The 116,518-nt window shown below is 43.0% G+C and overlaps 3 protein-coding genes across 6 annotated transcripts in view; 1 reads left to right on the forward strand and 2 right to left on the reverse strand.

Annotated features, from left to right (window-relative positions):
- The window catches only part of map7d2b (MAP7 domain containing 2b), a gene marked incomplete at its 3' end in the record, with an annotated part of 86,970 nt that extends 56,910 nt beyond the window's left edge, over positions 1-30,060 (reverse strand). The window contains exons 1-3 of the mRNA XM_083632003.1: positions 30,032-30,060; positions 18,920-19,003; positions 8,320-8,480 (exon numbers count right to left, since the gene is read on the reverse strand). Coding sequence (XP_083488129.1) covers positions 8,320-8,480; positions 18,920-19,003; positions 30,032-30,038 — 252 coding nt within the window. The 5' untranslated portion in view covers positions 30,039-30,060. The remainder of the gene's footprint in view (positions 1-8,319; positions 8,481-18,919; positions 19,004-30,031) is intronic.
- An 18,114-nt stretch (positions 30,061-48,174) lies between these two features.
- lipib (lipase, member Ib) lies at positions 48,175-61,909 on the forward strand (the record flags this gene model as incomplete). The annotated part of the gene is made up of 10 exons (XM_083632008.1): positions 48,175-48,226; positions 52,368-52,759; positions 54,384-54,492; positions 55,967-56,068; positions 58,006-58,095; positions 58,279-58,446; positions 58,859-58,948; positions 59,389-59,497; positions 60,994-61,167; positions 61,825-61,909. The coding sequence occupies 10 exons, from the start codon at positions 48,175-48,177 to the stop codon at positions 61,907-61,909; spliced, it is 1,371 nt and encodes a 456-aa protein (XP_083488134.1).
- A 7,556-nt stretch (positions 61,910-69,465) lies between these two features.
- On the reverse strand, positions 69,466-114,840 carry LOC310772246 (uncharacterized protein). Of its 4 annotated transcripts, none has more exons than XM_083632000.1 (15): positions 114,673-114,840; positions 112,350-112,390; positions 111,522-112,199; positions 109,942-110,742; positions 105,710-105,879; positions 105,277-105,397; positions 103,321-103,387; positions 99,721-99,857; positions 98,095-98,253; positions 86,205-86,270; positions 85,882-86,029; positions 84,216-84,303; positions 75,315-75,806; positions 71,710-71,754; positions 69,466-70,423 (listed from the first exon to the last, which is right to left on the reverse strand). In XM_083632000.1, the coding sequence occupies exons 2-13, from the start codon at positions 112,382-112,384 to the stop codon at positions 75,316-75,318; spliced, it is 2,961 nt and encodes a 986-aa protein (XP_083488126.1). In that variant the 5' UTR covers positions 112,385-112,390; positions 114,673-114,840; the 3' UTR covers positions 69,466-70,423; positions 71,710-71,754; position 75,315. The 4 variants fall into 4 exon arrangements, with proteins under 4 accessions (XP_083488126.1, XP_083488125.1, XP_083488127.1 ...); XM_083631999.1 differs by having other exon boundaries at positions 99,721-99,860; XM_083632001.1 differs by lacking the exon at positions 75,315-75,806 and having other exon boundaries at positions 99,721-99,860.
- Between the last annotated feature and the right edge of the window lie 1,678 nt (positions 114,841-116,518).

Raw genomic sequence — 116,518 nt, forward strand, 5'->3', positions numbered from 1 at the left:
TATATTATTTCATGGTGCTGTAGTAAGGATGTCAAAAGTATAACATTTGAAACGGATACAATACTCACTCATTTGCAACAGTATCAATAAAAGCAGTGCTTTCTCTTAATGAAAAATCAAACATACAACTGATTTTTCCCTCCCTACCATTGGTGGGTATCTGTTGCTTTAACAAGCTAAAAGTGTTGTGATAGGCTGATGACTAGAGCAGCAGTAATCTGCTGTGTAAGTGCAAAGTTTGTAATGAGTTTTATCAGGCCAAGATTATGGAGAAGCGTGCGTCCGTCCATCCATCTCTCTCCTTTTATTATTATGCCTGTTTTTTACATTTTATTTTCAATTTTATTAGTATGCCTCTTGATGTGTTGTCATTTACCCCGTGGCATCGAAAACGGCATCAAGTATCCATATTTTCCTGTATATCAGTAACGAAGTTAGAAATTCTAGTATGGGGGTAGGAGGGGGATGAATGGGAGGGATACTGGAGCTACTGGAGCTATGAGCCCAATCTTCAGTTCATGTTCTCGTGTAATGCCTTGCTTTTACTTTCAAAATTGAAAATAAACCTTGTTTAAAAAAAATTCTAGTATCATGACAATAGTAGAATACTACTATTCTAGTCTATGCTATGCTATACTGCACTATGCTATACTGCACTATGTTGTATTATACTATACTATGCACTGCGAAGTACTATGCACTGCAATGATACCATTATTTAATTTGTAATCAATTATTTGTTAATTAGCGTATTGCAGACAGCTCCTCACTTTTAGTTTCTGGTTTCTGTGCGGTGCTGATGGACAGCTCCTTTTATCATTCAAATAAAAGGGCTCTGAGAACACATGATTTGACCTCCGTACAGTTTATGGTCGGATGTGATGTGGGCCACCAACATGTTTGACATTTTCAAGTGGGCCATGAGTGGGAAAAGGTTGGGAACTGCTGGTCTGCTGGTTCTCAGAAGGCCCTTTTCTTCTCAGAGGTGAATGAAAGATGTGCTATTACAGCGCTGGACACATCCACTGCCTGTTCCAGTAAACGACACATGATACGCTGCCGATGATGTCACTGTTCAGTCCCCCCCATGCCCCAAGAGCCTGACTAATCATTATGCCATTAAGTTATGCACATGAGTGTGTGGAGAGGAGGGCTGTTCTTAGCATGGAAGTAGAGCGTTCAGGTCAATAAAGACACAGAACCCCCCTCTGCTCTGAGCGGAATGGTTGAACCCTCTGTGGACCAGACTGTCACCGATACACAGAGCTTGTTAACCCTTCATCTGCTGCTTAGCACCCCACAGCACTAAATCATGACCGACACGTCTCGCTGTAGGTCAAGCTGTGAGCCTTACCGGATAAACATTACAGTGAATTTATGTTAGCCACTAAAACAGATTATATTGAGTCAGCTGTTAAAACAGATTATATCAGCTGTTCTCAGCCTCATGATGCCCCAAAAACAAAGCAATGCCTGCACCACTAAAGATGCAGAAGAATGGTGAAAATTATGATTTTTATTTCCCCTTTTCAAGTTGTTTTACCGATGTCAATTTTGGGAGCTACTGTAGCCACCGTGCATCTTTCAGCATCAGTGACAGAGCAGAAAAGAGAGAGAGAGATACTTTAAATCACAAAGTCGAAAATTTCCAATCACATATTTTATTTAGACCAATTACAGACAGGCAGGTCGGTGTGTGAAGAATTCTACTAGACCAGCAAGCCTGTTCACACAGAGGACTCTGGCTTTTTGTTTTTCCCCACAACTATGTCCTTTCTTGATCGTACCAACCTGCTTAAATTAATTGCTGCAGCAAGTAGCCTATACGGTGACCTTAAAGCAGGACTAAACCCCAAAACACTTTTTTCAGCTTTTAACCAATATATGACTTTGGGGGTGGTGTGTGAAGAATTCTGGTCAAAATTTCCACATTTGAGACCAATCTGTTACCATTTGTATCATTTTCAGCTGCATAAGTGCCGTCTATGGGTTCAACCCTGCTTTTTTTTTGCCCTCAAAATTGCACAAAATGTGGTCCAACCTGACGTCACGATGAACCAAAGACTATGGGATTTCAACATAGTAACTCCCCTACTCCCCCTGTACCCTTTCCCGGCTCCTCACAACTCCAAGCCTATTCCCATGATGTCACAAGGATTTTCCTACCAATATGGCGCTACAATACACACAGCTCATTGGCTGTTTGTGTCACTTGACCTGTTAATCACCTGTTAATTAATTACAATTGCCTGTTATTTTCCTACCAAGATGGCCATGTGGTGATGTAACATAATACTATCAATAAAAGCCACTATAATCATAAATAGAAATAAAAGGAAGGAAATTGCATTGTGTTGCTGTAAATCATTCCCAACCTTGTTCATACTAAGGAGCCCTAATTTAGTTCACATTGGGGCCATGGACCCCCAATATGATGAGATTTGGTTTCTCAGATGCAAATCAGATTTTTTTTTTTTTTTATGTAGCTAGATATGATTTTGTCCAGAATTCCATATTAGGTTGAGAGACAACAGAGAATCTTGGAATCCTCTCAATGACCACTGGTGGTCCCCTGACCCCACATTGAGAACCACTCAACCAGGAGGAGGGAGGGGGAAAATGTTGTGTTTGTGCTGCGTCTCGCGCTAAACAAGAGGAAAAAGAAGGGGGTGATTCTTTCATGGCGCACTGCACCTTTTGACATGAATCACGAAAACCCCCCAAACGAAAATTAAAAACGGACTTCATGGCAGTCTAGAGGACAAGTTGGACAAGTTAATAACGTGCAGAAATCTCCCATTGTGATTACATTAGAGCGTGTTCAGAGCGGGGGGTTTGTCCTGGGTTTGTGTTCTGCTGCGACTGCCGGCTACCGATAACCTCGCGTTAACGATCGTTACATGGGAGTCAATGGCAATAAAGTAGTTTGCCACTGAATGACCAAATTGATATAACTTTCAACCATTTTGAGCAACGCTGTTTCCATACAGGCCACAAGCGTTGACTAGTTGTTGATATTTATAAAGATTTTGTAGGTCTCATATAAGGTTTTTCTTGACGAGGTGGGCAAACTGTCATGGCGTCGTTTTCCGAAAGAGGTTTCCTGTCTGACCCAGCCAAAGAGTATAAGTGAGACAAGAGGAGACGATCTTCGCCTTAATTTCTTGTTTTTTCCCATAGGTTTTTTCAAATCAAGCAGCATGCCGTTCTACCAGAAATCTGGGGGTTTAGTCCTGCTTTAAGTCCAATGCAGTGAATCAGCCAAATCGGACACACTTCAGGTAATTGCATGTGATTACTCAGCTGATACAAATTAATTTGAGTTACAGCATTATTAATTGCTTCCTTTTTTCTTAAACTCAGCATAAACAGAGCAGGAACTGTGCTCTGTATCAGAAAATGCATTGACTTGGTTATGGATGACTTCATCATCAATTCTGCGGCAGACAGCCAAGAGCTGATCACTGCTGGAAAGTGATACACGCAAGCCAATCATGTTATTTCTATGATCTAGTTTCCTAGTTTGTGAATGTGAACGACAGAGAAGCTGCATTCATGTCATATTTACTGATTTATGGATTTACTGTAAATAAAAGCTGCCGACAGCAAAAAACAAACAAAAAGTTAATGTTAACCTCCCAGTGGTAATTTCAAGCAGAACATCAACGTTAAGTAGGGCTGGGCAATATCCATGGACCAAAAATCATGGGCCCTATCTTCGCAAAAGCAGTAATTTAGCGTTTGTGCTCGTTTAACGCTGTGCGCAATGCAAATTGGGGGCGGGCACAAGCGCATGCCTGTTATAATTGTACTGGGAATAGGCGTGTCACATGCCAAAGCAGGCGTTTCAGAGCTAAAATGTGGGGATAGATGGCATTATCCTATCGTCAGCAGCGTGCAATTACTTTGCGCTAAGAGCTTTGAAAAGCACCTCTTAGCTGCGCTCCAGGCGCTAAAACACTCGCTGCGCTTGATTGCACCATAATCTCCGCACAGCGCAGAAACGTCATTACGCACAGACGTGCCACCCCAGGACATCAAATTCTGCTGCTAAAATTGGGTAACCAGCAGATTATTCGGTGAGGCAATCTACTATAATTCACTGAGAAACTTTTATCACATTGCAAGGAGGGGTTATGGTATAGGCCAGGGATGTCAGAGATACGGCCCGCGGGCCGGGCAGGTTTCATCCGGCCCGCGAGATGTTTTGGAATATAAAAAAATAAAAATAAAAATTAATTATTATTATTATTAAATTCGCACCCCATTATCATGAACTACGTGTGGCTAATAAGCAAGCTAAGAGTTCATTCATAAGTTAATTAACCTGCACTACAAGGAAGTATGTCAGTAGGTCATCGGTGTAAACAAAGCCACCATGATGCCACGCTGGAATTGAATCGCGCATTCGGCTACCTACCAAAAAACAAAGGAATCAACAAGATGCTGTCGAAAAAGAGAAAGGTTGACACGGAATGCAGGCAGTTTCAAGAGAAATGGAAAGAGCAGTATTTGTTTTGTGAAGTAAATGGGTAAATGAGTCGAATTGATTTTAGTAAAAAAAAAAATCCGGCCCCCATGAGGTCTCAGTTGAACAAATCCGGCCCTCTACCTAATATGAGTCTGACACCCCTGGTATAGGCTATTCACCTTCACCTGCTATAACCCACCGTGCATAAATGATTTGGCACGCCTCTAATCTGCATTTGCGCCCGTTGTTGTGACGAGTTATGCTTCCCCACACCACCATGCATCGCCACCATATTTTGGGGCTGTTTTAACTTAAAAACAGGGAGGTCACGTCTACCCTGCTCATCACCTACAAAGCCCTCAATAATCTGGCCCCCTCTTACCTAACAGATCTCCTCCAGCGCCACTCCCCCACCCGCCGTCTCCGCTCTGCTGATGCCAACCTCCTCACCCCCATCACCAAAACCAAGCACCGCACCACGGGGGACAGAGCCTTTGCCATCGCTGCCCCAACCCTCTGGAACTCTCTGCCCCTCAATATCAGAAACTCCGACTCACTCACCTCCTTCAAAACCCAACTCAAATCCCACCTCTTCAAAACAGCCTACAATATCTGACTTCTACCTCTAACCACCATTCCATCTCTGCAATCTATTGATTTGTATTTGTTTTCGTTCTTGTTATTTAGTTCTGTTTACTGTATTATTTTTCTATGTATTGTAAAGCGTCTTTGAGTTCCCCAGAAAAGCGCTATATAAAACTTATGTATTATTATTATTATTATTACCCAAACAATTATATCATTTTTAAACAGTTATGTTTCTGTATAAATCATTACGATATATGTTCCCGTGAGGTGGGGATGCGTTTTGCTGCTGCCTGGGGGGGGGGGCAAACCTCGGCATAACACCTGGACAGCGGACTGTAATCTTCCCTGCTTTAAGGCACGCGCAAACAGGTGCGCAAGCGCTAATAGGGGATATCGCCTGTACGAAGATAGGGCCCCATGGGCCCTATTCTCCCACAAGCCTTCGGCGCTAAAACGGGCCTTAAACGCAAAAAAACGTGCCTTGCGCCTGTTTTGGGACGATATCAATATGGCTTTACGCTGCCAAATGCGCTTTAGGCCGAATGGGCGTGGCGCAGTCCCAGAATGGGCCAAAGTGGGCGTGTCGGCCTTAAATACCAGCGTACTGCTATCTTCGCACCTGCCGTAAATTTAGCGCTTTGCGCCTTTGAAAACCAGGCCTATTCAGTGCGCCAGTGCACTTGTGCCTCTCCCCTGTCACCCTTCTCTGTCTCTCTCTGAAACCAGGCCTATTCAGTGCGCCAGTGCTCTTCTGCCTCTGAGTCACCCTTCTCTCTCTCTCTCTGACTCCCTCGCTCAAACAGACACAACACATAGCAGCACCCAGCTTCCCATAGGAAATAGCAGTTGTAAGTTTACTGCCTGTGAATGTCCACTCCCAGCATGCAATTGGGTCCTCCATTTCGCTACTAAATAGCAACCAAATGAGCCGAAATAGATATAAAAGGTAGATCTAAAATAATGTGTAATGGTAAGACAACCTGCAATTGTAGAACATTTCAATATTGGACCAAATAAAACATCGAAATGAAACACCACCCTATGTGAAACATATATGTCCTCTTGAGCCTATATATACCCCTTGTGGGTTTAACGTGATTTAGATAAGTGACAGCGGAACGCGCTTCTGTGATGTGCTATACTGTGATGTCCGCTCCAATAACTTGGCCCTACTTGGCATTTAGTTTTACAATAAAAACACATTTATGCAATGACTTTACATAATGTAGGGTATATTTATGTGCATCATTCTACCTGCAGCAGGGGAGAGAAAACGATATCTTTCTGGACAAACTTTCACCAATCTAATAGGCTATATTTTTCTAGCTGATGCATTTAGTACATTATTTTCACTTTGATCTTGCTATAGTGTAGCGTATTTACATGCTTGCAGTATTGAAACTGCAGTTAGATTGGTTTGAGAAGCATAATAATATGGAATAATAGCCTATAATGCAGACAGACAGACTGGATGAAGGGAGGGGGGGGGGGGGGGGGCAGAGCGTTTGGCTTTCGTCTGGTTTTGCGGGATCACTGGAATTGGAGCTAAAAAGGCAAGCGTGCGATTCGTTTATTGCAGTTATCCAATGAGCATGACGGTGCATAATTTTACGCTTAAAAGGCGTGGTTGTAATGGTTGAGGCTGCGTCTAGCGCCAGCACGACGATATCAAGTGCGCTGGTCCACGCCCACTGATTTGAGCTGCGCCAGCCGCTCGGCCTAGAAACAGCGCCGATGCAACGATAGGGACCCATATCTCTGTATTTTTAGCTGAATGGCGATACACAATATATAGGCTAGTATTTTCTATGAAGTGGGCTAAATGTTGAGTTCTAAGTCAAAGACCTGTGAGATGTCATGAGCACTTTTATTAAAACAAGACTGTGATCAAAATAAAATGCAAAGACAGAGTTTCCTTCCCTGACTATTGTTGGTGCTTTCACAAAATATTTACACAATGAGATTTTTGATAAATAATCGTCAGTAATGTGGATATAATGACTAAGTGGGTAAAGGCAAATAATAGAAGAGCAAGAACAAGAACAGTCAATCATTTAATCAATAATTCATTTTAGAAAATGACATCACTTTTCTGTAATGCAGCCTTTAAACCAGGAAAAGACAACACTTACACAATATTACGATATCCAAAATCTAAGACAATAGAGCTCCACAGTCACGTGACACCTCGGTTCTGGAAGAGTATGTTCCCGTTCATATTCTGCAATGACATTTTGATTATTAGCCATAATGCCCTAACCAGCCAAGGTAGACTTAGACTTAACACGGGGCGAGCTAGTTGTGAAATGGTATGTTCCTTTAGAAGGCACAAATCTGTATGATATCATCCTTGTTTATTTTTAAACATTTTTTATTCGATGTTATGGAGAGAAGTAGCCTGGTTAACCAGCCGGTCACATGAACTCACATTTGATTTCTTTGTGCGGGACGTCTGGCCTGAAGCTTTCACCCAGTGCTGAGTCCAAGTCGATGTTTGAGACAAATTTGATGAAATTCCGTCAAGGCATTCCTGAGATATCGCGTTAACAAGCTTGATAATGGCGTTCGAGAGGTCACAGTGACCTTGACCTTTGACCTTTGACCACCAAAATCTAATCAGATCATCCTTGAGTCTAAGTCGATGTTTGAGGCAAATTTGACATCGGACGGACGGACGGACGGACAACCCAGATCCATAATGACTCCATAAAAATCTCCATAAACTGATAATGATAATCTAAAAACTGAATATTATGTACAATATCAACGTAAATTTGAGTATAACATTATAGTAGCTCTAGCCTACTATAATGTTATACTCATGTTTTCCAGTGACTCCTGAGCAAACCAGTCAACTAATAAAATTGTATAATTTAAATAGCCACCAAACCTTTCTGGAAATATTAATAAGTTATCAATAATTTAATTTATTAATTTCTGGTAATATGCAATATGATGACAAAAGTAGTGTATCTATGAGAATCTGCAGACTTCTAACAATGTTTGAACCAGAAATAGCTTTATTATCAGAGTTTGGCAAAGTGATGACGTAATGAGTGGTGTCCCATTTCCTAGGTGATTGTTTTCAACCTCTACCCCTTGTGGCTTCGTTTTGAAGGGCAAGGGGGGGAAGTGAGGGGGGTACGAGGGGTAGGGGTCAAATAAGAATTGGGATTGGGCCTTATTATTGGTGGAGCCTGCAGTGGGGTGTCTCTATCTACATTAAAGGTCTCTGGCGTAGGTGTGCTGTGACCTCTGACCTTGTCATCCTCGTGCTGCTGCCGTCTCTTCTCCTCGGCGGCTGTCCGGCGCACCTTCTCCTTCCTCCTCTGCTCCTCCATCTTCCTCCCTCGCTCCTCGGCCTGCCGCTCCAGCTGCTGCTGCGCGCGGCGCTCCTTATCCCGCAGCACCTCCCACACGTCTGCAAATACACACACGCGCGTCGTGTTAACACGCTAATACCGAGGGGGCAATTTTGTTTAGTCGCATTGAGGCCAAATACAGCTACAACTACGTCACTTCTGGATCCAAAAAACCAAGATGGCAGCGGCCAAAATGCCGAACCAGAGGTTTCAAAACGGGAATCCACAAACCAATGGGTGACGCTCACTCTGTCCATTTCTTTTACAGTCTATGAATAATACACAGCACATGCACACTGTACCATATATGATGCTGTGTGTGTGTGTGTGTGTGTGTGTGTGTGTGTGTGTGTGTGCGTGTGCGTGTGTGCGTGTGCGTGCGTGCATGCGTGTGTGTTTGTGTGTGTGTGTGAGAGCGGCACCAGTGACAGATGAAAGGGACAGACCACATACTGCCCCACCAGCTGGAGAGGCAGTCTTACCCTGTGTGTTCTCTCTCTCCTTGCTAACTGGGACGTGTCCAATTTGCAAATGAATGAGAAATAAAGAGGGATGTACAAATCTAACTGATTGTCACACACTGATTGGACATTTGTAACCTGTGTTGTGTTGACAGCACTGGCAGCAACCCATAAGCACTTGCCCAGGGGTGGAGTGGGATTTGATCCACCGACCTCTCGCTTCAAAAGTGCATACGTTAACCACTATGCCACTTGGCGGAGCAGATTACCAGGCCTTTATACTGGGGAGTGAGTTTAACCGAGCTACTCGCTACTTTTGGGTTTTCACAAATATGCTCCTCTTCCGGCAGTTAGTGGAGAAATGGGGTGGGACCCTTGTGTGGTCAGATGGAAAGCCAGCATGGTGAACCTCTGGAACAGACTGCTGGACTTACCAACCAATAGGGTTGCTAGTCAGATTTTCTTCTGGGACCTGTCTGTTGAAGGGGAGTGGGTCTCAGAAATGTCAGACCTGTTTCAGGAGTGTGGTTTTGGAGAATATTACTCTCAAAGAATGTGTATAAATGTAGAGCTGTTTAAATCTCAGATCCGTGCTAACTGGTTACAGTCTTGGACTGAAGAAATTTGGCAGAAGCCAAAATTAAGAAATTATTGTTTATTTAAAAATGAATTTAAATGTGAAAAATATGTTATGTTTAATTTACCTAAAAGCAAGAGGTCCTTATGTGCTCAGTTACGATGTGGTATCCTGCCTTTACATATTGAAACTGGTAGATACAGAGGGACGGTGGAGGAGGATAGGATTTGTGAATATTGTGAGTTGAAGGAAGTGGAGAATGAATTTCATTTTATTTTGTACTGCCCATTGTATCATGACTTACGAGAGATACTATTGAAAAAAGTTCACTCCCCTGAGCTAAACCTGTTAGATTTTGAAGAAGGAGCCATACTTGAATTTCTTTTTGACAACATCTTCGCTTTTTCCGAATATATCTCACATGCGTGGGATAGGAGGAAAAAGATGACATATGATAGATAATTCATATATTTTACTTACATATTGTAGCTAAATCTGTGTTTTGCTGTCCATTTCCTGAATGTATTGTTTATGCACAGGAATCGGTAAGGTAATAACTTTATGTTGATGTGTCTGATAATCCCATGTGGGATGGGTCATGTAATTTGTCCTGACACGTAAATAAAACTTTCATTCATTCATTCATTCATTCACTCGCTACCACATGGGACTGACAAGGACTCACATTCAGAGTCCTTGTCAGAGAAGGTAAACATACAAACAACATGCTTATAGGACAATAAATATACTAGATTATAATGATACAAAGTGGGTTGATAAGTGAATTACAACGATAGTTAGATGGTTGTAGCTCAAGCCGGCATGTATATTTTGCAGTATGCTGAAAAACTAGGATGTGTCTTTGTGATACCCTACTGGAGAAATGCATTGTTTCTCTTCCCCCTCCTCAGGAAGGTCAGAGTTCAGGGCCCTGGGCTAGTCCAGTGGTTCTCAAACCTTTTCACATCAAGGACCCCTAAACGGACACAAATTAGACCACAGACCCCCATTTGATAAGATTTTGTCGCAGGGTCCCCATCTGATTTTTGCTTTAAAGCAGGACTAAACCCCAAAACACTTTTTTTCAGCTTTTAACCAATATATATGACTTTTGGGGTGGTGTGTGAAGGATTCTGGTCAAAATTTCCACATTTGAAGTCAAGTCAAGTCAAGTTTATTTGTATAGCACATTTCATACACAGAGGCAATTCAAAGTGCTTCACATAAAATGGTTAACACAAGAAAATAAAAGAATAAAAGAAGAGAATAAAATAGACATTTAAAAGCATCACAACAGAACTTTAAGAAAGCGCATAAAAAGTGCATTAAGCGACATGCGCAGCAGTTACAAAAAGAGCTAAAAACTTACAGAGGACTCATAGGGTTTGCATAATAGAATAAATCAATTTTTCTATATTAAATCCGATGTTTTATTTGGTCCAATATTGAAACATTATTTCTATCTACCTTTCTATCTATTTAGGCTCATTTGGTTGCTATTTATTGTCGAAATGTATTAGCCTCAATGCATGCTGGGAGATTTCACATGTGTGGCTTTGGTAGGGGAGCCGGCGCAGTGAACATTTGTTTGGGCAGAATGATCTCGTTTTCTCTCGCCTTTTCTTCTCCCCCACTGCACAGGTAGGATGATGCAACAGCCTCTGAATGACAGGGGCTCAAAACTGTCATGTTATAAAAAACTGTCATGTTGTTATACTACGTACGTACGGTATAACAACTTTTTTTTCATCTGTCTTTGTGCCTGTCTGAGCGCAAGAGAGAGGGAGTGAGAGAGAGAGAGGGGGAGAAAGTGTGAGATCGGCAGAGGAGAGCCGTGCGTGGAATATCCGCGGCGTACTGAATAAGGCCTGGTTTTCAAATGCGCAAAGCGCTAAATTAATGCCAGGGGGGAAGATATCGTTAGGTCGGTATTTAAGGCCGAAACGCCCATTCTGGCCTATTCTGGCACTGCGCCACGCCTCTTCGGCGTAAAGCGCATTTCGGGGGCTAAAACCATGTGTATATCTTCCCGAGGCAGGCGCAAGGCGTGTTTTTTTCCGTTTAACGCCAGTTTTTGCGCCTAAGGCCACTGGGAAGATAGGGCTCCTAATTCTTGCTATATTTTTAAGATGATAAAAAGCTGATTTTCTGATAGACTTAATGTGGGAGTTAAAGTTGAGATTGGAATCAATAATAACGCCAAGATTTTTAACTCGATCCTTTGGCTTCAGGGATCGAGACTCAAGGCGTGTAGTGATTTTAAGCCTTTGTTCTTTGGGACCAAAGACGATCACCTCTGTTTTGTCTTTGTTTAGCTGTAGGAAATTCTGGCACATCCAGTTATTTATTTGGTCGATGCACTGGCACAGTGAGTCTATGGGAGCATAGTCACCTGAGGAAAGAGATGTATACAGCTGGGTGTCGTCTGCATAGTTATGATAAGCTATTTTGTTTTTATGCATAATTAGGCCTAAAGGGAGCATATAAAGGTTGAATAGAACAGGCCCCATAATGGATCCTTGAGGCACCCCACATGTCATACTAGTTAGGTCAGATGTGTAATTGCCAATGGAAACCAAGTACTTCCTGTCTTGGAGATAGGACCTGAACCACTGGAGGACCGTACCCAATAGCCCAACCCAGTTTTCCAGCCTGTCCAATAATATTGAGTGGTCAACAGTGTCAAATGCAGCGCTAATCCAGTAGTACTAGAATCAAATTTTTGCCTGAGTCTGAGTTCATTCTAATGTCATTTATGACTTTAGTAAGCTCGGTTTCGGTGCTGTGATGGGGGCGAAAGCCTGATTGGAGTTTATCTAGGAGATCATTTGAGGTTAGGAATCTATTGAGTTGTAGGTAAACAACCTTTTCAATTATTTTGCCTATAAAGGGATTTTGTTTTTCCTCCCCATGTGATTATTACTGTAGTTCATGCGGCGCGAGCCCTTTAAGAGCAATGCCTCATGGTGTAATCGCCTCCTGTGGCTAATGTTAGCGGCTAGCTAGTTATGTTTCATGGTAGTAAAACGCCACTGAATGACCAAATTTATATAACTTTTAACCATTTCGAGTAACACTGTTTCCATACAGATCACCAGCGTTAGTTTGTTGTTTATAACGTGGCTATATTTATCATTTATCGTTCTCTATCTCTGATACACTGAAAATACTGGGAGGCGGGCCATAGCGTCTCTGTCGATGATTTGATTTGACAGTTCTGGGCACTGGCGTTGGCGTTGGCCAATCCTGGCGTGTTCCACCCCCAAATCGAGTGTGTTCTGGCGCAAAGCAAGTGGGTTCCAGGACGAAAGAGGCTCGAGCCAACTACGTTATGTTTAGAGCAGCGCAGTAAATACAATATTCCTGGAATGCGAGTTTAACTAAACAGTTACATGTCTTCTGCATTCTACAACAAATAAAGACATTACAATTTGTTTTATTTTGTATCTTAGATACTTATTGGCCAAGTTATGATAGTTTATTCTGCCAGGGTACAGAAGGGAGTATAGGCGGCCATCTTGCCTGCAGAGTTTTCAAATCAAGCAGCATGCCGTTCAGCCAGAAATCTGGGGGTTTAGTCCTGCTTTAAGATGTTTTATTACAGAATGTATATCTCAAGGAGGTAGAGCGGGTCGTCTGTCTATTCATCAAAAGGTCGGTGGTTTGGTCCCCGGCTCCTCCAGTCCGCATGTCAAAGTGTCCTTGGGCAAGATACTGAACCCCAAATGGCTCCTGATGGTTACGCGAGGACCCTGCATGGTAGTTTGCCACCATCTGTGTGAATGGGTTAATGTAGGAATGTGTTGTAAAGCACTTTGAGTGGTTGGTAGACTAGACCAGTGGTTCTCAATTATTTTCATATGAAGGACCCATAACCTGACAAAGATTAGACCACGGACGCCCATTTGATAGGATTTTGTCCCAGGGTCCCCATATGATAATAAGATTGATGCTTTTAGATGTTTTATTACAGAAAGTGTATAAAACCCTTGACCAAAATAGTCATTGTGTTACTTATGAATGGAATTATTGCGAAAATAAATTACCCCCCTTTTGGCTGGGGACCCCCTGGAACCCCCTCAAAGACCCTTGGGGGTCCCCAGACCCCACTTTGAGAACCACTGGGTTAGGGTTCAATGTCTCAGGATGCATGGGTGCTGATGGACACACTTCCCCTAGGTTCAGACAGAAGGAGCATGATTCATCAAATTGTTCAATTCGAGTATGAAATTTCCCTGATGTAGTGAAGTGATTTAGTGAAACTATCCAGGCGTCTGTACAATTCTCCCCCATCAAAATCAAGGGAAACAAGTATCATCAGCACAAAAACAGAAAAGCAAAATTCCCTAAAAAGACATTGGTGGCAATGCTGCTGCCAAGCCCGATGCAAAAAGATTAAAATGCAAGCATGATAGAATAACAGATACAATGCTGAAGCAGTTTCAGGACATCTATAGTTTCTTATCATTCCTCAGCGTCAACCAAGATGTCACATAAAACCTGATTTAGTCCTGGCTGCTTTCTGCAGACATGGGACCAAGTCACTTTGGTCCAAGTCTCAATTAAGTCCCAAGTCATTTGTTCCAAGTGTCAAGTAAGTCCCAAGTCATTTAACCAAAGTCTCAAGCAAGTCCCCAGTCATTTTGTTTTGGGCAAGTCAAGTCAAGTCAAGTCAAGTCAAGTCAAGTCAAGTCACAGGTTATGTCAAGTCAAGTCAAGTCAAGTCTTTAGTTAAGGCAAGTCAAGTCCCAAATCAAATCACTTTTTTTCAGCCCAAGATACTGCAGTCTTACCTTCCTTTACAAAGAAAAAAGACAAGGTATTAGTACCTGTCTAATAGTGATATTATTGGCCAATTTATCTAACCTGTTCAAAAAGTATGACAATGAATTTAATTTGTATAATTATTGATATTCAGTTAAATAGATGTAATCAAACAAAAGTCAAACTACTTAACTAACTACTAACATAAGTGCCCTCTCCTTGAAAAAACAAAACCGTCCAGTGAGAGGAGCGTGACTGACAGCCAGTCATCCAATCATGACAATTTCCAGCTTGCACTCGCATACCGGATAACTTCAGACATACACTTGACAACGTTGAACATGTTAATATTTAAAGCAGCTACGAGCAACTTTTTCGATTGTTATTAAACAGTATAAATTTAATATCAATGCATCACATCTTACCTCTAATAGTCGACGATACCAACGCAGAGTAGTCTCGCTTGAACCCCGAGTGAATCGGCCAGTGTTAGTGTGTCTGTAGCCAGGGCAGATCAGGAATTGAAATGAAACGGTTTGCAGCAGCCACTTCGGCCATAACCACAAAATAACTTCCAAAAAACCTGTTAGAATATAACGAGAGATGTTCCCGCGAGTATGCGTGGCGTTCACATTGTTTATGTTATGTTGCTAGGCAGCGCAAACGGCGTAAAAAGGCAGCTGCGTTTCACTTCCTGGTTTCACTTCCGCGTTTCACTTCCGGGTTACCCGGTCCGGTCGCTCTAGAGAGCCCCCTGTTGGCGCGAGTTTAGACAGACTATAGACTTAATCACCTAAGGGACCGTTCGTTATTTAGAAAGGGGGTCACTGGAGGAATTTGGTGTGCTCTGAAATAAAAAGCTGTGCCCCTTCCCTGATCAAAATATATTTTTCCTTGACCCTCCCGAAGCGATTTGAAAATTATAATTAACCCTCCCCAAACAATATTGTGGCAAGTTTGCGTGGAAGAATGCAGACTGACACAGATATCTTACTTTTAACCTAACATTTCCAGAAACTCCGGCCAGAGGTGATCAAACACACTAACAGTCTCAGTCGTGGTGGCTACATTGTAAAACTAAACATATCCTGGTCACACAAACATTGCCATAATACCACATAATGCAATCAAAACATATGCACAACATCACTAAACCACGTTTTTAACTGTACAGTAAGAAGCTTCCCACAAGAACATGAACTCCCATAATCCTTTGCGCTTCTTAAGAGCAGAACTGTCACCAATCAGAGCGACCGCCTCCTCTGGTCGCTATAATGCTATTTTCGCTTGTGAAACAATCTTCAGTCTGTGTATATCAATATTTGTGTTTAAATAGCAGTGAATGACTGATGGAAAAAAGTTAGCCGGTTCTATGTGGCGGACTCTCCACTCTCTGTCCCCCCTCTCTTTCTCTCTCTCACTCCCTCAGCAGACAGGCACAAAGCCACACATGTAAAATCTCCCAGCATCCATTGAGGTACATTTCGATAACAAATAGCATCCAAATTAGCCTAAATAGATAGAAAGGTAGATAGAAATAATGTTAACACAACATGCAATTGTCGAACATTTCAATATTGGACAAAATAAAATCTCGAAATCAAAACACAACCCTATGTGAAACATATATGTCATCCTGGTGGTATAAATATCCCTTGTAGACTTTACATAATTTAGGAGATGAGTGAGCCGTAACTCGGTTCTACTGTGACTTCCTAGACTTATCTGGCGTAACGATAGAGCCCATATATATTTTGTGATGCCATGTTTGTTTGCTCGACTTTTCGTGCTGGAAATGTAGCCTACTTCCATATTGTGGCACCTAGAGACCACAGCCACAGGCTCCAACGCCGTTAAGGCACACACACCAAGAAGCAGCTTAATATTAAAATAGGAATCTTTATTATCGACAAAAATATATATATATGTTTTAATTAAAACAGCTCATAGCATCACAGCACAGGTTGGTTGACACTTGTTACATATCACCACGTCATGATAGCACGCAGCAACAATAATTACGTGTAAGGGCTCCCGCAGGATGGTGGTCTTACACTAAGTTATACAATCAAATCAAACTATTAGTATCACAATGAGTCAGCCACTCGCGCTCCCGAAAGAAAGCAGCAACAGCACACCAGCCTGTCGCAGCCTCGCTGATATGAACGTATAGGTTACCCCAGCAGTGCGTACAAGACCCCAGCCCTCCGTCGAGGCAAACAGAGCCCACTGATTGGCCAGATACTGTACACGCCTACTGTCTGGATAGGCCAAGCACAAAGATCGACAGATCAGACCGCCAAAGAGAAACAATGCACCGGGACATACCAAACAGTTTGGACAGGAGGGGTGTAAATGAAGCAACTCAGTAGTTGTTGAAGTCCGAAAAGCAAACATTACACACAAACAAAAAGTTTATATATTTTTATCTAATCAAAATTGTATACCCCTCCCCTGGACTCAAATTAAAGAGAATGTACCCTCCCTCAAACTAAATTCAAAACAAGATTACCCTCCCCTATTTTCCTCCAGTGGCCCCTTCCCTAAATAACGAACAACGTTAGGGAGCAATCTCAGATACACACGGCTTTGGTCACGTCGACTATTAGAGGTAAGATGTGATGCATTGATATTAAATTTATACTGTTTAATAACAATCGAAAAAGTTGCTCGTAGCTGCTTTAAGTTTTATATTTATTTAAACTGATGAACACAAGCATAGGCGATTCTAGACCTTCCAAACAGGGGTTGCACCACCCCGAAGTCAATATTACTCTGGTAGGGGGGTTAAAGACATTTTGTAAATTTTAAAATAAAATGCATTAATCTGGGGCACTCAGAGCAAAATGAAAAGGCTAGTAGATATGAAGAACAACACACATCACATTAATATCCTCTTCACTATGCTGTGGCTTTACAGTGATGAAAAAATAATTGTCTCCTTATATAGCCTATTCTATCTGCATGATAGTGTTTCCCAACCACTGAACCGTGGCCCACTGGTGGGCCTCAGAGCACCATCTAGTGGGCCCCTAAAGCAGGTGTTTGCAGTCAACTACTTGAAATTAATATGTCGCAGTCAAAATCTATTTGTGGTGCTCAAAATCTATTGTGGTGTACCTCCACAAATAGATAACTGTATAGGATACACTGAATGCTATAGTAGGATATGACAACACATTCTGAACAGGGCACTCCTGAAAAAGAGAGCATTGCTCTCAGTGAGACTCCCCATGTATAAATAAAAGGTAAAAGAAATATATTAAAAAAAAAAAAAAAAAGTAAAGAAATAAATAAAAATCATCTGGCCACTAGGGGTTGCACGTGCAGCCAGTGCACCAACGTATAATCGCGCATGAACACAAGTCACCGAGTCATCACATCTCAAGTCAAGTCAAGTCATGAGTCTTTAACTTCCAAGTCCAAGTCAAGTCTCAAGTAATTTATTTTTTTGTCAAGTCAAATCGCAAGTCAGCGAAACAGGGACTCAGGTCGCCTTTGGTCCAAGTCACCAAGTCTCAAGTGCCCATCTCAGGCTTTTTGTTGTGGTGAGTGTGGCATCAACTGTGCCAACACTGGATCCTGCTGTCTGCTGTGAGATATTGTTGGTCTGTTGCAGGGATCGAACTGGGAACCTTCTGTTTATGTCACAGGCTCATGAACCACACAAGACTCAAACTTGGCCTTGCATGTATGAATCCAGTTCCCAGCTCTGTCCGTTTCCGCACGTGCGCACACACACACACCCACACACACACACACACACACACACACACACACACACACACACACACACACACACACACACACACACACACACACACATACACACACACACACACACACACACACACACACACACACACACACACACACACACACACACACACACACACACACACACACACACACACACACCAAGGAGGTTAATATGTTTTCGGTGCCATTTGTTTGTTTATTTATCTGTTTGTTTGTTTGTCAGCGGGATTATGGAAAAACTACTGCCGTGATATTCATGAAACTTGGTGGAGGGGTGTAGCATGAGCCAAGGAAGAACTTACATTTTGGAGCAGATTCTGATCCGACTCACAAACAAGCAATTGGCCTAGGCGGAGGTCTGCGCTCTCCAAGTGCCTTTCTAGTCTTAAGTATGCCTATGGGATGTTTGTTAAAGGGATACATAGGAGGATTTTGCTGGTTGTGGCTTGGAAACACAACATTCAAAGCTGACCACTCGTCCCTGCGGTTGCCAGAACGGTAAAAACCAGCAAAAAAGTACAGCGAGGCAAAACATCAAGCAGAGCGAGAGTGAATCTGGAGAGTATTGAAGGAGGCTGGTGATGAAAAGCGACACAGAGTTGGCTTGTTTTCTGTTGGACAGGTAGCTGCCAGTTAGCTAGCAGCTTTTATACTACAACGAAGCTACGCTAACGTTAATTTTTGGATGAGTTTGTGCTATTTCAAGGGAGAAAATCCTTCTCAGTATGCCTTTAAGCAAGCACACATAAGCTAAGTGCAGGTCTGGTTCCTGAGGCAACTATCATCAATATTTAAATGAAATATTATGATGTCCTGGCACCAGCATAACCTGTAGCATTGCCAACTGCTAGATTTGTTTCTCCTCTTCATGCTGTCATATCTCCAATTTGTAGAAATGGTCAACAGATCAAAGGCCGTGGAGTGTTTAGGAGTTTACCTGCTGGGCTGCTCTGATCGGATGACGTCCGCAAGGGAGACGCATGCCTATTGGTCAGCGGCTGCACTGGGGGTGGAGTCAGCGCTGCGTTTTTGAGAGAAGAGACACACCCAATGACTCACGGTACATTATTGGTTACGAGGCAAAATACAGCTATATGCAAGAATAGAATACAAAAACAATGAAAACTGAAGTGGTAAACGTGGGTCCTGCATTTGAAAAGCACTGACAAATGCAGGTAAACACGCACGCACGCACGCGCACACACACACACACACACACACACACACACAGACACACACACACACACACACACACACACACACACACACACACACACACACACACACACACACACACACACACACACAGTGGGAAAGTGGGTGCTGAGGGTGCTGCAGCACCCCCTGGTGGCAAGAGATGTGATTTTCGAAATTGTTGGATTTGGCTGTCTTGTGTTTATAGACAAGTTTCCCCGCGCTGGCCTAGGGCGGCGCCATAGCAGCCTTATATGTCCCCGGCTTCCGGTTAAGTCCACATTGCGTCCACAGCAGCCTAAGTGATGTTGCCAATAAGCTACGACTTAAATAGAGACTTATTACATCATATCTTTTCCGCCCCCTGTATGTTGAGTGTTGGTGAAAAAGAAAAATATAGCAGACGCTTTCTTTACTGTAGAGCGCCGTTTAAAAGCCGTACAACAAGCAGCATCAGTCCCGCCGGCCAGCGCTGGACCCGCTGTGAGGAAACACACAGGAGGAAACCCAAATGTCAAAACAGACATCCCTTGCTAGGCCTTTTTTTAATCGAGATCATGCAACAAGTAGGCTACTTCAGCCGAGGCCAGCAAGACGGCAGGAAAGAAACAGAAGCGTGCCTGCCGCCGTCAAAAGCAAAAGAGACCCAACGTAGGCTGTCAATTTAGCGGGGGTAAAAAGCCTTTTTACCTACGTCTGGCGAATCAATCAATCAATCAATGGCTCGCGCTTGTTGCCCGACGCTCGTATGATGAGGAGATGAATCAAAATGCTTACCACAAATAAAGCCACATGGGAGCAGAGAACGAGTGCAGAACGAGTGCAGGAGAGCTGCCGCAGGTGCCAGGTGTGGAGTGGGAGTGATTAAGGTGCGTAGCCTATTGCTGGAGATTCAAGTTGTGCGCTGTCTGCACTGACACTGTCGCACTTATTACTTTTAGCTAACGCTACGTTGTTTTTTCATCAAGGCAATGTCCAGAAGATATGGGTTCATGAGTGTCTGCAAATGCTGATAGATAGGCTACAGTAGGAGCATGCATGCATGTTGTCTGTTTCAATAACGAAAGCGTCCTTACCGAGAACGACGTGCCGACCAATTAAATATTCTTGCTGCGAAATCGGCCTCAGTCTTAATGACAACACTGGAATAATAGCCATAATATTCATTCACAACGGGAGATAGCCTGACTGTGGGTAATTTGATGAAATACATAGCGTTACAACCATTGACATACAGTATGTTACAACATACCCAACCTACTTTGTTGCTGTGGAGATATTGGTACGCTTCGGAGCTTTTGAGATTGTTCATCGCGTTACCGTCCACCGCCATTGATTCCTCAAAATACGCTATAATCCTGCCTGTAGTTCGGCCATTTACACATATTATCTTCCCATGTGTCCACTGTCAACGGGTGTGGGATAGACACTCTTTCATAGACAGGAGACTCAGAGAATGATCCCAAGTTTGCATTTTTTCAGCGGTCGCTATGGCTACTACGCTAGTACGTTACGCTTCTCTGTATTCCGGAAGAGACGGACATACCGCGGCCGAGTCCGGAAGCAAACCGGAAGTGCCCAGGAAACTTGTCTATACCACCAACAAAATGCATTAAAAACAGTTTGTGCTTCCCAGCTCTAATCTTATTTCATACGCTCTCTCTTTAAAAGTGTTTGATTTTCATCATAATCTGGTTTTCCATAATAATAATAAGTTCAGTGTTTATGGCTATGTTGCTGTCTGTTGTAGTGTAAAACGACTAAAGGGAGAGAAGGTGGTTACATGAAAGTGTCGAGATTCCATTCCTTACAGCACCCCCTACTTAATAATAGTTCCAGCGCGGCTGCTATCACACACACACACGCACACACACACACACACACACACACACAGCTAGGGTTGCACGGTGCACCAATATGAAAGTTTTGGCCGATACCGATAATAACCGATATTAACATTGCTGTTACGGCTAATAACCAATATTTACCAATGTTGATATGATTTGTGTAAACAAGTTTCTATGGTAATCAAATGTACATAGTGAAAAACATGTAAACGTGAATTTGAAAAACTAATGCCTTTCTTTATTTCCAGAACAAAAAATCCCATAAATTAGATTTACTGCATTGTTTGCTCTCAATATGAAAATGTTGGCTAATGCCGATAACCGATATTAACATTGCTGTTATTTTGCTCATCGGATCGATACAATATATTAAAAAAATAATTATGAACATCGGCCGATACGCTAAGATGGCCGATATATCGTGCACCCCTATGCACAGGCCTTGTGTGTGTCGTGGGGTCCCAGTTGCATAAATCTTCTGTCAGTCTCCATATTGCTGCTGGCTGGGGTCAAAGGTCAGCAGCAGCTGTATTGGTGCAGGACCCCTGGGTGCAGCACTCACCCTCTTACTGTTGTGTTTTTCTTTGGCAATCTGTCAAAGTGACATGAAAAATAACCATGCAGCCACCGCACGACTGCTATCGACCCATGTCTGTCTGCACACACACACACACACACACACACACACACACACACACACACACACACACACACACACACACACACACACACACACACACACACACACACACACACATACACACACACACACACACAATCTAATCACTCGGATATGTGAATACATGCAAATCTGCATTAAGCCCTGATAGAGAATAAAATATATTCTTTCCGCTAAAATGTATATGTAAATGTATATCACAGCTTATCTTATACCAAATTAATTGAGCCTTGAGTCCAGGACTGTTTAACATAAAGTATATTTAATAGCTTACATTCTCTGCAATATGCATATTGACAGAGGGCATGAATCTCAATGTACACATTCTGATATGTCATACAGAGTCAATTATTCAGCCATATGGCCGACAGTGTAACATAGATTTATAGGCAGAGGAGGAAAAGGCAGAGAGGGGGGGGTGTTGACTTGACTTGGAAATGTGTGTGCGTCCACTTGAGTCTACAGGGAAACTGTTATCCGTTGTTATTGGACACGATGCACTGCCCAAGGTTTCAGCAAAGAGGAGAAGTCCTCTCTATGGGGCTGGGTGAGATGTCAGTGTGAGTCTATGTGTCAAATGGAATGGAACTTATAGCATAATTATGCAAATAGGCCTATAGCTTATTGATTAGGAAATATTGATTAGGAAATGGCATGGAACTTATATTTTTCTCCAACAATCCACCCAATTGTTATGTTCATCAATAACAATAATAATTACAAAATTTAAGTTCACTATTCAATATAATGCTTGTATCTGTACTTAATTGTGGGCCAGGGCTGGGCAGGGTTTTTTTTGAAAACATAGGAAACATTAAACACTTGAAAGAACACAGAATTTTTGATCAATATGCAGTCCAGCGCAGTCTCAGCTCATATCACCGCATCTCCATTATCTATTGGAAAGAGAAAACAGATTTTAGTAATATAATGACAAAATTACATCACCACTGCTGCTATAATATATAGGAGTGGGCCTACTAATCTTAACTCTATATGGTTCAATGCAAACAGTCTAATTAATAATGCATTGAACTTAATATTCAGTGTGTTCCAAATCACACTTAAATCTTTTCCAGCTTCACTTTATTCAACGCTTCCTGTAAAAGGAATCATGTCTTTAAGTAAAATATTTTCAAAGTATTCACAACAGGAACAATATTTTCAAAGTATTCACAACAGGAACAATATTTTCTCATCATTCATGTGATGACTCTAGTTCATTCATTTATTTGTTTGTTCCTGGTGCTGTTGTTGTAATTGTTGTTATTAAAAACTATTTAATAGCCCATCTCCATGCAGTGGTTTAATTTCTTTTTGGGAACTATTTTATTAGAATAAAATTCTATTTCTAGTTTACTTTAATATTGGTTTGTTTGGAATAATGAACTGAAACTTTCTAAAATGCAAAACATTCATAACATTGATTAATCATATTCATTAAAACATAATCACAGTATCATATAACTGATTATTCTTAAAATGATACTTTAAAACACTTAATTTTATTTAATATTGAAAATAGAAAGAATTTTCTTTACTCTAGTGAGCACAGTTAAACGTACTCTCTCTAGTGGTTTACTAGGCTAGGGAGCACAGTACTCAAAGTACAGATTTGTGCTGGTGTTGAAGGTTTTCTGTGACGTACAACCTGTAACTATAAACATTAGATTTCACAATGTGCCTGTATTTTAGACAAAATAACTTCATTACAAGTTATTAGTACAACAAGTACGTACATACGGCAGATAATGTTTTGAGATACTCTGTGAGTACATATTCAATTGTTTATTTTATAATTTGTTTGCAATGGACCTCATACACAAGATGGCTCCTTGAGTCTGCCTTTCAAGTTTACAGATTTCGTGGACTTGTCTTGAGAGTGGGCTGGATGAATTCCCAAAAAAAACTGCTTTAAGAGCTAGCTTATTGGGGTGGGTCAGTCCCCAGACTGAGGCAAAACAACAATACTCTAAACGCAAACTCAAGTGTAATCTCGTCCTCAGAGGCCATTGGCTTATCTATAGATACTTTTGAAAACATCTCACCGTACTTAAGTGTAAATTTTGCTTATGTGTATATCAAACCAAAAGTTAAATGTTGGTTTGCCCACTTAATTTTATTTCTCATCCACCCAATTGGTGGTTGATAAATGTGCATTTTTCTGTTTAAGAAAATACTTCAGATTCAGATTATCGTACACAGGAAGTCTTCACCCTTCACAACACATTCTATTATGATTTATTTTCAAAATAATAATCAACAGTCTATTTACTCTAATTGATTTTCAAATTTGCTTACTGCACTTTAAATAATGCAGAGCTTACTTCACTCTATTGATTCATAACAAAAAACATTTCATTCAATCACATACTGTGGGGTTTGAACCTGGGGCTTGTTTCGACATTCAATTTCATAATGTGTAATACTGTGGGGTTTGAACCCGTGATACAGGGCTTATCTCTCTGACCTAGAAAAATGCGGTGGCTGGCTCACTGTTTGCTCAAAGGTTTTGGGGATCCAATTGTTTCTGGCTAAGTTTAACCTTGTTGGAAGACTGGCTGTTCCAAGGGAACATAAACAAATTATTTCAGCCTGCTATGTTCCATCACATTGGGCCAGCTATAGGGGAAGATTGACCATCGCTACTTGGGCCAATTGAATCAACAAGATGGCTGTTTGTCCACTCGCTGCTCCCGTTTTTTATATCTACAATCTTTTACGTAATGTCCTCTCTTTCCGCAGTAGTTGCATTTATCGTAGCCTTTATAACGAGTGTGGTTTCGAGGCACATGCATGGTGTACTGATATGGGGAACTTCCTGAATTGTCTATGCGTACTGGCATGTGGTCAGCTGATATAGAATGCTGAACCATCTGATGTGGCAAATGATTTGGGTCTGTTTGTATGTTCACAGGTATCTGCTTGGCCATATTTAAAACACTTTGTTCGGTACCTGTGTCAAATTTTACGGGCTCATCTCCATACTGTCTGATAACCATCTCAAGCTGTCTAATTGTCTCTCTGGCTCCTTCACACTCCGGCCTTCTACAAAGCCCTTCAGCGTCCATTATGATAGCTTTTTCAGAGAGCAGAACCAGATGGCTTCCTTACAGTATGAAAAGACAACTGAGCAGGCCTAGGCTTATCTACAGTAGGCTATTTGTTTTAGTTTACACACGACTCGGTGAGCCGTCGTTTTGATCAATTCTGTTACGTCTCTCTCTTTCTCTCTCTCTTTAGCAGAAGGCAAATCACTGATTAGGTAAACTGACCTCTCAGGAAAAACTCTGGAGGCAAACACACATCTCAGGTCAACTCAAAACTCTGGAGGTAAAACACACATCTCAGGTGAACTCAAAACTCTGGAGGTAAACACACATCTCAGGTCAACTCAAAACTCTGGAGGTAAACACACATCTCAGGTGAACTCAAAACTCTGGAGGTAAACTGACCTCTTAGGTGAAGGCAAAACTCTGGAAGTAAACTGACCTAAAGTAATAAACCTGTATTTTAGAGAGAGAGAGAACTAAGAGAGAGAACTACTGTTTTTGTTTATCACTTACTTGTGATCTTCGATAGTGTCCGTGTGTGTAAAGTAATTTTCAACACTTTACCTTTTAGTCGATGTGGGGTCTCTGGTGACAGAGGGACGGTTCTCCTGTTGACCAGTTCCGTCCGTGTGTGGGGTATCTGGAATTTACAAATTTGGTGACAGATCAATTTGTTCGATGGACAATTGATTCTGTATTTTGGGATTGGCTAAAATACACTTTTTGCAAACTTCCTGTTCAACTCCTTTAAAATAGGCTTCTTAAGAAATTGTTTTGTTTTACAGTGAAACAGCTGCTTATTTTTGTTTGTTTGTTTGTTACATGCTTGTTACACATTGTAGGTATTTCAAAAACATCTCAACCATATTGGTTAGACAACTATGATTGCTTCATGGGGCTACACACATCCCTCGAGTGAGTGGTATGTTATGGGGAGATCTTTTGGTTTTATTTAGTATGTCGTGTGGTTCTTATAGACCGTATCAAGCATATGCCTAGAATCACCGCAGTTTCCCACTGGACTATAATAGTCGCTGCTAATGCAGCCTTATGGCCTTTCCAGGCAATATGTGATAACGCTTCTCAGGCTCTCTTGCTGTGCAGCTTAACACTGGACCATCCTGGTCACTGCAAAATACAGCCGGTCAAGAGAGTTTGTATGGTCCTGAGGTCATCTGTATTATTTACATTGGGGCGTCCCTCCTTTGTCTCAAGAAGCCCACAAAATACTAACTTAGGTTAATATACATATTTACAGTTATATACAATGTCATTTTGACACACCCACAACATGCAAACATTTCAGATTCTTTTAGATATCAGACGACAGCTCAGTAATGAATTATGAAATTAATTCAGACTTACCCGCTCTGCCGTAGATATCCTGTTCGTGACACGCCAATTGATAGAGAATAAAATATATTCTTTCCGCTAAAATGTATATGTAAATGTATATCACAGCTTATCTTATACCAAATTAATTGAGCCTTGAGTCCAGGACTGTTTAACATAAAGTATATTTAATAGCTTACATTCTCTGCAATATGCATATTGACAGAGGGCATGAATCTCAATGTACACATTCTGATATGTCATACAGAGTCAATTATTCAGCCATATGGCCGACAGTGTAACATAGATTTATAGGCAGAGGAGGAAAAGGCAGAGAGGGGGGGGTGTTGACTTGACTTGGAAATGTGTGTGCGTCCACTTGAGTCTACAGGGAAACTGTTATCCGTTGTTATTGGACACGATGCACTGCCCAAGGTTTCAGCAAAGAGGAGAAGTCCTCTCTATGGGGCTGGGTGAGATGTCAGTGTGAGTCTATGTGTCAAATGGAATGGAACTTATAGCATAATTATGCAAATAGGCCTATAGCTTATTGATTAGGAAATATTGATTAGGAAATGGCATGGAACTTATATTTTTCTCCAACAAGCCCCATAGGTCCCATTATACAGTAGCATCTTGTGTTTTTAGTGGCATCTTCACCTCATGGAGCCTCGCCCACTTGACCCATTGAGTCAGGACTTCGTGTTCAAAACGCCGGCTGTTTTACCTGCTCAAACTAATCTGACTGGTCAAACCTAGTTTGACTCACATATGAGTCAGACTAGGTTTATGAGTGACAGGAAGTGTAAACACAATCAGAAATGTTAGTCTCTCAAGCCAGACTGTCTCTTCTACATAAGGTGAATACAACACATGAAAAGGATGGGCTGAATCAGTCTATGGCTGAATCACAGGTTTTCTATAAGCTCTTGCAGCTTGGTCACTTGAGGTACATGATGATGCCATATGGCACCGTGACAGCAGGACACCATATTAAACTACCCATTGACATCAAGCTGCTCTGATTTAGGAAACATACATAAATCCATCCGGTACAGTCACCCATTGTTAACTGTGAAGATGCAGGGATGCATTGGAGGGTAAACCCACCTAAACTCACTTTACGCACCATTTAGGCTGACATCAATCTTAATTCAAGTCTCTCTATGATATATACATACATGGTCTCTAGCTGGTGTATGTTATATAAATCGATGCTTTTCTTTTTTTTATGACTTGTATTTTATTCAAGTTTTCAGTTTTTTTTTAACATAATAGACCAATTATACGCCTACGTCACAATGACAACAAACAGCGTCAGATGCGCAAGACGGAGGCAGAAAGACAGACTCCGCGCAGCCCTGTCAAGTAGTTTTCCAGTGGTCCGAAAACTATTCGAGCAAGACATGTCTTCGTGTTGTACAGTGGGATGCCAGAATCGGAAAGCTATTGTAGCAGAGTATTCGGGTCCGCCTATTCATACTTGGTTAATAAAATAATAAACGATAGAGCCAGGCTGTAACGTTATAACCAGCTTCACCTTTATTCTCCCCACATATCCTGTTCTACGGCAACCGGAGGGAACATACACAGCCTCGCACACACGCAATAGAACACAACACAACACAACACTGAACAGTCTGTTACACTATCAACAAAGCAAGGACTAAAGTTTTACTGAATCCGTCAACTCATACTGCTTTTAATGCTAACCGTAGGTGTCTTTGGTTGCAAGCCCAAAGAGGAAATCGTTAAAAATGCCCGACTTTGCAGTGCTCGCTCATTTCATATCAGGTATGCTGTAGTAGGCTGCTAGTGACAGCCACATCGCTCGGTTAGTTAACAACCAAGTAACGTTAAATGTCATTATTGAGTTGAACTGATTGGAACGAGGACATCATTAAAAATGCCCGAAATGTAGTGCTCTTCATAATCAGGTAAGCTGCCTGAAACTGTAGGCTGCTCAGCCACATCACTCGGTTAGAACGACCAAGTAACGTTACATAATGTCATTATTGAGTTGTGTGCATTATCAACATAACAATATATCTTTGCAAGTTACATAATAATTATCTACGCTATCCCCAGTAATAAAGGAATGCACGATATATGTATTGCTGGCCACTCTAGGCTTGGCGAATTGACAGCGCGTGGTATGGGTCTGTAAGACGTATCCCATTAACCAACGTTAATTTCGATGCATAACATTGCTTATCACTAGGCGATAAGCTGTGGTAGTAAGCCGAGAACTGCATTTTAAAACTAAAATCTAACTGTGTGTCGCAGATGAGCACAGAGCAGTCCTGACATCGGCGTCTTTCACACAGCTCTGTCTGTGTCAATGAGCGGCTCCGGGCTTTTTGCCTACACGATGCGCGCGCAGCTCCATGTTGACAAGCTGTATAAGGGGTCTATACAGACAAACACTTAAGTAACAAACACAACAAAACTCTTTACATAGACAGAAGGAAAGAAAGAAAAAACTACACGAGAAATAAAAATAAAATACAAATATAAATTCTAGGACAAGGAAAAATAAATAAAAATAAAACAAAATAAAATAAAATAAATGCCATGAAGGGTCCCCTATTCATCGTAATATTATGCCATGTCATCTAATGTACCGTACTCCAAGTAGTATTTCTGTTGTGCTAACTAATCCCAGCATTGGTCAGTCCCTATTACCCAGACCCAGGTGCATAATATACTTCCCCCATTTCTCTAAATATTGATCAAGCCTGTCAATTTTTCTGTAGATAATTTGTTCATGAGAGGCCACTTTGCTGAGTTCCGTGAACCAGTCTTGAAAAGATGGGCTCCCTGGTGTCTTCCACCCCCTCATCAGAACCTGCCTGCCCACCATAATGCATGTCAAAATCAAGTCGGCCACACTACAATGGGCAACTTGTAGAGGATCACCCAGTATATATAGAGAAATGTCCATGATGCGTTCATGGACCCGCCTGAGGAAATCTTGGATCACTGGGCACTCCCATAACACGTGAAATAAAGTGCCCTCTGAGTCTGGGACCCGACACCTCCAACAAATCTATGCTTTTCTGAGAGTATACTGATATGGTGGCTCAGTGGTTACTACTGTTGCCTCACAGCAAGAAGGTCCCGGGGGCAAACCCCGGTCCATCCCAGGTCCTTTCTGTGTGGAGTTTGCATGCTCTCCCTGTGTATGTGTGTGTGTGTGTGTGTGTGTGTGTGTGTGTGTGTGTGTGTGTGTGTGTGTGTGTGTGTGTGTATGTGCATGTGTGCGTGTAGGGACAGCAGTTGAAAAGCAGCCGTAGTCTGGATAGCACTGGCAGATTTACAGTAATATGCATTGTCCCTCAAATCAATCAATCAATCAATCAATCAATCAATCAATCAATCAATAGGTCACATCAGTCAAATGGGGGGGTGGTAGTACCCCTAGGGGTACTCTGAAGGACTGCAGGCAGGACATTTCTAAAAATGTCGGCTATTGTTTTTTTTAATAGGATATTGGCTATACTTGTAAAATAATGCCACCATAATAAATGTATTAAATCTAGCCTAAATAAAGGAGCAGCCTAAGCTGGGGGAGAAAGCTTTGGTGCAGCTGCAACCCTTTGCATCCACTTTTCTTTACTGCAATGACCCAGATCAAAGCAAAGAGCCTGATCACTGCAGCTGCCTGCCGACGACACACAGCAAAAACATCGCAAGTCAAGCACAAACTCTACTCTGCCAAATTACATTACAATCGGTTCCATTGTCCCCCCCTGTCCAAAATGTTTTGTGCTGGCGAAAGGGGTAGGCTACTTTGCTGAAAACACGTCGAGTGTGACAGTCAGTTAAATTTGTAAAATAAAAAATAAAATAAAAATAAGAAAAGTTGAAGAATCGTGACTAGCCAGCCTCTTGAGCACTGCATTGAGGATGTGTTGTGGAAAGAGAGAGGGATGAGAGCTCACCTGTCATGGCACTGGCAGCAGCAGCAGTAGTAGCAGGAGGACTTGGAGCCGCCGTGGTCATCCTGGTCGTCGATATTCAGACGGGAGGACTGACAGGGAGCCTGCGGGCAAGGTGCACCTGGAGCCCGGGCTGAACACTGCGCACCCCCCGCTCAATACACACTGCGGCAAGCAGGGGGAGAGGAGCATGTGCCAAGTGTGTGCGTGTGTGTGTGTGGGTGTGTGTGTGTGTGTGTGTGTGTGTGTGTGTGTGTGTTTGCGCGTGCGTGTGTGTGTGTGTGTGTGAGAGAGAGAGAGATGTGAGTCAGAGTAGACCAGCTAGCATCATAAATTGTACTACTTTCTCATCTCGCAGTCGCATTAACGTCGGAGCCTACATGTCACCCCCTCTCTCTCTCCCCACCTTTCCTGTCTGTCTGTCTGTCCTATCCAACAAAGGCAAACATACCCCTCCGCCCCCCCCAAAAGGTAGGCCTACCTGTGTGAAAATGGGAAATAGCCTAGCAATTGCTCTAATTCTAATTGTTTGCCTCCGAATTTATGTCACAATAAAAATACAGTAGCCTATCTATTTATGTAAAGTTATTATGTATGTAAAATATTTTTTATTGATAAATAAATTCAGAGGCATATTATTAATTAGGCTATATGAACGCTTAGCCACTGATTCATTTACAGATGCTACTGCTCTTCTCTCTTGGTTCTTGGTTCATTTGGCACGTGCACGAGCCCAGCCCAGGCGGTATTACGTCATGATTTGGCCGCTGCTGCACACACACACACACACACGCACGCGCGCACGCGCACGCACGCACACACACACACACACACACACACACACACACACACACACACCCTCCAGAGGTTTACTCACAGTCACAGTCATGTCCTATGGCTACTCTAAAAATAGCAGCACGTGTTTTGGTGGAAATAAACTGTAACATGCCATGACAATAATTTTAAACTTGGCGGTGTGTAGCAGTGTGTGAGAAAATCATGACTGCCATAAAAAAACACCGACTCGTTATTTAGGAGTGACTAGCAGGTTGTAGCTACTATGTAGGCTATGTAAGGCTAGAACTGAACGATACAGTGCATAGTGCTCCAGCTGGGATGGCCTCTCCATAGGCTCGTTTTATTTATTTGCACACTTTAAAATAGAAATAGACATATCCCCCTCCAGGGCCGCCGCACCCTATACGCAGAGTATGCAGACTGCGTAGGGCATCATGTGACTGAGGGCACCAAAAAAAAAAAAAAAAATTTGGTGCCCTCAGTCAGGCCACTCACTGAACAGCAGGCCAGGCGCCGCCTACTGGTTTACTAGTGGTTTTATTACTTTATTCAGGGTTAAAGTGGGTGCACCTCATTGTAAAATTGGACTCGGCCCAAATTGGGCTTCAAACGGCCCAAATTGGGCTTCAAACGGCCCAAATCTGGCTTAACTGGCCCAAATCTGGCTTCAAACGACCCAAATCGGGCTTCAAACGGCCCAAATCGGGCTTCAAACGGCCCAAATCTGGCTTCAAACAGCCCAAATCTGGCTTCAAACGGCCCAAATTGGGCTTCAAACAGCCCAAATTTTTCGACGCCGCCCTTCGGACGCCGGCACGCACGTCGGCCCATATCGGCCTGGCCTGCTTGGTATCTAATGCCCGGCCTGAATTATGATCCCAGTCCATCACAAAACCATTACGCTTAGGGCACCCAAATGGCCCAAATGACCCTGTCCCCCTCTCACCGCCAAACATTTTACATTGACTCTTCCCCTGCTTGTCCCAAGTGCAAAACAGAGACAGGCAGTCTCACTCACTGTCTATGGTCATGTAGGAAAATACAGAAATTTTGGCATAGGGCCTACTGTAGGACAGGAAATGAATACCATCCTGTCCATCGATATAGAGTGTGATCCGTTACACATGCTTCTAGGGATACAGACTGGCCTTATTAATGATAACTATAAAGGGAAACTTTACAAAATGTTAACATTCTGTGCAAGGAAGTGCATTCTGTTGAACTGGATAACTGACATAACCTGACTCCGCCTGACAAGCTTCCTTCCAAAACACAGTGGCACAATGTGATCCTTGAATATGTATCATTAGATTATTTGACATGCATGTTACACCACAAAGACACTGTATTTCATAAGACGTGGGAACCTTTTATGTCATACATTGGTGTAAATATTTTTTCTATTTTTACAAGAGGGTTTGAATAGTACGGACCTATGTGATGCCTATAATTCACTTTTCTTTTTCCCCTCTTTCATTTTATGTAGGCTAATTCCTGAGTCATATGCCTGTTTGAATGCGTGAGTTGGTGAGCTGAGATGTCTTATGTTGTTTTGGTTTAATCTCCACCCCTCCCTATGCCACCCCTCACTATTGTTTTGGTCTGTGAGTTGTTGTTACTTTTTTTTTAATCAAAATTCAATAAATATATTGTTAAAAAAATAGAAATAGATAAAAAGAAAATGCAAATAACAAAATAATGTGCAGGTAGAGACAACACCCTGGATGGGCTTATTATACTGGGTCTCTAAACCAAATAATAACACTAATGTGTACAAAGCATACAACACACAGGGATGCAAACTACATTGTGGTGACATGCACCACGCTCCATGACTGCATCCCTGAATACAACAGAAACAAAAGAAAGAAACAAGAAAACAAATAGACAAGGAAAAGAAAATCAACAGTAAAAAAAGATCAACAAACGAAAAACAAAAGAGCAATCAAAATGAGTGAGTAGACAGTTAAAATGTCAATGTAAAAACACGATTTCACGATTTCAGACGGACAAGCCCGTCTTTATTATCACACGAACACTTCAACACATGCATGCGGCCACAACACACACTCATGCTGACGGTGGCCGGTGAAATATGTCCTCTGCATTTGACCCATCCAGGCTTCTCCTTTCCTCCAGGGGGCAGGCCAGAAGCAGTGGTCGCTTTTTCTTTCCAGCGCCCGGGGACCAACTTCAGACGTTGTCGTCACTGGTCGGATGACGATCTTCTGCATGTTTTTAGTGGGGGGTTATGTACGGAGGAACCCCCTGGGGGGCACGGGGAGAACATGCAAACTCCACACAGAAAGGGCCTTTCGATGAGATAGCCCACCTGGGCAGTAGGCACTGAAGATATGGGGGGTCACAACTCCAGCGCCCACAGCATCCCAGGCGAGAATCGAACTCAGGACCTTCTAGCTGTGAGGCAACAGCGCTACCAACTGCGCCACCGTACCCCCTCCAATGTGTGGTGTAATGTGTGACTCAGAGAGATTCTAAGCTTGCATGGTTTTAAATGAGTTAAGAGATTATGTTTGGCAATATTGATATAGGTGTTCCACAGTATGGCACCTCTGTAGCGTATTGAAAATGGGTTTTAGTGTGACAGTATAGGGGGGGTGAAGGTGACCTGAATGTCTTGTATGTGACAGTATAGGGGGGTGAAGGTGATCTGAATGTCTTGTATGTGACAGTATAGGGAGGTGAAGGTGATCTGAATGTCTTGTATGTATGTGACAGTATAGGGGGGTGAAGGTGATCTAAATGTCTTGTATGTGACAGTATAGGGGGGTGAAGGTGATCTGAATGTCTTGTATGTGACAGTATAGGGGGGTGAAGGTGACCCGAATGTCTTGTATGTGACAGTATAGGGGGGTGAAGGTGACCTGAATGTCTTGTATGTATGTGACAGTATAGGGGGGTGAAGGTGACCTGAATGTCTTGTATGTGACAGTATAGGGGGGTGAAGGTGATCTGAATGTCTTGTATGTATGTGACAGTATAGGGGGGTGAAGGTGATCTGAATGTCTTGTATGTGACAGTATAGGGGGGTGAAGGTGACCCGAATGTCTTGTATGTGACAGTATAGGGGGGTGAAGGCAGGGGCGCCGTATAGGGGGGGAAAGGTAGGACGATTCTAAGGGCCCTTGAAGCTGACAGGGGCCCTGTCAGCTTCAAGGGCCCTAAAAGCTTGGACACTAGGCAATTTTTTGCAGTATTAAATTATTAACCTATTGTAATGAATATACTATTTTATTCAATGTACTAGTAAAACGAATTGCTTCTTTTTGGCAAAAAAGAAAAAATCCTCTTCCACACACACCCCCCTTCGATTTTCAAGAAATGGTTTCTCCCTGCCTGGCTGACACTACAGGAAAAATAGGCACGCCTCCCATCCAGGCAGCGTGGGGCAGCAGCAGCACTACGCAGTATGCGCTGAGATCAGATCATGAGAGGAGAGAGCAGAGAGGAGACGCAACCAGCAACATGCCAAAAGCAAAGTCAGGTTTCAAAAAGAGAAAGGATAGGCAAGAAAGAGAGCAGAGAGAAAAAAGAGGACAACAGTGCCTCACGCAGTTTTATAGGAAGGCAGGTGAGTGAGCTGGACTGGTGCAGCTGTCTGCCTGTCTCTGTGTGAGGCGAGGCAGATAGCCTACGCTACGTGAATCACTCTGTTAACCAGAGAACTGTCTAGTCTGTCTGGCGCCATCTGAACATTTATTCAACTTTTCTTAACTACTGGAAATTACCCTGTTAGACCTTAGTGAAATATGCTTACTTCACAGAGTGTTTACATTTCCCTCTTGTCCTGTCTAGCGAACATTTAATCAATGCAAACAATTGTTTGCAAGCCGTTCATATAAATCAGTTGTCCCTGCCTGGCTCTTGCCTAACACAACAGATGCAGAATCAGACACAGGCCCCCCCCCCCCCACCGGCACCTTCCAATGAACCAGTCCTCCTAACTGATGAAGGAGGTGAGACACACACACAGGAGCAGCATTGTGTTGAATGACATGGTAGTTGGCACAATTGCAGTGGGTCTGTGGGGATTTATTTGTAATAGGGCCTACTACTACTACTAATAATAATAATAATAATAATAATAATAGTAATAAAAAAATAAGAAGGATCAACACAATTTATTTGTCCACATAATGACCATTATATGAAAGGAAAAGCAGCCCACAAATGACAGCCAATGAGAAAAGGAGAACATAATGATATTAAGACTGAATAATGATATCACAACAGTCTCATGCTAAACACTCCTGTTGGACTCCACATGTGTATCAATATTATTTCTAGTCATTAGTTGATAGTATTTCTTTGTTCCCTCTGGTGTATTCAGAGCAGAGAGAGAGTATGATGATTCAACAGGGATGATAGTGAGATGAAGGTGGGTGAGAAAAGGAGCAAATATTGATGGTTAAGACTGAATAATGACAACACTACAGTGTTATCCTAATATAATTTAAAATGCGATATTATCCTCTAAATCAGCTTCAAACAGCCCAAATTTTTCGCCGGCGCCCTTCGGACGCCGGCATCAGTGGGGCACATGCTATGTCCTGTCATGGGGCCCAAAATCCCTGGCGGCGCCCCTGGGTGAAGGTGACCTGAATGTCTTGTATGTATGTGACAGTATAGGGGGGTGAAGGTGACCTGAATGTCTTGTATGTATGTGACAGTATAGGGGGGGTGAAGGTGACCTGAATGTCTTGTATGTATGTGACAGTATAGGGGGGTGAAGGTGACCCGAATGTCTTGTATGTGACAGTATAGGGGGGTGAAGGTGATCTGAATGTCTTGTATGTATGTGACAGTATAGGGGGGTGAAGGTGACCTGAATGTCTTGTATGTGACAGTATAGGGGGGTGAAGGTGATCTGAATGTCTTGTATGTGACAGTATAGGGGGGGTGAAGGTGATCTGAATGTCTTGTATGTGACAGTATAGGGGGGTGAAGGTGATCTGAATGTCTTGTATGTGACAGTATAGGGGGGTGAAGGTGACCTGAATGTCTTGTATGTGACAGTATAGGGGGGTGAAGGTGATCTGAATGTCTTGTATGTGACAGTATAGGGGGGTGAAGGTGATCTGAATGTCTTGTATGTGACAGTATAGGGGGGGTGAAGGTGATCTGAATGTCTTGTATGTGACAGTATAGGGGGGTGAAGGTGATCTGAATGTCTTGTATGTGACAGTATAGGGGGGTGAAGGTGATCTGAATGTCTTGTATGTGACAGTATAGGGGGGTGAATGTGACCTGAATGTCTTGTATGTGACAGTATAGGGGGGTGAAGGTGACCTGAATGTCTTGTATGTGACAGTATAGGGGGGTGAAGGTGATCTGAATGTCTTGTATGTGACAGTATAGGGGGGTGAAGGTGATCTGAATGTCTTGTATGTGACAGTATAGGGGGGTGAAGGTGATCTGAATGTCTTGTATGTGACAGTATAGGGGGGTGAAGGTGATCTGAATGTCTTGTATGTGACAGTATAGGGGGGTGAAGGTGATCTGAATGTCTTGTATGTGACAGTATAGGTGAAGGTGATCTGAATGTCTTGTATGTGACAGTATAGGGGGGTGAAGGTGATCTGAATGTCTTGTATGTGACAGTATAGGGAGGTGAAGGTGATCTGAATGTCTTGTATGTGACAGTATAGGGGGGTGAAGGTGATCTGAATGTCTTGTATGTATGTGACAGTATAGGGGGGGTGAAGGTGATCTGAATGTCTTGTATGTGACAGTATAGGGGGGGTGAAGGTGACCTGAATGTCTTGTATGTGACAGTATAGGGGGGTGAAGGTGATCTGAATGTCTTGTATGTGACAGTATAGGGAGGTGAAGGTGATCTGAATGTCTTGTATGTGACAGTATAGGGGGGTGAAGGTGATCTGAATGTCTTGTATGTGACAGTATAGGGGGGTGAAGGTGATCTGAATGTCTTGTATGTGACAGTATAGGGGGGTGAAGGTGATCTGAATGTCTTGTATGTGACAGTATAGGGAGGTGAAGGTGATCTGAATGTCTTGTATGTGACAGTATAGGGGGGTGAAGGTGACCTGAATGTCTTGTATGTATGTGACAGTATAGGGGGGTGAAGGTGACCTGAATGTCTTGTATGTATGTGACAGTATAGGGGGGTGAGGGTGACCTGAATGTCTTGTATGTGACAGTATAGGGGGGTGAAGGTGATCTGAATGTCTTGTATGTGACAGTATAGGGGGGTGAAGGTGACCTGAATGTCTTGTATGTGACAGTATAGGGGGGTGAAGGTGATCTGAATGTCTTGTATGTGACAGTATAGGGGGGTGAAGGTGACCTGAATGTCTTGTATGTGACAGTATAGGGGGGTGAAGGTGATCTGAATGTCTTGTATGTGACAGTATAGGGGGGTGAAGGTGATCTGAATGTCTTGTATGTGACAGTATAGGGAGGTGAAGGTGATCTGAATGTCTTGTATGTGACAGTATAGGGAGGTGAAGGTGACCTGAATGTCTTGTATGTATGTGACAGTATAGGGGGGTGAAGGTGATCTGAATGTCTTGTATGTGACAGTATAGGGGGGGTGAAGGTGATCTGAATGTCTTGTATGTGACAGTATAGGGGGGTGAAGGTGATCTGAATGTCTTGTATGTGACAGTATACGGGGGGTGAAGGTGATCTGAATGTCTTGTATGTGACAGTATAGGGGGGTGAAGGTGATCTGAATGTCTTGTATGTATGTGACAGTATAGGGGGGTGAAGGTGACCTGAATGTCTTGTATGTATGTGACAGTATAGGGGGGTGAAGGTGATCTGAATGTCTTGTATGTGACAGTATAGGGGGGTGAAGGTGATCTGAATGTCTTGTATGTGACAGTATAGGGGGGTGAAGGTGATCTGAATGTCTTGTATGTGACAGTATAGGGGGGTGAAGGTGATCTGAATGTCTTGTATGTGACAGTATAGGGGGGTGAAGGTGATCTGAATGTCTTGTATGTATGTGACAGTATAGGGGGGTGAAGGTGATCTGAATGTCTTGTATGTGACAGTATAGGGGGGTGAAGGTGATCTGAATGTCTTGTATGTGACAGTATAGGGGGGTGAAGGTGACCTGAATGTCTTGTATGTATGTGACAGTATAGGGGGGTGAAGGTGACCTGAATGTCTTGTATGTATGTGACAGTATAGGGGGGTGAAGGTGACCTGAATGTCTTGTATGTGACAGTATAGGGGGGGTGAAGGTGATCTGAATGTCTTGTATGTGACAGTATAGGGGGGTGAAGGTGATCTGAATGTCTTGTATGTGACAGTATAGGTGAAGGTGACCTGAATGTCTTGTATGTGACAGTATAGGGAGGTGAAGGTGATCTGAATGTCTTGTATGTGACAGTATAGGTGAAGGTGACCTGAATGTCTTGTATGTGACAGTATAGGTGAAGGTGATCTGAATGTCTTGTATGTGACAGTATAGGTGAAGGTGATCTGAATGTCTTGTATGTGACAGTATAGGTGAAGGTGATCTGAATGTCTTGTATGTGACAGTATAGGGGGGGTGAAGGTGACCTGAATGTCTTGTATGTGACAGTATAGGGGGGTGAAGGTGACCTGAATGTATTGTATGTATGTGACAGTATAGGGAGGTGAAGGTGACCTGAATGTCTTGTATGTATGTGACAGTATAGGGAGGTGAAGGTGATCTGAATGTCTTGTATGTATGTGACAGTATAGGGAGGTGAAGGTGACCTGAATGTCTTGTATGTGACAGTATAGGTGAAGGTGATCTGAATGTCTTGTATGTGACAGTATAGGTGAAGGTGATCTGAATGTCTTGTATGTGACAGTATAGGGGGGTGAAGGTGACCTGAATGTCTTGTATGTGACAGTATAGGTGAAGGTGATCTGAATGTCTTGTATGTGACAGTATAGGGGGGTGAAGGTGACCTGAATGTCTTGTATGTGACAGTATAGGGAGGTGAAGGTGACCTGAATGTCTTGTATGTGACAGTATAGGGGGGTGAAGGTGATCTGAATGTCTTGTATGTGACAGTATAGGGAGGTGAAGGTGACCTGAATGTCTTGTATGTATGTGACAGTATAGGGGGGTGAAGGTGATCTGAATGTCTTGTATGTGACAGTATAGGGAGGTGAAGGTGACCTGAATGTCTTGTATGTGACAGTATAGGGAGGTGAAGGTGACCTGAATGTCTTGTATGTGACAGTATAGGGGGGTGAAGGTGATCTGAATGTCTTGTATGTATGTGAGAATTCAGTTGGAAGTAGGCTATAACCAACACAGTGCAGGGAGAGACGGGTGAGTATACATTTATAGACAAAAGTAGCCTACATACCTGGAGTGTGTTGATATGATGGTTCAAATCTGTTCAAGAATGTAGCCAAGCTAATATATATTTTTGTTATGATGTGAATTCTGCGAAGACTGCAGATATATGTACTTGCCCATATGATATTTCTGTACAATAGATATAGGTAAATTAAACTGTTATAACGGGTTAATCAACACGAATGATTAACCATGATTAACCATTTTTCTGATGATACCAATTGACTTCATTATTTTATTACAGACAAGATGAATGTCGTTTTTCCAATTTACGTTCTCATGAATCAGAATAAAAGTAATTTAGTAGATGAGACCTGAAGCAGTTCATTCCCATTGACTATGATGTTGGCACAATTACTACTGTATTTCTTTCTAGTGAATATGAAGAAGTTGGATTTTTTCTTTTATATTTAAGGATAGTTTATTAAGCTGAAACCATATAGGAATTTCTTCCATGTCCTTGTTTGCTTCTGATATGAGAGAATCAAAGTTAGTGTGCGAAATAATTAAATTAGTATCATCAGCAAATAGTAAAGGCAGCTTCTCAAACTTTTTTGGCTTCAGTACCCCCTTTCCCTGATTTCTGAATCCAAGTACCCCATTCACCGAAATACAACATTTTGATTAGAAAACTGCAAGAAAAAAATATAGCATATGATGCAATGAATGAATGATAACCCACCTTATGAAGGATATAACATTACAAAAGGGCGTTTCACACTACAGCCAGGGTAAAGTCAGTCTCTTAAAGTCTCTAATATTTCACACATGAACTCCGGATCAGGTGATGTTATCCTGGGGCTATCTTAGCCTTACTCTTAGCCCAGGGCTTAGATAGCCCTGGGCTAAGAGCATGTAGTGTGAAAAGCCCAAAAATAAGAAATGGAGTGAAAGAGTTGCAATTAGTGCCTCCCGAGCAGATTTATTTTAACATTTAACTTATTTTCAAGATTTATTCCTAAAAATAATAATTTCCCCTTTCTCTCAAGTACCCCCTGTAGTACCTCCATGTACCCCTAGGGGTACGCATACCCAAGTTTGGGAACAACTGCATTAAGATGCAGCAGCAAGGTCATTAATGTCAATTATTCCTGCAGGTCTATTCTGGATCTGCAAACCATGTGCTTCCACATCCCTCCACAAGAGGTCAGCAGAGGCTCTGCCACTGATCCATCCGCTCTCTCAACATGCAGCACAATGGAATGTGATTCATCCGATGTGAAAAAAACATATTACTAAACACGTGCTATCATTACTTCTTGCAGGGTACCTACGCAGGCGTGGAAAAGTATTAAAAATGAATACATTAATTTCCAGGTCTTGAAGGTCTTTTCCAGGCCTGGAAAAGTCGTGCCATTAGAAAAATCCACATAAGGTTTTGTAGATGTCATGGAATTTTATTTGTTACAGAAATCTTCCATGGATAAACTTCCACGTGCTGTAACATAATGGCAAATTTATTTTCTGTAGCTGTTGACATAAATCCAATACAAAGAGGTGTGTCCTATTTGTCCAGTGTAGTAATAATTTCTGGAATTAATTCACTCACTGCCTCAGATTACATGGAAATTCTATGGATCCTTGAAAAGTCATGGAAAAGTTAAATTTTATAGCTACATGAAAATGTGTGGGAACCCTGAATGTAACCGGGCAAATCAGGGACTGCATTGTAGTTGATGACGTAACCGGCCAATCAGGGCCGCCACTGGCAAAACAGTAGGAAGCAACGAGCGGTAACTTTATTAGAGTGTCAGTGAAAACAGCCATGAGTGCAGTTATTGCAGAAATAGATTCAATAACAACCATCAAACAAGAACAAGAGTAATATGCACTAGCTGAGTTTCTCAGCAGAAAAGACATTTTCGCCATGAAGTGAAACAGAATGTGAGGTCCTGTGATCAGGATGCTTTTTACCAGGCAATAAGAATTCAACAGTTATCAAATGTTGGTTGTTGGTTTTAGGTGGTGTTATGTTTTTATATTTTATGTCACTGTTCTAATTGACACAGTAGTAACAGTAGCCTACATTTTGTGCAGATCTTTTTAAAGATATAATTGCTTAATAAATGCTTCATTACACTGTTAATAAGATACCTGTATATTTATATTACATTTATTTGTGGTTTATGAACATTTTAGTGGAAGCTGTCACTGTCTGACTAACTTTAACCAGCTGCCTGATAGCCAGGTGAGAAGAGGCTTTAGTCATAACCGGTTACAACACTAAACCCATCAACTTCCAGGTCATTAACACAACGGATTTTGAGGATCATTACATAATATCCCCCAAATACTTTGTAGTCCTGGTAGAGGGGGGGGGGGGGGGGGGGGATGAACCAGGTGGAGAAAAACCTATGTTTGAATCGAACATCCAATAAAAAAAAAGATACCGAAACTGAGACAAGACCAATGCTGGATCCCCCCCCCCCCCCCCAGAAAAGCCCACACTACCATACTTCAGTGTTATTGCGTTGCTCTACTCACTGAGCCACATCCCTTCAGGACCAAAGGCCCCACGATAGGATATTATCATGATACCTCAGCCACGATAAGTTGCAATTTATTACCTTTTTTAAACTGCAAATTATGTCCCCAAAGGAAACAACTTTGTCAACATCTGTTTTATCTAATGGGATAAAGTTAATCTGTTCATCTCACTTCAACAATTTTTTATTGCAGCAAAATGGTATTGTAAAGCAGACAGACTGCCTGTCATAAAAACCTGTGATAAATGTTGCATGCTCCTGACAATTTATATAATAAATACTTAACACTTGGCTTTGTGTATCGATAAAATATTGCCACACAAAATATTGCAATACCCTCCCCAGAGGAAACCCACACAAAGAGGGGGGAAAGATTACAAACTCCATGCAGAAACTTGACCCTGACTCCATGCTGCAACCTTCAGAGACCACAATGTAAACAAGATCATTTTTGATTTTCTTGAAACCTGGTGCTTCTTGTCATAACTGATAACAGAGCCCACTGTGTCTCAGCTACTGGTTATATGTCAGGGGATCATCCTTTCATCATTACCTATGCTCCAGTTTGACAGAGACATAAATATTGTCAGGTTCATTGGTTTAGCTGTGGTTATCTAATCAGCTGAAGACATCCCAGCCTCTGACCCTTTGACCGGTCAGCTAGCAGAGAGGGTCGGACAGCTGCAACAGCCTGGGGTCACTGGCTGAAGGTTTTGTCTCTATAGCTAATTTCACCGTGCATGACAACTGAATTTTTATATAACTCACCCGTTTATACAGTCTATGGCTGCAAAGAGAAGTCAGATTGTATAGAAGTCAATGGGATAATTACCCTATTTCTCACTTGATTTATGACCTCAGTAAACACTTTCCTAATATTTTATGGTCTCAATCGCTCGTTTCAAGTCTTCAATACAGCATGATGTTCATTTCGTAATTTATGGTCCCATCCCATTTAGAGTCAAATAGACGATAAAGCAGACTATGATTTAGGTGTGAATTGTGATTGACAGGTCGCCTATCCAGTGATTGCACAGCTCGCTGATCACAAACCAATAGCCGCTGCGGCTCTTCTCATCCAAAATGGCGACAATGAAAATGCCAAACTCGAGGCTTCAAAACGGGAGTCCACAAACCAAAGTGTGAGATCACGCCATGACTCATGGTGACTGTCTTTTTAAAAAGTCTATGATTTAAACATCACATCGTCTACGATTGGCCAGCTATGCACAGCAATAAGAAAAATACACCAAACAACAAAATAGACCGAAATGCAAAATGCATTGACAATAGCTGTTTTAGGGTAGATCTTTCCTTTAATGGACTTTGAAAATGTGCACATGAACCAACTTTTTCATTCTCAGTTCAGTCTCAAAGCAGTGATACAGTGTTGATGTTTCTTTTAGGTGAAACTTGTGGTAAATCAGAAACAGACGAGACGTTGAACTACTGGATGACCTGAGGACCAGTGGGCAAGCCCACCCCCTTTCCCAGGAAGATGCGGAAGTCTTTGTTTAAGCTGTAATTCCTTGAATGGCCACTTGGGCTCGGGGGCAGTAGGCAGATCTCCCGAATTTAAAATGCTCAACTTTGTAAGAGGATTAAACATCTTTCCAGTTTGGGGCGAAACACGGTTTTGGTCTATATAGCTAATGTCACCTTTTCATAACTGTAGGGGGGTAATTTTTCATATAACTCGCCCTTTTGGAGTAAAATAGATGATAGAAAAGGGGGTGATTGATAGCTCACCTGTCCAATGATCACGCAGCTTGCCGATCACGGACCAATAGCAGGCAGAGCGGCGGCTCTGGGAAACTCCCATCTCACGTGAGGTGCGGAAGTACTCAAGCCATTCCCTCCCACTCTGCTGACGAAAAATCAAGATGGTGACGGCCAACGTTTGAACTCTGCCAGGGAGAAGAAATATAATGGGATAGCTACGTCCATATTATTTATGTCTATGGTGAGGACATGAGGAGAGCAGATCTGAAAGCTGAAGCTCAGCAGTTTTCCCCCCTCATGGTCAGATTCAGTCTGTGGTTTCTCTGCCCAGAGGTTAGAGCCGAGGCTTGTGACTCGAAGGTTGTCGGGTTGAAAATTAATGAGAAAAACTCAGTTGCCCTTGAGCAAGGCACTTAAAGTTCGGTAGCTCTAGACCAGTGGTTCTCAACCATTTTTATTATCATATTTTTCCATCTAAATAAATGTCTGTTAGTGAGTTAACACAATGGTAGTCTCTTAAAACAGACTGTTTCATCTACATCCGGCGAATGCAGCTATACACAGTCTGTACGTTACACCCCCAGAACATGCACAAGGAAGTTGGGAAAAAAACCTTCAGACAGGAAAGAAGTTCGACGGAATCCGACCAATCACGACACGTGTGTCCACGAAAAATGCGGCATATTGGATTCTGATTGGACTAATGAGCGGAAAACCCGCCTTTCTACTTCCCATTCCGGTTGGTGCATGATTCTCCCCCACGAAGTACAGACGGTATGGTGGAAGCATTTGAAAATTGCGGAAGCCAACTCGCCTGTTCTAAGAGACTAACACAATGGTGATTGAGCGTATGGCCCATTGACGGAAGCCTTTGCATTTTCAGTATTGCAGCATTTATGAGGTGGTGAAACAGGGTGGGTGGAGCTAACACAATAGTCTCACTCTGTAGGTTACTGTAGGTTCCTGACAACTCTTGTGTGAAGTAGGATAACAAGCTACTTTTTTCCGGTCTCTGCTAGCATTACGGGTAGTTACTATGAACTATGAACAAACTGAGTAATGTCACATAATAACAGTTTGCATCTCACCTGCAATTACCATTCATCGCCAATAGGTGTCACCCAAGAGAACAAATTTGAAATCTTCCGTATTATCACTTTAAATGTCTGCTTTTTCTTGTGAAATACTGACTAGTTTTCAGTTCACCAACCGACAGCAGACGACTCCGCTTTCCAAGGTTCCTACACTTGTCTGGAAAATGTAAGTGTAAAAGTCTTTCGGTCATTTCCAGGTCTTGATAAGTCAGGAAATTGGACAAAACGTATTGCAAAAGGTTCTTGTCCTCTCCTCATATACACACAACACATTTGTGTGGCTTTAGAACCCCATCATCACTCATATTCGGCTAGTTTTTGCTATGAGGAATAATCGTCATCCTTAGATTTACACCAAAAATCTTAAATTGATACTGTGTAGGAAGCCTTCTCTGCCTGGGGTCTCATTAAAACACAAAATGCATCAAAAACATGCACACATTTTAAAACCAGGATACAATAAAATAAAAAATAAGGGCCACACTGGACTACAGCATGAAACACAAGTAAACAATCTGAATTTTTCATATCAAAAGGCTGGGTAAACAGAAATCCTAATCTCCCCTGCCCAATCCTCACCACCCTCTCTGTGTTATCCAGTCACCAAGTCATGTGACTCATGAGGGGGCGTGGCCTGAAGGATAAGCTCTTTAACTGGCTAGAACAGCATGACCTCACAGTGACTCCTCACCTGCCAGCCACTATCCAGTCCTGGTCCAGGTCAGCAGCCAGAGACTCTGCACGCACACACACAGACACGTGCACGTAATACACACATAAAGGTCTCCAGACATATAGCCAAATCCCTAAACTACACTCAAACACTGAATACATGTCATGTATTGGAATGAAAATAGAAAGCTGTAAAGTAGGGCTGGGCAATATGGATCAAGAATCATATCTCTGTATTTTTAGACCGAATGGCAATACACAATATACATGTATATCTCTGTATTTTCTCCAAAGTGGGCTAAATGTTCAGTTGTAAGTCAAAGCCACACCTGAGATGTCACAAGCACTATTATTAAAATAAGATAGGGCTGGGTGATATGGGCAAAATATCACAATATCTTTGACCAAATACCTCTATCGATAGAAGCCACACTATTTTAGCGATGACTATTGGTGCTTTCACAAAATATTTACACAATGAGATTTTTGATAAATAATCATCAGTAATGTGGATATAATGACTAAGTGGGTAAAGGCAAATAATAGAAGAGCTAGAACAGTCTGGTTCAGAAAATGACATCACTTTACTGTAGGCTAATGCAGTCTTTAAAGCCAGGAAAAGACAGCACTTATGCCATATCACGATATTACAATATCAAAAATAGAAGACATCTAGTCTCATATCACAATATTGATATACTGTAATAATAATCATCATCATCATCAAAAGGAAGTGGGCTGTTTGTTTGTTTGAATTGTTGTCCCACATTGTGATGTCACTGATGATGATGTCACTATGTCTATGACACCACTGATGATGTCACAATGTCTATGACATAATCAGTGATGTCACTTGAGCAATTGTGATGTCATCCTGTCTATGACGCGAAGCGGCCGAGCCTAGGAATCGTGCGCGCGTAGTCAGTATATACTGTAAATGGGAGCTAGGGCTCTGTCTGTCTGTCTGTCCCACTGTGATTGTCCCACTGTGATGTCATAAATCCCACTGTGACATCATCAGTGATAATCAGTGATGTCATAAATCCCACTGCGACATCATCAGTTATGTCATAAATCCCTCATAAATCCCACTGATGAAATCTCACTGTGACATCATCAGTGATGTCATAAATCCACTGTGACATCATCATTGATGTCATAAATCTGACATCAGTGATGCTGGTCTCATTGGCCACACAGCAGCCGAGCTGCGGGCAAGGCTGCGCAGCGGGCGAGCTGCGAATGTGAGCTGCAGGGCCAGCTTGGCGAGCTGCAGGACAGGTGAGGCCGCATAGCGGCCGAGCTAGCAAGCCCATGTAGCGGGCGAGCCTAGGAATCGAGCATGCGTAGCGCGCGAGATCCCTAGTTTGACAAAAAGTAAAATAAGTAGATTCCCAGTTGTCTCTACATTATGATCCTCACTGGGCTTACGATTGGACACAGCCTTAGGTGCAGTTTTATTGCATTTGAAGTGACTGCATCTGCCCTCTACTCAGCATATAAATGACATGTGTTTATATCTCTGTACTGTACATTGATGTGAGTGAGTACAGGGCAGAGCAGGGCTGGGTGCTGTGTGGTCAGAACCAGAGGAGCTATTAATAACCAGCGCTGGTGGGGCTCCAACACACTAACCCACAATCATGCTTCACTATTCAATAATTAGTCCATATGCTACATAAGGGCCACCTACTGCTTACCAGGGATTTCTATTTTCATCTTTGGAAATATACCAGTTATACGTATACCCCCCCCCCCTCCTTATAGCTTGTGTAACTGTAACTTCTTTCTCCTGCTGTATGTGTGTGTAGGTCAGTAGAGTACTTTGACTAACACTGGAAAATGAACCGGTAATCTGTGAGATCCTTGCTTTTGGTAAAAGTTCAAGGATCTTTACTGAGCCGCAAGTAGCAGCATGCACAGCTCCAAATCTCGAACACAGCTGCAGCAAAACAAACTGGGTCAAAACAAACAGAACGCCGCCACTCAATAATCTTCTTATTTACTGTGAGTCCCGCTGTTCTGTTAGTTTGGATCTTTACTGAGCCAAAAACCAAAGTCCAAATCTAAATCAGAACCAGGTAATCCAAAGTAATCCAGCCAACAGTACAAAAACAGTGAGCTGAGACAGAATCAGGTAGGCAAACACACAATATCTCAGATGCCACTGATCCCGTTTGGATCAAACTTCAGGGAATGATGTGTGTCACTGCTCCGTTCGGGCACTTCTAAGGCAGTGGATCTCAACGTGGGGTCCCCAGCAAAATGATGGGGTTAAACTTCTCTGTTACTTTATAAGAGAATGTAGAAGTTTCTCTGTTATCTCTCTACCTTCACTACTGATGCTCATGAAATTCTGTACAAAATTATATCTAACAGTAAAAATATTCGGATGAGATTTGGGTCAGAGATTAAATCAAATCGAGGGGTCCGTGGCTCTAATGTGGACTAAATTAGGGGTCCTTGAATCAGAATCAGAAAGACTTTAATGATATGAACAAGCGTGAATTCACAATGCCAGGCAGCATGTGTTATTGATGACATCACTGATGATGCCATCCGTCATCTGGCAATACTGGGTTCTGAGTCAGTCAGCCAGCTTCAGACAGAACCAGATTTATGCCAGCAGCCAGGCAAGAAGTGGGCGGTGTCTGTCTGTCTGTCTCTCTGTCTGTCAGTCATGATTTTGGGAGCCGAGCGGGAGATTTCCATAACTGTAGCCATGGTGCATCATCTCGAGAGTCTCCACCCTAGGAATTCTATTAACTTCTTCTTTACCTCGACTCCTCCCTCTGTTGTAACCCCTCCCTCTCAGTATCTCCATCCTTCTCAAAGTGATCCTTACTGTAAGTGAGATGACGCCTCTCCTCCCCTCCCTCCCTCCCTCCCTCCCTCCCTCCCTCCCTCCTCATTCAGTCTGACTTGTAGAGCTACTGGTCTCTCTCTCTCTCTCTCTCTCTCTCACACACACACACACACACACTGAGCTGCCACTGGTCTTGTTTCGCTCCTCTCTTTCTCTGTCTCTCTGCAGTTGGAAGGATGCTGTCCTGGAGACTCCTGGGTCTGGTGGGCTTACTCATGCTCTGCAAAGGTAATGCAAACGTCTTATCTTGAGTGTTTTTCTGCCTGTATTTCTCATACAAATTGACCTTTTTCACAACAGCCATTTTGTGTCTAAAAGGCAGGGTAAACACAGGTGTGCAACCAAAATATTAATGAGGGCTTCCAACTTCCAATCCATTTAGGTGTTCCAGTGCTGGGGCCTTCATTAATTTCTAGGTTGCATCTGTGTTTACCCGCCTTTTAGACACAAAATGGCTGCTGTGAAAAGGGCCAATTAGGACTTGTTGTAATTGAGAAAGCTTGAATCTGTCTTTACTTATCGTTGAGTGAAATTGATTTTGTGAGAGAAAACTTTTGTTTGAATGCAAGAGGTAAAAGTAAGAGGCACAGCTTGCGTCTCCTCTCTGACTTAATGACTCCGCCCTCCTAGTGTGATTGACAGCCATAATCACCTGTGTGTGTGTGTGTGTGTGTGTGTGTGTGTGTGTGGGGGGGGGGGGGGTCAATGGGATGAGGTGCTTTTTTATAGCAGCCTGATCCTATTGAGGGCTGTGTGCTAATTACAGAGTATGGATCACCACCGCTAAAGGCATGTAGCCCTGATGCTAAAAGCAAATGTGTCTCAGAATACAACTAATGTGTGACAAGGGAGGCAAATTTGGCTAGTATGCACACACACACACACACACACACGGACACACACACACACACACAGAGGCTTCCAATACACACTAAACTGCCTTTAGACTAGATCCCATACAAGCTTTAGTCAGTTTAAATAGGATAAAGCGATCCAGTCTATCCTGAAAGCTAGCTTAATCCTCACATCATCGAGCTAAAGAGCCATTTAGCTAGCATGCACCGTCACTTAGCAGGAAACCAGTCTGAACTGATCCAAGTGTTTCCAGTCAGACAGAGTGAACCATTAACGCTCACCTTTGACCTCTGACCTGGCATCAAAGAGGAGACTGGTGAGGGGAGGGAGTACGGGGGGGGGGGGGGGGGGTATAGGTGAGAGACTGGAAACAAGCAAACATTAAAGACCTTGCTGTGGTGTTTTAAGTGCATCCACACACTTTTATTAAGATTCTACGCTCTTTTGTTGTTATTTGGAACCTGTTCTCTGTACTTTAAGCAAGGATGGTGGTTCACAAAAATCTACAGAAAACTGGTATGGATGAACATTCAACACATTTGTTTATATGGCAGTAGGCTACAAAGGGAATCAGGTGAGGTCCCCTTTAGAGTCGATTCCTCAACATGGATAAGCTTCACACACACAGTTGGGGTTGGGAGTCAAAGTCAACAGTCGACTCTTTGTATCTGTGGATTCAGCTTTTTTTACGTATATTTTTATCTGTATACAGCTGCTTTGGGTCAGGCTGATGACCTGTCAGTCTGACTCCAATCAATGTTATGCTTAAACGACCTCTGACCTGTTGGCTTATGTTTGTTTTAGGGATGTACAATACATATTGGATTTTCCCACGATATCCGATATGGCCGATTGCTGATATGTGCGCATTTGTTCCACCTAATTTCGGAGGACATCAAAGCCGTCAGGTCGCACTTGAAAATGAGATCTAGGTCTCAAGGTGATTCACCTGTATAAATAAAGGTTAAATAAAAAATAAAAAATAAAAAATAAAAGCCCTGTTCGAAACCGGTCCCTAGTACAGAAATAGTGGACTATAGTGTGTTGGCCATGTTGTACTAGTGTCTAGTGAATTCTCAACTGTTCATTTGATTCACTATAGTCCACTATAAAATACCCACAATGCACTGCCATTTCTAGCAAATGTACCCTACATTTTCTCCCATATACCACAATGCAATGCTGTTGTGTTTACCAAAGGAGAAGAAGAGTGAGGTAGTGTCCGAAACTCGTCAGATCTTTCCCCAAATAGTTCACTATGATAAACACTATGGGGAATAATGAGTGAGTAAATGAGTGAACCATTCCGAACATGGCTCAAGTGTCTCAAGCTGTTTTTCCATCTCTTTGTGCGTGTATGGATTCATCTGAAGCTGTTTTTCAATCTCTTTGTGCGTGTATGGATTCATCTGAAGCTGTTTTTCCATCTCTTTGTGCGTGTATGGATTCATCTGAAGCTGTTTTTTCCATCTCTTTGTGCGTGTATGGATTCATCTGAAGCGCTGGCCTGATGGGAGGAGCTTAAACAGTATGGATTCATCTGAAGCGCTGGTCTGATGGGAGGAGCTTAAACAGATGGTGTCCAGGCAGGGTGTGTAATGTCTAGTACTGATGGCAGCTCAGTGACAAGTGTCAATTCAATCAGAAAACATACTTGTGTGTCAGCCTCGACTTAGAGCCTTGCCGGTGGCAGCTAGACCGATATACTGGAACGTCACCTTGACGAGGGGTCGCAGGGGAGTCCCCAACAAAATCAGTAAATTTTGTGATTTCACTAGGATTTCAATGACTAGAAAGCCCAAGGATGCATATACTTGGTAATAGCTTTCACTCTCTCGTGTTATCTCCCCATCTACATTTTATACTCGTGTTGTTCGCGTCAGCTGCGTCGAGTCACATTTTCGCGGAGCCGCATGCAGGCTGCGCCGGCAGGCTCGCCAGGAGAGGTTCTCTGTGATGGTGACTCCCAGGAACCTGATGCTGGGGACTCTCCCCACAGCCTCTGTGTTGAAGTAGACAGGACTGTGTGTGATCTTCTTGGTAGTCCTAAAATCCATAATAATCTCCTTGATCTTTTTGTTGTGTAAGACCAGGTTGTTGCTGGCGCACCGCATTGTCATGTTCTGAACCTTGTCCCTGTATGCAGCTTCGTCATGGTCTGATATGAGTCCAATGACTGTCATATCATCCACAAACTTGACAATAGTGTTTGAGTTGTGGATGGGCTGGCAGTCATGCGTGGAGTTCATAAAGGAAGGGACTCAGCACACAGCCCTGGGGGATGCCGGTGCTCAGGGTGAGGATCGAGGATGTGTGCATGCTTTCCCAGTCTGACAGTCTCTGAGTGGCTGATAAGGAAATCCAGTGTCCAGCTGCATATGGAGGGAGTTGATCCTAGTGTGTGGGGTTTGTGGACCAGCTTGTTCAGGATGATGGTATTGAATGCCAAGCTGTTGTCAACAAACAGCATGCTGATGTAGGTGTTGGGTTTTTCCAGGTGAGAGCCGGCTGTATTAAAAGCCACACAGATGGCGTCCTTAGTTGATCTGTTTGCCCAGTAGGCAAACGGGTGTTGATCTATAGATCAGCTGGGACTCTAATATCCCTTTTAGACCGAGGTCCAACCAGGGTTATTCCCGTGCTGATTTTGGGTTTGAGAGGATTAACCCGCATTGCCCGACTCAGCTTGGCGACCCACCTCGAGAGGTGAGACATAGGCCGGACATAGGTTGATTTCAGTGTGAATGGCACCACCCGGGTTGCTAACAACCAGGGGTGGGACAAACAAATCCCATTGGTTATGAATGAGGGCACAGCCAGCTGATGTAAATGTCTGTAAAACTGATAAATACGATTTTGTCCGTTCCTGTTATAGTGGTCGGCGGGGTTATCTCTTGGGACGATGATTGGATGTGTACCATCTATGGCTCCACTCTGTGCACTGAGGGTAGCCACGGTTCAAAAAGCCTCGATTGTGTCATTGAGGCATCGTGTTTCAACTTTGTCACTTGTCACACCAGCACACATACACTTGATACACCAACCCCAAACAGGCAATGCTACAGTACTCCCTGAGTGTTGCAAACCACCACAAAGCAATGGCTAGTCTGCACCATGGCTTCACAGTAGTTTGTTGTTTGACTTTGCAGAGCTGGGCCGATCAGTTAAAGTAATGTTATGTCTGACATGTGACATGTTGTCCGCCCCGCCCATTTCTAGCCTGAGTTAATTGTCATGCATCTTTCCGGGGTTGACTCATGTGCAGGGCTGAACCCATGTTGACTGATTTGGTGTGAATTGACAAAAGAAGGGTTCAACATGTGTCAACGTCAAGTAACCCTGGTCCAACTCTGGTCATTGGTCTGAAAGTGGTATAATTTTAAATGGCTTCCCCTTGCTACTATTTCGAGCCGCCAACGTGCAAAGTTGCCAAGTGAATCTTTAAAAACTGGAACCTAATCTCTTCCCCTTGTTGAAATGAATGGACCCTCTCTGACCCGTGTTGTGTGTCCAGGCCAGGAGGAGAGCGGGGCGGGCGAGTCCTGTGACAATTTCACCGACCTGGACCTGTCCCACTGCTTCCTGGGCACCAGCCTGTACGTGCGGCTGCTGCTCTACACCCGCTCCAACCCGGACTGCGGCCGCGAGCTGAGCCACCACCGCCTGTCCTCGCAGCCGCTCTTCAACCTGTCTCGCCCCACCGCCTTCGTCATTCACGGTTACCGGCCCACCGGGGCGCCGCCCGCCTGGATCCAGCGCCTCGTGGGCCTGCTGGCCCAGCAGGAGGACATGAATGTGGTGGTGGTGGACTGGAACAAGGGCGCCGCCAATCTCAACTACTTCACCGCTGTGGCCAACACACGGCAGGCCGCACACAACCTGACCGCCTTCATTATGTCCATGCAGGTGAGAGGTGTGTGTTTGTAATGAGCTGGAGAAATAGATGTGTCTTTGTGATACTGTGTATATATAGAGAGAGAGAGGGGGCCATATCTTATGCCCAGTGCAAGTGCAAGGGCAAGCGTTATCTTTGCTAGTTTCTAGCTCTCAAAATCTCCCTTTTTTTCTTTTAATTACCACTGGGTTGCTGAAACACGTCCTTTGATGTACTGACCCAGTGATGTACTGACCCAGTGATGTACTGACCCAGTGCTAATTAAAAGAAAAAAAGGGAGGGTTTGAGAGCTAGAAAGTAGCAAAGAGAATGCTTGCCCTTTTACACTGAGCGTAAGATAATGCTTGCCCTTTGCACTGGGCGTAAGATAATGCTTGCCCTTTGCACTGGGCGTAAGATAATGCTTGCCCTTTGCACTGGGCGTAAGATAATGCTTGCCCTTTTACACTGAGCGTAAGATATGGCCGAGAGTATTTTCTACCAGTGGTTCTCAACGTGGGGTCTAGGGACCAGGGGTCCTTGAGGGTATTCCATGGGGTCCCCAGCAGATGAATTGCTCTTCACCATTATTTCATTTACAAGAAGTTAACACATTTACAGAATGTAGGCGATTTTTTTTATTTTTATTTTTATTTATTTTATCCCATTTTTATCCCCCATTAGTGCTAATTTTAATTTATTTATCCTGGTCGCTGCTCCACCCTCTGCCGAGCAGGGGAGAGCCAAAGCTGGCTCCATGCTTCCTCCGAAGCCAGCCGCTTCTTTTCAGCTGACAGGGGAAGCTTCACCGGTAGGACATAGCACGTGGGAGGATCACGCTATTCCAACGAGTTCCCCTCCCTCCGAACAGGCGCCCCGAACGACCAGAGGAGGCACCACTTCAGCGACCAGGATATTGCATGTTTTTGGTGAGGGGTTCCTATATGAAGGAAACTCCTAGGGGCACGGGGAGAACATGCAAACTCCACACAGAAAGACCCTTTTTTACGACCCCACCCGGGCGGTGGGCACTCGAGGACATGCGGACGGGCACGCACTCCTTCAGCGCTCACAGCATCCCAGGTGGGAATCGAACCCAGGACCTTCTAGCTGTGAGGCGACAGCGCTACCACTGCGCCACCATGCCCCACTAGAATGTAGATGATTGACTATAATTTGATCATAGTTTCACTGTTTTCTCCCTATCTACATTGGTATTATAGTCATGGAATTCTGCACTAAATCAAATCTTACAAGAAAAAAATAATTCTCAGATCTGGGTTCAAGAGAGAAATGGCTGTAATACACCATAACATTTTTTGCTAACCGCTATAAAACTGAAGAAGATTTCCACTCAAGCCGCATGTCTTTTGCTTGCTTTTTATTAACAGCATTTACTTGTATTTTTACTTTCAATACTTAAGTACATTTAATATCAGACAATTACTTTGGATACTTAAGTAGAGTAAATATCAGATACTTTAAGACTTTTACTCAAGTAATATTCTAATAGGTGACTTTGACTTTTACCAAAGTCATTTTCTGGTAAGACATCTATCTGTACTTTTACTCACGTGTGGCTTTCATGGCCTTTATACACCACGGTGTAAGTGTACCTTCAGTGGTGATGGAGTTTTGCCTGGGGTGTGTCTGCAGGAGGAGGGGGCCTCTCTAAGCTCGGTGCACCTCATCGGTGTCAGCCTGGGAGCTCATCTGGCCGGCTTCATAGGAGCAAACCTGAAGGGGAAGCTCGGCCGCATCACAGGTGAGGGGACACGGAGGAAAAGCAAATGGACATGGAGGAACACACAGCAGCATGAAGTGGTAGAGGAGCCATGATGTGGGGGTGGCAGAAAAGGAAAGAGTTCAAAGTAGGGATGCACGATGATATCGGCGCGCTATCTGTATCGGCTGATAAAGGCTTTAAAATTAAATATCGGCATCGGTCCGAAATGAACATTTCTGTCGATATGACAGGCCATTGAGGCCAATAAAATTATGTTTTAATTATGACCAAATGCTCAATTTAAGTAGGATCTATCTTAAAGTTTTGCTTGAAAGAAAATGCTACATCAATAAAAATATGGCCTGTTTTACATAACCTAAATTTAAGTAGTTTTCTTATTTTGTCCAGTGAATGTGTTAATTGTCTGCATCTGCCAGTGGGCCATCATGATAAGGCATATGAGTAGGCATAATAATGTTTTAATTCCACTACAGGAGCAATCTGGGAACCCATTGTTTTTTTTCTTCTTTAATATACGACCAGGATATTGCATGTTTTGGTGAAGGGGTTCCTATATGAAGGAAACCCCCGGGAGCAGTAGCGGAGCGTACACCGGGGCAGAGGGTGCGCCCGCCCCGGGCCCACTCGTCAGTGGGGCCCCATCATTTTTTTTTTTTTTTTGCATGCCAGGCCAGGCCAGGCCAGGCCTGAGTGTGAGAGCAATTCAATCAATAGACAATAACATTGGTGTGTTTAAAATGAGATATTCCACTAAATATGGCTAAAACAGATTCAAACATGCAAAAAAGGCAAAATTTTCTTCGTCGCCGGCCTTAATTGGAAAAAAAAAATAAAAAAAAATTGGGGGGATGGGGGGGCCCCCTAAGAGCTTCGCCCCCTCTGGGCTGATAGGGTCGCTCCGCCCCTGCCCGGGAGGCATGGGGAGAACATGCAAACTCCACACAGAAAGGCCCTTTTGACGACCCCACTCGAGGACATGCGGACGGGCACGCACTCCTCCAGTGCTCACAGCGTCCCAGGTGGGAATCGAACACGGGACCTTCTAGCTGTGAGGCGACAGCGCTTACCACTGCACCACCATGCCCCCACCATGGGACATTTTGACTACACACCGGTCACGTTCACGTTCGTATCGGCAAAAAATATGGTGCATCCCGTTCAAAGCAAAGATTTTCAGGGTAAAGAGCGGAACCACTTTTAAGAGAGTGCCTTGCCTTAAAGGAATGGTTCACCCAAAAATGAAAATTCAGTCATCATCGACTCACCCTCATGCCAAATGAAACACAGGTGAAGTTGTTAGTCCATAAAACACACGCAGAGGTTGCCAGCACAACTCTTTAGTTCTTTAGAGTTCCGAAAAGAGCAAAAAATGACCATAAAATGACTCCATATGCAGCTGAAGCTAAAGGATCACACAGTGAGTGCAAGAGACCTGTATATTTATAACATGATTTAGCACATGTCTTCACCACAACCATTGTTTTACCTCCAGGTTTGGACCCGGCAGGGCCAATGTTCAGAGGAGCGACACCAGACGAGAGGCTGGACCCCTCGGACGCCATGTTTGTAGACGTCCTGCACACCGACATGAACTGTGAGCATCTGAATGGCAGGGAATTTACAAAAAAACAAGCGCGAATTCGCAATAGCTGCGACCACATATGTGATTTTACAAAATGCAGGACAGCAGATGCAGCCCACCCTACTCTGCCTCTACCACCCTGCATTTTGAGATTTGACCCCCCAACCCACACACACACACACACACACACTGGTTTTAGCCAATTGGCATGAGCACAAACACACACCTTCACACACATGCACCTCCATGCCAAATGTCAGCCTCCTAGGGTGAAAACTGCCCACTAAAGCGTGGTGAACTTTTTGTGGACCAAAGCCCACAGAGTGACTTATAGAGCTGCTGGTCACAGCTAAAAAGAACAGTCTGGGCTTCAATGGAGAATTTTACTGTCCTGTTATACATTCAGGCGATGTCTCGTCATAGACGCGTGGTCAATGGGTCAGCGTGGCAGCACTATTAGCATTTAGCTGCTAGCCCAGCCCTAGTCTCACAGACAGTGGACACAGGGGGCTGGTAGACTGAGGGAGGCATTTGAACACGCCATGTTGACTGACCTGAAGATGCACAGGGAGGGACTTATTGTAGAGCTGCAGCACCTTCTACTGGTGAGTCAGCTCATTGAGATATACAACAGTATTGTTGAGTCTCCCCCACGTCCTACTGACCCAACGCTACGGGAGGTAATGTTTTGTGAACGTTCCCACACAGACTGTATCTATGGTCTAAATGCAGTTTCAGAAGCTTTTTATTTTTTTATTTTTTATTATTAAACCTTTATTTACCCAGGCGAGCAAGTAAGAACAAATTCTTATATACAAAAGCAGCCTGACAAAAAGCAATGGCCTTTTGAGGGAAGGGGGGTGGGAGGCTAAAATAAAAACAAGGTTATATACATACAAGTTAAAATTACAGTAGCAGCAAGGAGCATGTTATATACAAGTCCAAATTACAATAATAATAATAAGAGAGAGAGAGAGAGAGAGAGAGAGAGAGAAAGAGAGAGAGAGAGAGAAAGAGAGAAAGGGAAAGGGAGAGGGAGAAATAAAGCGAGAGGAAGAGAGAGAAGGAGGAGGGGGGAGAGCGGGAGCGCAATTGCCCCAATTCCTCCTGCTATCCTGGTCGTTGCCCACCCCCTCTGCTGATCTGCTGATCTGGGGGGAGTTGTAGACTAGCACATGCTTCCTCCGATACATGTGCACAGCCAGCCGCTTCTTTTCACCTGACAGTGAGGGGTTTCACTGGGCGGACGTAGCACGTGGGAGGATCACACTATGCCCCCCAGTTCCCTCACCCGAACAGGCTCCCTGACCGACAAGAGGAGGTGCTAGTGCAGCAACCAGGACACACCCTTAACCCCGTTTTCCACCCGCAGACACGGCCAATTGTACTTCCACGAACACCCGCCCAAGCCAGAGGAAACACAGGGTCTCAAACCTGCAACCCTTGTGTTGGTAGGCAGGGAATCTACCGTTGCAGTACCCGGGCATGGAGATGTCAGTTTCAGACGCTACGCTGCCTGTGTGTATACTTTTGTCAAGCCAGTTTTGAAACCACGCCCCAAACTCATTTGATTGGTCGCCGCAACTACGCCTTTCCACCCTGCCAAGCAAGCCACTCCACTCCATAATACTGATAACCGTGATCATTTTGGTCACTATAATCGTGATATGAAATCTTCATATCGTTCCATCTCTAGTCCTGCATCCCTCAGTTTGAGTTAGCATCATACAGAGATGACATCTTTACAAAAACTGTTTACAGCAGTTAGGTGTGTTAGGATGTTGCTAACAGGCTACAGAAAAAGGCTCTTTGCTAATTGCTAGATTCTGATTGGTCATCTGTTTTCTTTGCTCTGCCCCTTTTTTGGGAAACAAGTGGGGATATTTAACAGGGGTTCTCTTGGTGCAGTTTTACATTGAATCCTCACTTTCTGTGTTTTCTGTGAGCAGCATTTGGACTGAGTGGGACTCACGGTCATATTGACTACTATGCCAATGGTGGGTATGACCAGCCAGGCTGCCCCAAAACCATCTTCTCAGGTGAACACATACAAACCTACACTCACTCACACTCACACACACAAACCTACACTCACTCATACACACAAACCTACACTCACACACACACACACACACACACAAACCTACACTCACTCACTCACACACACACACACACACACAAACCGCGACCTCACCACACCACTCTCTATCTTTCTCCTGTAGGGAAGTCATATTTCGTGTGTGACCACCAGCGCTCAGTGTTCCTGTACCTGTGCGCTCTCAACCGAACCTGCAGCCTCACAGGTTACCCCTGCGCATCCTACAGTGACTTCCTGGATGGGCGATGCCTGCAGTGCGAGGCCTTTAAGCCTGCACCCTGCCCAGTGCTCGGTGAGTGATTATTTTACAAATTGTAGAAATTGCAACAAAATATTTTCTCCTACTACACGAGTGTCATGGGAGAGTCCTCAAACGTGTTTTTGTTTAGAACAGAAAAATATTTTTTTAGTGAATCTCAGAATTATGACTTCAATCTCAGAATTCTGAAAATCAATTTTCCACATGTAGCCCTAAGCCTGAAAATGAGTTTTAAAAGCCAGAAATCTCAGCAGCTGGTGAAGTAATCATTAGGTCATGGGTAGTGATGATTAACAACCATATCAATCCCCTTCTGGTATATTCTGCTCATTTTGTGTTGTGAGACAGTAAAAACAGGACTTATTGCCCCTTTAATGGAATACACTGTATAATCCAAGCTCAATCAAGACACCTGATCTGACCACATGTATGGTCTCACCTGCAGGATATGACATCAGTGGATGGAGGGATACTCTGCTGCAATTAGGCCAGACCAAAGTGTTCTTCAGCACCACCGCTACACTGCCCTACAGGAGTGAGTCCAACACACACACACACACACACACACACACACACACACACACACACACACACACACACACACACACACACACACACACACACACACACACACACACACACACACACACAGTCACAACACAAAACCACACGAGACATGAGTCATATATCACTCAACCCATACGTATACACTCCTGGTCCTTCAAAATGCATGATCCACTAAATGTCATAGTTTAAAAAAGTCCAAAGATAATCAAGATCAATCCTACTTATGAAAAATTAGTAATGTCTGCTGCAGTTTGTGGTTGATTGTAAACTCAAATAAAGAATATTTCGGATGGGATGTGGAAACGTTCTTGTTTCTTCCGATGTGACATGAACACAGCACCAGCCAGGTTCAGACTGTAATATGGTGTGTGTGTGTGTGTGTTTGTCTTGTGTGTGTTTGTGTGGCAGAGCCGAGCTACCGGGTGGACATGGTGACGTGGAACCAGTACCTCCGCTGGGGCGTGGTCTACATCCGGCTGCATAGCGGAAGGAACTACACAGAGGCCAGAATTGACCAGTGAGTCTGAAACCCCACTACCTCAAACACCTCAAGTATCTCTCTCTCCCCATTCACTGTCACTCATTCCCTGCCTCGCTCGATCAGTGTCTTCCTCTCAAAACTTAAAGAGGAACTAAACCCCAATCTGTGTAAATCCTGAGATCTAATGGTAAAAAACATGCTACTGAAATTGCCACCTGCTACTGTATTGGCTCATCTTTGGTGCCAGGTGATGTCAACTTTTCCAACTACAGATGGATTTAGACATTTTATACAACTAGATTATCAGGCCGCGTAGTCACCGTGTAAAACCATGTAAGAGCCAGACGTAAAACCACGTAAGAACCAGATGTAAAACCAGATAAGAGCCAGATGTAAAACCAGACAAGAGCCAGATGTAAAACCAGATAAGAGCCAGATGTAAAACCAGATAAGAGCCAGATGTAAAACCAGATAAGAGCCAGATGTAAAACCAGATAAGAGCCAGATGTAAAACCAGATAAGAGCCAGATGTAAAACCAGATAAGAGCCAGATGTAAAACCAGGCACCTAAGAGCAGACATAAAATCAGATAAGAGCCAGATGAAAAAACCACAAGAGCAGACATAAAACCACCTAAAGAGCAGACGTAAAACCACCTAAAGAGCAGACGTAAAACCACGTAAGAGCAGAGGTAAAACCACCTAAGAGCAGACATAAAACATAGGATTATTTTAATCTCTTAAATTCTTTGCTTTAGTGTTTTATATGTCAAAGTCTTGTTCTGCCTAGTTTCTGTTCCTCACTGGACCCCATCGAAAATAAGCAGGACTTTCCCAGCTTAGTGGGCTATCCAGGCATTCAGGCATGGACTGCATAATCGGGCACGTCGGGCAAATGCCCGGTGGCCTGGCCTGGCCTGGCCTGCAAAAAAATAATTAAAAAAAATAAAAATTTGGTGCCCGCAGTCAGGCCACTCACTGAACAGCAGGCCAGGCGCCGCCTACTGGTTTACTAGTGGTTTTATTACTTTATTCAGGGTTAAAGTGAGTGAATCTCATTGTAAAATTGGACTCGGCCCAAATTGGGCTTCAAACGGCCCAAATCTGGCTTCAAACTACCCACATCTGGCTTCAAACGATCCAAATTGGGCTTCAAACGACCCAAATTTTCCGCCGCCGCCCTTCGGACGCCGGCACGCGCATCGGCCCATATCAGCCTGGCCTGCTTGGTATCTAATGCCCGGCCTGAATTATGATCCCAGTACGCCCCTGCAGGCATTCATGTTTTTTTATGATTTATTTAATGTTTGATGTGTATTGTAGTTGCCTTGAATGCCAAATAAACCAAACCAAACCAAATAACAGCCGCGTAGTATCGGTCAGTTGTGACACAAAACGTGATGTAAATTATGACTAACAGACACCGCCCGCCCGTCCACCTAGGCAATTTTATTATAGGATTCTTTCCATACCTACCTACCTACTGACCTCCTGTTTGAGAGCTAACCTCTGCCTCCCTCTGCCCCCATGCAGTAAGCTGCTGCGGTTTGAGCAGTACACCTCCACGCGTCTGCTGGCCCAGTTCGAGGATGATCTGCAGTCCGTGCAGAAGATCTCCATACGCATCAACACCGGCAACGTGATCGGCCCTCGCTACAAAATCAGACTGCTGCGAATACGCCTCACACCGCTGGAGCGTCCCGAGAGGTCAGTGCTGAGGAGGTCATTTACATTTTTAGGCATTTATCCAGAGTGAATTGGAATGTGTGCAGCAGTAGAATAAACTGAATTCCTGGATCGCCAGCAGTACAAGTTTCAGTGCCTTGCTCAAGGACTCACGGCTGTTGGACACTCATGACTGTTGCCGGATTCTCTAACCACCAGTAATAGAAATAGAAAATAAAATCTCTACCACTTTGTGTGTGAATCTAATATTGCTGGAGTCCAGATCATCTTTGTAGAAAAAAATATGAAGATTAAATTCCTAACCTATTTTTCAAGAGGTGCTTTATATTGAAAATCAAGATCAAACACATGGATGTGGAGCTACTTTTCTCATCATTTCTCCCTGAAAACACATGATTGATTTTTACTTGTCTATCTGGCCCCTAACCAAAAACATGTTTACCATGGGAACTTATGTTTACACTAAAAACATGTTTGGTGTGAAAACTGCTAAAATCAGAGACCTCTTGTGACTAACGGCTAAAAATAGTATATTAAGAAAAGCTATAACCTCATACTTTGACCGATTTGAAAATGTTCAATTGATTTGTGCTTAGCTCGGATAGTACTTCGAAGTGCTGTAAATTATAAAATTCCACTGTGGACATTAATTAATATTACTTTTTCCCTTTCTCTCAGCCCACTGATGTGCCGCTATGACATCATCATGGAGGAGAACATGGAGGTGGCATTTCGCCCTCTGCCCTGTGACTCTCGCCTCTGACCCACTGTCCAGACACACTCTTCTTCTATGGAAACACACACACACACACAAACACATCAGCAGTAACCCAGTTGGAGGACGCGACACCCAGCCATGCTCTGGGTGCTACGGGATCTCCTGGTCCCATGCAGAGCTCCAGGGGCGTCTCAGGAAAGCTGTGAGGACCAGCTGGAACTGTTTGTAGGTGGGGGAAGCTGTTTGGACAGGCCACAGCCAGCCAGGGAAGATTTGTGTTAATCCGTCAGATTAACACAGACTGTTTCTCTGGCTGCATCTTCACCCAGGACCAAGACACCGACTATTGCAACGAGGGTGAATCAAGTGAAACTACAAACTATTATTCAGGAAATGTTCACTTTTAAGTTTAGAAGTTAAGAAGCACTGCTCTTGGGGTGTCTGGGTAGTGTAGAGGTAAAAGCATTCCCCTACCACCACGGAGATACGGGTTTAATTCCTGGCAGCGGTACTTCCGGCTTGGTCAGACGTTCCAACAGGCGACAGACACAATTGGCCGTGTCTGTGGGTGGCAAGCCGGTGGGGTATGTGTCCTGGTTGCCGCAATAGCGCCTCCTCTGGTTGGCCGGGCGCCTGTTTGGGTGGGAGGGGAACTAGGTGAATGGAATTATTTACCTATCATAATGCAAGAGGTTGTTCAAGAAATTTGAGGGCATGATTTATCAATTTCACGTTCAGATTGCATCTTATAATCGATTATTTTCGACACCCCTAAATAGAATGCCAGGATAGTGTCACATGATCCCCGACCCAGCAATCATGTGACACTATACTGGCATTCTATTGGCTGTTGATTTCTGACAGGACTGTTGTGCAACAAATCTGAGAGAAGAGAAGAGATCCAAGAGCAGACGTTTCAAGAGCACACAGAAGCAGTTTGAAGGGGGAGGGGAGGACATTTGCATGCAGGCACTGAGTTTGAGCGCGAACAGAGGAAATGTAAGTGTGAGCAGGGGATTTTTGAGTGCGAGTGCAAGAAATCTGTCTAAGCAGAAAACTTTTGAGTGTGAGAGTACAGTTTGAGGACAAGCAGAGCAAATGTAAGCACACACGGGGGCTTTTTGAGTCCAAGCGTCCAAAATCTGAACGTGAAATTGATAAATCATGCTCTCAAATTGCTTGAACGACCTGTTGCATTTACATAGGTCAATAATTCCATAGTGGGGAATAGCGCGATCCTCCCACGCGCTACTGCTGGTGAAACCCCTCGCTATCAGGTGAAAATAAGCAGATGGCGACTGTACATGTAATGGAGGAAGCATGTGCTAGTCTACAACTCTCCCCAGATTGACAGAGGGGGTGGAGCAACGACCGGGACAGTGGGGTGAATTGGCCGAGTACAATTTGGGAGAAGAAACTTGGGGGGGTGACGACGACTTAATCAAAAAAGTAGCACTGCTCTCGGTTTCTAAATCATTACATTTACATTACGTCATTTAGCAGACGCTTTTATCCAAAGCTACTTACAATATTACATTTTGCCAACAGTAGAAAAATCAACTATGCAACACAATCTATGGCAGCTATGACTTTTTGAAGGAATAAGTAACATTATTATTATTTCATTGCTGCTGAGGTGTCACCAAGACAAATCCATATACATTTATTGTACTTTGTGAATAAAGTGATTCTTGCTCAGATTGGCAGCTGGATGCTCCTTATGTAGCCATGACATGAATAACTGAAGCTACATGCCAACATAAGTTAAATGGTCACGTATAATGTATGTTCATGACCTTGGAAAATCCCTTTACATAATTAAAGAATATATGAGAAAATTAGCAAATGCTCAAAACCTAACTTAGTTTTTGCTTTGTCAACCAACAGTGATATAAAATATTTTCACAAATCTTAACTAGATGCGCTTCAATGCAGAGACTGAAAGTGCAGCCTCCCTCTCTGTGCCTTTTCCCAGCGGGTCTCAGCCTTTTTGGTTTGTGACCCTCTGAAGCCAGTGTGAATTCAACTCCTGACCTGCAGCTGCTGTAAATATGCACAACTGTGGTCAACTTTTGACACAAACTCATTTGTTACATCTCAGGTCATTTCACTTGATTAATTAATCTGGAAAAAAATGCAATTAACAAGTAAAATATGTTATTTAAAGTTTTCAGATCCCCCAAATAATCTCACAACCCACCTGAGGGTCCGACCACCAGGCTGAGAGCCACTGCCTTATATACATGACAGTGATTCTGCTATGAAGTTTGTCCAGAACATGTATAACCAGTCATAAGCTTTTGTAATAAAGTCTGTGTAAACATTTTGTAGTTGACTGGTAAAATAGTGCATTAGTGACTTGTACATTTTGGAACTTGGATACCCATGCCAGGCAGAGCAGCCAACATGATATAAATTAGGTCAACCTAGCTGGCTGGTAAATACTGAAAGTGGGCAATGAGCAGCACCCTCACCCTCCACAGAGATATGAGCAGGGGATGATGAGAGAGGAAACCACAGACAGCCGAACTCTGACCGACATTCAAAATATGCTAGAATGAAAAGTTGCGATGCATCCGGCCACCAGGCATGAAACAAAACACATCTAGACTATCTATACATTTCTCAGTTTAGACTTTGGCATCTGATTTGAAGACAGGTGGGATTTCACCCACTACACACCAAGCAGCGGTTTATCTGACTGAGCTAGAGCCAGGGACTGCCCAGTGTCCATCAGCTTATTGATATCAGTGTTCAAACTACTGATGATAAAGAAGCATGTGGCATCTAACAGTCAGCAGCTTATCATGTGAACATTTCTGATGCCAGAGTTTGATGCAGGGATGAACCAACAACCTTCTGGACCACATCCCTATGTTTATCTGGGTGAGGTACAGCCCACTAACTCTGGCACAGAGCTGGGCAATATAGAGGGTATGCACCGACGTCACTTTCCCACTGGAACACGCCCCAAGTTGCCAACGCACAGACTCTGTGCATTGAGATAACACCTGTGGTGTTAGTGGTGGGGGGGACAGTTGAACATCACCTTTATCTGGAAGCGCCCTTAGTTAGTTTCTGTCAAACGGCTGTATATGCTTCACAAGCTTTTAACTGAGGCAGTACGTGGCGCCTGTTTACAGGTAGTTGCTGTTCTCTAGCATGGGGGCGCAGTCGGAGGGTGGGGACGCACGAGACAGAAGGGTTTTGGGTTGTTCGTTGCAGTTGCCCTGGCATGTCTTTTTTCCTGTGAGGTTTAGATAACCTGTGTTCTGTTTGTTTGGCGTGTTTTATGGTGTGTTCAGGCCTTAGGTAGTTTGGGAAAATCAAAAAAAATTATTTAGGGGGAAATGTTTGATTCCTTTTGGGGGGGAAGGTGTTATATGAGATTTTTGATAAATTATCAGTAATGTGGATATAATGAGTAGGTGGGTAAAGACAAATAATAGAACAGCAGAACATTCTGGTAAGTTCAGAAAATTACATCACTTTACTGTAATGCAGCCTTTAAAATAAGGAAGACAATGCTTATCCCATATCACCATATCCAAAATCTAAGACCATACAGTATAGTCTCATATCACCATATTACCAGTAGGCTATTACCAGTGGTGGAGGAAATCCTCGGTTTTATAAAACCGATGAAAAGCTGAGCTGTTTTTATTATGTCATTTCACTCTTTGTTTGAAATAAAGGGATTAATTCTAAACCTGAACACACTGCTGCTCATATCTGGTCAACTGTTAAAATATGCATCAGCAGAGTAACACTGACAAAAGACATCAGATCTGTGTTTGTACCTTGTACGCTTGTTTTGAACACATTTTGCTTATGGTATGTGCCTTAGTTTTGAACACATTTTGCCTATAAGTTAGCCTTTATTTATCCCCATGGGGAAATTCATCCTCTGCATTAGACCCATCCTCTACTAGGAACCTTCCTAGAACTAGGAGCAGTGGGCAGCTGCAGTGCAGCGCCCGGGGACCAACTCCAGTTCTTTTGCCAATGCCTTGGTCAGGGGCACTGACAGGAGTATCTTATGGTATGTGCCTTGTTTTGAACACATTTAGCTTATGTGCCTTAGTTTTGAACACATTTTGCTTATGTGCCTTAGTTTTGAACACTTTTTGCTTATGGTACAGTATGTGCCTTAGTTTTGAATATCAGCCAATCAGAGATTTGGCTTTAGATTGTTGTCCATGCTAATGCTGCTCAGTCAAGCTGACATGGCATCAAAATGACAATTGTGCAACATGAATGAGGTAAAGTTTGCTTAGTTTGTTGAATCAGAATTTGTTAAAAGTATTTGTCAAATACAACTTACAAGTAGGTCTCGTGCCTCAATCTAATTTTGTATGACCTTCATGTGGTCCAGTCAGATAAGAACCCCAAGTTTAGTCCATGCAGCTTTTTTGCTCTTCTTCACACTAATCAGAAAACATCAGCCTCAGGTCTAGCAAAAATCACAGTAAAAACAAGTTCCTGAAGCTCACATGCACATATTTAAGTCAAGCAGGGGCGGGCTGGGACCATAATTCAGGCCGGGCATTAGATACCATGCAGGCCAGGCCAACACACGCAGACACACATGCCGGCGACAAACAATTTGGGCCGTTTGAAACAAGCGATTTGGTGAATCTATAATGCTAACGTGATGTTACATGTTACCTATTTGTTCATTAACGAATTCAACATTGCCTAGATAACTGCAAGTATAATATGAAGACGTAAAAACAAAAACATGCCTCTGAGTCTGTACATAAGCTTCACCGCAAACTGCATTTAAGGAAGAGTGCAGTGTCCTGTCTTGTCTCGTCTGAGGTTAAATGCAAATACAAAAATAAATTTTTACAAGCTTCCGGTGACTTTTGGGGTATGTCAGATAATATAGACACTGATTTGCACATTTAGTCAGAGTTGATATGTGCACAAGTGTACCAAGTTTGTAGTAAGTAATATGTAGTAAGTAATAGTAGCAGCAGTGGTGGTGGTGGTGTTGAGCCAAATGGTGGCTGTCAAAGAGGCTCATTAGGCAATGGACTTTTTCTAGGCAAAGTGTCATAATTTCAAATCCTAGGTTCCTGATAAGCTTAGATTTGTTAGCCATGAGTGGACAGCTTACTGAGGTGTTGCTTTTGTGGTGTTCTGAGTCCATTGGATGAAGATAGTGTGCTGCTTCTACACTTCTGATCATGGTTATAGATGTGCTCAGTGAGGAAAGGATTAAACAAACTGTTCCTGAATGGTGATCCAAGTAATTGGTTTCACAATGAAAAGCCAATGCTTTTGTAGTAGTGGTGGTGGTAGTCATAAACCTGGTCTAGTGGTCTGCATAAGCACAAGGCCAGAATTTGAACCATTTGTCATTAATTAAATTCAAATCCTAACAGTTACTAGGTACTCCACATGGTACATTCATAGTGTCCCTGTATAGGTATAACAAGATGACTATTCAGGTTGTGTGTAAATCACCCTTCAAGTCAAACTGTTAGTGGCTTAATAGGTTATCAGTTAACAAGTTACTTGTCGCTGTGTGACGGTCCCGTTTATTATTTATGTTTCACATTCCCACTGCACCTTCCCTTTGCTTTATGTAGTTTGTTTATATGCTTTGATTCTTGTCTTCTGTTTTGCTCTCAGGACTCTGGGAGGGCAGATTGGCTGATCAGCTAATTGGAGTGCACCTGGGCCCGGTGCTCACTCCAGCTTTAAAACTCTGCCCTCCTGGCTGAGGCTGTTAGATTTGATTTCATTCCTTTCTTCTCCCCACCCTGCACTCACCTCAACATTTTGCTTTATCCATGCAACACCCTTCACACACTAGACTCATCCACACATGCCTTACACTACTGACTTACTGATTCTCACATGTCATGGTTTATTTAGTTTGGTTTGGGTTAATAAATACTTTATGTTTTGAAGTTACACCGACGTTTCCCTTGTCTTTTGTTATGCCTCTTGGTTCCCCTAGGCCAGGGTCATAACAGCTGTCATTCAGATGTTTTAAAAAGGTAACGTTGGGGACAGTGGACATCTACAAGTTGGCAAAAAAAGTGTAAGCTCAAGTTTGACTAAAGGAGTTTATGTAATGCATAAAAAACTGGGACAAAAGACAGCAAAAGAGGCAGATATATGATTCAAACAATAGATTTTTATTGCAAATAATAGTTTGTATGAAATTAAAAACTTAAAGTAAAAAGAAATGTATCAATCCATTTTGTCCTTGTGTGGGGCTGAGTCGGGGTTTCTGGACTGTAAAGGGACTGTCGAGTCTTGGAGTCTGAGTCAGGGCTATGATTTGATTGTCCTATTATGTCGGATGTGATTGAGCATGAGGATGCCTTCTTCTATTTCGTCTGTGGTCATTTGAGTTGGTGATGTGTGTGTGCAAGTTGAAGGTTAAAGGTTGAATTGGATATTAAAAGTACACACCACAGAGCCCAACTCTGATTGATTAGCTCAGAGTGCTGTCAGTCACACTGCAGGATTAGGTGGTTGTGTATATATATATATATATATGTGTGTGTGTAGGTGTATGTGTGTGTGTGTATGTACTGACACCTCTGTGTGGAGGCATCCTGGGAGTTGGAGTGACAGCAGTGACGGCCATGTTATGGCAGTGAAGGGTTTGTTTCAATAAAAGTAAAAAATAATAAAAATAATTTCAAAATGGTTACACATTATTTTTACAACTTTAGATCAGGGATGTCCAGAGATGACCCAGAAAAAATGTGGGCTCATTCGGGCAAATGGCCTAGGAGGAGTTTGCAAAAATAGGTTTTTGAGAAAATGCAAGATGGCGGAAAATCTAGCAGACTGAAATGGGCATGGCCTAGTTGGTTAGATGCATAATGCTCCAGGGAATCCAGTAGACGTGGAATTTTGATTCTAGGACTCACCGTTAAGTTATAAACCCAAAACATGGAATTGGCTGTTATAGCTGCACCATCTGGTGGATTAATGTAATTTTCTTCTCTAAGTAGTGGCTGACATGTTGAACGTATGTGGAAGGTTTGAGTGATGTGGGGCTTATGATTTCTGAGATCCACACACTTTTACGTCAGGACAAGAACAAAAACAAACACACAAAAGTTTAGAAATGTATCATTTCAAAATGGTTTCACGTATGCAAATTCTTTTTACAACTTTAGATCAGGGAAGTCCAGAGATGATGCATAAGGTTTGGGCTCATTCGGGCAAATGGCCTAGGAGGAGTTTGTCAAAAATAGGTTTTTGAGAAAATCCAAGATGACCACTGATATTGTAGTTTAGGCCAAGACACAACATAGGCTCCTTGCTTTCCACCTCTCTGCACCTGTTTTCTTCACCATTTTGGCACCATTGAACAGCAAGCCTGGCTGCCTGCCTGCTATCTGCGCAACACATACTGGCCTGCTGTTCAGTGAGTGGCCTGGCCTGCAAAAAAAAAAAAAAAATGCAGGCCATGCCAGGCCACCGGGCATCTGCCCGAAGCGCCCGATGGTGCAGTCCGCATCTGAAGTCAAGAACACATGACACAATTGAATGGTGATGCACTAGGATCAGAATGAACTTCCATGGACACGTCTGCTGCTTTAAACACAGACGACAGTGAGGCAGTCAAGAGTGAAACAAAAATGTTTTATTGGGGTCACCTGCAGGACCTTTGGTCAGTAGTCTGTAACGTCTGGCCTGGGATACATAACATCTAGAAAACAAATACCAACTACATAGAAGCTGTTGCATCAAACCTCTTCCTATAGTATCAACCATGACATCATCTTTCTTCATTAACAAAACAGTCAGAAAGCAGCAGGACCCAGAAAAAAGTGGTCAAACTTAATGGTGATGCATACTTCACTGATAAATGGGTGGTTATATTGATGAATGATGGCAGGAAAGAAATCAATAAGTGTACGAACAATGATCATGTGACAGTCATTTATAGTAGCCTATTGTAACTAGGGATGCATGATGTCGACACGTCATCTGTATCGAAGGCATAAAAAAAAGTACAGGAGAGACTTTATATTCTCTCAAATTGGGTGGAGGGAAATAACGCATATTCTGTATTGGCAATTGGTCAAAAGAGTTGAAAAATATCATAAAAAAGAAGAAAAATACTGTGCATCCCTAATTGTAACCACACTGACACTAGAGATGTGGGGATTTATTTCGTTTCGAGATCTGTAACACTACAGACTTGCACATTCAACCAGCAGACTTTTGATTAAAAGAAAAATGTTAAAAAATAATTACTTTGCAGTCACCAGCAGGCTCCTATGTGAAAAGAGAAATGGGAGAAGAGAAAGCAACAAAGACACAAATAAAAACAAAATAACAAAGATCATACAGCTGCAGAATGTGAAGATGAAGAAGGGTCTCCAGCACCGCAGACATCCAAGTTTCACTTTGATTAAATGCATCACTGCCAGTCTGTCATGCCAACATGTCGCCACACAATATCCACTGTGCTGCTTTTCAGGAAGGGAAGCGCTCTCTTCCATTTGGTTGGTTATAAAAACTCAGTGCGGTGCAGACGACTGGCGTTTCATTATGTACAGTATCACCAGTTGGCACCTAGAATGGGAGAGAGAGACAGAGAAAGAGACAGTGCGAGGTCAGCTGGATTCAAAGCAGTTCAGAGAAATTGGGGTCATATTTTCACAGACATATTATGGTTAATATAGACATATTTTCTGTGAAGCCCTCTGGGACATGCTTGTGAATTATGGCTATACAAATAAACTTGACTTGTCAGGGCTAAAGGGGTCAGAAGTGGCTTTAACTGAAAACGGAAACAAACAGATTTGTGAAGAGAAAGCAGAGGTGAGAGGACAGGATTGGACTGGCTCAGATCTGATTAGCTTGTGATCAATGGGGAGGAGGGGAGGGAAGGGGTAAAAAATAAATAAATAAATTGTTGGGTATACATATCCAGAAATGTGTTCCAATAATAGGTTAAGCCTTAACCAATTACCCGTTAAAAGAGCGTGGTGCAGGTAAAAATAAAAATAAAAATTACAGTTAGTTCTCAAGATTCTTATGAAAATATCCCCAAAAAACTCAAACTAAATTAAAACATGCCCCCAGGGCAGAAATATTGAGAAAAAAGCCATCTGTGCAGATAACACCTGTGATGGCACTTGGGCTACTGTACTTACTGTAATAATAATATAGTCAATGCGTACAGCAGAAAACATTCCAAAACACCAGACGTACGAAAATTATCGTATTTGTATGATAATTTACCACCAAAACCAGGATTTTTACCCTCTGTCTGGTACGATAGTTTGACTGTTTACTTTCAGTTTAGTTTGGGCTCTATCTATGGTTAATATGGCACTTCCTAGTTTCAGTAGTCAAACATAACTAGAAGTAAAAGCTAGTTGAGTCCCAATATGCAATCGGTTTTTCAAAATATCGCCTATTTGGAAATATAATTTGGGGACCGACCATCTCAGCTCGTGTAAGCCGGCTGTAGAATGGTCTGAGGTGGATAACTTTATCGTCGGAGACGGACGCAAGTGGCACTCGCTGGAGCTCAAGAGGAGAGCAGTTTCAGCTACAGAGGGGAGGAGTTTTAGCTGCAGAGTGGAGGTGATGTACTTCAGTAAGCGGCCTCTCGACGGGCGGACAGACCGGGACAGACGGTCGGCGGACGGAGATAATGTTCCGAGGGAACATTTATTGATTGTGTATTAAAATCATCACAGATGTTATTGCTAGATTTGTGGGTTTTTATGTGAGCTTGCCAGATGCCTCACAAAAACCAGTCTAGATGCAGCTATGTGTGGGGAAAAAACAAAAAAGAATCCTAATTACTACATAAAAGTCCCACATATTAATGCAAAGTGGTGTCTAACCTGCATCATGCTCTTCAAGGCAACCAGTGGGCCTCAGATCGCCATCTAGTGGGCAGCGGAGGCAGAAATGGCCAAAATTTGGTTAGATTAAAATAAAAAATGTGCTCAAGAATTCACATTATAAAACACAATTAAAATGCATAATTTCAATAACTCGTTTTTTGTGTGAGCTTTTTTCCACATTTATTTGGGATGGTGCTCCCAATCAGAACCCCCGGGTTAAAGAAAACAGGGGTTTTGGTGGAAAAGTTATCCACTGTTGTCCTTTGGCCTGATCTGCACCTTTGGCAACATGCGTGTCCAAGATCATGCCAAATTGGAGCGCATGGTCAAGACAGCAAGCAGGATCACTGGGTCGATCAGGTGTCTGCAGCACAGTTGTACGATGACCTTATTCTTAAAAAGGCTGATCAGATCCTCAATGATCCTACCCACCCTCTCCACCTGAACTTCCGCATGAGCAGCAGGTCAAATGGCAGAATCCTGCAGCAGAAAATCTGAAGGATTCTGAGAATAAAATCATTATTCTGAAAATAAAGTTCGAATTTTGAGTTTAATGTCAGAATTCTGAAAATGAAGTTTAATATTCTGGGGGGGGGAAAGTCACATTTCTGAGAAAAAAAAGTCGGAAGACTTCTGAGAGGGAATTTGTCAGAATTCAGACTTCAATGTCAGAATTTTGAGAAAAAGTTAGAATTTCCGAAGATTTCCTGTTTCGTCCTCTTTGGAGACACCTATGGCGATGAGCTCATAAATGCTGCAATACTGAAAATGCATAGGCTTCCGTCAATGGGCCATAGGCTCAATCACCATTGTGCTAACTTAGTCGGTGATAGTGATTTAACAAACATTTATTTATTTCCTGATTTAGATTTCTCTACTGTTGACAAAATGTAATATTGCAAGTCGCTTTGGATAAAAGCGTCAAATGCCAAATGACGTAATGTAAATGTAATTATTTAGAAACTGAGCAGTGCAACTTTTTTGGATTAAGTCGTCATCAACCCCACCCGTTTTTTCTCCGCAATTGTACTTGGCCAATTCCCCCTGCTGCCCCACCCCCTCTGCTGAGAGCCATAGACACACACATGCTTCCTCAGATACATGTGCACTTTGTGCAGTTGCCAGCCGCTTCTTTTCACCCGACAGCGGGGAGCTTCACTGTCAGGACGTAGCACGTGGGAGGATCATGCTATTCCCACCAGTTACCTTCCGCCCCGAACAGGCGACTCGACCGCTAGTGCAGCGACCAGGTCACATACCCTCATTCCGGCTTCCCACCCGCAGACACCAGCCAATCATGCCTGTATGGACGCCCGACCAAGCCAGAGGTAACACGGGGGCGCGAACCTGCGACCCTCGTGTTGGTAGGCAGGGAATCTACCCCTACACTTAACAGACATTTATTGACATGAAAATCTTTGTGATTATCACTTTAAAGTCAGAATTCTGATATTGTCAAAATTCTGAGATTAAAGTCAGAATTTTGAGAATAAAGTCAGCATTCTGAATTTGAATACCGATGTACCAAAATTTGAATGCCTGGGGTCCTTATATTTTTCTGATGTCAAAATGGGGTCACAAGCCAAAAACTTTTGGGAACCCCTGTTGACTGTATCAAAGATTGACATCATGACAGCTCCCCAAAATTGAAGCAAAAACACCATGATCACCCCCTGGTGGCTGGCTACAGTATAGGTCATAAATCTCACCCCCTCCATGTTAGCAGATAAGTACACGTCAAATCCCTCCCCCCCAAAGATGGTCTCTGACATTTTAGGTAGTTCTTATCAAATCACACTGATGTATGTTCAAGTGCTCATTTTTCTGACAAGTTTGTTTTAATTAGTTATTTGACTACCGTAAATTCCGGACTATAAGCCGCGGCTTTTTTCCCGTTTTTTGGCCCCTGCGGCTTATATAACGGTGCGTCTTATCTATGGATTTTTTCAGAAAAAAAAAAAAAAAAAAAAAAAAATCTCTCTTTTTTAGCACTCTTTCTAACTATAAATCCACTTCTGTTTTAATTTCCTCTCTTGCCCTCTTTTCACCACACCGCGGACACTGTGTGCACTGTAAAAATAAACAACGGTGGTGTTGTGTTATGTTGTTTTGTTGAAATGTTGTAATACGGTAAATGGGAGCTTCCTCAAACAGCCATCTCTTCCCGACAATCCCCTCTGTGCGTGACCACTTACATATGGTAATTACGGTAAGCAAACGGCCACTCGGGCAACAACTCCCTCCCCCGACTACCAGGAGAAAATCACAAACTTCGGCGAATTCACACAAAGGAAGATCAAGGAATATTCACAACAAGACGAGCAGTAGAAGCAACACTCTCACTTACCATGGGGAAGGTACGCAGAAATTCACACGAGGCAGCTTTCAAGTTGAAAGCAGTCAATCTCGCATTAAAAGAGAGCAGCCGCCGATCAAACAGAGCAGCCGCGCGTAACCTGGGCAAAAGGGACTGTCCGTCCGGGGGAGAACTACTGAACAACTCCCTCCCGACTATCAGGAGAAAATCACAAACTTCGGCGAATTCACACAAAGGAAGATCACGGAATATTATAGGAGTGTGAAAACATCCACAATTACCAACGGGTTCCAAAACGCTGGACTGCTGCGGGATGAAGAGGATGACGCCACGGGGACTGCCCCCTAGTCCGATACCTCACGAGTCCGATACCTCACGAGTCCGACACCTCATGGTTTTGGGTTAGGGTCTGGGGGAGGTTAGGTTTAGGCGTGGGGGTGGGAGAGGTTAGGTTTTGGGTTAGGGTCTGGGGGATGTTAGGTTTAGGCGTGGGGGTGGGAGAGGTTAGGTTTTGGGTTAGGGTCTGGGGGAAGTTAGCCTCTTTTTTCGGACTCGTGAGGTGTCGGACTCGTGAGGTATCGGACTCGTGCCATGGCACCTGAAGGAGAGAGGAGAGTGGTTGACGAAGCCACCCTGAACCTGTTCGTTTCCGACACTGAAGATGAGGACTTTGGTGGTTTCAGTACGCAGGAAGAAGAGGAAGACGAGGATTAGTGACTTGACTTCTCTGGTTACAGGTTTGCTGCACATATACGGTAGCCTATTGTTGTGTGATTTTGTCTGGGGATTAGTGACCTGACTTTTGTTTTGTTTTGTTGAAATGTTAATAAATGGGAGCTTCCCCAAACAGCGATCTCTTTCCCGACATTCCTCTCTGTGCACGAACCCTTTCATATGGTAATTAAACATCAAAACACCCGCGGCTTATAGTCCGGTGCGGCTTATAGAAGAAAAAAATAGTCAATTTTGGTCCCGCGGCTTATACACCGGTGCGTCTTATAGTCCGGAATTTACGGTACATAAAAAGAGCTGATTGACAGCTGTGACAGCCAGCCTCAAACCCCCGTCAGACGTCGGGGATGGCCGAGGGGGCATCATCCCACCACCCGAATCTACGGTGCAGACTCAGGCATCAAATTGTGTCACGCAACCAAGATGGCAGCTCAAACAAGATATTTTGGCTTCAATTTTGCATTGTGGTAGCATCTTTTATACAGTCAATGGCCATAACCCGGTTAGAAAAGTCTTGTAGTTTCCAGAACACACAGTACAGTGCCAACCATACCTCAAAGACTCTGGATGTATTCCATGGCTTCGTGTGGGTTGTCAAACACTCTGAAGCTATTTCCACCGATGAGAATCTTCAGACGTGCAGGGTAGAGCATGACAAATTTAATCTGGTGCTCATGGAGGAGTTTTTTGCAGAGGGAAAATGCTCCTCGCTTCCTCTGCGTCTCCCTCGTGAAATCCGGGAAAACAAACACCTCTACGCCATTGCACATTAATGGTTTCTGTGCCGTTGCGATATCCCTGACGTGTTGGCCATCTTTGAAGTTCAGAAAGCGAGCCACGATTGATCGAGCATTATTCTTGTCAATAACTTCCACTCTTGTCCCCATCCTGTGTGCGCCTTCTGCTTTGATTCCATCAATGCCCATGGACTTTGAGATCAATTTGTTTATGAATGCAGTAGCGTCGTTCTTTTCAGCCCCCTCTGGTATCCCAACGAATCTGAGGTTATTGCGTCTGGCTCTGTCTTCAGCTGAAACCAGCCTCTCTGTCAGTAGTTGTAAAGCAAGGCAAGGCCAGTTTACTTACATAGCAGCAACAAGGCAATTCAAAGTGGTTTGCATAACACATTAAAAGCATTGAGACAAAGTAAAAAAGATAAAATTCATATAAAAGAACAAGCGAAAGGCAATGCATTAAAAGAATCAAATCAGGCCAAATGCACTGCATTAAAAGAATCAAGTCACATAGAAAGATATTTTTACCCCCCTAAAGGAAACATAGAATCAAGCGGCATTACTTCTAGGTATCGAGTGGTCACTCTCACACTGTTAACCAGTAGGGTTAGGTACCGAAATCGGTAGTTTTAAGGGTACCGACCGAATTACATCGCTGCTACCAAGTTCCGATCAAATGTCAAATCTATCGGTACCAGATTTCGGGTACCTGCTGCGAGCGCATCTATGTGTAAAATGTTCTAAATAAATAACAATGTTATTGTGATAAGTTTATCGGTTCAAATGTGAACGGTACCCAACCGTATCAACCAAAATACAATTAAGTGTGCCTTACCTCTCCAAAGAGTAATCACAACTTAAAATGACCTTTTGTCGCCCTCACCGGACAAGAAGATGAATAGTGCTATAGGTTTAGAATATGAATAGCCCTATAAGTTTTCGGAGAGTGACCTCCCTCAATTCTTCCTTTCAAAATGAATCCAATTTTGATGAGATCATGAAGGATTCTTAGAAGGAGCAGAACTCCAAGCAATCCTTCAATTCCCAACACAGGTTTGTGATCCTGTCAGAGGCGAGAACCGACTCACAGGTGTAGGGCTGCCGCGATATTGACTTTTTCCATATCGCACAAATTAGCAGAGCCAATCAAACAGCCACGGTAACCGAAAAAAGAAAAAGTTAGAAAGTAGGGTAATTGTCCTTAAATAAAGCTTTTTGGATGCATTTATTCATCTAATATATTCTTTATATACTGTAAGTCTATAGTCTATTTTTATTCCAGTGTTGTCGTCATTGTTAATAAGAGTATGCGACTTTGCAACATAGCCTACATTTATTGGACGGCATTCCAGCCACGCATTTGGCAGGCATGCATTCATCATTGAAAACCAGACAACATAGGAAGTGCGGAAGGGGACCGACTCTGCAACCAAATACACTTGTTATTAGTGCTCTCCACTTGTTGCTGTCTAGGCTGTATTTCTTCACTCTGGCAAAGGCAACAGATAGTTCTATTTGGCACAGTCCCGAGCCGGTACCTCCCATTGCTTTTCATTGCATCATAGCGTGGGATGATGAGTGGTCCTCAGATTCGATGTGAAATTTGTCGCTTTTCCTCGCATGGAATTGATTTTCTTGCCACAGCCTCATCCAAATTATTTGGCTTTCCATCTTCATCGGGCAGAAAGGGAGAAGTAACGTTGGGTTTTGCCACAAGAGACATGTTTTCAGTGCGGCGCCAGACGGCCAGCAGATCAAAGGACCTTGTCCGATCATGTATTCAATGCGGCCAGCAGCTCAAAGCACTTTTTTCCGATCAGAACACTGCCAATTGGTATCCTCCCACGTGCTACGTCCTACCAGTGAAGCTCCCCCTGTCAGGTGAAAAGAAGTGGCTGGCAACAGCGCATGTGTCAGAGGAAGCATGGTGCTAGTCTCGGCTCTCCCGAGATAGGCAGAGGGTGGAGCAGCGACCGGGGCAGCCAATAGGGCAGCATGGGGATAAAATGGTTAAAGTATAATTGGGGAGAAAATGGGGGGAAATCAGAAGGGGGAAAAAATAGAAAACTGCCAATTGGTGAGTGGAAATTTCCATCACAATTATAATGATTATTTAAAACCTAATATTGCATTTATTTCAGATCACATAACTTTTACAAGCAAAAAAAGAGAGAAAAAAGCAGAAAAAGCTTTTATGCGATAATCAGCTTGACCCTGTGGTGGGCGTGACTTTTTGTATAACCGCGGTAATGCGATAATCGTGGCAGCCATACACAGGTGTTCCTCTCAACTCCTGTTGGGATCCTGTGTGAGGTCACAGTGACCTTGAACTTTGACCTTTAACCATCAAAGTCTAATCAGATCATCCTTGAGTCTAAGTCGACGTTTGAGGCAAATTTGATGAAATTTCACCAAGGCATTCCTCAGATATCGCGTTAACGAACATCCGACGTACGTACGGACAACCCGGATCCATAATGCCTCCGGCCTGGCTATCGCCGGCGGAGGCATAAAAAATAAAGTTCATTAAAGTGCTAAGAGAATAGAAAACAAAAATGGGCTAAAATAGTAGTATAAAATAGGTAAATAAATGAATGATTTGATTTAACACATTCAGTGCCAAGGACGTCTGTGGACGTCCTAAAAAAAAGTAACGAGGAGTGCCAAGGACGTCTGTGGACGTCCTAAAATCATAATTCATATTATTCCATAATTCTGCTGTTTAAGGTCGTACCTAGCCAGTGAGCATGAATCCCTTCAAGGGATCACACGGCGCCACCTTAAACATCGTCACAGGAGCTGCTCCACCCACCTCAGATCCTTTACTTTGTACAGGAGACAGCGGAGAAAGTGGAAACCGATGCATGCTTTCTGCCAGCGCCGTATATATTGCTCTGCCTACAGCGGAGAGTGGGCTCGGCTGCATCCGCGCTCACAACTGAGCTCTTATGCTTCTATCTATCTCCACACGATTTCCTAGAAAGGCAGCATCCGAAGCCGAACGGCCATGCCTTTTCGTTCAGTCGCGTTTGCCCATCAAGGAAATGATGCGCGCTGGGATCTGTCCGGGGCAAAAACGAGAAAACAAACTGTGCGTGTGGGAGGAGCCCGCAGCTCAGAGGTGGAGAGGGGAGAGGGGGGAGGGAGGGGGGGGGGGGGGGGGGGGGGGAGAGGTGTGTGTGTCACACAGGCTTCACAGAAACCACACCACACGCCACCACATCAGAAAACACCAGCCAGAGTCAGTGAATGTGGTCGAAATTAGAGTGCAAAAGGTATTCATAAAAGGGCCTATAACTTGGAAAGTAAAAAAAAACAACAGAAAACCATTGAAAGTGCACTTTTTTGAGAGGCTGTAATTTCATAATGGAACTGTCTAGAAACAAAATTTCTTCTTTGGAAGAAGCAGGAGTGTTCAATCTTTCATTAAAGTCCAGCCCCGTTAATATAGCCATAATAGAAAAAATTCTATAGCTGTTTTCAACTGAATGGAAGTGAATCTGGCACAGGCTCCAGACAATTTTACTGAAGCGCTGTGGCACTGAATGTGTTAATAAAAGGCAGCAGAAAACAGAAGTCTTCAGCCTTGATTTAAAAGAACAGAGTTGGCAGCAGACCTGCAGTTTGTTCAGATATGACTGCAGTTTGTTCAGATATGACCTGCAGTTTGTTCAGATATGACCTGCTCAGATATGTGGTGCATCAAAACTGAACACTGCTTCTCCCTTTTTGGTTTTGACTGTGGGGACAGAAAGCAGACCTGTCCCAGGTGACCTGAGAGGTCGGCTCCAAAAGCAAATAAATCCCCATTACAGGGGTGATTTTTTATATAACTCACGTGTTTAGAGTAAGGTAGACGATTAAAAAAAAATGTTTTGGGTGTGATTGACAGGTCGGTTGTCCAGTGGTTGTGCAGCTTGCCGATCACGGAACAATAGCAGGCAGTGCTGTGGCTCTATGGGAAACCCCTGGTCTCGCGCAGCTAGCGCAAAGACCAGGGGTCTCCAAGATTCCAAACTGGAGGCTTCACACTCACTATATACCAATTTTTTTTTTTTTTTTACAGTCTATGACTTTGGCCCTAAACCATTCAGTGCTTTATAAACCAACAGGAGTAGTTTGAAATCAATTATTTCACAGATGTGTAAAGACCTTAGAACTGGAGTGCTGTGATTTACTTCTTTGGTCTAAAGGGCGGGACATACTCCAGACGCGCTCCCAAGCACTCAGCAATATGATGTGCAGCAATATATGATGCTGGGGGCGGGGCCTCCGTAGCCGTAAGCGCGTGTCGCCAGATTTTTCTAGCAGCGCGCCGCTCTGCAGCTCCCCTGGGAGCACGGTGCTTTGCAGGGAGAGACAGGAAGATAAATGAAATCAAGTAGTAAGTACACTGAGCCATGTTTTGACCACATTTCTTGACCCATGTGGTAAACTTTGATTTCTAACAGTTCGTTTTTAGTCATTTCAAGTAATGTGCTGTGTTGAGAGAGAGACCTAGGCCTATTTACATTAAATAAAAACAAGATTGGCTATTCATGTGCATTATTACATTACGTCATTTAGCAGACACTTTTGTCCAAAGCAACTTACAATATCACATTTTGTCAACAGTACAGAAAACAACTATGCAACACAATCAATGACAGCTAAGATATTTTGATAGACTAGCACCATGTAGGAAGTAGTTTGAGAAGGAATAAGTAACATGTAGCATTAGTAAGTTTGAGAAGGAAGGATTCTTTTTTATAGTTAAAAGTACATTACAATGTACATGTGCCGATACGATCGTTTGAGAGTGAAACCGCAGTCTACTGAACATAATGGCGTTTCATTGACTTTTAATTGTGTTTCATTGACTTCATCATGGGACATTCACTGTAATGTGAGCAGCGCTCTGAGCATGAACACCTCGGCCCCAGCACCAAATATACTGTATAGTATATACCGTATATAAATTTCTTTTGACAATGTCAATGCGTATTTTAATCACCCACTTTCACTCTTTTGCATGAATTCAGGTTGCTTAAATGCCTTGAATGCTTTTGACCAATGATGTATTTAAACAATGAATGCTTGTTATGCTGATACCACTTATATTGATCATGCACAGCCATCACGTCATTTTACTACTATTAGATCAAGGACAGGTCATAGTGTTACAGTATTAAAGCTTTTACATGGTATGCCATGATCTGATGTCCACTATACTTTAGGGCATTCACGACTAGTGAATTTTACTAGTCGACTAGTCGTCCCTAAAGGTAGTCGACTAGTCGACTAACCGTTTTTAATTTATTTTTTAATTAATTTTTTTTTTTTTTTTTTTTTTTTTAATCTTTAAGAAAGAACATGAGGTATTTACACGACATACATGAAATATCATATCCCATATCCCCCACAAAGAACATCAAAACACAACAAAACAAAACAAGAAAACTGCATAAGATACACAATAATCCAAGAACAAACAAGACTATTGGACAAACAACCAAACAAAAACAATGCATTCAGCTCCTATCCTGATAAGCCTAATGACACTGGGGTAAAAAGTTCTTAAAGTCAAACTCTGTATGTGGTTGCCATATTTTGGGGATGTCTAAGAATCTGCCTTTGCTCTTGTAGTAAATGTTATCCAACGTATGGTAGCTTGAGAGTTCATTCCACCAGTGAACTACAGCTGGGGGATTGGATGCTTTCCAATTTAAAGCTATGCATTTCCTAGCTGCCAACAGGGCAAGATCTATGTATTTACTTTGAATGCATTGTTTTTGTTTGGTTGTTTGTCCAATAGTCTTGTTTGTTCTTGGATTATTGTGTATCTTATGCAGTTTTCTTGTTTTGTTTTGTTGTGTTTTGATGTTCTTTGTGGGGGATATGGGATATGATAGTCCATGTATGTTCTTTCTTAAAGATATTTAAAAAAAAAAAAAAAAAAAAAAAAAAATTTTTTTTTTTTTTTTGCTAAAACGACTAGTCGACTACTAAGCACAGTGTCGACTAGTGGTTTTACTAGTCGACTAGTCGACTAGTCTGTGAATGCCCTACTATACTTGAGTTTATGTGATTTATTTGATATTTAACGTTAATATTTGCAACCAGATACTTCAACAGCGTCATGAATCAATAACGTTACACCCTCTTGGCAGAGGTATGCACTCCGACTGAGCGCATTGCCCTTATTGCCTCGTTAAACTCTGACAGTGAAAAAAGTTTGCTTGTCACAAAATAACACTCGTTTGACTTGAGGGCATGTAATTATGTTACTAGCGTTATCACATTCGCTACGCTCTTTAAACAAGTCAGGATGTTTGGTCAAGTTGGACACGTTGCTCCCTTCGCCTATGTGTAGTTTTGAAACATCGTTTACAGACGGGCTATGTTGTGTCTGTGGGCTTCCCCTGACAGTATGCAATTAATTCCATATTTTGCTCTGTGCATCTGCTTTATCCAGAAGCTGTGGTCATTTGTGAAGACCGCAGCAGCAGTTTGAGAGGCAGAAAAAAACAACTGTTTACACGCCCACAGCAAGGAGTTGCATACAGTTGAAGGCAAAGTCATGACCCGCCCTCTGCCTCTGATTGGCTAGACTCATTCCTTTCTTCGATTGGACTGGTCAGATTATCGCCACAGCACAGGGTGAAGTAGGATTCCCAACACAGGACACGCTTAGATATTGCATGTGCGCCATTGAGTTCAAAGGCACCAAGGCCCGCTAGAGCCTCTGAAAGACAGTAATATCAGCCGCAGATTTTTTTTTATTTTTTTGGTCAAATCTATGGTGGGCCAAAACAAACGGGGGGCCCCGCGGGCCCCAAATTGGTCACCCATGGTCTAAGGCAGGGATACTCAACTTGCTTTGCCCGGGGGCCACTTTCGTGAAATGATAGAAGGCCAGAGGCCAGTTAATAAACAAACAATATACATTTTTCTGTCGCGGATTGTAGGTTTTTTGGGTGTCAGCCGGAGTTTAGTCTGACAATGTTGTGCACACCGGATAGTTAGTTAGGTTAAGTTAGTTAGGTTAAGTACATACATAAGTGCCTGGGTAGCGAGCAGACGGCAGTATTTGACAATTTAGCAGCTAAATCATAGATTATTGAAAGATATTCCATATTTCAGACTGAAATGCTATAACAGAAGTGGGCAGTTGGGCAGTGGTGGCCCAATGGTTAGAGAAGCGAGCTTGTGACCGGAAGGTCGTCGGTTCAATCCCCGGGACCGGCAGGATAAATCTGGGTGGGGAAAGTGAAAAGGCAGCGCTTGCCCCTCCCTCATTACCACCACTGAGGTGCCCTTGAGCAAGGCCCTTAACCCCAACTGCTCCAGTGGAGCTGATCAGTGGCCAGCGGATCAGACTGTGGTTGTACTGGTCAGCTTCCAGGTATGAATGTGTGTGTGAATGTGAACAGGGCACTCCTGAAAAAGAGAGCATTGCTCTCAGTGAGACTCCCCCTGTATAAATAAAGGTTAAAAAAAGTATTGGCCAGAATGACATGAACATTTGGACACTTATTCAGCGGTATCTTGCATGTTGCGTTCAGGTGCACTGTCATTTTTTTTTTTTTTTTTTGCAATTCCATCGTGGGTCAAGTTGAGTATCACTGGTCTAAGGCCTAGTTTACATGACAACGCTCCCTGCATGACATGGAAAACTGTTGTTGTGTTTGGGCCTGGAGCCTGAAAATGCAAAAAAGTGCGTACAGTAAATCCCGACCCCTCCCGGGTCCGCATGGGACTTCAGGAAGTTAATTCTAGGGCTGACCCGAATACCATTTTTTTGTGCTCCGCATATCCTCTGCTAATGGACAGCAGATATTTGGATATTCCGCTAATAAAAAATGAAAAGTCACTTCTGTATTTGCAGTGGCAAATCCACCCATCCGAAAAGGTTTGCGTGTCCGGCCCATCCCTAAATGTGGCCATGGTGTTGGGCGTTTCAGCAGGATACCGTCTCTGCACACCTTAGGTTCAACTGGTCCAACTGGTTGCTATGACCTGTGCTGCCCACAGCCTATCCTACATTGACCATTTCAACCTCTTCTGGGAATGTACAGTGATTTAGAAACCATGGCTAATGGGCTGGGGGCTAAGCTACTATCTGCATACAATATTTTGTAGCCCGCTGAGGTCACGGTGTTCCTCTCTGCCAAAACAATTCATCCATATCCACTCATTCTGACCGGCGCCACTTCTACTGATGTCCCCGGGGTCCTAGCGCCAGTCTAACAAGTGCCTAAATCTAGGGGAGAAGGAAGGGGGGGCGAATATCCGAACCCTAAAATTGAAAACCGATTACCTAACCAACCAATGAATATCTGAATAGTCGCATATTGGGATCCAGCCCTAGTGAATTCCCAATTCATTTCTCCATTGATGTTTTGTAAAATCCTTACATAAAGAGTTTTACTTGGACAAACCAAGTGATTCAGCTACAAGATGAATTGCGAGTGACTGGGAGGGGGCGGGACTTAGGCTGTATTGATATTTTAGGGATTTAGCTGGAGGTTTTATCCAGAGGGACTGACAATGATGCATCAGTATAAACTTCCAATTCATAAATACCCAACATTATCAGATATGGAGTGGAAGGATCTGAACTGAATGATCATACACTATGAGAGAAATGTACTAGGAAAATAATTGGAAAAATGAGAGTTAAGGAGTGAATCAGAACAGATATTTCTTCCCTGAGTTATATCAACTGAGGCACTAATTACCGAATTCTGGCTCATCAGCATTGTCGCGGTTGTACTTGTACTGTAGCCTTCTTCGGCGGATGTTCGTGCGCTGTGCTCTCCTTGGTCCCTGAGGAAGGAGAAACAGGTTAGAAAGAGAATTCGACTCACTGTACGACTGGGCTGCACAATATGAATATGACAGATATTGCGATATGAGACACGATTTTAAGTGAGAATGGACATTTTTGAATTAGGTTTTCACTATATATATATATATATATAAAATAAAGTTGTCTCAACCCTGCGGCCATGAGAAGCAGGTATTTATCGGTTATCATATCTGCTGAAAATAATCCATATCGTGCATCCCTACTGACTATACTGCATGTTTGCATTTCATTGTAAAACTGATAAATATTAGACTGGTTGTCTGTGGTAAGCTCTTAACCTGAACTGATCAAATGACAGGGTCTTTCGCACGACGAGTTTTGGCACCACAATGAATACTGAATACTGGCCAGGGCTCGACATTAACGGATGCCCGGTTGCCCCGGGCAACCCAAAAAAAATGGCAACCATTTCTTGGCCTTTGGTTGCCATAGTGGCAACCACGTACATGTTAAAAAATAAGCAAATACATATTTTTTAATACTTGTGAGTGACACGCTGACATTTTATTGCTGTTACAATCGGAACGATGTTGCTAATTACCGGAACCCAGTAGACACGAAAAAGAGGACAACCGTGTCAACTATGGACTATTTCAGAACGAACAGCGTACTCCGAGACAACAGCCGTGGCTCAAAGGTGTGTACTTTCATTTGAGATTGGTGAAATATAGGAAGAAGAAGTAAGACCGCAGACTGTGCGGAATTTCCTGATTACAGAGGTAGGCGATCCCCTTTATAGTTGTGCGTCGCAGCTAACTGCAAAGTATGCATATTAGATTTCTAATGTAAGTGGACGAGGCGAAGTGCGTCTGAACTGCACACGGAAAGTATTCCACGAGAAAACACCCGCGTGTCATACATACGCAGCCCATGAGATCGGGTTGGGGAGAGAGAGAGAGGGATTGCGGCGGGCCAAGGCTGCTTCTGGGCCCCATGCAAAATCTGTGGGGGCCCCAAACCACTGTCATCATAGTATCCCTGAATGAACATGAATGAGAGGCATAGGCTACTTCACTATCAATAACGCTTTTAATTAATAAATTAAGCACAATATGAACAATAACTGTTAAAAAATATATGAAAATGTAAGTTCACAAATATTAGTTAAACAAATCCTTTCAGTGCAAATGCATTATAAAAAACAAAAAATAACTAAGATTTGTTTAGAAAATGAAATTACACAAATGTATTATTATTATTATTATTATTATTATTATCATTATTACTACTACTACACCCGGTGCGCGCACTGAATAGGCCTATTATAGCCTACTATATACTATAGACTATTATACTTAATTTTCTGTCACATCGTCATTATTAAGCCGGCTTATCTTAATTACTCAAAATATAAGGCGACTAAAAATGGCAACCATATTTTTATTCGGGCAACCAAAAGCTCCTGCCAGGTTGCCACTCCGGCAACCACTTTTAAAAGTTAACGTCGAGCCCTGCTGGCAGTACCAATGTGAACAGTACTGGTCAAACCCTGGCTTGTTCAACCCTACAGTGAACAATGTAAGAGTACTACTGACCGACTGGTTATTGTTGGATCCTGAGGAGCGTGGTCCTCCGCCAGACGAGGGGACCGGAGCCTCCCCCAGTTCCGCCATGAGGGACAGATACTCCTTGTCCATACGAGCCTGGTCCTGGGCTGACTGAGGAGGCTCGCCACCACTCGCTCTGTGGGCAGTACAGCAATAAGGGATAGCAAAGATTTTTTTTTTAAGTACTGGAAATGTAACACCAAGCGTAGTATCACTAGCACGCTCATATTAGGTACTCAAACCCGAATTAGACTCTCAGAAGAAATTAGGTTTTAATTTTGTGACTTGATTGGTCAACTTGTAGTCATTACCTGCTGTATTTGCAATCAGTGTTGGTGATACTGCGTGGCTCAGAGTTCTCCCAAGGACGACGGATCCTACAGAGACAAAAGGGCATTTTACAAACTTAATACAGCTATACCTGCAGGAAAACTTAATACAGCTATACCTGCAGGAAAACTTAATACAGCTATACCTGCAGGAAAACTTAATACAGCTATACCTGCAGGAAAACTTAATGCAGCTATACCTGCAGGAAAACTTAATACAGCTATACCTGCAGGAAAACTTAATACAGCTATACCTGCAGGAAAACTTAATACAGCTATACCTGCAGGAAAACTTAATACAGCTATACCTGCAGGAAAACTTAATACAGCTATACCTGCAGGAAAACTTAATACAGCTATACCTGCAGGAAAACTTAATACAGCTATACCTGCAGGAAAACTTAATACATCTATACCTGCAGGAAAACTTAATACAGCTATACCTGCAGGAAAACTTAATACATCTATACCTGCAGGAAAACTTAATACAGCTATACCTGCAGGAAAACTTAATACATCTATACCTGCAGGAAAACTTAATACATCTATACCTGCAGGACAACTTAATACATCTATACCTGCAGGAAAACTTAATGCAGCTATACCTGCAGGAAAACTTAATACAGCTATACCTGCAGGAAAACGTAATACATCTATACCTGCAGGAAAACTTAATGCAGCTATACCTGCAGGAAAACTTAATACAGCTATACCTGCAGGAAAACTTAATACAGCTATACCTGCAGGAAAACTTAATACAGCTATACCTGCAGGAAAACTTAATACAGCTATACCTGCAGGAAAACTTAATACAGCTATACCTGCAGGAAAACTTAATGCAGCTATACCTGCAGGAAAACTTAATACAGCTATACCTGCAGGAAAACTTAATACAGCTATACCTGCAGGAAAACTTAATACATCTATACCTGCAGGAAAACTTAATACAGCTATACCTGCAGGAAAACTTAATACATCTATACCTGCAGGAAAACTTAATACAGCTATACCTGCAGGAAAACTTAATACATCTATACCTGCAGGAAAACTTAATACAGCTATACCTGCAGGACAACTTAATACATCTATACCTGCAGGAAAACTTAATGCAGCTATACCTGCAGGAAAACTTAATACAGCTATACCTGCAGGAAAACGTAATACATCTATACCTGCAGGAAAACTTAATGCAGCTATACCTGCAGGAAAACTTAATACAGCTATACCTGCAGGAAAACTTAATACAGCTATACCTGCAGGAAAACTTAATGCAGCTATACCTGCAGGAAAACTTAATACAGCTATACCTGCAGGAAAACTTAATACAGCTATACCTGCAGGAAAACTTAATACAGCTATACCTGCAGGAAAACTTAATACAGCTATACCTGCAGGAAAACTTAATACAGCTATACCTGCAGGAAAACTTAATACAGCTATACCTTCAGGAAAACTTAATACAGCTATACCTGCAGGAAAACTTAATACAGCTATACCTGCAGGAAAACTTAATACAGCTATACCTGCAGGAAAACTTAATACAGCTATACCTGCAGGAAAACTTAATACAGCTATACCTGCAGGAAAACTTAATACAGCTATACCTGCAGGAAAACTTAATACAGCTATACCTGCAGGAAAACTTAATACAGCTATACCTGCAGGAAAACTTAATGCAGCTATACCTGCAGGAAAACTTAATACAGCTATACCTGCAGGAAAACTTAATACAGCTGTACCTGCAGGAAAACTTAATACAGCTGTACCTGCAGGAAAACTTAATACAGCTATACCTGCAGGAAAACTTAATACAGCTATACCTGCAGGAAAACTTAATACAGCTATACCTGCAGGAAAACTTAATACAGCTATACCTGCAGGAAAACTTAATACAGCTATACCTGCAGGAAAACTTAATACAGCTATACCTGCAGGAAAACTTAATACAGCTATACCTGCAGGAAAACCTAATACAGCTATACCTGCAGGAAAACTTAATACAGCTATACCTGCAGGAAAACTTAATACAGCTATACCTGCAGGAAAACGTAATGCAGCTATACCTGCAGGAAAACTTAATACAGCTATACCTGCAGGAAAACGTAATGCAGCTATACCTGCAGGAAAACCTAATACAGCTATACCTGCAGGAAAACTTAATACATCTATACCTGCAGGAAAACTTAATACAGCTATACCTGCAGGAAAACGTAATGCAGCTATACCTGCAGGAAAACTTAATACAGCTATACCTGCAGGAAAACTTAATACAGCTATACCTGCGGGAAAAACAAACTTAATACAGCTATACCTGCAGGAAAACTTAATACAGCTATACCTGCAGGAAAACTTAATACAGCTATACCTGCAGGAAAACTTAATACAGCTATACCTGCAGGAAAACTTAATACAGCTATACCTGCAGGAAAACTTAATACATCTATACCTGCAGGAAAACTTAATACAGCTATACCTGCAGGAAAACTTAATACATCTATACCTGCAGGAAAACTTAATACAGCTATACCTGCAGGAAAACTTAATACAGCTATACCTGCAGGAAAACTTAATACAGCTATACCTGCAGGAAAACTTAATACAGCTATACCTGCAGGAAAACTTAATACAGCTATACCTGCAGGAAAACTTAATACAGCTATACCTGCAGGAAAACTTAATACATCTATACCTGCAGGAAAACTTAATACAGCTATACCTGCAGGAAAACGTAATGCAGCTATACCTGCAGGAAAACTTAATACAGCTATACCTGCAGGAAAACTTAATACAGCTATACCTGCAGGAAAACGTAATGCAGCTATACCTGCAGGAAAACTTAATACATCTATACCTGCAGGAAAACTTAATACAGCTATACCTGCAGGAAAACGTAATGCAGCTATACCTGCAGGAAAACTTAATACAGCTATACCTGCAGGAAAACTTAATACATCTATACCTGCAGGAAAACTTAATACAGCTATACCTGCAGGAAAACTTAATACAGCTATACCTGCAGGAAAACTTAATACAGCTATACCTGCAGGAAAACTTAATACAGCTATACCTGCAGGAAAACTTAATACATCTATACCTGCAGGAAAACTTAACTCATTCAGGGCCAGTTTAGGACTGCCAATATTTAGCACAGGCCAAAGATTTTCATAATTGTTGGTCATCTTTCAAGACCCACAGTAAATTATCTATTAGCACCAGAGTGATTTGCAATACCTCAAAATGAAGATGTACGTCTCTGGGTTCACCAGGAAAAAAAAAGTGAGCTTTTAGCATGTTCTGTACTCTACTTATAGCCATTTATATACACCCTGTTTTCACCCAAAAAGTCTGTTTGAGAAGAGAAACAGGAGAAAAATGCATTTTTGTAAAGAAGACAATCTCAGTCAGATCTCGCTCTCAATTCTTTTATTTTGAACTGTATTGACATCAGACATGTAAATACTATTCGTTATGATACAAATGACAAAAAAATAATAATATATATATACACATGAAGTGCTTTTTTTACATTCAACAATGCAGTTTACTCAGTGTGAGTGTGAATGTGTGTGCGCGGGGCCCATGTGTGTCTCTTTAGATTACATTTCGTCATTTATTATCCAAAGCGACTTACAATGTCACATTGTCAACATTAGTGGAATCAACTGTGGAACATCATCTACACAGATACACCCTTGCAGCAGTAGAGTAAAACATCAATGTTTTTTTTTTGTTTGTTTTTTTGTTTTGTTTTTTTTGGGGGGGGGGTTTGGGGTGAAGAAGGGGGGGGAGATGCTAGATGGGGGATGGGGGGAGGGGGTTTGAGGTGGAGAAGGGGGGGGGGAGATGCTACATCAAAAGGGTTAGTTCAGGAGGGACTCAAGTGGAGCTTGAAAAGGTGAGTTTTTTTTTCAAAGGTGGACTCACTGAAAACTAAAATAAAAAGTTGAGAAAAGAAAAGGAGTTTTCAATCTTCGGCGAAAGATGGGCAGGGATTCGGCCGTCCTGACCTCAGTGGGGAGTTCGTTCTACCACTGAGGGGAATTTACTCTATGTCACAATATATCGTCCCACAATATATCGCGATATCAAAACATGACAATATGTATCGTTGAGATGAAATCTCATATCGCGAGAAAAATAAGCTGAACATGGTGGCACTGATCTGCATCTGATTGCATGCTCGCTCTCCTTTTCATTGCTTTGTTTGAACAGACGAGGGACGTTACAGACACTGAGGATGAAAATGGTGAAATTACTCAAATTAGCGTGAAGGATGCCCCCTCAACTTACAAATCGATCGCAAAAAAATCGTCCTGACCTCAGTGGGGAGTTCGTTCTACCACTGAGGGGAATTTACTCTTTATGTCACAATATATCGTCCCACAATATATCGCGATATCAAAACGTGACAATATGTATCGTTGAGATGAAATCTCATATCGCGAGAAAAATAAGCTGAACATGGTGGCACTGATCTGCATCTGATTGCATGCTCGCTCTCCTTTTCATTGCTTTGTTTGAACAGACGAGGGACGTTACAGACACGGAGGATGAAAATGGTGAAATTACTCAAATTAGCATGAAAGATGCCCCCTCAAATTACAAATCGATCGCAAAAAATATCGTATCGTATTGTTATCGTGAACCCAATATCATCTATTGTATCGTATCGTGAACCTAGTGTATCGTGACACCCCTAGTCTTTATAGTTCAGAGTGTCATGGTAGACCTCAAAGCAGGGGACCCTGCACAAGGGGATGCGGCAGAAGTTGCACTGGAAACGTGTCTCCTTTCTCTTGTCGTTGGTCTTACACACTTTGCATCGCTTTGCTGGGTTGTCATTGTTGGGGGTGGGGTCATTCCTGACAGGGAAATGCTTTGCCAGGTTGGCAGACAGCCTACTCGGACGGTCAGCATATGGAGCTCTATGGAGCTTTGTGGCAGTGGTCCACGCCTGTATCAGACTCTCCTGGAATGCATGCATGGTCTGCACTGTGCCCTGTGGGTTTTTAGCTCTGTACAGGACGAAGGCGTTGTGGAGGCAGATTTCGAACATGTACATGACAAATTTAGTAGTCCATTTATAGGATTTCCTGATGAACGGATAGTACGAAATCATTTGATCTAGCCTATCAACACCGTTCATCGACTGGTTATACTCTATCACAGAGACAGGCTTCTCCTTCACCACCTTCCCCCTCACACCTTTCTTCCATGTCAAGACCTGTCTCATCTCGTCCTGGTGAAATGTGGACACCATTCTGACAACATTTGTGTCCCGCCATGCCAAGCACAGCACCCGGTCAGTGTGGAAGGCAATTCTGCCCCCTGGTTGCAGGGTGGCCTTCTCAGCATGGTGTACAGCTGGTGGTTCTCCTCTATGCTTTCGCAGTGTGCCACATACATGTGTCCCCAGATTTAGCAGGATATCACACATGGTAACAGAATTATAAAAGTTATCCATATACAGTTTGTAGCCCTGCTGTTCCAGCCCCAACAGGAGACCACACACTGTATCTACAAGAGATTTACCCTCTCCACAATAAGGCATCAAATTATAACAAAATCCTGTCTGGGACTCACATAACACATAACTTTTTATACCGTAACGCACAGGTTTCTGTGGGTTAAAAACTTTAAAACTCAATCTGCCTCTCCACAGTAAAGTTCCTTCATCTATTGAGATGTTCTGGCCTGGCTGGTAGAGTTCCTGGAACTTGTTCACTAGCATATCCAAGATTGGGCGGACTTTGAACAACCTGTCATCCTTGTTTCTCACTGCTGTGTTGTCAGTAAAATGCAGGAAACGTGTAATGATCTGGAATCTGTTTCGGGACATTGTCTTACCAAAATAGGGGGTCTCCATCACCTCGCTCGTGGACCAGTAAGTCTTTAGGTCAGGCTTTACAATGAGCCCAGTCAGGAAGAGGAGCCCTAGGTAGGCCTTCAGTTCTGGGATGTCAAGAGGTTTCCATGCCTCGAGCCTCACACTTGTTGCGCCAGCCTCAATTGTCTGCTGTGCATACAGGTTGGTCTGCTCAACAATATACTGGAGCAGCTCTTCAGTGAGGATGAGTTCTAGGAAGTCGACCGGCTTGTCCGACTCCAGCGCAGCAGCACTGTTCAGCAGGCCAGGAACAGCAGTGAATGGGATGTCCTCCGGCTCCCACGGCACCTCATCCATGCAGTACCATTGCTGCTCTGGATACAGGATAGGTGTTATAAAAATATAGAAATACAAATACATTACTATAGCACACTCACACACACACAAGCTTGTAGATCAGCTATATTGGGCAAAGAGGGAAAATGAACATACCTTTGGTGTCTTTCTTTTTCCCCTTCTTCTTGGGTTGCTGTCCCTCCATTGGCTCTCCATCTGCACCACGGCCTGTAAATAAAGAAATACATACATTACAATACAATTTACAACACACACACAACATGTATAATTGTGAGCTTGTAGATCAGCCATTTTGGACAAAGACACAAAAGAGGGAAACAAGATCTTACCTTTTGATCTCGGTTGTTTACTAGATGTGGTGGGTTCTGCAACACTCGGCTCGTCCTCATCTGAAATAAAAGCAATATATCCTCAGTAAACTATATAATCACATTTAGTACAGAGAGACAGTGTATTGTACTAGTGTCTCAGTAAACTATATAATCACATTTAGTACAGAGAGACAGTGTAGTGTCTCAGTAAACTATATAATCACATTTAGTACAGAGAGACAGTGTAGTGTCTCAGTAAACTATATAATCACATTTAGTACAGAGACAGTGTAGTGTACTAGTCTCAGTAAACTATACGATCATAGAATGCAGAGACAGTGTAGTCAGTAGTCACACACACACACACACACACACACACACACACACACACACACACACACACACACACACGACATCATTACTGGGACTTTGTGTGAGTGTGATGACATCATCACTGGGACTTTGTGCGTGAAGCTGGTACTGGTACTGGTACTGTCTGTACAATATGCATATATATAAACAACAAAATTACTCCTTACCACGATCATCGGGGTCCTGTCGCATTGGATTCCAGTCCTCCTCGCCCTCGACATGGACAGCTGGCGACGGTGTGACCATCTCCTCTTCAGAAGAATGGGAGGTTGATGGCTGAGAGTCAAAGTCACTTTCAATGTAATCCCGGGGCGTCTTTGCACGGCGCAAATGCGCCCTGGAAAATGGCTCTTCCTGGGGAATCATGTCTGTTGTTGTGTTGCCCTCGATCTCCTCCTCGTCACTAAGTTCTGACTCAGTCTCGTCTCGCAAATGCGCCCTGGAAAATGGCTCGTCCTGGGGAATCATGTCTGTTGTGTTGCCCCCGATCTCCTCCTCGTCACTAAGTTCTGACTCAGTCTCGTCTCGTTCGAGCTGGGACACAGGAGGCTTGGGTTTGGGACCAGGCGCTGGGACCGGATCGATGGTGGTCACGGGTGTGACAACCGCAAACATCTCATCCAGTGTGCGCTGCCCAGCAGCAAGGCCAGCAGCAAGGCGAACAGCTCGGGCACCGCCGCGCCGAGGGGCGATGTGGTGTTTGGTCTTTCCTTTTGACTTCACCATGACTGACTAGACTATGACTACTACAACTAACTAACTAAACTAAACTACAGACTATACTACAACTAACTAACGCTAACTAAACTGACGACTATAGGCTACTAGCTACTGTAATCTCTTCCTCTTCAACTTCAACTCAACTCAGCACACTGTCACAACCGTACACAATGGCGTCTCTTTCCTACTCTGCAAAGAGGAAGCGTTTCTCACGGCTTTTGTCTTCTTGCCACCTCCCCCATTTCAAAAAAACAGCTGCGGTATGTGTTTGATCGCGTGTTGTCGGCTACCCTTTGAAGGCAGGGACCTGTGTCTGTGTGACAGGCTGGGCAAGTGTTTGCTGCAGGCGCTGCACCAATAAAAACAAAAACACGTCAAAGACGTCATTGGCCCTCTGGGCTATTCCTGATAACACGTCAAAGACGTCATTGGCCCTGAATGAGTTAATACAGCTATACCTGCAGGAAAACGTAATGCAGCTATACCTGCAGGAAAACCTAATACAGCTATACCTGCAGGAAAACTTAATACATCTATACCTGCAGGAAAACTTAATACAGCTATACCTGCAGGAAAACGTAATGCAGCTATACCTGCAGGAAAACTTAATACATCTATACCTGCAGGAAAACTTAATACAGCTATACCTGCAGGAAAACTTAATACAGCTATACCTGCAGGAAAACTTAATACAGCTATACCTGCAGGAAAACTTAATACAGCTATACCTGCAGGAAAACTTAATACATCTATACCTGCAGGAAAACTTAATACAGCTATACCTGCAGGAAAACTTAATACAGCTATACCTGCAGGAAAACTTAATGCAGCTATACCTGCAGGAAAACTTAATACAGCTATACCTGCAGGAAAACTTAATACAGCTATACCTGCAGGAAAACTTAATACAGCTATACCTGCAGGAAAACTTAATACAGCTATACCTGCAGGAAAACTTAATACAGCTATACCTGCAGGAAAACTTAATACAGCTATACCTGCAGGAAAACTTAATACATCTATACCTGCAGGAAAACTTAATACAGCTATACCTGCAGGAAAACTTAATACAGCTATACCTGCAGGAAAACTTAATGCAGCTATACCTGCAGGAAAACTTAATGCAGCTATACCTGCAGGAAAACTTAATACAGCTATACCTGCAGGAAAACTTAATACAGCTATACCTGCAGGAAAACTTAATGCAGCTATACCTGCAGGAAAACTTAATGCAGCTATACCTGCAGGAAAACTTAATACAGCTATACCTGCAGGAAAACTTAATACAGCTGTACCTGCAGGAAAACTTAATACAGCTATACCTGCAGGAAAACTTAATACAGCTATACCTGCAGGAAAACTTAATACAGCTATACCTGCAGGAAAACTTAATACAGCTATACCTGCAGGAAAACTTAATACAGCTATACCTGCAGGAAAACTTAATACAGCTATACCTGCAGGAAAACTTAATACAGCTATACCTGCAGGAAAACTTAATACAGCTATACCTGCAGGAAAACTTAATACAGCTATACCTGCAGGAAAACTTAATACAGCTATACCTGCAGGAAAACTTAATACAGCTATACCTGCAGGAAAACTTAATACAGCTATACCTGCAGGAAAACTTAATACAGCTATACCTGCAGGAAAACTTAATACAGCTATACCTTCAGGAAAACTTAATACATCTATACCTGCAGGAAAACTTAATACAGCTATACCTGCAGGAAAACTTAATACAGCTATACCTGCAGGAAAACTTAATACAGCTATACCTGCAGGAAAACTTAATACAGCTATACCTGCAGGAAAACTTAATACAGCTATACCTGCGGGAAAAACAAACTTAATACAGCTATAACTGCAGGAAAACCAAACTTAATACAACTATACCTGCAGGAAAACTTAATACAGCTATACCTGCAGGAAAACTTAATACAGCTATACCTGCAGGAAAACTTAATACAGCTATACCTGCAGGAAAACTTAATACAGCTATACCTGCAGGAAAACTTAATACAGCTATACCTGCGGGAAAAACAAACTTAATACAGCTATACCTGCAGGAAAACTTAATACAGCTATACCTGCGGGAAAAACAAACTTAATACAGCTATAACTGCAGGAAAACCAAACTTAATACAACTATACCTGCAGGAAAACCACCTGCAGGAAAACCAAACTTAAAACAGGTATACCTGCAGGTATAGTTTGCAAAGTGAATTTTAGGCCCTGCAGTAAAGGACGAAACTGGTTATGAAACTGAAACTAACGATTATTTTCATTGTTGATTAATCTGTTGATTGCTTTCTCAATGAATCCATTAGTTGTCTAACATTTCAGAAAACGATGAAGGAATCAGTGTTTCCAAAGCCTCAAATGTCTTGTTTTGTCTACACCCAAGGATATTCTGTTTACAGTCACAGAAACCAGAAAATATTCACATTTAAGGAGCTGGAACCAAAGATTTTTGAATTTTTTCCTACTTAAAAAATTACTCAAACTGATTCATCGATTATCCAAATAGTTGCAGATTAATTTAATAGCTGACAACTAATTGATTACCTGTTGCAGCTCAAGAGGAAACATTCCAGAGTTTGAATAAATCACCCCAAATATGCTTGGTATGAACTAGAGCCCGACCGATATATCGGTTTCGCCGATATTATCGGCCGATATTGGCAGATCACCGATATATCGTATCGGCCGATATGTTGGCCGATATTGCATTTTTTTTTTTTTTTAAGTTATAGACAGCATGTTGTGTATATTTGATATAATAATAAAGAAATAATAGTTTTCTTAAATATTTATTCTATTTCTTGTGTTTTTGTATTTCTAGTTATTTATAATTATTAAATTCCCAGTTAAGTTTACTGTTTCATTGCATTGATGTCATTTTGGACAATAAAGTTTATTAATAAGCTGTAAAATATCCTGCCTACATTACATATTTCAATTCATGTCAACTCATATCTTTGTCAAGTGTTTGATATTTGAGGGATCATTGCAAAAAAATTGTGTAATATAATGGTGGTGCAGTGGTAAGCGCTGTCTCCTCACAGCTCGAAGGTCCTGGGTTCGATTCCCACCTGGGACGCTGTGAACGCTGAAGGAATGCGTGCCTGACCACATGTGCTCGAGTGCCCACTGCCCGGGTGGGGTCGTCAAAAGGGCCTTTCTGTGTGGAGTTTGCATGTTCTCCCCGTGCCTCCTGGGGGTTTCCTTCATATAGGAACCCCTTCACCAAAACATGCAATATCCTGGTTGCTGATGTGGTGCCTCCTCTGGTCGTTAAGGGCGCCTGTTCGGAGGGAGGGGAACTCGTTGGAATAGCGTGATCCTCCCACGTGCTATGTCCTACCGGTGAAGCTTCCCCTGTCAGGTGAAAAGAAGCGGCTGGCTAACTGCCCATGTCTCGGAGGAAGCATGGAGCCAGTTTTCAGCTCTCCCCAGATCGGCAGAGGGTGGAGCAGCAACCAGGATAAATAAATTAAAAATTAGCACTAATGGGGGATAGGCATGGGTCGATTTCCGGTTTTACCGGTTCGGTTCGGTGTACGAGCCCAAACCGGTTTGATCACGTGCGAACCGAAAAAACCTAAAAAAAAACCTTAAAAAAAAAAAATCCAGTCCATTCTGATTGCACTATTGTTCATATTAGCCTCTTCTCAAGTTGCACTAGTATGCAAAAGTCTTATTTTGTTTATTATGTTGATGTTTGAAGAAAAGTTAAGCTGAATAGTTATGAGAAATAAATACAGGGTGTGTTTGTTACACAGGTGTCCTGCTTCTTTTTATTCAGTATCATTGCTGGTTGACAATACCAGCTTAGAGGTGTATTATCGCTATCAGGTGGACTGAAGTTGCACTACAGACAGTCATGGGCCACACTCGGGAGCCCTGCTTAAAAAATAAACAAATAAATAAATAATTACAAAAAAAATCGGTATACCGGTTCGATCCGGTTTAGACGGCAATATCGAACCGGTTTTAAAATTTTCAAACCGACCCAGCCGACGGGGGGGGGGGGGGGGGGGGGGGGGGGGGGGGGTGTTTGGGGGGGGGGGGGGGGGGGGGGGGGGGAGAATATCGGCCGATATATCGATATCAGATTTTTTTTTACTCCCTAATATCGGTATCGGCCTCAAAAATCCAGTATCGGTCGGGCTCTAGTATGAACCCACACAGACATTTTTTCTCAAGAGCAAAAAGAGCCATGAACTGACATATCCAACTCCTTCTGAAAGTCCAGCACAGAAAGTCTTGTTTCACTGACCTGTGGTCGTCCTCTCTCAGAGTGCCATTGAGCCGGGCGAGCTCTCTCTTTTGCTCCTCTGTCCAGCTGGAAAAGCCTCCTTCTTCCATCTGAGCCATCTCATCTTCCTCACTGTACTCCACACTCTGCTCATCTTCAGCGTACTCCACACTCTGTTCACTGGCACAGAGCAACACAAGCCTTGCTTATATAGATCGGTAGTAAACAACTGTACAATATCTGACTTGTAGCGTTTACAATCCAGTGTGGTTTACATATACTGACTGTACATGGTATACAATTCTTTTTTCTTATAAAAACGGTCACTCTACATCAAATTTATTGTACATATTGTAAATAGCAGGTAACTTGTTTTATGTACCTGCAGTCAACTCGATGTCCTTGTTTGTTTGTTTTAGCTTGTATGGATACCTTTTTCTTTTACGGTTTAATTACATTGAGAGCGATGTATACCTGAGCCAAATTCCTTGTATGCCCACATACTTGGCCAATAGAGAGCCGCAGGGATAAATAATCTCTCTGGGCAACGCAAGATTAATCAAACGCGAACCAGAGTTCAGTCGGATAATCTTCACACATGAGGACCACTTTCATGAGTTTTGTAGCGTAAATGCGAGCCCTAGAAGTAAAAAGCTCGAGCTAAGCTAATCCAGAACTACACACTGTCGCATAGGCTTCCACGTCACGTCAGTGCTCAACCTGGACTGTTGTTGGATGTGTGCACTGATTACCCCGGGCTGAACCGGGTGAGGGAAAGAGAATTTCCGTGTTCGTCCTTTGAAGTGGTGACGTTATTGACGTATATATCCCCATCGACTCAACAGTGTAGTCTCATTTAGCCGTTTGCTAGCTAGCCGCCCTTTTAACGGCACGTAAAAGCTTCAAAACTCATAAAAGTGGTCCTCGTGTGTGAAGATGATGTTACTAAATACTGGTTCGTGTTTGATTAAACCAGCATTGCCCAGAGAGATTATTAGAAGTATCGCGCCAAAAACCCATTCAAAACTCCCATAGGCGAAAACAGTGAAGAACCAGGCGTGTTAGCATCGATGATTTCCGGACTCATTCCTGCAGCTCTCTATAAAGCTGATTGTGAACTATAAAAGACACACCTAAATGTAATGAAGAACAGTGAATCTCAACCAAAAAGCTCAAGTAGGAGGAAGCGTGCATTTTTATCTTGGGTGGCAGTGGGAAAGGAAATCCTATCCTAATCCTGGCAATGTTTGAACCATAGACTATAAAAATATGGACATAGCGACCGTTTTGAAGCCTCGAGTTTGGCATTTTCAGTGTCGCCATCAGCAATTTAACATGGAGGTCTATGGCGATTGACTCGCTTTTGGAGCCAGCTTCAAGTGGCTATTCCAGGAACTACAGCTTTTGGCACTTCTACGTTGGCTTCAATTTTCCAAGATGGAGGTTGCCACTTGGTTAGAACCAAGATCTTCCAGTTGGCTAACAAACAAATCAAATGGTTTCAGTGTATTTTCCTCTCCCAGCACCCAAAAGGCGCTGCGATAGACTTCTTCAAAGGCTGGTTTATTTATTACCAGGAGATAGAATGGTGAAAAACCACGATAAAATACAAAGAAGCAGGTGCAATAAAACAATGTTGCAGCTGACCTGACGGGCGCCAGGGAGCGCTGTGCCAGACTGCCTCCAGCTATGGTGACCTTCACGCCCTCCAGCCTCTCCTGCCTCCTCCTTTCCAGATCGTGCCTGAGGTCTCCTGGATCTCGAAGCAGCTGCTGTCTCAGGGGCTGCTGGCAATCAAACCATCACTCTATCAGTTCATCGGACAACTCATCTGCACAGCCATTCACTCCATCATTACAAGTGACGATCCAATACTGTGATGGTCCAGTCAAAGACCCCTGCTACATTTAGTCAGGATCAAAGACCCCTGCTACATTTAGTCAGGATCAAAGACCCCTGCTACATTTAGTCAGGATCAATGACCTCTGCTACATTTAGTCAGGATCAATGACCCCTGCTACATTTAGTCAGGATCAATGACCTCTGCTACATTTAGTCAGGATCAATGACCTCTGCTACATTTAGTCAGGATCAATGACCCCTGCTACATTTAGTCAGGATCAATGACCCCTGCTACATTTAGTCAGGATCAAAGACCCCTGCTACATTTAGTCAGGATCAATGACCTCTGCTACATTTAGTCAGGATCAATGACCTCTGCTACATTTAGTCAGGATCAATGACCTCTGCTACATTTAGTCAGGATCAAAGACCTCTGCTACATTTAGTCAGGATCAAAGACCCCTGCTACATTTAGTCAGGATCAATGACCCCTGCTACATTTAGTCAGGATCAATGACCTCTGCTACATTTAGTCAGGATCAATGACCTCTGCTACATTTAGTCAGGATCAATGACCTCTGCTACATTTAGTCAGGATCAATGACCTCTGCTACATTTAGTCAGGATCAATGACCTCTGCTACATTTAGTCAGGATCAATGACCTCTGCTACATTTAGTCAGGATCAATGACCCCTGCTACATGTAATCAGGATCAATGACCCCTGCTACATTTAGTCAGGATCAAAGACCCCTGCTACATTTAGTCAGGATCAATGACCCCTGCTACATTTAGTCAGGATCAAAGACCTCTGCTACATTTAGTCAGGATCAATGACCTCTGCTACATTTAGTCAGGATCAATGACCTCTGCTACATTTAGTCAGGATCAATGACCCCTGCTACATTTAGTCAGGATCAATGACCTCTGCTACATTTAGTCAGGATCAATGACCCCTGCTACATTTAGTCAGGATCAATGACCTCTGCTACATTTAGTCAGGATCAATGACCTCTGCTACATTTAGTCAGGATCAAAGACCCCTGCTACATTTAGTCAGGATCAATGACCCCTGCTACATGTAATCAGGATCAATGACCCCTGCTACATGTAATCAGGATCAATGACCCCTGCTACATTTAGTCAGGATCAATGACCCCTGCTACATTTAGTCAGGATCAATGACCTCTGCTACATTTAGTCAGGATCAATGACCCCTGCTACATTTAGTCAGGATCAATGACCTCTGCTACATTTAGTCAGGATCAATGACCTCTGCTACATTTAGTCAGGATCAAAGACCCCTGCTACATTTAGTCAGGATCAATGACCCCTGCTACATGTAATCAGGATCAATGACCCCTGCTACATGTAATCAGGATCAATGACCTCTGCTACATTTAGTCAGGATCAATGACCCCTGCTACATTTAGTCAGGATCAATGACCTCTGCTACATTTAGTCAGGATCAATGACCCCTGCTACATTTAGTCAGGATCAATGACCCCTGCTACATTTAGTCAGGATCAATGACCTCTGCTACATTTAGTCAGGATCAATGACCTCTGCTACATTTAGTCAGGATCAATGACCTCTGCTACATTTAGTCAGGATCAATGACCCCTGCTACATTTAGTCAGGATCAATGACCCCTGCTACATGTAATCAGGATCAATGACCCCTGCTACATGTAATCAGGATCAATGACCCCTGCTACATGTAATCAGGATCAATGACCCCTGCTACATTTAGTCAGGATCAATGACCCCTGCTACATGTAATCAGGATCAATGACCCCTGCTACATTTAGTCAGGATCAATGACCCCTGCTACATTTAGTCAGGATCAAAGACCTCTGCTACATTTAGTCAGGATCAATGACCTCTGCTACATTTAGTCAGGATCAATGACCCCTGCTACATTTAGTCAGGATCAATGACCTCTGCTACATTTAGTCAGGATCAAAGACCCCTGCTACATTTAGTCAGGATCAATGACCCCTGCTACATTTAGTCAGGATCAATGACCTCTGCTACATTTAGTCAGGATCAATGACCCCTGCTACATGTAATCAGGATCAATGACCCCTGCTACATTTAGTCAGGATCAATGACCCCTGCTACATTTAGTCAGGATCAAAGACCTCTGCTACATTTAGTCAGGATCAATGACCTCTGCTACATTTAGTCAGGATCAATGACCCCTGCTACATTTAGTCAGGATCAATGACCTCTGCTACATTTAGTCAGGATCAATGACCCCTGCTACATTTAGTCAGGATCAATGACCTCTGCTACATTTAGTCAGGATCAATGACCCCTGCTACATGTAATCAGGATCAATGACCCCTGCTACATTTAGTCAGGATCAAAGACCCCTGCTACATTTAGTCAGGATCAATGACCCCTGCTACATGTAATCAGGATCAATGACCCCTGCTACATTTAGTCAGGATCAATGACCTCTGCTACATTTAGTCAGGATCAAAGACCCCTGCTACATTTAGTCAGGATCAATGACCTCTGCTACATTTAGTCAGGATCAATGACCCCTGCTACATGTAATCAGGATCAATGACCCCTGCTACATTTAGTCAGGATCAAAGACCCCTGCTACATTTAGTCAGGATCAATGACCCCTGCTACATGTAATCAGGATCAATGACCCCTGCTACATTTAGTCAGGATCAATGACCTCTGCTACATTTAGTCAGGATCAATGACCCCTGCTACATTTAGTCAGGATCAATGACCTCTGCTACATTTAGTCAGGATCAAAGACCCCTGCTACATTTAGTCAGGATCAATGACCCCTGCTACATTTAGTCAGGATCAATGACCTCTGCTACATTTAGTCAGGATCAATGACCCCTGCTACATGTAATCAGGATCAATGACCCCTGCTACATTTAGTCAGGATCAAAGACCCCTGCTACATTTAGTCAGGATCAATGACCCCTGCTACATGTAATCAGGATCAATGACCCCTGCTACATTTAGTCAGGATCAATGACCCCTGCTACATTTAGTCAGGATCAAAGACCTCTGCTACATTTAGTCAGGATCAATGACCTCTGCTACATTTAGTCAGGATCAAAGACCCCTGCTACATTTAGTCAGGATCAATGACCCCTGCTACATTTAGTCAGGATCAATGACCTCTGCTACATTTAGTCAGGATCAATGACCCCTGCTACATGTAATCAGGATCAATGACCCCTGCTACATGTAATCAGCCATTCACTCCATCATTACAAGTGACAATCCCATACTCTTGACGGTCCAGTCAAAGACGCCTGCTACATATACTCATGATGATCAAAGACCCCTGCTACATATACTGTGGATGTTGTGAGTTGCGACAGCAGTGCCTGCCTGTGTGTTAAAGGGAGTGCTGTGTTTCATACTTGCATGCGTCCAGCTCTGGTGAACAGGGGCGCATCGTCACCATCATTAAAATTTGTGCTGAAGCCCCTTGAGAAAAACAATTAGGAAAAGGATGGGGGGGGGGGGTAGAATATACATGTATCAATTTGTTTTTCATGGGGACAACTATAAACACATTTCTCAAAAAAATATCTTCACCCTTTCTATTAGCTTTTCCTTGTCAATGCCTCAGCTTACTATGGACGATGGCATCATCGTTGCGCGCTTGTGTGTGGGGGGGGGGGGGGGTTGTCATGCATTTTTTTTAATAGCAGCTGGTAGGCTGTAGCAGTATTATGTCGCCCCCCCCCCCCCCCTTATATCAGCTTTTATAGCAGTATTATATGTCTAAAAGCTTCCATTGTACATGCATTTCATCCATCAAAGTCCCAGTTAAAACATTTGTTCCAAACTCAATATTTACGTTCGTCACCATGTAAACAAAAACCATGTGCCTTTAGGTAGCAAGCATCAGACTCCAGATTGTGTTGCCAGATTGTCTCCAATAGGGCTGGGTTAAAAAAATCGATTCTCCGATTTTTAATCGATTTTCATTTTAATCCTCGATTATCGATTCATATGTCCAGAGATCGATTTTTTTTTATTCATTTTTTTTTCTTTTTAATAAACAGGCTAAAATATTATGCTGTGTGTGGTAGTTGAAACATAGTTTCAAGTTGACGTTTAATTATGTTTGTAGTTGAAACAAAAACAAATACTGTAGGCTACATGAATGGAAATGTTTGATCATTATTAATATCTACTTTTAGAAATTATATAGGCTGAAATCAAATCACTGTGCATAATTGTGAAAGTGTCTTTATTGACAGATGAAAAGGCTGTTATTTACCCTTTGTCACCACCTGGTGAGTAAATATATGTGTAACTAAAACCATTAAAATTGACAACAGGTCTGCAACTTTTTTTCCCCATGTATCTACTTGGCTGGTTGGAAACCCCTGTGTTACATAACTGGACAGTCATGTAATTCAGGGTACAGCTCAAAAACCACGTTTTGGTATCACTAACCAAATCAATATTGAAAATTGATCGAATCGGAATCGAATCGAATCGAAATTAATCGATTCGCAACCTTGTGAATCGGAATCGATTCTTGAAATTTGAACCAATACCCAGCTCTAGTCTCCAATAGACCTGCATTTGCTTGGGGGGTTTTGCGTGCATTCTGGTGGTTTTTCAGCAGTCTTTGTGCTGGAACTATGCTGTGTCTGGCAACCCGACCCAAATGGAGAAATAACTTTACCCATTTCCATTTCAGTCTTGGTAGTTCAAGGTTCAATCAAAGCAATGGACATTTAACTTCCAGAACCATTGTTTACATCGTTTGGTGTGCGTGCCACTCTGATGTTATAAGCACGATAAGAGTAAAGACTAGCAAATCCAAGTAACGTTACCGCGGCTAATGCTAACAAGCTAACTAGAGCTAACGTGAAGGAAACTAACCCATGAGGAGTTGCTTATCATCCTGCTCGACTGTCTGAAAACTTTGCACTTACACAGCAGATTACCCCCGCTCTAGTCATCAGCCTATCACACACTTTTAGCTTGTTGAAGCCAATGATAGGGAGGTTAAAGTCTGTAGTATGTTTGATATCTCATTCAGATAAAGCACTGCTGGTATCGTTACTGTCACAAATGATTATATCCATTTCAAATGTTTAGTATTGATACTTATCGATACCTGTTGTAAATGAGTATTTTATACATTAAAAAAAAATACTTCTGACAACCCTACCCTGAACCTTAAAGGCATGCATCATGTCCTCCCTCCAAATAGATCTCACAAAAACATTTTGGTCCTCTGCTCCAAAATCAAACCAAGTTCAGAGCATATTAATCAATGCGGTTTGACAAGCTACTAGATGCTTCTGGTGTGCGTTTGAAACAACTGGCAATGTGTCTGTCTGTAGGTTTACCTGTTGAAAGTGGACATCTCTTCCTCCACCGGCTGCTCCACCTCTTCCTCAGGAAAGCTGCCCTCTTGAGGAGCAGAGAAGCGCTCGCTCAGAGTGATGCTGTCTCCTCTGAAGTAATGCTCTGATTCAGAGATATGAACCAGACACAGAAAAGACCAGACTCAACAGATCATGTATAATCACAACAGTGGCTGTCAAACTTTTTCACATCAAGGACCTCTAAACTGACACAAATTAGACCACGGACCCCCATTTGACAAGGTTTTGTCCCAGGGTCACATGACCTGACGAAGATCCATCTAATAAACTTTATTTTGTTATAGTGAAAATAAATTATTACTATTTTTCCTGGGGACCCCCTGGAACCCCCTCAAGGACCCGCCTTGGGTCCACGGACCGCACTTTGAGAACCATTAGAGTAAGCTGTGCTGACCTTTGACCTGGTGCACCAGAGAGATGATCTCCTGTGCGAACGTGCCTGTGTGCATGGCGCTCTCCCGGTACATCCCAGAATGCTCCAGCATGGGCAGGAAGTCCAGCCGCTGTCGCCCCACGTTGACCAGGTCTAAAGACAGCTGTCTGTCTGAGGAGTAACACTGCAGGCTGCAGGGGGAGGAAGAGGTTTAAAGACAAAAACCAAGGAGCAGAGCTGCCCAGTGAGATGAGACATTAACACAACAAATAATGTAGAAAATAAATTACCGGGGCAATTTACCTAGCAGCTACTGCAGTAGCTAACCAACTGATGCATGCGATTATTTCTGTTCTAAAAAAATTCAAACTTAACTTAAGTGTGTCTGTACTTTTCATTTCAAATTACTTAATTCGTCAATATTTGCTGCTTATTCCCTGTGTGTGTTCTGTCTGTTCTATTTGTATGTATGTTTTATTATTTTATTGTGAAGCACTTTGAACTTTGGATAAGAAAAGTGCTACTACAGAATATTTTTTTATGAGATCAGAGCAGACCATCTATACTCAATGTGAAGATTCATTTTAATCTTAGAATCAAAATAGTATTTTGTTTTGCAATGTGCCTATCACATACAAATGAAAAACAGCAAAGAAGCAACTTCATTACCTTACCCAACACTTACCTTAGACACCAACCTTTGAGACCTACAATAACTATATCCTCTATTATCATTAAAAAAAAAGGGGATGTGTGCCTTTTTAAAAGTACACAGTAATATAAATTTTGTTTAAATTCTTAAACTGACAGCAGGATGCGAACGAGGAGATCCCTCTCTTTAACTGATAGGGGGGGGTGAAAGTTCACACTTCTTTCCTTGTGTCGTGTGCTCCTGTCCTCTTCAGGCTGTTCATTGTGTTGTCAACCATAATCAATAAAAACATGAAATCTTCACTTCAAGCTCCATGTCTCTTGTTTTCACTATATTAGATGCTTCATCCACTTACATTCATTGGCTGGCCAACAACTCAAGTCATCGGTCATGCCGATTCATTGGGTCACCATTGTGGTTTACAGCAGCCATCTTGCCTTGGTTTATAGAGCATTATTGAACGCTTCCCCAATGCTTGATTCAATTGTCGGTGGACTTTGGAGCCATCTGGCTTTGATTTCCACTTCAGCCCGCCTGTGTGACATTTCTATATTCAGGGTTGGAAACAGCAGCTGGTGACAGCAGCCACCAGTCCCAATACTGGTACATTTTTGGCTGTGGCTGCCAGGTTTGTCTTCTTTACCAGCCACTTTGGCAAGTAACCATCACTCAAAGTCATATTGTACTGTAAAATCAGATTTGTCTGTTTTTTTTTATCTTTGAATCCAATCAGTCACTGGACAAAAAATGTGAGTCCCATTTCCAAATTAAAAGTTCCTGGTAATGTAAATACTAAGTCCACATAAATGATTCAACATCAAGGGTTGGGTGCTGTCATTTGCTAGGTTTCAATCCATAGAGACAGAGACAGGACTTTCACCTTCAACAGGCAACACTAGCATTGATGCTGCCAGCTCTTTACACAGGATGGAAAATAATGCTGGGACATTTTTTCGTCTGTCTGTCTACTCTACAAGCCACTTGGGAAACCAACCATCGTCTGTAGATCTTTTTCCAACAATCAGATTTGGCTGATAAAATGGTGAGAGTGGAATCAATCTGTAACTTTGGTCTGTGGATGTAATGGTCTCCTGTCCTGCTTTAAAATGCTCTCATCATCTTCTTCAGATACACTGCCTCCAATCAGTGATCTTTGTTGAGTCTTGACTTGCCCGGTTAACACAATCCTCGTTTTCCCTCCATGTGGTGAAGTCTGTGTGAGACAAGACAATGTCAGCTCTCATGATGCTGAATCCTGCTCGTTACATCCTTCCTCTCTGGCTTTCTTTTGCTTCTTTGATGTTGCACAACTGCCAAAGTTGGCACATTGCAAAATCCTTGGTTAGACAGAGTCTCTGTCTGTATCAACCATCGTTGAGATTGGCTTCAATTCAATTCAATTTCCCAGTTTCAGTGTGGGCCTTCTGAACCACATACACAAGATCATCTTCAGTGATCCGCCTTCACAGACAGCGGCTTAAGTCTCAGAAGAGGCAGGTAATAGTCGAAGTCACATCAACCAGTAGCAGCTTGTGTGGTATGAATCAGAAGGTTTTGCACAAAACACGTATGAAAAGTGTTTCCATGACAAAACAGTGGTTCTCCGAAGTAAACATGTCATATGTGGGGAGAGATGTACAGAGATGCACAATGTCATTTGTCGCTGTACACCGCATTCTTCCTGTCCTCCAATAGTTGGTTGGTTTAGTTTAGGTGACAAATGAAAATCTTCAAAATTCTTCACCTTTGAAATGTAGATATTCCTCCAGATAAGTGTTAGGTAAATACCACATCTTACCTCTGAACATACTTCAAATGATAATTGTCATATAATAAAAAATATATATATATACTAATAATCAATGTCCCCTTAATAACCGCAGGTTTTGGGCAACTGTACCATCTCACTGTAGCCTTTAGGCAAACTAAGCAGAAGGAATAAATACTTCAGTATTGTGCAGGACTAAAAAAAAAATCCTTCAGGATAGGATACTTTTGGCTTCAGAATAAGTCTCGGCAAAAAATGTTGAATTTAACTCCTCTTGCTGTCTGTTCTTCAGTTGGCTTTGAAGGTCTTGCTTCTAGAATAAGACAAACAGAAAATACTTTGGATGCCCAGTGGTGGTTAGTGGTTTAGCAGTTAAGATCTCTGCTTGTCTGCTGGCCTGGGAGTGCCTTCTCCTGTCTCTCCTTCAGCATTCCAATTACAGGCAAAAATACTAGCACATCAACGTCATTCAGTTTCTCAGCTAATTAACAATGGTTCCTTTGATGATGTGTCAGGTCCATCATGGTCTTGCTCTTCTGTCAATGTCAATGCATCAGCTTTAAGAATGTCCAAACGCTATTATTAATAGACCCATGTTGTCTATGTCAGCGTTCCAATGGAGAAGTGAGACTTGCATGTCTTCCTTTTCTCCACATTCCTAGTCAGACTGTGGCTTCAATTACCGGTAGTCATCAGTTGTGGAGGCGTGGTGCACTTCTGTTGTGGAGGCGTGGTGCTCTTCGGTAGCTTCCCTCCATCTCAAGACTGCAGCACACTGTCCTGGCTGTGTGCTAACAGCGTTCCAATCCCAGATGCAAATATCAGGATTCTTGTTACAGGATAATTCCAGTTCATTTTTTATGTCCAACTGTATTTTCTCTTACTTTATTAAAATGTTGCTTTGAACTGCTGAAGAATCTGCTTTCAGTGTAATCTTCCACAGATTATAGGATATTTGAAAAGGTGATGCAGGCTCGTTTAAAAGCTTCCAGGAAAACATGTTTTTTTCCCCATTTAGGAAATATGAGCCTTCTGTGTTCCTAGAGGAAATGTGGGTGGAAGAATGCCATGTTTTCTTATGTATATCCATGTTACGGTCCATTCCACTGTTAGTCCCGGCACCTATTGCTGGCTCAGCCCCGTTGGATCTATCCCTCTTTGGCTCGGCCAGGGCAAGGTTTTTTACATTTTTTCTTAGCAATGGGAGCTTGGGAGCTTTTCCTTGTATGCTTCGAGGGTCTAAGGCTGGTGCAGCCGATAGGATAGGCTATGCAGAATAGGTAGGCTGTTATGTCTTGCTATAATCTGCCATCATTGTTTTATGATTGATTGATGATCAGTTAGATCTAGTTGGGCTGCTGCTCTGTAAAGTCCTTCATGACATGCGTGTGATAAATGCTGTAGAAATACATTAACTTGAACTTTCCCAGATAAACAAGGTGCTGTGACGATCATGTCCACAAGTTTTTATATGAAGGAAATTCCCCCTTTGGATGAAAATGTGCTGTTACTTGTAGAAACCTCTGCAAGGCATCCTGATTCCTGATTGGTTGACAGGAAAGCATATTTCTTTGATCAAAAGCATCAAATCAAGCATTTTAAGCACATCTGGCTCCAGTGGGAGTGGCGCTCCGGATCCTGGCAGTGTTAGAGCTGTGCTGTAGTCTCTGGCCACCATCTTATGAGGTGTGGCTGTGCTTTATCCAGCTTTTCCTCAACAGCCTCCGCTCTCAAATGGGCTTCTTCTCTTCTCTTCCTGTGTTGTGAGCTCAGGAAGAGAACGTGTGAACTTTCACCCTTCACCCTTGTTATGTTCTGATATAAATACTCTACCTGTTCTGGTTCGCGGGTCGGCTCATGTCCACTTTGATGGTCAGTGTCTCCTCCGAAACGACTGTCATCTCATTGGTTTCCTGCTGAACGGCCCAGCTGCCCTCCCTCTGACGGGGCATTTTAGGGTCCCGGTCCTTCCTTGGTAGACGTTGGGCCAGACCTGCTGGTCTATCGCGATCCCACTGCCGGAGTGAAGCTTCTTCTGCCCAGCTGGGCTCTCCCTCTATGGGATCCACATCCGCAGGTCGGTGGTACCCTTGCCTCTGCTGCTCCTGAGGCCGATCTTGGCGTCTCTGGGGAAACTGTTGTAAGCGAGATTGGTTCCTATGGGGAACTGTTTCAGGCCTGCCCCCCCGGCCACGATTGGCACTCCCCTTCTCCGGGTGAGGGCCGCTCCTGCCCCTGTGGTTCATGGGGCCAGCTCGGTCAGCGAATCCCATCGGGCTGGGTCTGTCTTGCAGCACAGGGCTCCTCCTAGTTTCATAGCCAAGGTCTCTCCTGTCATCTTGAATATGGCGGCCCCTTGTCTCTTCCCTGACATTAGACCTGCTGTTTGACTTCCTGAAACGCTCCTGTGAGCCCATCTGCCGGGGGCGACTCTCTCGATCTTCGCAACTGTCAAACTGTTCCCTTCGAGGCGGTCCTCTGTCTTTTGTGATGCCGTGATCGTGTTCGATGACAAGCAGTCCTGAATGGCGACCCTCACCGTGGGAAAAGCCCCCCTGGGTGCTTCCTTCAAACCCATCTCTGGATCTCTCCAGGGATAAACGCTGCTCCCTAAAGACCTCCTCTTTCCCGTACCTGTGTTGGCATAAGAGGAGGTGACATGGTTCAACAATGGCACACTGAACGGTCACATCTACAACTTAAACTGGTTGTTAAAGCTACAATCCGCGATTGATGCATCACCCAAGCACAGATTATTTAAATTGGTTGTTAAAGTTACAATTTGTAACAGAGGTTGGCGCAACCTGGGACTGTCCTACTGATCATTCATCTACAACTGAGAAACGGCACACGGTTCCCAGCACCGGACCAATATTGGCTCAGCCTTCGTCAAATGGGTCAAATAAACGTCACTTAAAAACTGAAATAGTACAGTCTTACTACAATAATAAGTGAACTTTTGATGTCAACACTGTGTTAAATCTGTTGATACTCTGGGGCATTTACTTTTGTAATTCCTCTCGCACAAGCAATTACGCTCAAATCGTGGACTGTAGCTTTAAAATTAGCTTTTGCACGGTGACAATATTTAAAAACGACTTTTGCCATTAAAACAGTGACACTATAAAATAGAACCACATTAAATATTAAATATGAATTAACAACCATGTTCCAACACAATTAGATGTGCAGTAATTTTACAAGGCTCAGGGGAACCTAGAGTGAGAAAACATGGACTTTAAGCCATGCAACTAAAATAGTGATTCACATTATGCTAAAGGAAAGACAAAGGACAGTGAGGAATTTTGCCGTTTGGAGAGATAGCGATAAGATAGTTGGGGATTCCTCTGCATTGTTCCTCCCCCCCATTTTTCCCTGTGATAGTGTTGCACCCCGCATGGCTTCAAATTTACCCGAGGTGCACGGGGTCATCCATTTCTCTCCTGTGCCTTTTTAAGGGGGGGGTCCTCTCCTGATGCAGGTCGTCTCTTCGTCTCTCTCTGTTTATACCCTGTGGTTCCCTCCTTCCTCTCGCCCTGCCTTCCCCCTCTCGCCGGACATCGTGGTCTCTGGACCCTGCACTTCTGCCCTGCTCCTCCCTCCTCCAGCCTGTCGCAGGCTCTCTCTGCTGGTGGTTGAAGTGTGGCGGGGGCGTAGAGGGAAACCGCTCCCTGTTCGGCCTCTGAGGCGAGTGGGGTGGCCTCCCCCTCTTTTCAACGTGCTCTCTAAACTCTCCTCTTCCTCTGTCTTCCCGCCTGTGGTGAACCTGCTTCGGGGAGAGCCTCCTGCGCTCGGCGTAGCCCAGCTCGTGTGGATGGGGCGACGGCGTCCTGCGGTACGACTCCTCCGGGTCTGGATGGTGCCCAAACAGATGGTCATCTGGGAAGGGAGGCGATCTTCTCTGGCCCTCTGAGTGATTGTCCTCCATGAAGACGGCCCAGGATTCTTCAGGATCAACTCTGGGGCAGCGGCTCCTGTCCTTGGGCATCCCGTCCAGCACGGCCAGCAACTTCTGGGGGTCAAAATCCGGTTCGTCCCACGGGAATCTCCGTGAATGGCCTCCTGCACCTTCGTGCCTCCGGGGGCTCATTCTGCATAAGGACATATTACAACCGGGCATGTTAGTACTGGTAGTACACCTGTTAAGTAAGTCTCTGAATCATGCAGAATTTTCTTTGAGAGCATTAAGTGACACAGATGCTGTGTGACACTCTGAAACACAGCATCAATTATGCTTTCACCTGTAATGCGGTGATCGCGATCTTGGTCTTGACATGTCAACCTTTAAGAAAAGGAGAGATTTTTATACCGTACAAAACAATGTATATTGGACAGTATGGTGCAGTATGGTATTGATCAGAAATGTCTTGCCTTTTCTTTTTCAGAGAAAACATTTATTCTCCCAAAGATTGAAAAACAATATTACATATTTCCCCTCTTCTATGGGAGGAAAAAGATTCTGAACCAAGGGATTTCCCACAGAGATTTCGTAAAATGCGTATAAAAAATATATGTACATCAAACCAAGCGATTCAGATATAGGAGGAATCAGCGTGATGTCACAGCCACCCAGAAATGTGGAACCCCACAGCAGTTAACTAACGCTAGTATGAGCCGTTCCAAACATAGGTTAATATCTCAAAAACTATACATCTTCACATCGCTTATATTTTGACATTCTGAGTAGGGATGGGCGCGAGTACTCGGGTACTCCAGCACTCGTTCATAACGTCAGTAGTCGAGTAACGTTTCTGCTGTTCGGGTACTCGCCCCACTCCCCACCCATTTAAAAATGGTCTAGAAGATCTACGCACGCATCGTTATGTGGATCTGGCAGCATGAACTGCACGGGCGTCAAGTCAGCCAGAATGTACAAGTACATCGTCCGCTTTGTTGCTTTCAAAATAAAACGCTTATTGTAACGTAACCTTATTTTTGAGTAATGCGTTACAGCCACAGTTTCACGCCATATAACATCACGAGTATTTTGATACAAGGTTTGCTGCTTCATTCGTTGAAATACCTTTTCTCCTCCAACGTGCATCAATAAGCTATTTACTTTTGTTTAAGTAACATTATTTTGAAAGTTTTAACCGGAAGTTTTCCAGCTCATCCCGAAAATGGTGGCTGAAGATATGCTCCCGAAGGAGACGCAGACTTCTTCATAGCGCACGCCCGATAAAACTCATTCAAAACTTTGCAGTAACGCTAGTTTACTGACTACACTGTCGTTTCCCATAACGGTAGTCACAAGAAATGTGGAGAAAGAATCACTTTTTGGGAGACAATCGCTTCATGGTGATCACTATTCAGCTGCAGCTGTAACGTTAATCACACTGGTCAGTTTTCACTTTTTGGCAGAACACCGGACCTTGTAATCCGTGGATTTACATTAGTGTAACAGTGATCATAAAGTAAAATGGATGATACTGGAAAATAACCTGACATTGCTGGACAATGGACATGTAGGCTATTGGAAATGCATTCGCTTGTTTCACAACTTGTCTGCTCCAAAGCGCTAATGCCATCCATCCAACCATCGGAGATACTGTCTGAGGTAGGCTTTAGATGTTCGCTTAGCGTCACCTAATATCACAGTCAGAGGGACTGACTGTGATATTGACAAAAAATGCTCCAGGTAGCGCTTTTCCATGCAAAAATGCAAACGTTATGTGTGAACACCCCCATATACAGCAAATTACCCCTGCTCAGTCATTACCATAGTAATCACACATACCCCCCCCCGCGCGAGTGCTCGAGCACTCGTTCATAATATAAGGAGAGTACTCGAGTATTTAAATTGCTTAAAATGCCCATCCCTAATTCTGAGTGAGAGCAGAAGTAGCTCAATAGTTTGATGTATAGTATAGACGGGTTTAACTTGACAACAAAAACATTCTAAATTGAACCCCCGCTCACTTCCTGTTGCAGTGTTTGCTATGGACATCAAAGAAAAAAATACATTCAAGTGCAGGACTGACCATTCTGTGAAAACCGTCTATACAGCTGAGCAGCGAAAACAAAAGTAACGATGTTGAGTGAATATTTCTGCAGTTTGCCGAATGCTGGGAAAAAGGAAGTGCTGTGGGGTTGCGCTCTGGTGAAAACCGTCTATATGCATGCGGTGGTAAAGGTGTGTGAACTGTCGCAGTTTTAAAATGTAAACAGGGTCAGTCGGCTAGAGTCAGACGCTCAAGCTCATGCTCCATAGGTTCCCACGCGGTTCGTTTACCAAAATGCTGCTCGGCTGATCCCTCGTATATTTAGAATCGGGGGAAACTATTTCATTCGGACCAAAACTTAAGAAAAACAAATCGGCGTTGTTTAGCTATAGCTTAAGCTAGCTAGTTAGTGATATCGTGCTCTTGATAATACTAACGCTCTTCAGCTTATGAAGAGTCAATGCACATAACATTATTGGTGATGCTAAAATGTGTGGTTGTTGTCCCCTCTACTCTTAATTATTAAACAACCAAACGCATTCAAATTAACTAGCTAATGTTTGCTGGCTAGTGCTAATAGCTTTTAGCATCTACAAGAGCCTGAGGGTAAGCATCTACGTACCTCCGTCCACGTTCCTGGTGACCTCGGCTAGCTAAACGGCTAACAGGAGAATAAGCACCCTAAAACACCACACTGTCAGGGCCACAGATCTACAACACAACTTCAGATGACAATATTTAACCACTAACTAGCTCAATATTTGGTGTTTTTCGTGCAAGCCTTCCGAAAATGTCCGTGATGATATCTTGAAGTGGTCGTCTGGTGACTGGTCGACTCAACTCGTTACCGCCAGGCAAAGCCGTATGACGTCCGGTCGGCTCTTTTCACAATAAAATAGTTCTTCTTCTGTGTTTAATGGCGGTTGGCATCCAAAGTGTTGCATTACCCCCAACTGCTGGATTCAACCTGAACTGAATTGAACTAAAATAAAATAAAATTCCACCAATTTCCCCACAACTTCTGCACACATCTCCAGAAACCCCCACAACACGTAGCCTATATATGTTTTAAGAGACATAGCCCCCCCCCCCCCCCCCCACACACAATCCAGTCAAATATCCGAATATCAACTCCCAATAACACAAAAAGCAATGGATTAAAGTCGAGCTGAACCCAAAAATGACTTTTCTTTTCTTTTAGTTCAAATACCTGGGTATGCAGTGCACCTATTTAATAATGTATGGGAAAAAAATCACAAAATTCTAATTTCTTTAGTTTTTCACACTTTTTCACATCAAAAGTTCATTTTTCAAGATTTCATTGATAACAGTAATCTACAGTTTGCTGACGTCACCTAGTACTATCAAATCTCTACCCCATTTCAACCAATCATATCACGACATGGCAGCTGTCAATCAAATCTTAATTTCAGGATAATTTTCTCTTCCAAAAGAAAGAGAAAATGGCGCCTAGTGCCTGTCATCTGGCAGAATTCCTATCCCATAAACTAACTACAATGGCCAATTGTATGAAACATGAACAAAAAACAAAAACGGTAATGTCTAAGAATGCAAAGAAATGTAACTGGCTCGTTAAAACACGCATTCCAGGAATATTATTTACATTTATAACGATAATGGCACGCGCCTCCGAGAGGGTGGTTGTCAGGGGTCGCCCCTCGGAGATTCCAGGCGGGCGGGCAGCACCCATGCATCGGATTGTGCGCTCGCTCCGCACGAAGCAGGTGGCTGCCTGGTACTCCGCGGATCCCACTCGCGTAGCACGACAACACACTGAATCCCACTCGATTTGGGGGTGGAACACGCCATGATTGACCAATGCCAAAGCCAGTCGACAGAATTGTGAAATCAAATCATCGACACCCGGCATTGTGCGGCTTGTGGTCCGCCTCTCAACCCTGTCATCGACAAGATTTGTTTGAGTCTGCGACGCTCTTGCATTTGCATTCGCCTCCGGTTCACCTCGACTTTAAGCTTAGAACGATAGAATAGCGTTCGTTCAGCAGATAGTCAATGTCTCGTCATAGATGCTGGGGTAGCTGGCTGGGGGCGTGGTCAGGGTGTGGTAAATCCTCCTGTTCTCCCCATTCAGCATACCCATAGTTAGCATTTACCTGCTAGCCCAGCCCAGGCAGACAGGATCGGTGATTCAACCACCGCAGTAAACGCACATCTTAACAGACGTCTATGTAGGCCTACCTGCTCTAGAATCTCCAATACTGTAGTGTAGGATATACGAGGGATCAGCCGAGCAGCATTTTGGTAAACAAACCGCGTCACTGGGTGGCAACGGCAATGGAACCCTATGGAGCCCAAGTGGCGTGAGGCGTGAGTGTCTGACTCTAGCTGGCTAACTCTGTTTACATTTTAAAAACTGCAACAGTTCACACAACTTTAACACGACATGCATAGCCTATATTATAGCCTACATCAAACTCTTGTGCTAA

Source organism: Poromitra crassiceps (assembly GCF_964638095.1).
Source record: "Poromitra crassiceps genome assembly, chromosome: 2".
Taxonomy (NCBI): domain Eukaryota; kingdom Metazoa; phylum Chordata; class Actinopteri; order Beryciformes; family Melamphaidae; genus Poromitra; species Poromitra crassiceps.

Excerpts from the sequence above, each read along its gene's own strand:
- LOC310772246 (XM_083631999.1), bottom strand. The coding sequence starts at position 112,384 with ATGTCAAGACCAAGATCGCGATCACCGCATTACAG. Across the intron at positions 105,398-105,709 it reads TCTGGTGCACCAGGTCAAAG|AGCATTACTTCAGAGGAGAC; the intron begins GTCAGCACAGCT and ends TCTCTGAATCAG. Across the intron at positions 86,030-86,204 it reads ACTGATTGCAAATACAGCAG|AGCGAGTGGTGGCGAGCCTC; the intron begins GTAATGACTACA and ends TACTGCCCACAG.